Source organism: Copadichromis virginalis, linkage group LG2 (genome assembly GCF_057382275.1).
Source record: "Copadichromis virginalis isolate Kocher_CV1m ecotype Utaka linkage group LG2, C_Virginalis_male_GT1.1, whole genome shotgun sequence".
Classification (NCBI taxonomy): domain Eukaryota; kingdom Metazoa; phylum Chordata; class Actinopteri; order Cichliformes; family Cichlidae; genus Copadichromis; species Copadichromis virginalis.
In genome coordinates, this window is record NC_140619.1 from 19,978,009 (window position 1) to 20,099,904 (window position 121,896).

At 40.7% G+C, this 121,896-nt stretch overlaps 1 pseudogene; it reads left to right on the forward strand.

Annotated features, from left to right (window-relative positions):
• Positions 1 to 30,727: 30,727 nt before the first annotated feature.
• LOC146717188 (uncharacterized) lies at positions 30,728 to 117,946 on the forward strand (annotated as a pseudogene).
• The last annotated feature ends 3,950 nt before the right edge of the window (positions 117,947 to 121,896 follow it).

Below are 121,896 nucleotides of genomic sequence, written 5' to 3' on the forward strand. Positions count from 1 at the left end.
TGTTTTTGTAGACCGTTCCATGTACTGGATGAACAGGGGCAATTTTCATGGATGCATGGGTAAGGACGGTGCCTGCCATGAAACCAATGATCAAGTCGATAATGTTGTAGTAGCTCAGATTCATGTGGGTGGCAGGCTGAGCTGTGATTGACATGTCGCACTACTTAAACAGCAATTCACCCTCAAAACAGCTTTTTTCTGCTTATAAACTGTATTAGTGAGTCTTTACCTATGCAACCTTTCAGTTATTGGGCATTTCTTTTACAATTTCATGTAAACTTGTTAAATTCTACACTTTTTGGTCTAAAAATGTCTTAGTGCTGCCCTCTTAGGGTTGAAAGGTGGCTATTGCATTTGAATTTTGTGATTGGCTGAAAGCAGTTCATGCCTACGTCAGCGGTACATGCCAGTCACCAGCATCGTCTCTAGGACACATTCGCAACCTTGGGGTCCCAACCCCAATTGGGGTCGCGAGATAATTCTTGGGGTCGCCAAATCATTTTGGAAAAATATAAATGAATGTAGCTTCCGAATGAATGACAAGTGGTTGGTCTCAAACAGGTATTTTATTACTCAAAGCCAGTTACTGGGGGGGGGGGGGTTAGCTCTGAATAAACAGATGAACAGAAGCGCTTTTGGACCGTTGTGGAGAAATATGCATCTGGTATGAACAGCGGAGCAGCTGACAGTGTATGATTTTCCTAAGCACACCACTTCGAAGTGTTCCTGTGGCCAATGTAAACCATGTGTAAGAGTTAGACCAAAAAGGGTAGAATTTAACAAGTTTACACAGAAATGTCAAAAACTGCCCAAAACTGGAAGATTGCATTGTAAAAACCCATTATAACAGTTTCTAAGCAAAACAAGTTGTTAGGCTTCAGTTACTCTTTAAGTAGTTACACTCCAAAATAACAGGACACAACCAAAATGAAATGTTCCCTTTGCCCTCCATAGAAAATGTTGCTGCATTTATAACTGGACAGAGGAAATTAGTGGACAAGTATCTCTTACTAACTCACACAATGGATGTAACTAATGCAATAGCAATATTACTTACTACTACAAAAGTGATTTTCAGAGTGCTTTTCAATTACAAAGACTAGAAAAGGGGAAATGGGGCACATCTCCCTACACAACCAGCACTGAGCACACACCTGGGTGAAGCCGAGAGAGCAATTATTGCACACAATAGTGCCAACACATCAGCAAGGTGAATGAGAGGATAATGAGGGAGGGTCTAGATTATTATGACATGTTTAAAAAGGATGTGCAGTGTAAATGAAAAATGATACCTGTTCAGATTAAATGAAAATGTATGCTTCAGCCATGGAATGGATGGAGCAATCTGTGGTTCTGAAAGCATACAGAAAAAAAAGAATAATGTTACTTCTCTATAAAACACATAACATAGAAAAACCAAGAAATACGTAACATGACATACACATCCTTATAAAAAGCTAGTACTATAATTTGATTTAGGTTTACCAAACAGTCTACAGACCAGCCATTAGCGACTAAGTTTGGCATAGGGTCAGTTTTTTGCTGTTAAAATCAAAATTTCTTCAGAAAATGCACATTTTTCAGAGCCGCGCCTGAAAGTCAATTGAAGGAATTAGTCTTATGTCATTGATCTTACATGCTGGCTTGTTATTTCTGTCTCTAAATCATGCACATTAATAATTATCTTTTGCGCTCGGTGTACACACACATAACACACAGATATTTATATGAAGAGAGACAGAGACAAACGTGCGCGCACAAACACAAGCTTGTGTCTAGAAACCGCGAGCTCACCAGAAAAATTCAAACGAAGCGGAGCACGGAGTTATACTATGAATGTTATGAACTATGAACTTAAGCTAGCTAGCTGTATCCACCACCGATGCATCGTGGTAACGCTAGCCAGTTAGTATACTGGTAAAAAACGGCTTTTTGCCTAACTTGCATTCCCGACTGTGATGGTCGGTTGCTGGTAACCAGTTCTAACGTCGCGCCGGATAGCTAGCTAGCTTGTAGCTAGCAGCTACAATCATGCAAAAATTGGGGGTGGCTGTCGACCCAGCTTAAATGGGGTTATTTTCTGCAATTTTGGCAATACAAATTATAAAAGCTTTTGTAACACACTTGGCTTTACTTACGTTTATTTTCAGATGAAATTAATCAAAGATGTGACACGATGTTTCCAGCAGCCATGCAGAATAAAAATTGGTCCCGGTCTATTTCTGGTGGGCGTGTTCAAGTGCAAATCACTTTGACTCAAATTAAAGATATTATCTGTTCAACATGAAAAGGAATATATGTTTTGAGAGAAATCAAAAACTTTGCGTTGTGTCCTTTGTACAGATATTTAGTTTCATCCAAATCAAAAGTGGTATTTTAAAATGCAAAAAGAAAGGGTTTCACAATCAAATCAATGATTTTATTCTGTTTTGAATGGCACTTATTAGATTGAATGAATGACTGCATGTTAGACTTTTTACAGTGTATCAAAGGTGTTTCTGTTTGTTACAAAAAATAAACTAACAGTGCACACCTGCTTAAAAATATACTGTATATGTGATGCAGCATCTAAAAAAATGGAGACCGAGAATCCCAGCTGTGCACAAAAACAGCCAAGCACTGACACAATTCAGAGCAACCCAACTTTCCAGTGTTTTCATTGTTTACTGTCTGTAAATATTTCTGAAAACTATGTCTGACAAATGTAGATTATTCTAAAGTTCTTGATGTTTAAAATACTAATAAACAATACACTATTTTACTTTGAATCCTTGTCCAGCAAGGTTCATACATGGAAGAGGGAAACACGACAGCCACACACCTCTGGGGGTGTAAATTGACCTGTCAGCCAGTGAAATTTGCCCCTTAGTGATACTGGTGACCTTCCTGTCATTAAGGCCCTTTCACATAGGTTGATGCACATGTAGATGTGTGCCATGTCAGATGGTCCATGTTTAATTCACTGTGTGGCTGTAGGCTGTTGAGATAATGCTGTGTGGACTGGATCCATCAACAGTTTAATGTAAAGCTTAGTGTAGTGGAATTTTAATCAGAAGCTTAATCAGTGTAATTGTTGGTCTGGATTACTGTGGTGTCATAATGATGCAAATAATGGATGAAGGTTGGTATCTTCAAGCGAAAAATAATGAAATTAAATTTCTTTGCTGCACTAGATGTTTTTAAATTTTTGAAAAGAAAAGTAAAAAAGCAGCATTTTGAGCTTTAGTGAGGCTTTCACATGCTGGGTCACAGAGTGGATTTACTTTGCAGAAGGAAATGTGCTCTTTTCAGAAAAAACACTTATTTCTAAAATTGTGACCACAGTTGTTACATGCGCAGTTTGAGCTTTCATCTGTTCTATGCACAAATGAAGACATCAGGGCAGAAAGAGGGACAAAACAAGTGGTCGCAATAGCTATGGCTGATGTTTACTCTGCACTGTGCTCCTGAGCATAACTCAAAATTTAGAGCAAAACAATGAAAAATTAGTTTAGAGTTGTAAAAAATGGGAATTTTCCATTTACACTGATTTTTCTGGGCTTGCAAGAGTTTCATTTGAGCTACAAACCTGTAATCACCCATGGGTAATGTTACCACAGAGACCTTTATAGCCAATAAGCACAGGGACTCCCACATCCTTCAGAGACACAGACATCTGAGGCACACCTCCACTATTTTTCCTCCTCGTCTCCCTGGTGGTTATCTCCTCCCCCACATTCATCTTCCCATCCTTCTCAAGGCCTTTCCCTCTAGACTCTTTTTTTCTCTTTATTTCTCTCTCTCTGCTAAACTCTCTCAGGCTGCTCGAGCCGGACACTGAAGACCACCTCTCCTCCCACACACACGCACCTTTACTCGGAGCCCACGCACACACGGCACACGACTCCCTTTCAAGTCTTCTTTTGAGTATACGGAGTGCATTAATATGAATATGTGTCTCATTATGCTGCATTCAAGGTGCACATGCAAAGTTATCTGCCTGCCACTCAAAAGGAAACATGAAAAACTGGTGCTTAACACTGAACAAAGAAAAATGATCCGAAGTATGGATGGAAGCAAAGGCTGCAAGGAAAAAAGAAAGGTAAACAACCAATATCTAAACTTTCTCTTCCTTTCATTAAAAGCTCATTTTATTATTGAATATGATATTTAGCTATTTGGTAGGGTCATATTATTTTTATTCCCATCAATGTGTGAAAAATGTATAAAGTATATCCAGTAGTATGTGTTTGCGTGATATTATACATTATGCACTCATCAGCATGTTCATTTTTGTCTTCATCAAGGTGCTGGAAACATTCCTCAGAACCGTATGGTCTATGTTGACCTGCAGCATAACACGGTTGCTACAGTTTCATCTTGTATGTAAAACTCTCATTCCACCCAAATGTGCTCTATTAGTCATGTTAGCCTGCCAGAAACAGCCATCAGAAGATGGGACTGTGGTCAGACAGGGATGGATGGACATGGTCAGCAACAATACTCACATAGGCTATGACATTTAATCAGAATCAGAATCAGAATCAGAATACTTTATTGATCCCTGGGGGAAATTATTTTTTGTTACAGTGCTCCATTTTAAACCAACATTAAGACAAGACAGCTCTTTGATAAACAACGCTCTTTGATATTAAGGGGCATATTTGATATATATTTAAGTTACTGTTCCCTTCATTTGAGCTCAAAGCAGTTGGGCCATTCTCCTCATGCACTGACGAGGCATTTTTACCAGGAGGGTAGTTTCTCGTTCTCTTTAAAAACCCTAGAGATGGTTGGTTGGAAAAATTCCAGTAGATTGGCATTTTCTTAAATACTCAGACACTCGTTTAGCACCAACATCAGTGCCATGTTGAAGCTCGCTTAAATCATCTTTCTTCCCATACTCTGATGCTTTATTTGAACATCAGCAGGTCGTGTTGACCGTGTCTAATTGCCTAAATACTTGCTGCCATGTGGTTCACTGATTGGATATTTGCGTTAACAACAGGTATATCTAATGATGGGGGGCGACTGCATATTGCCAGTTCGCCTGCTTGTGTTCTTGCTTTCATGTTTAGCATCCACATTACTGCAGATACTGCACCAGCTTATCAATTTCCTACTTCCTTCTCTTACTGGTGAACAAGATGCAAAAGTACTTGAATTCCTCCACTTGGGGCACCAGCTCATTCTCCTTTGGCCAAGCTGAACATCACCATTTCATGAAGCCAACAGAACCACATCACAAGATCTAGAGAACCACCTTCTGCACATTCACTGTGCTGAGAAATCTGTGGAAAAAGGCTGTCCTGCTTCAGTCCAACAACCACAACGAAGAGGTCTGACCAAGCCCCCACTGTAGTTGCATGGGGCTGGGTGGTCTGCAACAATGTGCCAAATACTCCATACTCTGCAAACTAGTATAAGCAATCAGAAAATGTCTTTGCATAACACTGTCGCCATCAAGTAAACTTTAGTCAGCTGTTGATCTTATGTTCCCTGAGCAAGCAAGCTTGATACGTACTGTGTAGCAAAGTTACAGATAGCAGACTAACTTCCTCAGAAAATCATATCTATTTACACACCTTTGCTTTGTACAGACTACAATGCTTTAAAGTACCAGCTGCACCCAGGTGTACACACAAAACAGGATTGTAGCATATTTCTATCCACATGCACTGTAATTTTTATTTATAATTTATTATAGACTGACTATAAAGTCCGTCTATATATCCTTGGTTTAAACATATTGCCTAGAAATCATAGACAGACATTTTTTTTTCAGAGCGTTAAATAAAGACCAATTTAACAGTGACTGTTGGGTCTGTAAGTAGTACTTAAATAAATCGCAGAAATTCAATAATATAACGATATAAATAGGAAGCCTTGTTTTCCAGAAGTAGATCATAATGGAAACAGGTGTAATACACTCAACAAAAATATAAACGCAACACCTTTGTTACTGCTCCCATTCCCCATGGGATGGACGTAGAGACCTAAAATTTATTCCAGATACACAATATAACCATCCCTCCCAAACAGTGGTCACAAATCAGTCCAAATGTGTGGTAGTGGGCACATCTGCTATATTGAGATAATCCATCCCACCTCACAGGTGTGCCACATCAGGATGCTGATCTGACATCATGAGTAGTGCACAGGTGTACCTCAGACTGCCCACAACAAAAGGCCACCCTGGAATGTGCAGTTTTGTCTCACAGCAAAATGCCACAGATGCCACAAGCAATGAGGGAGCGTGCAATTGGCATGCTGACAGCAGGAATGTCAACCAGATCTGTCGCCTGTTCATTGAATGTTCATTTCTCAACCATAAGCCGTCTCCACAGGCGTTTCAGAGAATATGGCAGCACATCCAACCGGCCTCACAACCGCAGACCTCGTGTAACCACACTAGCCCAGGACCTCCACATCCAGCAGGTTCACCTCCAAGATAGTCTGAGACCAGCCACCCAGACAGCTGCTGGAACAATTGGTTTGCACAACCAAACAATTTCTGCACAAACTGTCAGAAACCGTCTCAGGGACGCTCAACTGCATGCCCATCGTCCTCATCGGGGTCTTGACCTGACTCCAGCTCGTCGCCGTAACAGACTTGTGTGGGCAAATGCTCACATCCGATGGCGTCTGGCACGTTGGAGAGGTGTGCGCTTCACGGATGAATCATGGTTCACATTGTTCAGGGCAGATGGCAGCTAAGAATGTCCCAGTTCTTGCATGGCCAGCATACTCACCGGACATGTCACCCATTGAGCATGTTCGGGATGTGCTTGACCGGCGTATACGACAGCGTGTACCAGTTCCCACGAATATCCAACAACCTCGCACAGCCATTGAAGTGGAGTGGACCAACATTCCACAGGCCACAATTGACAATCTGATAGACTCCATGCGACGATGTGTTGCACTGCATGAGGCAAATGGTGGTCACACCAGATACTGACCGGTTCTGGGTCCCCAGACCCCCAATAGCGCAAAAAACTGCACATTCCAGGGTGGCCTTTTGTTGTGGGCAGTCTGAGGTACACCTGTGCACTACTCATGATGTCAGATCAGCATCCTGATGTGGCACACCTGTGAGGTGGGATGGATTATCTCAATATAGCAGATGTGCCCACTACCACACATTTGGACTGATTTGTGACCACTGTTTGGGAGGGATGGTTGTATTGTGTATCTGGAATGAATTTTAGGTCTCTCTGTCCATCCCATGGGGAATGGGAGCAGTAACAAAGGTGTTGCGTTTATATTTTTGTTGAGTGTAATAAATGAACCTGACCAAGAATGGACCCATGTGGCACACCTGAGGTCAATGGAGCAGGCGAGGTTTTTCACAATTTTTACGACAAATTTTTCACAAAACTTGTCTGTGAATACGTTACACAAGTTCACATCCAATTTCCATTTTCACAACAGGCTTGGTGTGTAAAGGCCTTAATGCAGTAAGCCTGGATGCTGGTGCCGTGGGCCTTTGTTTTAACATAATTAGGTTTTAAAGTTGGCTGAGCTGCCTGCTGCTGTGTCATTCCCTGCTCATACACTGTACACGTGACACCACAAAAGTCTGCCACACTCTGCCTCTAGTTCAGTTCCCTTCCTTCCTGCATGTTTTTTCCAGCTGATGCAAAAGTCAACCCTGGCAAATTTCTGCTGACGTCCTCATCTCTCTTATCTGAGGACCACCAGTGCAACCTGCACAAAATGCTCCCAGTTAAATCATGTGATGAGGGTTGTTCTGCAACGAAATGTGCAGGGATAATTGTTCTGGTTGGACACACGCTGCATCATTAATTAAAAGCTGAGGAATTATCAGACCATTGGTTCCAATTTGTCTTCCTGATTTTGAGGTAATGAGCCTCTTTCTTTATATTGCTCAATTTACTAGCCACACACATACTGTACACACAAACATTCCACACACAAACATTCCACACACACACACACACACACACACACACACACACACACACACACACACACACACACACACACACACACACCATTAAGTTAATTAACTAATACATCTTTTCAGAGTCCGGTCATATATATCACAGTGGATATAAAGTTACTCACAGGAGACAAAAGACAGTGCCGGCAACAACAAAGACTTTTCAACAAACGTATCTTGTTTCTAAGGGGAGGAGGGGAGGAGGAGTCAGGGAATGAGAGAAAATGAGACCGTGGAAACAGGCTGAACCTAGCTGCCATGGACTATTATGTCTGCAGTGGAAATTTCAAATCCCAGCTGTTTCAATAGAATGGGACAGATGGACAGAGTGCAGAGGTATCGTTGGTACATGTGTGTTCTAAAATAAAAGAGAATTGTGCTGATTGTAGGGATGGAGCCCTAGCTGGGGCTGTTTTTGATCAGTGACTTCAAAGAAAGTACTGATGGCGAGCCAGTGTTAATCCTCAGCCTCTAGTACACAAAGGGCATAAAATTGAAAATCCTACGTGATTCCCTTGTTGACATCTTTCTTGAGTTACTCTGTTCACAAGATTTTCAGAAAACCTGACAACTTAGCTTGACTCCAAGATTTTTAGAAGATGCACCTATATGGTATCCTCAATTTGAAAATCCTTGTTCGTTGCCTTGTTCTAGAGTTATCACATTCACAAACCTTGGTGTGAAATGTCACCCATCCACCTGGTGGCGTGATGAGAATACCCCATCAGCCATAAAAGGCTGATGACATTAAGATGAGAGGAAATTTTAAAGATGAATGGAAGGAAGAAAGAGGCATATTGGAAACATTCCATCTCAGACAGCACTATCACATGCCTGAAGTTAAAGAATTGAGAACAATGAGGGAGGGTGGGGCATGTAAACGAGAATGAACGAGAATGAACAGCTTGCAGAACTGGGGGAACCTATATAGATGACAACCGGAAGGAGTGTGTTTGGAGGCGTGGTCCTGTCCTGAAATTCCGATACATAATCTCCAAGAACTTGGAAATTTTGCATCCATTCTTACATTACTGCCATCTTGTGGTCATAGTCGGCTATTGCTGGTGAAAGCTCCACATATTTCAGGCTTATAGGGAACTGTAGCTGCCTCCATTTTACAAGCATGTCCATCTCCTCTTAACAATGACTAAGTTGTGTAAACTGAGCACTTTATTTCTGGTGGTTTGGACATTTCTAATTAACCAGAGCAGAAAGGTGAAGACATTCATGTAGAATGTGTATAGGCTCAAAGCATATTTAAAACACAGAGAGCACAAACTGTATGTTTTGATGTCGTCCAATTGTCCCTGTGAAATTGTTAAATACTGCAGGAAGATGTTTCTGTTTGTGTGTGTGTATAGTGGGCGTGGGGGGCTTAATCGCTTCTGCTTGCCTTTCTGTAAAAGTCACTGCACGCCACTGTTGTGTTCACATAGAAGTTAATTTTACAGGTACCACCCCCATAAACATTGCTGCAGACCAATGTTTCTTGTAGCTGATTGGTTAAAAATATCCACAAACTCCCAAACACTCTCGAATGTCCCTGAGAGTATAAATGAACTGGTCCAGTGTACCGCGACCAAGATAAGAACCAAGACTTGTGAGTTCGGATCAGAATTTTCACAGAGGAACAAACTGACATTATTTCTTAAACCAACACTTTTTTCATTTGTCAACTTCAATTTAATTCAGTTCTATTCACAGTTACCTCAAGTTACTTTATATTGTAAGGCAAACCCTGCAATAATACAGCATACATACATCCAAAATAATCAGACAACCCCCTGTGAGGAAGCACTTGGCAAAAGTGTGAAGGAAAATCTATGTTTTAACAGGAAGAACCAGTGAGGGGCAACTACCTGCAGAGACCAGTTGGGGGCGAGGGGGGGAGACAGGACAAAAGCCACAGTGTCCAAGAAAGCCAGAGATGAATAACAATGATTAAAAGCAAAGTGGTGCATGAACACTGGGAGTAAAGGGGAGTTGAAACGCAGACATATACTATAACCTCAAGTCACCAACATGTCCACACAGGAAACCCCCGAAATTTTGTTGAACTTTTGCAATTAAATGCTATATTTATGTTTATTTTTATCAGAAATATATTGTTATTTTTTTTTCTCTTTCTTTTTCTTCTCTTATTCTTTTTTTTTCTTTCTTCTTTCTCGTTGCCCTTTATCGAGGAAATGAACTGGAATAACTTTGTGGGTTCGGTTGCCTCTCCTGGCTCCTTCCTACCCTCTCCTGGGAGCAAAAGAGCAGTAATCATTGATCTCACAGCACTTCTCCCCATTGGGATTTCTTTGTTAAGACTGGTATACTCGGAAATTCACATTTCTACTGTATTTACACATTTCTACTGTATTTACACCAACAGATCTCAAATGATTCATTATTTATTAAAAAAAAAAAAAAGAAATATATTGTTAGTTACCATTATTCCATTACTTTAAGGAAAAAATGTAATCAAATGCACTTCTATAATAAAGACAGCAATTCCTGTTGACAGCTCCTGCAAAAATCGCTCCGTGTTCATTTCCCACTTTTGATTATCAACAACAAGAGAACTTAGACTTAACTTCAAATGCTAAAACACAGTGTCATGAATTTAGCGAAGTGTAATCGTTATATTTTCCTTCATATTTGCAAACTAACAAATGCCAACTCAGTATGATAGAGCATGCTAACATCCACAATTTGCCAGACAAGCCCACCCTGGACACAATAATACTGATGGGCAAATAGTGAAAAAATAATGGCCACTGGCGACGGCTCCCGGGCCTGGCAGATCCCCACGCACTAAATAGGAGTGAAGAAGTTAAAGAATTGAGAACAAGGAGCAAGGGAGGGTGGGGCACATAAACGAGAATGATCAGTTTGCAGAACTGGGGGTGTTTGGAGGCGTGGTCCCACTCCTGAAATTCCGATACCTAATCTCCAACAACTTGGAAATTTCCAAAAAGGGAAAAAAGACAATTTAATATTTATTTTATGTTTACAGTATGTGATTTAATTTATTTACAGTATGTGCTGTTTCACCTGCTCACACTGGATATATTTAAACTCATTTTCATGCCCACTCATATTTTGAAGCCCAATTTAAAAAAAAAAATCAACATCCAGACAAATTAAAAACTACAAACTATGAAAGTAGCTATTACACACACTTTCATTACACCTCAAAGTAACAGTTTAACAGGTCATAATTCATTTTCAGGTTCCACAACTGCCCAAGTTCCAGTATAATGATCACACTGGCATTTGGCCCTTGAACCCAGATATTTTTAATGAAGCACACTCCTCACCATGTGTAAAGGTTACCACCTCAATCAGAGACTGCCTTTCAAACTCTGCCACAGATGACCAGTCGACTTTATGTCGGATTGAGGTCTGATGGGAATCCACAAGCAGATCCAACTGCAGGAAATGTGCTTGTCTTTACAAGTTCATTTGCCAATGAAAAAATGGGCCAGTATCTCTGTTTGTCTACAAAAATGACACCCTTAGTGCTTCCCTCATGGATGCTTGGTCCTCTTACTCCCTATTCTTCAAATCATTCAAATCTAGGATCAATGACGAGAAGGTAACCTGGGAGAAATATGATCTCCCTGTTAGTGCTCTCAGCGCAGCGTTTTAAATAAACTGAGTGCTTTTCAGGGAGGTTTCAATGACAACATGATAACAAAGAAATGCAGTGCAAAGGTAACAAATGCACTGACTCATTTTTCAGCAGGACGTACTTTTAAAAAGCCTTGCTGCATGAAAACGTGAGTTTACTGTTTGTACAGAGCACAGTTACTCCGAGGATGTTTCTTCATTTCTTCCATTTTATAATAATCCCTTGAAAAGTGATGTTGCACAGGGGACCCAGCTGTTCAGGTTTGCACTCCTGAATGATTTCTTCTGATAGCACAGAAACCATCTGAACATAGCAATTACTAAAAGTAAGCAGTGCTCCTTTGAGTGATCATGGACATTGACAGAGATGCTGGTGTTAGAACTGCTGCCCTGCTTGGAAAACCTCGCTGATTCCAGCACTGCATTTCAATCCAGTTCAATTCAGTTTTAGAGAGTTCAACACTGGATGTGAAGGTAAAAACTAAATAAGTTATTTCTGACATCGTACATTATTGTGCACAGCACAAAGGACATCTCTGAAAACATATTTTTAATGTTTCTCTAAAAAAGATTATAAATTTTGTATAGTGTGTTCATCAACAAAAAAAAAGGCAAAAAGAATGAGTGATGGGTTCAAGGACTTTTCCCCCTGCAGCAGCAGAAGAGACCCTGCAAAAGAGCCGCTTTGCTGCTGCAGATGGAGAGCATTTACTGGCTCTAAAAACAACTGTAAAACAAAGCACTTCTGCCTTCTTTTAGAACATTCTGCAATAACAGAAGGCACTAAAATCAAGAACATCAGCTTTCATTTAGTGAAACGTGGGACCACAGCGGTGCTTCCACTGGTGCCAGAGTCAGCTGGATGTTTTCTGTCCTCCTCCCACACAGAGCAGGGAAACAGCAGGTGTTTGTGGGATTTGGAGGCAAAGTTGCTGTTGTATATGCAGAGACAAGTATAATGCAAGTCTGTGAGCATGTTTGCATGCATATTAATTAACATGTGAATTCTATTCTAGTTTTGTGCTCATATTCACAATTAGTTTGAGCTGGCAGCTCAGCAACCACTTTGACCTTTTGCCCATCACCTGGTCAGTTTCTATATCATTTGGGTGTTTGCTTGGACTTTACTGCATTTACCACTCTCAGAGTTTTTATTATTGCATAAATAACCAAATATTATCTACAATCTGTTTCTTTATTTCAAGATAATCTTATTATTTTCATATGGTTCATTAAAGGGTTTGTATTCATTACAAACTGATACCTTGAGTTTTGATTGTTTGGTAACCACATAGGCAGCAGAGGATTACCCAGATTAGCATACAGGAAGTGGTGATAAAACAGATAACCTGGCTGGAAGAAAAAAAAAATCACACATCACTCTCTCAAACCATTTGAGTCTGGTTCTGCTGGTTTTCTTCCAGTTAAAGGGGATGTTTTTCTTCCCTCTGTTGCCAGGTGCTTGTTGTTGGTAGCATGATATATGTTTCAGACATTCAGGGACTTTATTCAGTCTGTCAAACTACAAAGCACATAAATTCAGGCCACAGTGATCCCTGGTGTTTAAGGAATTAGGAGTGAAGCAGCTGTCATAAAGAAGCAGGATGAATGCAAATGCAAATACTAAGGCCTTCATTTAGTAAATTAGTCATAAAGCAAATCTAAAAAAAAATACAGAGATCCTATATCATTGGTGTCAAACTCTGGCCCGCGGGCCAAATTTGGCCCACAGCCTAATTACATTTGGCCCGCAAAGCCATACCAAATTACTATTAGCGCTGGCCTACTGGTATTATACAGCTAATATATATATTGTTTAGTATTAAGCTGTGTGTTTAGTATGTGCTCAAACACGTTTTGCTTGTTCCATATTCAGTTTTTCAGCAAAACGTGTTTGAGCACATAAGAAAAGATTCATTCTTATATCTGGAGGAATAAATATATTTCAAAAAATACTAACGTTAGCCCGCGACTTTGTTCCAGCTTTGAATTTTTGCCCACTGTGTATTTGAGTTTGACACCCCTGTCCTATATAGAGTCAGATATTATGTCTGATAGCTCTTTATCTCTGCTTTTAGAACAGCTTAATTTGCTCTTAAAAGCTCTTAATTAATTGATTTAGTAAAAATCAAGGGTACATAATAATTGATGGGACTTTGTGTCATGTGAGGGAACCTAAAAGGTAAATCTGCCCCATGAAAAATATTTATTTTGAAATAAACAAACAAAGAATAAATTATGCAGTTGAGGGAATCGTAATTCTATGTGACCTCTTCCTTAATTTACAAATTGTTACACATTACATCAGTAGACAAGTCTGAACGCTATCCACAAGAAGGACAGAAGAACTTTAATGTCACCCACTGGTTTCTGGAGTAGGGCACTATGGTGCCTGAAAGTAGCCTATCACATGAGACCAGAGTCAAGTGAAAGAGTGGATGCTGGTTTCTTACTGGGTAGCTATCACAGAGACACAGTAGAATTTCACTCACTGAAACTGGATCGTAAAGTTTTTGCAGGGTTTGTACCTCACAGTGGGCCATATTATTTGTAAGATACATGTTATAAAAATGCTCCAAAAGACACCATGAATACAAAAAGAGTGCAGCAAGCTAATTCTTGAGGAAGAGGAGAAGCAGATAAGATAAAGGCCCTGTTATTACTGATAAAAGTATCTATAGATACTCACATTAGGAGTCAGCCACAGGAGGACGTCAGAGGAACAACATCAGCATGGACTTCATTTTTCAGTCGTTAAAGTTGCAGCTTGGATTTAACACACTGCCCCCAAAAAACATACCCAGATTTTTTTCCTGCTCCAAATCAGCGGGGTTACTGAAAGTACAAACTCTCTTTATTACTCCTATTAACCCTAATGCTAATTTAGCTAATATTGCTGGCTACATACAAGTAGCTGAGGCAAATAACAGATGAGTTAATGGGCTGTAATTACGGAGGTAATTTAAAATACATTACATGTGTGATGAAAGGGCGTTAAAGTGGCAAAACCCTCTCAAGTCCAATTCATTCGGTCTCATTGTCTTGACATAGAAAATGAATTGAAATAGCACACAACTCAAAACAGCTAACAACAGTTTGCATCTTAATTCCATGTGCAGTCAGAAGCATTTTGAATGCATTCAATGTTTTATTTTTTATGTTGCCATTTAAGACTTTTTTCAAGTCTTTTTCCCGGAGACTTCCTGATGGAGGTCTAATAGAGTGCAATGATTCCACTGTCAGATAAACTAAGGCAGGGTCTCCACTTTAAAGATGGTTTTTGTGAAGCCATATCAGTGCAAAAAGTTGCCTGATGGCCTTAACTTGACCCCTGGCTGAGGGTTTAAAAGTTGACTTAATAGACAGGAAGGAACATTGAAAAGGGTTATTACACTCAGAGCATATAAACACACCCACACACACACACACTCCAAAGAATAAGTCTCTTGTAAAGACTTACGATCCCCAGTGATACCCATTCATCGAAGGTCAGCCCACGGTAGATATGATGGGTTTGAGTATCTTATCTTGCCATGAAAATGTATTTCTAGAGCAAACTGTTGCACAATAGCCGTCCTTACACATAGATATGAAATGTGCTTGTGCTTTGTTGTAGCAACCCACAGACCTTGTCCTTTAAATACACATTATATTACAGAACCCTTCCGTACAAGAAGGCATTCAGCACAGAGTGCTCTAGGATATGAAATTAGGATATAATATGATTAGGAGAGGATGTAATACAATACAATTAAATTTGATGGAGTGAGATCAAGCCAAAAAAAAAAAAAAAGAACAGGGGGAGGGAAAGAAAAAGTCTCGATTCATCCCTACATTTTTCTGTGCTGTGATGAGATCAGGTTATTCTATTAGCGCTTTAGTGATGACAGCTTTACAATGCCGTCTGTTGGCGCTCAAACTCAACTGAACACAGGAAATAAGAGTCTGAGCCGCTGCTACTGTTGCATCCCTGCCTGGATCTCACTCCTGCTCTCTCTTCACTCTGGGCTCTGATTGAAAGTGGATTTATAGGCAAGCGAAAAGTAGACTTTTATTTGCTCTCTCTCTCTCTCTGTCATTCTCTTTGTCTCTCTCTGCGTGCATGTCTCCTCTTTCCACATTCTTAAGTTCTTAGATTCTCAACAATCTGAAAAATGCTCCTATTCAGACAGCAACCTGCTGCTATATCTTCTGCTTAGTCCTTTACTTTCACGCTCTCTCGTACTGGTTTCTGATCCTTGACTGGACTGGGAGACAGGAGATAAGAGGTAAGGCTTGACTCGTGCTGCTAGATCCCGGATCACTTGCTTCGCCGGATTTTCCCAGTTTTGCTTTCCTATACAGGAAGCAGATATAAGATGCCCACTGTGTGTCTTTTATCCATATAATCGAAGAAGAAGTACCTTTTATTGTCCCTGTGCTACAACAGAGGAAAATTAGAAGCCTCTAATTATGTTTAATCACTCATGTGCAACATAAAGATTTATACACTAATAACTTCTGTTCATCTTTGGTGAACTACTAATTCCACTCAGTGAACAGTTACAAATGAACACAAGGTCAAACTCAGTTCATCATGGAGACCATAAACATTATAGATTCTGAAATGAATGAGTCCAACTCCCAGCTATGCACTAACTCTGCCCCTGTGTATATTAACCTGAGTGCCTCAAACACTCAGATGACAGCTGTGGGCTGAAATACAGCAAATCCCCACTGTGATGTGAGTCTGGTCTGGACTGGCTTTGCCATCTGAATATATGAACAGTGAGTAACCAGAGGTTTGGAAGTGACCCCTAGCAGTGAAAAATTGACAGATTATAAGGAAAAAGGATCAATCAATCAATCAATCAATTAATTTTTATTTATAAAGCACTTTTCATACAGAAATGTAGCACAAAGTGGAAAAAGGATGCTCCTGCATATCTTATAATAAATAATATACCGTTCTGTCATTGCCCAGTGTTTATGCATTTGTACATTTTGATTCTGGTTTATTTAATATCCTCAGATTTAGTGTATATCCCTGGTTTTGCTTCTGTTTGTTGTTTTTCTGCTTTGTGTTATATTTTGTAATTTCTGGTCTTCTTCTTGTTCTGTTTCCAAGCCTTCCCTAAGTGTCCACATTCCATGTTTTGACAGCCTTGTCTTCATGTTTGTTTGACTCTTGTCTCCGTGTTCGGTATTCCATTCCTGTCTCTCCAGTCAGTCTTATTTCCATGTCTGTTTCTCCCCTGGTCTCAGTGTCAAGCCCGCGTGTCTTAATCTTGGTCTCTGAGCTTATTGTACTTATTTATTTTGTCAGTCTCTCGTCCAGTGTCAGTGTTCTCATTTTTGCTCCCCCCATCCTGTTAGTCTGTAGTTCCTGCTGTGTTCCCTCCTGTTTCCCATCCAGTCATTATAAAAACCCTCCTACATCAGATGGGTGCTCAGGCGAGCCGCCCAAGCGTACTGCGTCTGCTGGGTTCATGCCGCCACCTACTTCCGAGTATGAACCTGAGCCTGCTATGTGCCCTGCACAGCCCCAGCCTGCCTCAGCCAGAGGTCTGTGTTCCCCTGTCCTGTCGTGCTCCTTTTGGTCCTGCTTCACCTGAGGGGCTCCGTCTCCAATGTTGGGCTCCAGTCCTGTCGCTCGGTGGGTCTTCTTCATCCTTGTTGACCTCCAGACCAACTCTGCCTCAGTCGTCAGCTTCCAGATCTACTCCACCTTCGTCGCCAGCCTCCCAGTCAGCCTCCAGATCACCATCACCCACACAGTTGGTCACGAGGACATCCTGCAGAGCTAATCTGTCTCCACCGTTGGCCATGCAGCCGGCCTCCTGAACTGCTTGTTCTTTGTTTTGGACTCTTGTGCTCCTTGTTTTGGTGGTTTTGCTCTTGTATTACTTCCAGCTGTGTTCTCTCCTGCTTCCCATCATCTCCTTATCCTGTGTGTATTTAAGTTCTCTGTCTTCCTCTGCTCATTGTCGCGTTGTCCTCGTTTGCTGTATTTCCCTTTGCTCTGTGGTTCCTAGTTCCTAGTTTCCTCCTGGCCTGAGTTTTCATATTTTTGTATTTAGTACAGTGCAAGTCTCAGTACAGCAGTAAAGGTGCCTCCTTGAGTTTATTCCCCTGCCTCTGAGTCCTGTATTTGAGTCCCACCCTGCTGTACCTGACACTTTCTTTTGCATTTACAGAATTAAACCAGCTCCTACTAGGTGATAATTCTGATAAAATTTACTATTCAACCATAAATATAAAAAACGTAACAACAATACCAAAAACGAAGAAGAACAAGAAGAACAACAACAAAGGATTATAACAAGGACTGGAACAGCTACCAACACTGTTTCAACACTAACATAAATTTCTTTTCTTGAGCCCTCCTGCTGCTCTCCAAGGCATGTGACTCCATACACTGGTCCTTTGTAAGCTGTGTTTACTTGTATGTTAGTCAAGGCTAAAGCACATGGACATGGCGCTGCCCTCAGCAGCGTGAGCTACTGGCCGTTTCTTCTACACATTTTTCCACCAAGGTCAGGGTGTACCGATACAGCATTTCAATTTGCCACGTTGATATGGTTTACGTAACACTTTCAATTCAGCATCTACTCTATCAAACAAACACTTTCTAATGGCCTACAAGATTGAACTGGGTCTAAACAATAAACAAGTGTATGGTGAGAGAAGGAGAGGCTACTCTGTGGAATATAAACTGTTTAAAACCGGCTGTACTGCTTTTAGTTTGCACTCAACATGCTTTCAAGGACATTCGCCCAGAGGAGAACCGGTTGTTTGTAAGGTGTAATAGATGATGTACGCTTTAAACAGGTGCAAAATGTAACTATATCTCACGTAAACATCCTATCTGATAGGAAGTAGTCCAGTGGAGAAGATTTGTTTGCTCAGGCGGTATTTACACCAACAAACCAGTGAGACACAAAACCTGTGTCTTTATAGCTGAACCTCAAAATACACCAAGTGTATTATTTTTCACGTATATATTATTTTTTTAATAACAGATTCTAAGCTCTCATCACCCAGTTTCTCTGTTTCAGTGCTGATCCACTGCCTCTGCTTATTTAATCCTGTACATACAGTGTTGGGGAGTAATGGAGTACATGGAGTACATGGAGTACTCAAAATATGAGTAACTGTATTCTGTTACACTTACAGTTTAAAAATGTGGTATTCAGAATACAGTTACTTTGTTGAAATAAAGGGATTACACGGTGGTCTTTCCCTGTTTCATATGTTAGGCTATGCCCGCTCTATTTTTGGTAATTCAACGCTCGTGGAAACCCAAACAAAACACCATTAAGAGGCTTTAATGCCGGTGTCTCAATCTCGCGTCTCATAATGACATGAAGAAATATTTTTTAAAATGATTTAATATGAAGGCAATAGGCAGAGTGTTACAGGCATCACCCTAAAGCATGTAGCCTGATGGGCAGTGTAGTCCGTGCTGCAGGGAGAATGGACTGTCATACCGGTGATGTGTATGTGAGCGAGGGAGGGAGAGAAAGGAAAAGTACGAGCTGTCACCGAGCAGAAACGGGAGCTGGAAGCATGTAAATATAATAAAAACCACTGCAGGCAAAAAGAGAGCCTGACGAGCCCAACTGTAAGTAAGCTATTAAGACTCGACTGTACACCGTGTTTGTGTTTTGCTCTGAAACAATAAGTTCAGTTGGAGCAGCCTTTCAACGCCTCTCTCTGTCTCTCACTAGCAAAGTTGACCCAGACAACAAAGTAAAGCTAGTTTTTGGCAACGAGCCCGACACGAACCCAACGTATTAGTCAGAGGTCCCTTTACTACGGTTCAGAGCCGCGGACCTGTTTTATATACGCGTGGAATAGTTTTCTATACGAGATCGCTGCAAAAAGTGCAGCCTTACCTAATCTCCACCTACTGTTACTCATTTATATTAAGATTTAAACATCTAGTTGGTGTTGGTATGGAGAGTAACCTTCAGTAATAATAATAAATCACACAGCAATAGTACATTCATGTAGTTGTAAAAAAGCATGATAATATATTAAGTAATCCAAAGTATTCAGAATACGTTACTCTCATTGAGTAATGTAACTGAATACGTTACAAAATACATTTTGGGGCATGTAATCTGTAATCTGTAGTGGAATACATTTTAAAAGTAACCTTCCCAACATTGTGTACATATGATACGTTTTGCACAGGAATAAATAAGATACACAGTTCAGGTTTAGTTGTGACACCTGTAGGTAACTGTAACCAAACCAATCCAGCCTTCCCTCAAAAAATAAACAAAATTAAAGGGCAAAATCGTTTTGTAATATAAGTGCAAACAGCAGTAACTAAAAAGGGAGTTTTCACACCTGACACACAGAATCAGAGCTCCTGAGTTGCTGTACTATAAAATATACTGTCAGGATAGTAACCCAGTAAGGATTTTTTGGATATACATATATTTAGCATGTGTTTAAATGAAGTGCTTGGACGTACAGTTGATGTGTGGACAGAGTTTTGTGCCAAAGAGAACCACACAGTGCAGCCAGTTGTCAGCAGGTGGGTGGTCTGTGGGCAAAGTAACAAACAGCCACACTCAGCAACTACTAATCGGCTTCTGCTTGTATAAACAGACACTCTCGGGACCTGAGAGGAGGGTTCCAGTTCCCCCTGTGGTGCGGCGAAATGCCTACCTCAAGTAGGCCTGAGGACCGCCATTGTTGGTATTTTTGCCACTATGGCTTTTATTCTGAAAATCTCCTTACGTGTTGCTGGGTAGGATAACAGATGTTGTACTGACTCAGTTGATGTTGTGATATGGGAGAAATTGCCGCCATACCCCCCCCTTATACTAAGTAAGTCCTTAATTAAAACATTTCACATTCGTCTTATACACGATGAGTAAAAACACACCTATGTTCAATTTAGTACACGGGGGGGGGGGCACCACAGCTGAATCTCTATATACAGAGATCCTCTTGTAAATATAAACAATTTAGCCCTTTATTAGATTTTCAAAATTTATGTGAATTCTTTAAAAATGAATGACAAGAACGAACAGCACTGTGAAGCAGGATTTCATTTTATCCACGTAACTTCAGGATTAGCCCTGGGTTTCCTACACTATGAAGACAGTGCATTACTTACTGCTTTACATCACCATTGTAACTTTCACCGTACACCTAATCTGCTCCAAACCAGATTGTGTCCTAGATTAGATATCAACAGGTATGAAATCACCACCTACTGACTCATCACTGCTCTGGAAAATATCATTGCACCATTGCTGGAACATTCCTTATACCTCCATGTGCAGACTGTATTAGGATCTAGTTTTTCTGAAGTCTTTATCCCTAATGAGCATCAGTAATAACAGTAGATTCTTAGATGTAACTTTTTGCTTGATTCTTCTGTTTGTTGCTGAATTTTTCACCACTACTGAGGAATATTAACAATATCTTGGATAAACTAACCTGAACCAGTAGGTTTAGTGATGCAGCTCAAATCACAATAATAATAAATCAGCTTTAGCCTAAAATGGAACTCCTTACTGATTTCAAACGATGATGTGCGAGGTAGAAATATGATGTCCTTTTTTTATAAGAGGATTTTCTCTTTGAAACCACACCATTTTTGCCAAAAGACACAATTCCACTCCAAAACAAAGCAAAGCAGTCATCATGGCACTACTTTTTGTTGGAAACCTCCAATTACTTTGTCATGGAAGATTCTGTTTCACACAGTACGTATCCCATCCTGGAATAAAACACTTGACACTGGTTGCAGACAAAGACAGCAGGGACTTGTGCATCAATCACTGCAAATATGCTGCCTTTATGTTTTTGCTTCTGTAGAACTAATGACCACATTATTATTAAAGATTGTGGAATTTGCTAATTTAGTTCCTCAAAGAAAATGTAAACGGGAAGCACAAATGGTGGCTGCACCGACAGACATCCGAGGGATTAGAGCCATATGGCCACTTTCTGATTACTTTCATTTATTGTTTCAGTAAGTATCCAAAACATACAAGTTTCATTTATATAATTTTTCAAGGGATCTTATATCTGTTTTCACTCCTGTATGCTTTTCATACAAGTTTCACACAAGACAGATACAAACTTTATAAGATTTATAAATATCTTTTCCATGTGGGGAGGCACAGCTAACAGCAGCAAAGGACAGCTGTTATATGGAGCATCCTACAGTGTGTGTGTGTGTGTGTGTGTGTGTGTGTGTGTGTGTGTGTGTGTGTGTGTGTGTGTGTGTGTGTGTCACAGAAGCTTACCATGCAGTGCCAAAGTGTACACACCCCAAAAGCTTTAAGGGTTAGTAGAGGAATTAATAAGGAGGAATGAAAGGAAATATTTGGAAGACAGACGATACATTTAAAGACAACATTCATGTGTAATGTTTTAATATGGATGCTGTAGGATATAGTGGCAGCTGTATGTTAGAGAAAACTGTGCAGCGCTGTTGTGTGATGCAGCCTTTTTCACCTAGGTCACCTTGCTTGCAGGTTTTGGCTTTTCTCCGCTCCGTGTTTGGACTTTGTCAGGCAGTAGATCATAGAAAAAAATATTCCCTCTAGTACATGTGACCTTACAGAGCAGGTAAAGGTGCTGGTGAGACAAGAAGGCCATTCAAGTGTTAAGTTATGAAACTATTTTACACAAATACATGCAAAGAAAACTGAATCTCACTGGTAAAGAAACTCTACTATATAAACTAACTCACATCAGAGCAGAGAAAACCCAACACAGCTTATTTACTCAGTAATTCTAAGGATTATTTTACAGTAATATGAGGTCTCCACATGTCGCAGCTGTCAGTTAGTCTGCTTGAACTGTAATGGTAGCTTAGCTTTTGTTTCTACATCTTTGGGCAGTGAGTAAAGGGCCCTGTTTCTCTGTTTACACTCTATAGTCCTGTGAAAAACTAAGTATACCACATTATTGAATCATTTATAGTCTGACTCTTTTCTTTTTCAGCCATTCGCTTGTGGATTTGCCAGTGTGCTTGGCCATACGTATTCAGTCTTTTCAAATAGCACTGTTCTAAACTTTAACATTTAACATGTTAATTGAGTCTTGAAAAGTCAGAGATCTAACGCTTTGTTTTGGTTTTTTTTTAGTATTCAACTAAAGAAATGTGAATAATGTTGTATCTTTGCCACAAGCTGTAACAAAGTTCAGAAAGGTACGTGCACTTTCTAAAAGTCTTTTCTCGTTCATGTAGACATAACTCTGGTTCATCCCTTGAGTTAGATGCTTTTTTAGGCTTCAGTGATTCATAGATCAGTGATAAGTGTTTAACAAACAAACAAAAAACATTCCTGTAAAACTGTCAGGTGCAAGGACTTTACTGAAAGTGACTGAACAAATGACCAACGTCCAAAGCAAATTCTGAAAGACCTTCAGAAAGCTTTTTAGAATAATTACTCAAAACCTCTTCAAAAACTTACAAGAAAAAATGGCTCCCTGGAAGTCAAATACAAGTTTGTTAGAATTGTTGAAACACTGTTTTTGCCCTATATACTCCATTTACACTTATGTGTGTGCATAAATTACTGCAGCCATTTTACCCAGAAAATATGAAACTATTCAAAAAATAAAGGGTGGTTTGAGGTTTTTGGATAGTACTATTGCTTGCTACATAGCTTGAATTGCTTAATAATGCACTTAAACTGAAAACTATTAATTCTTTAAAAATAAATGGTATGAAGTCCAAAACACAATCATAATTACAACAGAAATATGAGTAAAAGCAGAAAGTAGAATAAAATAGAACCGCTAGTGCTGCTACAAGTTTGTTTAGAAAGAAGAAAAAAGAAAAAAAAAAAAAAAAAAGGAAGTCAAATACAAAGACATGCATTATTAATAACTATTTTACAGAGCACTGTACATATACAGGATTTCCCCATAATAAGGTATGCTATTTGCACCATCTTTGTCAGACAGTGGTGAGAGTCAGAGACGCCGAGGCACAGAAGAAATCAAAAGAAAAAGCAGTGAGAGAAACTAAATGAGAGAGGATAAGGAAAGCCGCTCTTCTACCCAGGATTCTCCTGCATCGAAAATCCTGTTTGATGAAGCACCAGTGCCTCACTAATCCAGGACCTCTGGTAATGGAGGTCAGTGGAATCCAACTAGTAAAAAAATAGAAACAAAGGCAGCTGTTTTCCTTTCAATACTCCTATCTGACCTCTGTCTTAGCTGATATCCTGAAAAGAAAGCCCTTCATTAATTTACAGAATACTGCTAACTGAAAGCTAAGTGTACAATTTTGTTCAGGCAGCTTTAGCAGTGGGAAAACGATGTTTTGCTGATAAGGTCTAATACCAACTACTTCAAAGGAAAGTTTGAGGCTTACCTGAGGAGGTAGAAGTTGCTCAAGTGTTGATAGAGGGATATCACATAAAGCCAAGATGCATTCATTCCATTCTAATTTATATGTACACATTTTAACATACAGCAGGGAAGGGATGCGATCAGCACAAACATGTGCCCATGCACCACCTTTGACTTGAAATTCAGTAGATTTTGTTTAGCTGACAAACAAACACACAGTACAGAAAACATGCTTTCACCTTGCATTAGAATAAACATTGAAATTTAATCATACAAGATTTTAAAATGCACATTTTATGGTAATGGCAGTAAACGTTCTGTATGTTGATGGAGTACATGAGATATACCGTTGTAGAATCAGCAGTTTTGTGTTGTTTTTTTGTTGCGTGACTGAACTGCTCAGATTGAGCATTAGCTTGTAAGTCTTTATGTGACAAATTGTGGTCTAAATGTTATATAAAAGCGATTTTCAAATCTCCACGGTTATTCTGTGTTTCTGTAGGTTTCATTGGCATTTTTCATTTGGTAGACACGTTTGACATTTTAGATCAGATCTTTAATGATCTGTTGTCCTACTTCTCTCAGGCACCGTGATATTTTATTAAAAGAAAAATGAGGTTCATCACTGCAGAGCTATCTTGAAAACAACGCACTGACTCTAGTAAATCTTTGAAGAAGAAGAAGACGAGCAGCATGTTGCAAAGTGTTGTATTTACTTATGAAAAACAAATGACTAGATAATATTGTTGGACATGCCAGTGTCCAAGAATTGGGTGCATAAAACATGGAGGCCTGGGTGTGAGTGAGTGATTGGATGCTGTTTTTCCTCTGTGGGGTCATAAAGTTAAACGCAATAACCAGCATCATAAAGACTGATCGCAGGAAATCAGACTTCCCTGAGGCTGACACACAAACACACAGAGTGCAGGGTGATCCATCACAGTGGTGCCACATGCAGCAGGTAATAGCTGACAATTTTACAGTCTGTTATTGTGGAAGAAAATCGAATATTGGGGGAGTAGGTTTGCTAAGAGATACTTCATAACAGCCCTTTGGCAGAATATCAGAAGTGACTTTGGTTTAGGGTCTTTAAAGGGGTAACCATTACCTGATAGTTAGTTAATCTGTAACTTGATCAAATGGCAGGAACCTTAATTCAAAGTATGAATGACACATTGGTGCAGACACAACACTAAAAAAAGTCACAACCCCTCATAAGCTGTATTATGTATTAAAGCACCTTAATTCAACTTGTTAAATTGACAGACAGGTACTCGCAGTGACTCTGCAGCTCTGAGAAACTTCCTGAGTATTATCAACCGAGACTGTGAAATTCTGAAAGCTGCTGTGCAATTTTTTAAAGGAAGTCTCCTTGAACAGCAGAGCTTGGCTCCTAGCACTCTTGCTATATTTAAACAGCTCCCTGGAAGTCCTGTTCTGACCACTGTGTGAAAACGGTGAGCCTGCGGCAGGAGTGAGCAATGACTGTGCTGGTGTGGCCATTCAGGGCAAAGTTAAGATCATTTGTGCTGAACACTCCCCCTCAGGTGCCCGAGGATGTTACCTATGGTAGTGCTCTGGAGTCCAGTTGCCTCCTTCTGTCTTTCAGACAGCAGATCAAAGTTAGTTTTAGCTCCTTAAGATGTGCTTCTTAACATCTCCTTATAAAAAAAGTAATTGGACAGTTGACTCAAAGGCTATTTCATGGACAGGCATTTCCTTCGTTGTTTCTTTATCAGTTACGCAGATAAAAGGCCTGGAGTTGATTTGAGGTGTGGTGCTTACATTTGGAAGATTTTGCTGTGAACAAACAACATGCAGTCAAACGAGCTCTCAGTGCAGGTGAAACAAGCAGAAAGAAACCCATCTGAGAAAGTGCTACAATATTAGGATTGGCAAAATCTGCAGTTTGGTACATCCTGAGGAGCACTCGTGAACTTACCAACGCAAAAAGACCATGAAAGACAACAGTTGTGGATGATCGCAGAAAAATATCACAGCAGAGGAAGTGTGAAGGCTTGGGCGTGCATGGCTGTCCGTGGCACTGGGACACTAGTGTTTAATGATGATGCAACTCTGGACAGAAGCAGCCGAATGAATTTTGAGGTGTTCAGAGACATGCAGTCAAATTGATTGGGTGGCATTTATACATAGATGGACAATGACCCCAAACACACGGCCAAAGCAACCCCGGAGTTTATTAATGAAGTTGAATATTCTTGAATGGCCAAGTCAGTCACCTGATCTTAACCCAAAAGCTGAAAGTCTGTTGTTTACAACCATCATTTATATTACTGAGATCTTGTGGTTGCAGTTGGCTGTTGTCACTGAGCACCGCTTGTTTGTACTGGAAACTGTAGCTGCCTCCATTATACTGGCATGCAAAAGACCCGTGGCCACTCACAGTAAACTAAAGGGATAGCAGGCAAGCTGTTGATGACTGTGCATACACCAGCCACACTAAACAACCAAAAAGTTGAAAAGTAAGTTAACAGGTGTCAATTCGTTCATTCTTGAGAAATCATTCCCCAGATAAGGTTTTTAAACAGGGGTACACACAGGAGTACATACCTTTTGAGTCCTATGCTCTTTAGACCTTACTGTACCGACAAGTCTTCTATCAAGCTCTTAGAATAAAGTCTTAGAGTCTTAGAATAAAGTTTCTAAAAGAAATGCAGAATTAAAAATTCATCCCTTACGCTGATGCTGTCTAATACTAAATAAATAATTAAAAGTTCTTAAGAGTAATTCACTTTGTATTGTTCTCGGCAGCTTAACTTTTCAACCACTTGTTCTGCACTTTTTATTTCCCACCAGCAGCTGCTATCTAAAGACACCTGCAAAATGGCAGTGCAACACAGACCAAGCATATTACAGCCCCTCTGTTGTCGATGTTTTCTGTCACTGTGACCTCATTATAACGGCTGGATGAATCCGACTCTTTGGGTTGGCTCTTTTTCTGTATTCATATAAACCGCTGCAGCTAAACAATCTAACAGGAGCCTCTGTGAGACGCTTTAGATTGGAAGTGTCCAGAGAATGGCAGATGCGTGGGTGGGGAGCTGCCTTGTCTCTGTCCTGCAAGAAGCAATTTTGTCAGTGTTTGAGACTGTTTATTTATTATATATTTATTATATGGTCTTAACTTTGGATATTGTCCCTCACACCAAGCAGAGAATCCAGAGAAAAGTTCCTCTGCGAGAATCTGCAGGTTTGTGTTTTCCAGGGGTGAGAAGAATTTCTCAGAGCGGGATAGAGACTTGACAAACGGAGAAAGAGTGATTGGCGTGAAAGCCTCTTAAAGGATTCTGAAAGAATGAGATGCAGATGACAACTGAGAGTTTGAAACTCTGCAGGCAACAGTGAGGCAAAAAAGAACCACACAAACTGGTATCGAATCTCATCTCTTTCACCTTCACGCTGACTTAAACTTCAGCAGCTAATGAAGATAGAAGCTGCTTCTTTAGCTTTACTAATCAATATGAAGACGTGTGCGTGTGTGTGTCTCTGTGCTCATCTGTGTGTGCACGAGTGTGGGTTTGTGTTCTTAAGCTTGAATATATCTGTGAGAAAATGTTTTCTTTTTCACCTCAAGGGCTTCTCTGCCTCGGTGGCTGCAACAACAACTCATTCTTCACACAGTGAAGACAGATTTCAACAAGTTTTGCTGCAACTTCACTTCGCTCTTATCATATCCTTACATGTCCCCTCAATGTCCATGTTTAACTGCTTAAAAATATATTAAAAAAATGACAACAAATGAAACTCTTAAGGGGCTGGATGCGGGTGATTTGAACTCATTAACTAACTCATAAACATTATTAGAACATCAACAACACATTTTTCCAACCGTATTACTGAGGCAAACAAACACCAAGCAAAAGTCTAAGTTGAAGAATGACTTTCTTCAACTTAAACAAAACAAATACAGATTAATCGCTTAACAGGTTAATTGAAACATTTTCGCCTGGAGCCATAAAACCACATCCTCCCCCTTCTTTCTCATTAATACATTTTTTCTCCCAAGTTTGCCTTTTTTCTGGTGATATAAAAAGGACTTTAAAGGTATTTGTGCTTTAACTATGGACCTGCTATTGTTTGTAAAATCCTTCACTGGTTCTCAATCCAGACTTGTTCAGATTCTGACCCAAAAACCCATATTGCTGTGATTTTTAACAGCATGTTTCTGACTAATTTGCAAAGTAAAGGAAAATGTTTAATATTTGCCTCTCTATCAGGAATCCTGAACAGAGTTTGAATGGCTTTGTGTCTTTTGAAAGGCTCTCTTCCTTTGGGCCAGCTGCACTGATAGAGCAGTATTGGTGCAGAAGGGTATTTTTCCATGATGTGATCTAGCAGAAAAACCTCAGAACAAAGGACCACTTAAGGAGGGGGTGAGACTTTACAAGGAAAAATAAAAAATTTACTGAGACTAAAATGCTGTGTCATTCGGGGGGATTGGAGAATCTTAAGCGCCTGTGAAGTCAGTCGACTGTGTTAGATGGTTAAATGGTCTCTTTTTGCTCCTTTTGGTGATAATGCACTGCAAGTCTCAAGCAGAGCAGACACCACCCACTCATATTACAACTTTATTCAGAGCACTTTTAAAGGACCCTCTTAATCTTTACATTCATCTGAGGGGAACAGATCTGATGGTTACTTTTTGTGCACAGATAGCTGAAATGGGTCATTTAAATTAATTTAGTTTGTCGAGATGAAATATTATTTTAATGTCACTATTCATAATCCTTATTATTATTGTTGCATCATTTATGATTTATCATTGTTATCATTTCATTGACACACTTATTGAAACTGGTGAGGTTATATTAAAGTCTGTATTTCAGGTGTTAGCATAAGCACATAATCTTTCATTGCAGGTGCAAATGTAATCATGTTATACACATATTGCATAATTAAAGGGTTGAAGCTCGGTTAAGTTAATTAATGGTTTGAAGCTACGGGCAGCGCGATGTCTGGACGATCAATGGAGCAAAGTTCAGCTATTGAAAGGTTGCCTACATGTTTATAGTATAATTTACTACATATTGCCTGTGTGCATTTAGCAGGCTGCTATGGATGTTTGCCTGGTCACAGATGATGTAGAGGGGGGGGGGTCGTGCACTTGGATTAACGACACATAGCCTGTCTGGGTAAACTGACTGCAAGTGTTGTTTAAGTCTGGACAAGTAGAATAACAGGATGCATCTGGAGGAACTGAAAGAGGAACTGTTCTGTTTCAGTGACGCGAGGTACTGGTCATCATAAGTATAAATATTACACCCACCTATTGTAAGGGGAAGATGGAGCTTGATGTTTTGCAGAGCCTATCTTCACCACATATATGTGTTTTAATAAAATAATTTGTGTTGACCCACTATGGACTTTCAGTCGTATGTCTCTTCCTCAAAATTCGAATCGCGACAAGTTCTACAAGTTTCAATCAGTTCCATGAAAAACATGAAAAGCTCCATCAGACCCTCCTACCAAACCTTCCTCTGTATTCCCATCCAAAGCACCAAGTAAGCAGGGCCCTGACCACATGCAGCTCCGTTTGCTTACTTATATTTTCCTGTAATATTTTTAACTGCAGTCACTGAAATGATTTGATAGAGATTGCTCTGCTTGAACTGTAATGTTTTAATCCTTGTTTGTTTGAGGATTCTTACCAGGAACAGACTCTTCACAGGCCGGGTCCTATGACTGTGAAAGCCACGGTGGCTGGAAGCAAGTGGCTGTTAAATGGGTCAGTCTAGCTTTTCTGTCATACTCCGCAAGCAGGCAGGACTCAAACACACTGAGAATGCAGTTCGGTGAATTTCTTTACAGTAAAAAACTATTTACAGTGTGTCTTCATGCCTGTTCAATCATCCAGGTGAGGAAATCCCAAAGAGTTGATTCAGTTCATCTGGACGTAACTCGGTGGACCAACACATCAAATTCACCAGGGAAGATGGGAAAAGTGTTGATGTTGATGTTAAGGTTTGACTCTCATCATCCACTGGAGCACAAACTGGGTGTCATCAGGACGCTACAACACAGAGCGAACACCATCCCCACTGACACAGCGGCCAGGGAGGCAGAAGAACAGCACGTCAAGAAGTCCCTGAGTAAATGTGGTTATCCCAGCTGGACTTTTGTCAAAGCGGGAAAGGCTTCTAAAGAAAGCTCCAGCCGATCCAGGAGAGAAGGACAACCGCTGCCCAAGTGAAAACCTGTAGTGATCCCTTATGTGTCAGGAGTAATAATAATAATAATAATGGATTGTTGCAGCAGCTACAGTTGTAGTACAGCTGCCCTGGGGCAGACTGACAGAAGCGAGGCTGCCATATCGCACCATCGGCCCCTCTGGCCAAGAGTATTGCAACGGCTGAGACGCATTTTCTCTAAACTGCGTCTCTGTAGCTTTTAAATCCCAAAACACGCTGCACCAAAACTTGGTCCACCCCAAGGATCGGGTCCCCCGACACAAACAGAGTAACATAGTGTACGCTGTTAAGTGCCAGGAGGATTGGCAGGATTTATACATCGGGGAAACTAAACAACCTTTGGCGAAACGGATGGTGCAACACAGAAAAGCTAACTCATCAGGTCTCAGGACTCTGCAGTCTATTTACACCTACAGGCCAGTGTCCTCAACTGACTGGTTTTTACAGTGTCTTTCAAAAAAGGGAAAACATCCACAGTCTCTATGTACAGCATCCAGGCCAATGTTCCTATAGATTCCACTCCATCTTTAACTGGATAGTAAAACAGACTTCTGTCTCCAACTCACACACTCAAATCCTCTTTAAAGAAAACTGAGCAGACTCGTGGGCAGAAGAGACAACGGTGAGAGGCGCACGCATGGACACAGGTGAGCAGACGGGAATGGAGGTGAGTATCTACCACTACTGGTTTAACACTCAAGCATCAACTGAAGGAATGTCCTCAGTATGTGAACACACACGCACGCACGCAGATCTTTGGCCTGTGTGTAGATTTACTGGAACGCGTCCAAAGTTGATGTGAGCTCACTTAATGAATGTGAATATGAATGACTAGCCAATTTAGCTTCCACTTGGCTGAAGCTAAAGCTTAGCTGAAAGCCTACCAGCCATTTGGCTGCTCTCCGGGTTTTAAAGGTAGAAAGATAGAAGCCTGGCAGTGCTACTGTTAAAAGCTTATTTATTTTGTCATTTATATTTCAGATTTTTACTGTAGAAATAATTTGAATATGGGAGTATTAAACAACGAGTTAACTATAAACACAGAGCTACAAACAGAAAACTTTACTGCTCAAAGTTCTGCAGAGTCACATGAAGAAATGTTCACTATTATTCAAAAACTACAGTTCAGAAATAAACTTGGATCACAGCAAGAAATATATCTCATATCACCTTCAACATCAGATTACTATTTTTCATGTTGTTGTAATGTCAAAGCTGAGCAAATCAGGGAAAATATCAAAGCAGAGCTTGTTCTGTAGTGAAAGCAAATGTAGAAGATGAAAGTGCTCATGAAGATGAGGTTGTGCTGGATCCTTGAGTGCAAGGCAGAATTTGCACTCAAGGACCTGGGGTTTGTGTCCCACGTGAACTCATTTTTTGCTAGACTGAGTAGACTTGTTTTTTATACGGTGGCTCCAAGAAGTCAAATGCACTGCAAAGAAGGAAAGCAAATAGCAAAATGCTGCAAAAGCTCACAAAACGCAACTGAAGAGTTTTTGGGAAGATAATAATGTAAAGAGAGAGCTGTGACATGCTAACAGCAAACAGCTAATAATAAACAGAGCGTTCTCACTCCCGAGGCGTAACATGTCGACGTTTTGTCACGTCCCGCGGCGTTCCTGAGGAACGCGAAAGGAGACCTTCGGCGTTCTTATGGTACGCGGCGGGTTATGGCTGGAATCCAGTGCAATGACGCTCCCGCGGTAGTAGACGTTCCAGCCCTGTATTCCAGCCCTAAACCTAACCTTATCCCTAGCCCTGACCATAACCTTATTCCTGACCTTAACCAGGACTTTAATGATGTTAAATAGCGTGTTTCTAAGCGATTTGAAGAAAAAGAGCGAACATGTGTAGGTTCAGTCCAGACGGTTCTCATATTTCCTCTTTTTCCGAGGTCGTCATTTAGGAACGTGGTGGGTAGCCGAAAACGTAATATGGTGACGATTTGTCACCTAGCGTAAAATGTTACGCTTTGGGAGTGAGAACGGGTTGTAATAAACATGTATCTACAGTTTATGTAAGTCATGCAATTAACTCTTCAATAGTGAGGGTTGATTTTCAGCTGAGCAGGGAGTCTCTGCTGCTGAATCTGCTTAAGCAGATATGGACAGGGTGTAACAACCGAGGTCCTGGTTTTTCTTTACTGGCTGGCAAGTGGAGCGTCCAACAGAGTTGTGTCGGGGATGCATCATTACTCTACAGAGTCACAGAGGATGTGGTAGCCTTTCACCATCAGGTCAGCCACCTACCTCAGACCCCTGAGGACCGAGATGTCATGGCTCATGGGTTTACAGGGCTGGTCCAATCATCCCCATCCCTATCAAGCCTCTTAGCGGCCCTGATATTCTATGCTACAGGAACAGCAAACTGTTCCCCTCTATTACATTGCAAGTGGTTTGTGACCATCAGGGCTGCTTCATCAGCACGTATGTGGGGCTAGCCTGGGTCTATTCATAACTCCAGGGTGCTCCACCACAGCCCACTGTACAGACAGTCCTGTTACCTTCATCTTGGCCATTTTATCCTCACAGATGGAAGGTGCCCATGCCTCCAACATCCATTCCCCCTCATCACTCCTGTCAAGAGACCAGATTAAGGTGGGAGCCCAACGTTTTAACAGCCATCATTCCAGGGCACGCTCCATTATTGAGCAGGCGTTTGGAATAATGATGACCAGGGTCCAGGCCATATTCCTACAAGGTGCTGGAGGCGCACCATGCCTTTTTCCTTTATGTAAACCATTATATAGTGGCGTTGTTTTTAAACAAAAAAAAAATGAAGGCAACTTTAATATATCTGCATAGTGTTATCATTCAAGCATGGTTACATATTATGTTAACATCATTCTGTATGCAGCACTTTCTGTTAGGCCTGGTTAAAACAGTCTGTTCCTACTGGGACACTCAGGTTGGAGTTTTTATAGTTTAAATATTCATGTTTTTCCTGCTGTGTTGTTCTTTGTTAAATTTACACATTTTCATAATTCATGTGTTCAACAGATTCTTTATGTTGTACGTGGTTAAAATAGGTTATGTAAATAAAATAGATTTACGTTACAATTTAGTTTATTTTATGTTTTTTAAATTTATGTACATTTCAGTTTCCACAACAGTCTGTCCATTCTCTCCTCTCCTCCATTTGTCTCTGTGCCCTTATGTCCTCGCTGAGTCCGGTAGTTCATCCTCTCTGTTCCTCTTTTTTTCCTGGTCTGTTGCTCTGGCTGGCCCTCATCCTCCTCCTCTTCCTCATGCTCCTCTGAGTTACCCACTGCTGAACTTGGCCCGCAGTGTCTTCACGGATGGAGCTCTGCTGTTTCTGCCACTGCCACCATTGTAGGAAAAAAAATTAAATGAATAACACATAAAATTGAACAGATTTGACCTGAACAAGTTGCCAGTCTGTTGATGGGCTTTTGCTGTATTTTTAAGCCGTTACATTTGTAGTTTGTAACAGTGCATTCCTCCAGTCTGTCATCCTTAAGTTGTACTTTACTATACGTAACTTTTTACGTATCGTTTTTGTTTTATTCCAGTTAGTTTTGAAATCATTATTAGTTGTTTTTGAGGAGTCAGAAATCAAAAGATCCAAGAGATGCTTGAAAGAAGCAAAGGTTTCATCGGTGATGTGAGAAAGAAGAAGATGCCAGGTAATGTGCTTTTAACTGAACTTTGCTATTTTATTTTGCCTCCATGGAGTTTGCAGGTGACGGTCATTAGGACAGAAATCTCCCCAGACCTGCTGCTGTTTTACCTGGGGGGTACTTATGTTGCTTTGTAAAGGCTGAAGTCAGGGAACACAAGCCTCCTGGGTAAACAACACCCAGTGGAAATCTGTGACATGATTGGGTGCAATTTTGTATCTGTGGCTGTTTTTAGGCATCCTTGGCTGTATAGCTGCAGAGTTACACACCAATATACTTCCTTTTGATATATTTGTACAGCAGCGATGCAGGCACTTGTATTTATTTTCAAAATGTGTTACTTTAAACATGCTAGCTTATGTCTCAATCGCAGCAGTGTTTAATGAGGGGGAAAAGAAGGAAGAGTTGTATACTAATGCTCTGTGACTCTAACACATTCATCATATCTGTTTTGTAATATCTCCAGTTTGGCGCATGTATCCCCATCTCCTACTCGCATCATTTCCTGTCATTTCTCTGCAGACTACAAACTCATAAAGACACAGATTCCTTCAGAGATCATTTTATCTGAAGCTCTTATTTAGTTGAGAACCATGCGAACAATTAACCTGGAACACTGATTCATTTCCTCTGGAAGCTTTTTTTTTAAATTGACATTGGCTACAAACTGCACATCTGAATGTCGTGTTGCCATTCATCATTTCATCTCCACCACATCTTATTAGAAGGGCTTGGCACCTTTGTCAAGACACGGTCTGCACGAATGACACCCCTTTCTCTCTGCGGAGATTGAAAACTCTCCATAAAAGAATTTAATCACACTATCACTTCCTGCCTGGATCTCATGAAAATAAAAAGAGACACTCCTCTGTCCTCTAGGCCTGCTTCTCCCTCAGGGTGTCACGAGTGTTAAGAGGCCTCAGTGTTGGGGATGAAAACATAAAATTAGGTATTAAATGGCTTAAAATTAGATTTTTTTTTTTTTTACTCCCTGTCATTTTCATCAGTCTGAAAAGAAAATCACTGCTCATTGAAGGGACAGTTTTACTAGAGTAAACTGATTTAACCATTTTAAAGGAGAGGTACATGCAGATGTTGTCACAGTCGCAGAAGCAGACTGCGTGTAGTGAGGAGGAGGAGCCAAGTGCAGACACGCAAAATCAAAACTTGATTCGAACAGAAAACGAGCCGTTTATTAAGGCTGAACATGACAAAAACAAAAGCGTGAAATCAATTCAAAGATAAACAATAAGCTAAACAGGAGAGAACTAGAAAGAAAACATTAAATATCCTAAATATCAAAAACCCGGCGAGGAGAAAATCAACATGAAAAACCTTAAAAATGACTACTAGGCATGGATACATATAGACCTGGAAACATGGCATGACATAGTAGACCACAGACAAAAAATGAACCTGACGCCACAAGGGGAGCAAAACTAAACACACTGAACATGGAACAGGAGACTTTCAAAATATAACAGGAAACATGGAGAGCTTCACAGAGGAGTGGAGTAAAGGGAGCAAGGGAACATGAGGGAGAGAGAGACGTGACGGTCTGGGGAAATGTAGCAAAACATAATAGACGGAGAAACATGGAACGACACATGAGGAGGGGAACACAGGCAAAGAAAAGGGAAACTGTCAGGCTCCTGGGTCGGTGACCCAGTGTTTCGATTTTTGTCTTATTATTATTTATCTTGTTTCCCGGTCGGTTGTGTCACTCCTCTCTCTCTCTGCTCCATGTTCCCTTTGTTCAGTGTCAAGTCGGCGTCTCTGTGTTATTCTTCCTGTTTTACGTTGACGGTCCCTTGTCTTATGTCAGTGTGTCTAGTTTTTGCTTCACCCTGGTCTCGTCATGTTGATTGCTCACAGCTGCGCTCACCTCATGTGTCTCATTCCCTCGTTTCCCTCAGTGTATTTTAGCCCTGTGTTTCTCTCAGTCAGTGTCGTGTCGTACCCTCTTCATTCTTCTTTCTCTCCGTGCTCCCTGTGATCCTTTTCTTTAGTCTCTCGTTTCCATGTTTCCTCGTGTCTAGCTTTACTTTCCAGTTTCTAGTTTAGGTTTATTTGTGTTTTGCACTGCAACAGAGCAGCCTTTTTAAGTTTATTCCTCTATCTGAGTGTCTGGCGTTTGGTTCCTACATCCTGCCTGCCACACAGCTGTATCATGACAGAAACGAGACACAAGGACTCACACACATAAACACTGACACACAGAGGGTGGCACAGAGGGCAAAGACACAAGGGGAGCCTAAATGTAGAAAAGCTAACATAGAATACACTCAGGATTGCCAAATGAATCTTAAATAATAAACCATAATACAAAATTACATCAAGAAGAAACTCAAAATGCTGGGTCAAACCACCCAGCACCGTGACAGATGTAAGAACAACGGGCCATTTCACATTTTCCTGTGTCGTCCTGCATAGACTGGGAAAACAATCAGCAGCCAAACAGTGAGCAGATCTTTTATCGATAAGAATAGATATAGCATTAAGCTAGTAATAAAGCCCTAGTACTTTTCATATTTGTTGTAGCACACTGTATAAAATGGGGATGACAGGGGACTTATTACACTTTTAGAATGGTTAAAATGGTGAGTCATTATAGCAAAGTCAAATAATAATAATGAAGTCAGCATATGCATGAAATCCATCCATCAGACTGCTCTAAATGGGCTGCTTCAGACAATTTCTTGTAACTCCTGGGTTTGTGATGTCAGTGAAAAAGGACCTTCTGTCATTTGGAGCACACAGGTCTGTGTAACAGAGACACCCACCAGCAGGTGGATGTGGTCTTGTTTGTGAGGGGCAGCCAATCATTGGGGACCGCTGGTATAGGGGATACTGACTACAGAGATCAGCTGAACAAAGCACGCTGCATGTCTGAAGAATATAGAGAGCAAAATGAGACATGTTACAATCAGCAAGACTTGACACCAGCATTTCAGATAAACTCACCTACCTATAATGGGAGCCAAAGGGGCGTCTGACTCGTGTTTGTAACCAGAAAAGTTGCCCCTCTGCTGGCCATTTGAAAGAATGCAAGTTTAAGGCACTTGGGCCTCGGATTACGCAGAACACCCGATACCATCATGGTGTATTTCAACGACAGCTGTGACATTATTCTACCATTAAAACGCACCATTTGACTGATACACTAGTAATGTGTAATTTAGTTATTTCCAAATAGAGCAATAAAACAACGTGGACCTTGAGGGTTGTGCCAGTTATTTGAGAAAAAATGTTAGGAGCTTAGAAAGAAATGAGTGCAAGATAAAGGGGGATAAAAGCCAGAGAGGAAAGGGACATTTTTTGCCATCAGCCCAAGACTAAAGTGTCTTATCCGTCTCTTCATGTGGGATATTTTTACTTTCCCCCTTAATCCCTTACTCTTTAATGAGGAGGATTGGATTCAAGGTTTTTTTTTTACCTTTTTTGGAGGTGACAGACGAAGGAAAACCACTTGTTCAGAAAGTCCAACCATATTACCACACTTGTTAGTCATACGCAGACACACGCACGTAAGGCCGTGCAGTCATGCACATACACACACAAGGATATAGCATTGATATAAATGCACACTACTGCTGCTGAAATGTATTCTGTGTCCAGCAATGTGAATACATGCATAAGTAATATATCTCCGGCTGTGGATATATGTCAGTCGTCTCTATTAGTATTCAAATGTCCTGGCTTTATTTTTATGTATGCACATCTGTGTGTGTGTGTGTGTGTGTGTGTGTCTTTGATCAAGGCAAGCAGAGTTAGTCCTAAGCTTACTCCTGTCTGTCATTGAGGCTAATCACAGGCTTAATGGAGCAAGAGGGGATATGTTTGATTTTATATATAGAACGAGACACGCACACATTTACCACTCTCTCTCTCTCACACACACGCGCGCGCACGCGCACGCACACACACACACAGGCATTTATTACATTATGGATTACAAGTTCTCTTGTTTTAGATAGAGCGGGGCTCAAAGAAAACAACAGGACTCTCTTTAATCTGTACAGTGCAAATCAGTAATCTGCAGCATGAGATTAAAATGTAATCAGCCAACAGCGCCAGTGGAGTGTACGCTTATATATTTCATGTGAAACGATGAAAAAAAGAATTCACGTCCACAGAGTCTGTTGTAATAAGTCAGAGTGAAAGGGGAGAAAATAAATGTGAGAGAGCACTGGTGGGTAGGTACACATGTAACAGAGTTAAAGCAGTAACACAAAAGTGTTTTTCTGCAAGCGTAGCTTTATGACAGTGAACCTATGACGCGTACTCTGATTAAAGCTTTCTGAGCTGAGGAAACACTCATGAATATTTCCCTGCATGTTAGCTAAACTTTCTGTGGAGTATTTGATTTGATTCCTAAAATGAAGAACAATGTGAAGTGGCGTTCTATGAAGCCATTTCTAATATAAACTCTGGACAGTTTAGGTAGGCTCAGGGATTATTTACACAGTTGTCCTTTCTTCACATGTACAGCTCAGGAAATAGTCTGCTTCAAATGAATTCACACTGTGGGTAATACTTCATGTGGTTTAGCTGATGGACCAGCTTGGATAGGTCATGCAGGATGCTAGCAGTGAATGCACAAGAATATGAGCACACTCCAATATCACACTAGTATTTTTAGTCAGTGTTACTGGCAGCAGTCTAGTGCAAAGTCTAGTGTCCAGTCTAACTGCACTGGACATTCAAACATGCAGCCCTGAGGCCTAAAGGTCTGAAGTTGCAGTGCATGAGGTCCATGGAAGTTGACATTAAGGGAATAAACACTTAGGACCTGCTGTAGTGCCTTGTCTTTATTTCCTATCATTCACACAAAGTTTGTTCACATTCTAGAACATTCTACACAACATCGTTCTCACTTTTTGTCAGACTTCTGGAAAATTTCTTTGCATGTTCACCAAATGAGTCATTGCCACCTCCACGTGAATCTGGGTCCTAATGTGCAGTACGCCTGACCGGTGTCGCATGGCACCAATATGCATGAGCCTTTGGACTCGAATAAGCCCCCTGTGGGCCTATTCAAGTTGTTTGGAAGTTGTAAAACTTACAAAGATTGAAAAGAAGAAGAAGAAAATTTGTCAGAATAATGTGTGCAGGACTGAGACACTGTGTAAAGCACAGTGCAGTAGAAAGATAAAAGAAGTGGTGCAGATGATTTTCAGGTACTGAACAAAACAGAGAGTGTGGGCTGAGGATTAGAGTATAATTTCAGGGACACTGTGTTCTCATAGTAGTAAGTTAGACTGTCTGTGGGTGGTGATAGATTTTATTAGAATTCACAGAGAAAACAGTAATATATGATCATATAAGATGAGATAAGTATTTATTACTACCAGTTGGGGAAATTCACAAGCATAAACATAAGCCTTGATTCTTCCGTGGGTGTGCACAGATTGGCTGCCCCTCGTTTCACAGAAAGATTTTAGATGATACCATGATACTATGACCAATGTGGAATCACACTATTAAAGAGTTTAAAAAATAAATCTACCTGTCTGCCAGAGTGGTCTCAAATTGACCTTGTCACTACATTAACCGTATGGAAGAAAGACTTCTCTCTCATTATTACACAATTGGAATTACAGCAGAATTAGGAGGACTGTGCAGGACGGCTGTTTGTCCAACCTTTGTCCGTTACAAGACCTAAAAAAAGAGTTAAGAAAACTTGCATTCATACTCTTGATGTCTCCAAACACAGTAATCCAATCATCCATCTCTATCACCATTGCACACGCACAAATGTAAACTAGTAAAACTAACCTAAAAGTAGCTAACCCCGTATCAGGTTTCCTCTGAGACCTTCTGGGTGACAGGAGGCTTGTTGGAAGTGGAAACTCAAGTCTTGGATCAAAAATCACTGTTGCCATGCGTCGCCTGGAACATAGGTCACCTTTGCAGTAGTTGCAGATGGTCAGAAGGACAATTAGGTGATATATTGATGGCACGTGTGTCTCTTCATCTTTTCTGCTAGAATCCAACTCCAGGAAAGACCCTTCACAGGCCTGGTCGCCATTGGTTAGTGCAACACCACAGGAAGCCTTTCTTCTGGCTTTTCTCTCGCATATCACAAATCCAATGATTTCACCAACATGGAAGTTTCTCTTATTCTTGTTTTGTGTTTGGAACACCAGACATGAAATGCTTAAATGTTTGTCTTTCTTCCTCTGTCAGCCCATCCTGACTGTTATTATTATTATTATCATCTCAATCATCTCTCCATTCAGAAAAGCATCATTTGTGATAAAACAGCAAATGTAAAACTCACAAAGATTAAAAAGAAGAAGAAGGAACTTGGCCATAATAATGTGTACAGGACTGAGACACTGTGTAAAGCACATTGCAGTAGGAAGATTAAACAGAAGTACAGATGATTTTCAGGTACTGAAAGAAAAAAAGTGTGGGTTGAGGATTAGAGTATAATTTCAGGCACACAGTCTTCACATAGTAGTAAGTTTGACTGTCTGTGGGTGGTGGAGTTTATTAGAATTCACAGGGGAAACAAAATAACTGTCGACTACTTCCTCATCTGTTCTATCATCATCATTTTTATTGTTCTTCCTTCAATTCTCTTATTTCTTCTCTCCACACCTTACACTTAATGCTAATGTTTTAACAAGAACACTCAGTATCTTTGGTAAAGACACTGAAAATGTTTGATTTCCACTTGTAGAAACATAATATCAAAAATGTGCCTCTGTGGAGCTATTGCGTGCATGTTAGGTTAAATATTCCTGTCTAAGTGAATGTAATTTATTAGCTCACAGACATATCTGAGAGCTAATAAACATGGCTATTAGCTCTCAGATATGTCTGTGTGTAGGTGTTTGCATTAACACCCTTTTCTCTAAAATTCTGATTTACAAGAACTTTCAGGAGAAAGAAATTCTGATGGTTAATGTTTTTTCTCTGCTGGCTAAAGATGATCATTATATTTTGTACATCTCAGCAAACATACCCAGTTGAGCATGGGGTACGTTTCCTCTATATACAGGCATACTGTGTGCACACTCTACTCATATTCTGTGTGTAGTGTGTTTGCAGTTTATAGGTCAGTTTCCCTATTTTGACCTCAGTGCTTGTTTGGAAAACCTCTCAGCTATGAGGGAGAACCCCTGCTCAGTGTAGCAACACATGACTGGGGTACAACTTTGCCAGTCAGCCAGTCATGGTAGCTACTTTTTTTTTCATTTTTAGAGTGGGGTGGTGAGGCTGTCTGTGGAGTGTAACTGATCAACATTTTCTTTGTGGAGTCTTAAACAGGAGTTTAACCCTCATCCAAATGAAAAGACTGATTAAAAATGATCTATAAGCAAGACGCAGGCTCACCAAGTCTGTTTCGACTTGTGTTTAAAGTGCGGAGTTCAAACTATATACCAGTTTTTAATCCTAACAGTGCATTTATATGAATCAAACTGTCAAAAAAATCCACATAAGTCCTAAACCATAAAAAATATGCTGAAGTCTAAAAAGTAACCATTCTTATGTTGTCTATGTTGTGGATAGATCTTACTGTAAATAACACAGAAGCTTTTTAGATATTTTATGATGCGATAATGATACTGTTAATGTATGTAAGATAGTTGTAACCCACATTAAATTAGGGTACCACTTTAAGGAGTGATAAATGTGCTCTTCTGACCCTGTCTGTTGACAGGTCAGGTTTTTTTGTATGCTGAATTGTTCCTGAGGTGGATTCCTCCGGTGAAAAAGATGGCGAGCCTTCCCACCTGGACTTAGAAAAACTGAGATTTGCTTCTTTTCCACTTGATGATCTCCTACACCTTGCGGTGTGGTATGACCACTGGTGGTGGTCAGAGGGCCCGGTGGCGCCAGTGTTCGGCAGCCTCGCCTCTGTCAGTGCGCCCCAGGGTGGCTGTGGCTACAATGTAGCTTGCCATCACCAGTGTGTGAATGTGTGTGTGAATGTGTGTGTGTGAATGTGTGGATGACTGGATATGTAAAGCGCTTTGGGGTCCTTAGGGACTAGTAAAGCGCCATATAAATACAGGCCATTTACCATGACTGTATCACTCACACTTTCACACACAGCTGGTTATACATAAGACCACTGACTGACATTCTCTCACCCCTATTTTCTTTCCCACCCTGGGAAGTTTTTGGACTTTACCCCTTGGACATTTTTTACTTGGGACTTTGAATAATAAGCTGTTGTGTAGAACATTCTCCACATGTGAAAGGAGTTGGATTTGTGTAATCTATTTCTATAAAAGTTAAGGAGTCAGGTTAGTAGGGTGCACCCGAGCATTGAAAACCAACATTGAAAACCAAAAGTAACACTTGGCCAAGTCATTATCTTAGTAGTTTATAATTGTAGAAAGGAAACTTACAAAAAATGAAAGAAAAGTGAAACACATAAAGTGCCTTTAACCTGTGCTTGTCAACCTTATGGTTTATTTCACTAAAGTCGGCTGGTTCTTTTTAGATACATTCTTGTCTCTGTGTCTCATTTAAACACACCCCTGTGCTCCTATAGTCGAACCTATTGGCCCATTGATATATTCTTTTCAACAATTCCCCTTACTGTGTTACATAGTACATATAAAAGCAAGACTGTTCTGTATCATATTTAGTGTTACACATATTTTAGGTCATCTAAAAAGCAGCAGTAGGTCAACAGAAGACCCACGCCTTTCTCCCTGGCTACAATCTTCTGCTCCGGTTAGCCGTTCTGCAAAGAGCCTTGGTCAGATTCTAGATTTAGTGGAACAGGAGACATTGAACAGAGAATATCGCTACCTTCCTTTCCTGGCTGGGAAACCGTGCGGGTAAGAAACCTACATAGAGGCTTAAAATAGGATGAGCCCTATTGGCTCATCCTATTGAGCCAATAGGGTGGAGATCAACCCAGAAAGGTGTGCACATACCTAACCCATGGGTCATGAGAGCTCCATGTAGACTGATTTGCTGAGGTTAAGGAGTATGAGATTTCTTCGGACTCCTGATTTGTCTGCTCAGTTTCTCTTGCTTTGGAGATGGAGATCCCTAAAGCCTTTCAAAACACCTCAAACCTGTTATGTAAACCAGCGGCCCCCAACCTTTCTTGCGCCACGGACCAGTTTATGTCCGGCAATATTTTCAAGGACTGTCCTTTAAGGTGTCGTGGATAAATAAAACTAAATAAAACCAGTACCGGTACCAAAAAAGAAGAAGATTTATGCATAACACACGGGAAAAGACCCAGGGAAACCAAGTTAATGATAAAAACGGTTTTAAAAAATAACGCTAAAAGTCGATTAAAAACCCTGAAAACCATACATTTCACACCTGAGTCTCAACTCTCGCGGCCCAGTACCAAACGTCTCACGGACTGGTACCGGTCTGTGGCCTGGGGGTTGGGGACCGCTGATGTAAACTGTGCACTCAATCAGAAACTATGTCAACAGGAATGTCATGACAACAAATAGCACGACGTTTAGGAAGGGGAATAAAATTAGTTGCCTCAGACAATAAGTCTATAAGAGTGAGTATTACCATGTTATTACCTGACATGGGTACACTGTGAGTCTAGGACAGTCTAGGACTATGTGAAACCAGGGTCTGCTGGTGATAGAGACGCTGAAAACTCGTAAACCAGATGCTCTTTTTCAATAGTTTTTTGTCACAAGGCCCAAAGTCCACCAATCTTGGCAAGAATCAAATCTGGTAGCTGTCTGGATTTAGGTTCTGTCCACACAGTAAATAACTTTAATGAAGTGAAGGCAGAAATTGGAGGAATCTGTATAGCTAACTAAATGGCTAGCAAGTTGCTGTCTGCCACATCTTAGTTTTGGTCAGAGTCAGGCCACATAAGATAAATGTGCACCAGAGCAGCTTGCTTAGAGCACTGCTATAAAACCCCAACATCTGAGGCATCCACTTCCACAGTGAATTGAAGGCAGGTGAACAGGTGCAGATGTATATTCCTCCAATGAACACTGAAACATACCTGCAGCTTCTGAAGACCAAACAAAGGGAACAGAGATTGAAGTGACTTTTGTTAAAATGTCTAAAACCTTTCTGTAGTCTGTGATAACCCTAATATAAAAACTGACAAATCAAGCACTAAAACTCTTTGCTGTGGACTGAGCGGGCCAGTTTATTACTTCTTTGACTTTTCCAGTGTTGATCTCACCTCCTCTCCAATACGTAGCCAAAGAATGAAACAGATGAAGCATGAAATTCCCATTTCTCTGCCTTTACACGGAGCTTGTTTTCCAGGAGTCTCTGTAACACCTTTCTTACATGCTGCTTGTGCTTGTCAAGGTCCTTGGAAAAGATAGGCATATCATCTAAATACACACAAACAAACAGATTCAAATAGTCTCTCAAAACATCATTTATCATGGGTTGGAAAGCTGCTGGAGCATTTGTGAGGTGTGTTAATGGTCGTCTCCCACTCATCGCCCTCCTTAATTTAAAGTGGATAATAAAAGCATTTTTACCGATTTTTACACTGATGCCGTCGGGGATAGCTGGAGTAAAAGGTGGGGTCATATTGACCAAGCATGGCACCTTGATTAGCTAGAGCATTCTGGACTTCCACTCAAAGTCCACTCAAAACTATCATCCTGGATAGCATTAAAGGGCTGTGCAATATGTAATGTATTGGATGACAAAATTAAACCATTAATTGTTTCTTATTATACCCTATCGTTTGTTTTCTGTTGTCACAAAATACACTTTTTACAGCTATAGATTTTCATCGTTGGGATGGTCACCACGAGGATGCAGGCACAGAGAATCCCAGCATGGCCAGTGAAGATGAGGCAGAACCAGGTAGCTCCAAACAGAAGGACCAGTCCAAACAAATCGAGGACCAGAATGGGCATGGTTTAGTTATGAAAAGTCTGACACAGACCAGAAAACTGTTCTTTGCAAATGATGCTGCAAACCGGTCCCCACCTCAGACTCAAACGTGACAAACCTCTACCACCGACACAAGAATCACATGAAATAGTGTGGAAAGAATTTATGGATGAAGCAAAAACAGCCGTCAAGTGCTCAAAATAAAACTCAAACATTAGAACAGGCTTTTCCCCGCAGCACGCTGTGTAAAAATACTCACAAAGAAAATGGTTTCATGCATTGGTCAAAACACTCGACTCCAGGTACACGATGCCCAGCTGGAAACATTTCACACAAGTCGAGTTGCAGAGATTCACAGAGTTTACAGAAAAAGCACTATTTTGTGATATATGTCGTTATGGGGATGAGAAATGTCATATCAGGATATGAGAGTCTGGTCATATTGCACAGCCCTATTAAAAACACATTTTTATAAAAAGTAGACTCGGCTTAATTAACATGGGGTGTGCCATTCATCATATAGCTCTTAATGGTAAAATAGAAATAAAACAGATGAACAGTCTACTAATAATGTCAAGGATACGCCCAGTTTGCCTTATTTGGTCCATCCGCTGTGGTCACACTGCCCAGGGGGTGATAAATCAAACCTTAATGGTAGAAGGGGGGTACTGCCATTGTTTTGTAATAGTTTGTGAATAGCTAGGAAATGTAAAAATATCTCCTGCTGATATGTTTGCTGGGTTCGGTGTTGCTCTGCTATTAACACATTGCTCTCTTCTAAACTGAATCTTAAGAGCAGGAAAGGCTGTAAGTAATACTCATTATTTCTTTGAGTCCACTGACCGTATATCCATGCACATACTGTTGACGTTTCAAAGATTCAGTAGAATAATGGGGTGTTTACGTCCGTTCCGACTATTAGAGTTCCAAACTTTGAAAACCATTTGTGTGGCAAGTGTCTGCTCTGATGCATGAATCACCTCCCATAATGCTGACATGCTGTGTACTATGCAGAGAAACATATCAGACAAAGCGTTTTACACAACAGCCCACGTGCTGGCCGCGGTGGGTGCAGATACATTAGAACATTTGGTTGTATGTCACAGTATTGTCCCTAATCTCCAGAGGCTAATTACACACTATTAGCATCCAATTAGCAAGTCACAGAAGTGACTGGTGCTTAACAAGGGAAAATCAGATTGGCAACTGTTCTTCCTATTGAAGGCTTTTGGGAATCAGTGTGCTAAAGAAGGCTGTTATGTGCTTAAAGCTTCACCAAAAGGAACTGCCTTAGTTTAAAATGGCTTGACAAAGGAAAAGTCTATAGATCAAAATTTTAGCCTTAATTACGAAGACAGCGTGTGTTGAGAATATAATGAGTTGATCACTTACTGAAAGGTCGGCGCCTTGATTCAGCATCAAAATATGACCTATGTTGACTATCATAGGTAGACCAAAAGAGCAAAGAATGAAGACATCTCACTCAATAGACTTGGTTAAAAGGCTTGTCTGTTTGAAACAAAGTCAATTTGACTTGACTTTGAAAATTAGGTCCAACATATTTGGAAAATGCCACAATGTTTGAATCTGTACACCACCAAAGAGGAATTTAAATCTAACAATCAAGATTTGACTGATTGAAGTTGTCAGCTTTAATTCAATAACAGACATTTTTATACATAAAACCCAATTTTCAGTCTCAGGAGTAACTGGGACATCATTTTAATTTTCAGTCCAGTTCTATGTAATTTGGCATAATTCAGCCTTTTCTCCATGATCCCCATTCTTAAAAATGGTCACTCCACCACTCAGGCCATTTCTGGTGAGGCTTCAGCAAACAGTAGATAAATTAGCTGAAGGTACAGTTCCTATAAGGTCTTTGCTGTTTTTTTGCCTGTTTCCTAAGCACATAACTTTGGAAACAGGAATTACTTTCAGTATTGTTCGTCTGCTGTCGACAGTGTTTTCAGTTGGGTGCCTTTTCATGTTTGAATGGTTCACAGGTCAATGTTAGGTAGCTTAGCACTTTTAATTCTTATTTATATTTTTATGTCTATTTGAGCGTTATATGACATTGTGTTTGCACTAAGTACCGCAGCAATTTCCTAATGTTGTAAACCTGCTCAACATTTGGCAATAAAACCCTTTCTGATTCTGATTCTGATTAACAACCAAAAATCAGACGATTCTCCTCTGAAAATGGTCATGTAGAACAACTGCACTGAAAATGAGTGAAAAAGCAGCCAATGTCCAAAGAAAAACTTTGAACGATCTTCAGCGAGCTCAGGTGCATTTTAAAAATGAAAAGGAAGTCTGGCTTCTTGGAAGACACATAAAGAAATGGCTCAAGACTTTTGGATGGCACTGTGTGATGCCAAGGCTCATTTTTATTTTAGCAAATAGATTTCTTATCTGCCAGCACAATTTCTTTATGGGAATACACCAAAGCATAAATGTATCTGAAGCCTGACTTTCTCATAAAAAAAACTGATTTTCTACTCGAAGAAAGATGGACGCTCATTGAACACACAGGAAAGACATTTTTTAGTTTCTGAATTGCTTTTTGTTCAGATGAGTTTTCCCAGTTTCTTGTCATTATCACAACTTTGTGACCTCATGCCCCAAAAGCTTGGCGAGAAATACTAGAACTTGTGCCTCCATAGCCGCTGCTGCCTAAATCCACAGCCTTAGGCTGCTTAGCCACATCACCTCTGCTTCCAAGGCATCATTTGCTTTGATCACCGCAACAGGTGAAGCCAGCTCAGCCAGGACAATTTTGGAAGTGGGTGCTTATTTTTCTTAAAAAGGAAAAGCCCTGACGGCTGACAGTTTTCGCCATTAGCAACGGATGGTTGTGATTGATCCACCCATGAGTTAGGGGCCCTGCACGCTTCCACAGCACCACTCTGAACTTGGGTTTAACAAGGAAAGATTATCACATGATCATATCATGATAGTGTTAAATGTGTTTGAATGACTGCCTTTGAAGTGAGCCAAGACTTGGCAAACATCTTTGTGCATTGACATGTAGCCTGAGGCATTTTTACTGGCATATTAAAACGTTTGCAAACTCTTTTCTACTTTCTAGCCAATTTTGCGATAAACTGCCATTTTCTTACTGGCCTCTCTTAAATCCCACATTCTTTTCACCACATAATTAGGGGAGCTGGCCTGCTAATATCGTCTAACAGCACTTCTAATCAGCATTAAAAAGTTGCCAGACTTGGTCATTGAATGTGCCACGAGGCTCACAAGGAGTGTACACATACACACTTTGAAGTCTGCAGGGTCAGCAACATAATCCTTCTTGTCACAATGCAACATATATTTTGCTCTCAAGTGGAAAGAGGATGAGTTTACAGTATGTATGATTTTGGACTGAATAAGAGCCGTCACTCCTCCAGGAAACTCAAAAGTAAATTACAGCCACATGCATGCTCTCCGAAATCTATCTCCCTCGGTTGAGACAGCCAATCTTTGAGGATTTACTATGCTCCTGGAAGATAGAGTTGTTAAGCTTTGCTGTCAGCCATCCAACAAACATGTACTAGCATGACACGGTGGCTACAAAAACAGCAATCTGCTCTCATCTGTCTCTCTGTGTTTTGGAGCAAAAGTGATTTTTCTGCCTCCGCAGGTTCATGCTTGTGCCTCCAAACCCAAGTGTACTGCCCCAAATCGATTGATATGAAATTTCCTTTGATTCCTTTTGGCCCAAGAGTGTCTTAATAAAAGAAATGAACAGACTGCACTTCCAAGTACAAATTTTTCTGTCTGCTAGACTCCCTTTTTATCCACCACGTTAAGGGTTTGAAGTAGTGCTTTTTGTATATTCGCTAATTTTAATTTAAAAATGAATGTCTGACATAGCTTCCTCATCTACAGCTGGGTTTATGTAAAGCCACACCCACCAAACAATAAGTCAGCAATAATGTTGCTGAGCCAATCCATTTACCTCTCCTTAGCTAACACAGGGGTGTAGGTGGGCTGGAGCCTATCCCAGTTGCATCCTGGACAGGTCACCAGTCTGTTGGATGGCCAACACAGAAGGACAGACAACCATTCACACCTATGGACAACTTAGAACCACTAATTAACCTAACCACACTGACTGCATGTTTTTAGACAGTGGGAGGAAACCAGAGTACCTGCAGAGAACCCACACAGAGGAAAACAAGCGGACTGCACAGAGATGGTGGATTCAAACCTTGGACCTTCTCACTGTGAGGCAAAAGTACAAAAGCTGCACCACCACGCTGCCAGAGTTACAGCTGACTATCACTTAATCAAGCAAATGGATACATTGCATTTCTGTGCTGGTAGTTGACAAAGTGCTTTTAAGATTGTACTGGTGAATGAGACGTGTAGTATAAAGTGCGGCTTGATTAGAAAAGCACTACACAAGAACAGCCTCTGCTCCGTAGGTCTGTGTTATGAGCTTTAATAAGTTCTCTGTCTTCCTCCTGTGTTGATATTATCTACCTTCAAACCCAGCTTTGCTTTTTATGCTAATCTGTGCGGGTTAGCTTCTTAGCTTCTAGAACATACATACAGCAAAGTGGACCTAAATGTATTTAGAGCCTAAATTGGTTTTTTGGATGAATTTTAAAAAGGCCAGATTTGGTCCACATGCAAATCAGTGTTTTGTTTAAATGAAAATAGTTTTTCATATAGTGTCATTTATATTTTTACAAAAGGGTAGTTTAGAAAATATAATTAGTGATAGCATATTTGTGGGTATTAGAGTTTGAGACAGAGATGGACTAGTTGCATAATTATGTGCAGAAAGTCACAAAAGTTGCATAAAAGAGCAAAATAAAAATAAAAAACTAGAAAGCTTATCGTCCTGGCTTTTATTTTCTCTCTGCGAACCTCTGCCACAAACATTTTAAAAAATGCACCAAATCCAGCTGCAAAGAGCAAATGTTTTGCTTCATTTCACTATGCTGACATCACTGTCACATCACCCAAGTCTAAAAAAGGAGGTCAATCGCTTTCTTTCACCCCCTTTCCTCCACCCTTTGCCTCAATCCCTAAATACACAAGTTATTAATTTTCTGTCTCCGTTCCTCTCTCCCTGTCTCCCTCTGTTCATTCCCAGAATACACACACTATTAATTAGACAGAGACCCAGGTGGTGACAGAGGAAACAGCACAGGGCCCCAGCATGCCCCTCGCTCCCAGAGCTCAATCCTCACCATGCAGCTCTCTTTGTGGCCCACAGCAAAGATCACGTGTGAAATCTCATCTTCTTGGATTGTTTTATTTTAATTTGCTCTTAATTGAATTGAAGTTCATGTCTCTTGGAGCTCCTCTGTGTCACCGTGGCAGCGGGTGGATGCATGAGCGGGTGTCTACACCAGGGACTTTAACAGAGAGATTGAAAGCTTCAATCGGAATCTAACCTTTTCTGCGTCATCTCTTTTTGTGTTTGATTTTGACAGAAACTTATTTCTCCTCCCTGCAACAGAAAAAGAAATGAGATTTAGGCACGCACTGTGCATCAGAAACTGTCATTTGTTTCCTGAATCTGAGACTCTAAACATTTCACCACCTACATCTTAGGTGGGGATGGAAGCTAAGCTTCCTAGCAGCTCTTAAAACTATCAAAATACAGACTCAGGTGCACTGTTTACAGCAGTAAACAGACTTTGCACTCCTTAAAAACACATGTAAAATTCATATTCAAGTGTCACTGACAGCCCCTAAATCCAAAACCCGCGTGTGTGTGTGTTTCAGTGTAGTTGGGATGAGTAAGTCTCCACACAAAGTCTCATCGAATGCATGTGAAGCTTTGAAAATCAAAGGCATGCTTGTCAAATCACTTTATGCCTCATCAATATCTCTTTTTTTTGGCAATTCCCCTCAATTTCATGAATCTGAAGTTTAACTAATGGGCAGAGTCTTTCTGCAGCATCCACACAGTGTTTTTTTTATCCTGGTCATGGAACATTGGACTTCTTCTTCCTCCTATTTTGGATAATCAAGGGTCTATGAGCCTCTGAGGCTACATTTAATTTGCTGAAGACATCTGTACAGTGTCCTGTGGGGTGTGCTCGTGAAGTTTGGGTTGTCTGGCCTGTAATTATGGGCAGTTCTAGCCCTCTACAGCTGTACTGAAAACTTGTTTTGTATTGTCAGAAAGAAGTTAAGGGAGTGGGTGTTTAACTCCAGCAGGGCTGCCCCTGTATGAGATTAAGATTCTGTTCCTAATTTTGATTCACAGTATTTCCAGGCAAAGCAAAAACGTTGAGGGTCTTATGGTCTCTGGATTTCACCTCCAGATATGGCACAAGAAATTGGCACGTCTAGCTCTAAGACCTCTAAAACCTCCTGTGTTGTACCAGTGCCAAAGACTTCACGCCCCAAGGACCTCAACAGCTACAGGCCGGTGGCTCTGACATCCCACCTGATGAAGACCCTGGAGCGGTTGGTCCTGGCTCAGCTTCGGCGCCTAACAAGCTCATCACTGGACCCACTTCAGTTTGCCTACCAGCCTGGCATTGGAGCGGATGATGCCGTCATTCACCTCCTACATCGTTCCCTCGCTCACCTGGAGACCGCTGGAAGCACTGTGAGAATCATGTTCTTTGATTTCTCCAGTGCCTTCAACACTATTCTTCCCTCGGTTCTGAAGGACAAGCTGGAGAACTCTGGAGTGGACCATCACCTCACTACCTGGATTTTGGACTACCTCACCGACCGACCACAGTATGTGAGGACTCAGGGCTGTGTGTCGGACAGGGTCGTCTGCAGTACGGGGGCCCCACAGGGAACGGTTCTGGCTCCGTTCCTCTTCACCATCTACACTGCAGACTTCTCCCACAATTCCACCCAATGCTTCCTGCAGAAGTTCTCTGATGACTCTGCAATAGTCGGCCTCATCACTGATGGGGACGACAAGGAGTACAGAGGACTGACTCAAGACTTTGTGGACTGGTGCCAGCTGAACTACCTCCAGATCAACGCCAGTAAAACCAAGGAGCTGGTGGTAGACTTCCGCAGGCACAAGCATTCTCCACTGCAACCACTGAACATCCAAGGTATGGACATTGAGGCTGTGGACAGCTACAGGTACCTTGGTGTTCATCTGAACAACAGACTGGACTGGACTCATAACTCAGACGCCCTCTACAGGAAAGGGCAGAGCAGGTTGTACCTGCTGCGGAGACTCAGGTCGTTTGGGGTGGAGGGCCCACTCCTGAAGACCTTCTATGACTCTGTGGTGGCTTCTGCTATCTTTTATGGTGTGGTCTGCTGGGGCGGCAGCATCTCTGCTGGGGACAGGAAGAGACTGAACAGGGTGATCCGAAGGGCCAGCTCTGTTCTAGGATGCCCTCTGGACCCAGTGGAGGTGGTGAGTGACAGGAGAATGGCGGCTAAGCTGTCATCCCTGTTGGACAACGTCTCCCACCCCATGCAGCAGACTGTGACAGCACTGAGCAGCTCCTTCAGTGGGAGACTGCGGCACCCACGGTGTGGGACGGAGAGATTTCGCAGGTCTTTCCTCCCCACTGCTGTCAGACTCCACAACAAAGACTTTAACTGAACAAACACACACATCCACACATGTGCAATAACACTAAGTGCAATAATCCTTTCTGGCATCGTTGTATTTTTACTCAGTTGTATATAGCATTCGTATTCTATTTTTATCTTATTGTATATTTTTATTCTATTTTATTCTACTGTATATAGTATATTATTTTATTCTATTCTGTACAGCTGTGTACTGTATTTATTCTTATTGTATTCTAATTTTTGCGTCATAACTTTTGCACTGTCCACTTCCTGCTGTGACAAAACAAATTTCCCACGTGTGGGACTAATAAAGGTTATCTTATCTTATCTTATCTTAAGACTACAGGTCTCAGCAGGAAAGAGGTGGAATTCCCTCTTTGGGGTGGGAATGAGTCATGTACACCATCATTTGGATGCTGTACCATTCACAGAAGCTGGAGAAATAAGACTCTCGTGAAGAGTGTCTGGGCTCTCTCTTAGAGGCACGATGAAGAGCTTTTTGTGGCTCAGAGTACAGCTTCTCTGATTAGGATGTCTGCTGGGTGAAGTGATTTGGGCATGGCCAACCAGAAGGAGATCCATACTCAGGACACACTTTTAAGATTATGCTTAATGGATGGATGGACAGATAATGTGACTTAGAGTCAATAACAGTGATAATTTTGACAGCAAATTTATTTACATTTAGTCACCAGGGCAGACGTGCACCATGGGCTGGACTCAAACCCAGGTCGCTGCTCTCCGGTAGCGTAACACCCGGTTACCTGTTCACCCACTGAACTAAACTGAAAACTTAAAGTTTAAAAGTTTGTGTTTTTACTAGTGAGAGTTGCTCCGCACATCGAGGCAGCTTGTTTTCCTTGACATGAGATGAGAATCATGTTCATATGTCTGATCTTGTCTTGGACCATTTCCTGGGTGAGGATCAAATATTACTGCACAGCCTGGAAGCGATCCAGTCAGAAACAATCTTGTCTTGTCTTACTAGACAACTTGATTAGTTCTGATTTGTGCATTCGGTCTTATTTAGCTTTATCATCTTGTTTCTATCAGAAAACAAAAAGACGTTGATGGAAATTATAATCAAAATCACTGGTCAATGAAAATAAATAAAGTCGTCTTACATGAGACTGTGGCAAACTGTCTACACTTGTTTTGTGGCAAAACATTATTTTCCTCACACTTCTGAGAGTCGTCCTAAAAGACTGTGACATTGAATAAGGGGATTCTGGGGTCTGTCATTCTCACCAGTGTGAGAATGACCAGTGTGTCAAGTTGTAATGTAATCGAATACAAAAAGGAAAAAAAAAAAAAACAATATTAATGTCTTGTTTTCTTCTTCAGCTATGTCACATCTTCTGCTCACTGAACCAAATGCTTTAAAAAGAATGATTTAAAAGTTTAAAAAATATTTCTGCTGCTGGAACTTTGTGCTTGAAATGTTTGCTTCATTAGTAGAAGAGAAACCTCAGGGATGCACATTTCAGAGAGACAGATGAAGGCTCTTTCTTCTACTGTTTCATGTCGATTTTGATGAGTAAACTATAAAAGCAGAAACGCCCCTACTGAAAACAGCCACCAACAAATAATACGAGTGGAATTTCTCTATAAGAAAGTCTTTCATTTCCTCCGTCATGGTGTCACTTTAAATGGGTCATTGAGTGGAAAATATACCAAAGGGGAGTGTAAAGAAGATTCATAAAAGTGCATCAAATTGTTCCCCAACAGCTGCAGTAAAAAGCCCATTTTGTGCTTTTACCTCCTTCCTTTGTGTTTACTACCACTTTGTGCATGATGTGTACGAGTGAGTGAAGAGACCTTTTGTTGTTTTTCAGTCATGCAACATTGTGCAAACCTCTTATAAATCTTTAAGTCGGGTTCCAGCCGAAGGAAAAGATTAAAGTTACATTAAGTTATTCTGTTAGCCAATGCACTGTAAATACACAGATAACATATCATTTTACAAAGATATCAGTCAAGTTATTTTGGGGGCCTGTCTTGACTATCTCTGTTTTGTTTACCACCCATTAATCCATTTATTTTCTGGAATGGTGGTTCATGGTGGCGGAGGGGCTCCCTATCACCAACACAGAGGAGCACTTAATCATTCATGCTCACATTCACACTTACAGCCAGTATAGAATCCCCAGTTAACCTAACTGTCAAAGCTGGCTGCACAGAGGACACAAAGTGCAGGACTGAGGACACGAGAAGTAAAACTCAAAAACAGCTTTATTTCTTCTTTTAACTACCTACAACAAACAGCAGGTCAGCTGCATATAAGACAAAACGACACCATGTCTGAGGAAAATCACAAAAGGACACAACCATGAGGGATAACACAACAAAGGACAAAAAGAGACGGGATAATATTTACACACCATCAGGAAGAAGGGAAACACCCGGGAGCACAGCTGAACAGAATCTGACTAAAAAGACAACAGGAAACTGAACACACATGGGAAATGAGACTGTCAAAATAAAACAGGAAGTGACTGACACTGAGCTCAAGAATAATATAATAAGACACAAGATAACAAACACAGAGACAAGACTGGAGGGACAGAATGGGTATCCAACTAAAGCAATCAGGGAGCCCAGAAAATACAACCATCATAAGCCCCAGGTGTGTAAACATAACATCATAACCAGAAGACTAAAGAATACAGAATATAGAACCAAATTATAAGATTATCAAAAAAATACAAAACAAGAAAACCCCTAAGCATCCCCAAAAACCTGACAGCATGACCCTAACAGTCATGATGACTGTGGTAGGAAACCGGAGAAACCCCCATACACACACATGCACAGCGAAATCTGCACACAGAAGTAACCGGAGGGTTTGAATCCAGGACTTGCTGTCGACAGTGACAGTGCACCACTGTGCCACGAATCCACCACATGTTAAATTTATATAGTGGCTGCTAAAGGCGCTGCTGATTTAGTGACCTTGTTTAGAAGTTTGTTGAAAAGAGCCGCATGCTTTAGCTGGAACTGAGGTTGATGAGAGCCATAACAGGAAGCCTAAACGGTAAAGCTGTTAGCCATAAAACCAAAGCAAATGAGCTAAAGAAGCTCGGATGTTCAGAGTCAGCCACCTTTCACACAAAAGAAAGCAAATGTGCAGTACACCTGTGCTTTTCTATTACGTCCTATCCCTATTATTTTAATGAAAAGCCTGAACTAACAGATATTTGCCAACAGCCTGAGCTTCAATTTGTCGAGACGTGACTCATTGTCCGCTAGAAGCTTTGGACTTCCATTGTTCTCAAAACCAATTAAAAAGCAGCTTGCAGACACAAGGCTGCCTTGACTGATATAATCCATCATGGTATACAACTCCTATAATGTACTTTCTACTAACACCACTTTATAACACCACAGTGAAACAAGGTGGATCCATTGTACCAGCGCCGGGAAGAAATGATTATGTCTCCAGCAGACATCACCGGCACCGCACACCGGCCCTCTGCCCCCAGTCCTTATTTCACTTCCCTGCTGCTACCACTGTGGGAAAATGCATAGAATGATCCCAGTATACACAATGATTAGCTCCAATTGATTTCTGTGCTGATGCGCTGATATTGAAAGTGATGGATTGCATTAATTAGTGTCTCTGCGAGATTTAATGGATTTTAAAAACAGCTGTTACTTCAAACCTGCAGCAGAACAGCCAGTTAAAGTAGAATTTCTGAGAGAGTCTGCAAGCCCCCAGACAAATTCACACTGCCTCCATATGGATGAGGGATTCACAGGAAAACAATGCATGCGTGTAATCCTGTGTAGTTTATCTCATGCACCTCACTGTTCGCTCACTTTACACTGTCTGAGAGCTGGATTAAGGTGCTGCAAATAGAAAGAAGACCAGTCAGCACCTCGTGTTACAAAATTGTACAATTCCTGAAATCCTGATTGGTATATTTAGTTTTCTAAAAATTACGCACTAGTTGCTTTACTGTTCTATTTGTATGCATTTGTAATTCCAAAGATCACAAAATCACACCAATCTGTGCAAAATGATCCTCTGATTGTGCTCTATCATCATGTTATCATCGTCATCATTTTGGATTGCAGCAGGACCCATATGGAAAAGAAAAAAATTATAAAAGACTTGTATCAGATGTGGCCTACTTCATATAGTGAATCATATAAGGCTCATAGGATTCACTCATGAAAGTGGCCACTTTCATATATTGTTTTAGTATCCAAAACAAACAAGTTTCATTTATATATTTTTCTAGGGATCTTATATCTGTTTTCACTCTTGTATGCTTTTCATACAAGTTTCACACAAGACAGATACAAACTTTATAAGATTTATATATATATCTTTTCCATATGGGAAGATTCTCGTCAGGGTCTGAGTATTTGTCCTTAAAAACCCCAGAAGTGGCAAAAATGCTCCTGCTTATCCCCAAATTGCAGCCTAGCAAAGCAACGACATTCAGGAATCTCTTTATACACAATCAGGATGAATGAAGCCCAAGACCCAATGAGCTGTGACAATATTTCTGTTGCATTGTGCTTTGTTGATGAAAGCTCGATCATAAAAGAGAGATTTTTGACGATAACCACAGCTGCCGTGGGAGATGCAAACTTTCATATAGACACTTTTTCAGAACTGGCTGGCCTGAACAGAGACAAAGCACTCTGCCACGTTTATGACAAGGCCTTCTCTCATGTAGGGAAACTTGGTGGTTCAAAGACTCCTTCAGGACGAGCTGACAAAAACCTTTTTTTTCACTGCTCTAAGAACCAACCACACGATATCCTGTGAGAGGGTTTTTAAGGATTTATTCAGTATATGTAGTTCCCTCTCTAGTTTACATGAATATTGTGGAAGTTCACTGAATGGTTTGCTTGAACAGCACTAGACAGTGGACCCTGCCACAATACTGATTATTCTGAATTCCTTTTAAGCTTCTGTGTAATATCAGAAACTTCATTATTTCCAGGAGACAAAGGGGGTGGCTGCCAGGGTGCTGCAATATCCAAGCTCAGCTTTAAATTCTGTGCCTTATGATGACTAAGATATTGTCCACTTTTAGCAGGAACTTTTTATAGCAGCACTGATGCAGTTACTTTGCAAAATCATGCACTGCTAAAAAAAAAATAAAATAAAATAAAATAAAAAATCAGTAATAGAATCCACTGCCACACTTGACCCGATGAGCCTTTCTGGACCCAGAAAAACTGGAACCCTGCTTCAGCTAATTGTCAAACAGTTCCACACCTCCAGACGACAGGAGCCGGACACTGAAAGTACTGCTGGGTAATTTCCACAGGGCCCTTGAGGGGCTGTGGAGTGGCCTCAATGCATTTAAGGTTGCCCTAACCTTCTGAGCTTCCACAACTTTATATGAGAAGTCTTTTCTTACTTTGAAAATGTGCTCACTGAGCACAGAAGCAGTATGTCACACCTACGAAGATTCAGCTAATTCATCTTGCTCTTGAGAAGGACTTAGCTTAGAAGTGCAAGACACCATGGAAAGGAAAACTTCATTATTCTTGTCTCAGAGACATTTGAGAGCGACATTTCACTCAAAGATTCCCAAAAGGAAATCTGTGAGACAATTCTGCAGAGAGAGAGTGCTACAAGAATAACTTGCATCGGGAAAAAAACTTTTTATTTTGGGGGCAAAGGCACTAAACTTGTATAGGTTTGTGTTTGTTAGTCTATTCATAATTCTGTTCATTATTTTTTTATGTCGCAATCACATGAAATTAAACTTAACATAGATGATGCTTCAAAATAACTGCATACATCAATGTGCAGAGGTGTTTCAACGTGACTGGCAATTAAAAAGACTTTAGTTTTTCGGCCATCTGTATACTTTTAGTTTTTGCACAAACTAGAAGTATGTCAAACTTGTCGGTAGCACCTTCTGTCATTGCTCTAATTCTGAGCACCTCAGCTGCTATGAAGCTTCTCAATGCACAGTAGTAATCATATTTGAACCACATTTGCAAATTTACTCATTAGTTTTTTGCTGTTTCATTAGTTTATATATTATTAACTTTATTAGGAATTAACATTGTTTAATACTAATAATGTCACGTCCGGTGTGGCAGACGTGTGGAGTTGTGGAAAGGACCCAAAAGGCGGCAGCTCTGGTACAGGTGAGTATTTATTTACAGGAGTGGGTACAAACAGCAATGGTGGGTGAACATGAAACCAGAAACCTAAATTGGGTAAAACTAACAAAACAAACCAGAAACAAAGATGCAGGGAGGTCCGGGGAAATACATAAAGAGAGACGCAGGGAGACCGAGGGGAAACAACACAGACGAACCAGCAACGACTGGTCACAGCTGGGAGTGATTAACGTGACGAGACTAGGGAGGCAAACTGAAAACACTCACATAAGACGTAGACCTTCAAAATAAAACAGGAAACACATACACGCAATGACACAACGCAAAAACTTCACACAGACTGGGGAACACATAGGAACATGAAAACAAAACCCAGAATAATAATAACTACTAAAACATAAACACGGAGTCACAAACTCCGGATCATGACAAATAATGGTATTAATATCGTTTTGCTACTGTCTGGGATCTATGCTGAAGCTGCCATGGCAATGCAAAGCATTAATAAAGCCTCAGTCTCAGGTACAGTTCTTGAACATTCCTCCTTTGTTCTGTTTTCAGTGTACCTGCGGACACTTAGAGCAAAATAGCTAGCACTCTGAGCCTGTTTGTCGTTATTGTTTGATTCAGTCATGGCCAAAGTGCTGTCATGATCATCATAAACATCTTTTCATTGACTTTGGATTTGAATTACGAGTAAGAACAGAAGAAAGAATGAATGCATTTAAAAAAGATTTATTGAAGGAAAACTGGGGTGAAGTATATCAGGAACAGGACGTTAATAGTGCTTATAATAAATTCCTTAGAATATTTACATTACTGTACAATACCAACTGTCCAATAAAGCAATATAGTAGGAAACAGAAATATATGGACTGTCCATGGATAACAAAAGGTCTGCAAAATGCATGTATAAAGAAAAATGCTCTATACAGAGAGTTCTTAAGAACGAGAACTAAAGATGCTGAAATCAGATACAAAAGATATAAAAATAGGTTAACTAATATACTTAGATTTAGTAAAAAGGAATACTATAAGAAGCAATTAGATATAAATAGAAATAATAATAAAAGATTATGGGAAATCCTGAACAGTGTTATAAAATGTGGGACTGGACAAAAGAACTATCCCAAGTATTTCATTTGTAATGACCATGAAGAATACAATATGGATGTTGTGGCAAATAGTCTCAATGAATTCTTTGTAACTGCTGGACCAAATTTAGCAAGAACAATCACTCATCCTGGGAAAGCACAGGAAAAACCCGATACACTGATTGACAGAAATCCATATTCTATGTTTCTCACAGCCGTTGATGAAAATGAAGTTCTTGAAATTGTCAAAAAATGTAAAAATCACAAATCTTTGGATTGTAATGATATTGATATGATAGTGGTTAAAAGAGTCATTGAGGCTATTATAAAACCATTTACATACATCTGTAATTTATCATTTCAAACTGGTCGATTTCCAGACAGAATGAAAATAGCAAAAGTTATACCTCTATACAAATCTGGAAACAAACACCATTTCACAAACTACAGGCCTGTCTCTTTACTACCTCAATTCTCAAAAGTTCTTGAAAAACTGTTTAAAAACAGACTGGAAAAATTTATAGATAAACATAAACTACTCACTGAGAGTCAGTACGGATTCAGATCAAGCAGATCAACATCATCGGCACTATTAGATTCAATAGAATACATCACAAATTCCATAGACAAAAAGCAATATGTGGCTGGGTTATTCATAGACTTGACAAAGGCATTTGACACTATAGATCATGATATATTAATAAGAAAACTGGAACGTTATGGTGTCAGAGGGGTAGTTTTAGATTGGGTCCGGAGTTATTTAAGTGACAGAAAGCAGTTTGTGAAAATAAATGGTAGTTGCTCCTTATGTATGGACATTGCTTGTGGTGTACCCCAAGGGTCAGTTTTGGGTCCAAAATTCTTCAACTTGTACATTAACGACATCTGTAAAGTGTCCAAAGTATTAAAAATGGTTCTCTTTGCTGACGATACAAACATTTTTTGCTCTGGTGATGATCTGCAGAATTTATTGGAGGATATGACTAATGAAATAAGTAAAGTGAAGTTCTGGCTTGATAAAAACAAATTATCATTAAATTTGAATAAATCTAAACTTATGTTATTTGGAAATAGTAGTTTAAATACAAATGCAAAGATTCAAATAAATGGTGTTGATATTGAAAGAGTCAGTGAAAATAAATTTCTGGGGGTAATAATAGATGAAAAACTTAACTGGAGAGCTCACGTAAGATATATTCATTCCAAAGTATCACGAAGCATTGCAGTACTAAACAAGGCAAAACAGGTATTCGACAGAACATCACTTCATATTCTCTACTGTTCACTGGTTTCACCATACTTAAGCTATTGTGCAGAGGTCTGGGGCAATAACTATAAAACCACATTACATTCACTTTTTACTCTTCAAAAGAAAGCAATTCGAATCATCCACAATGCAGGTTATAGGGAACATACAAACTCACTATTTTTGCAGTCTGAAATATTGAAAATTGACGATATAGTGAAATTCCAAACAGCACAAATTCTATTCAAAGCAAAAAATAAAGAACTGCCAGGTAATATTCAGAGTATGTTTTTTTTGAAAGAAGGAAGTTATAATTTAAGGGGTTTTTGTAACTTCAAAACAATGAAGGTACGTACTACAAGAAAAGGCTTTTGTGTTTCTGTTCAAGGAGTGAAACTATGGAACAAACTGAATATGGAATTAAAGCAATGTCCAAACATAAAACTGTTCAAAAAGAGTTATAAAAATATGATCTTCTCGATCTATAAAGAAAAGGAAAATATTTAAATTAAGTGAATGTCTCTATTTAAAAACAAACAAACAAAAAATTCATGATGTGATATTATAGTATATAGTATATCAGAAATCTGTTCACTATTTTTATTACAAATTATATCAGTAAGGAAGCTGACTAAATATTCACTGATAATTTATGGGACAGGGGTGGGATTAAATAAGTGTATACTTCTTCCCACTCCCTTTCAACATGTAAATTAATCAGAATGTTTTTTTGTATGTAATTTGTATAGTATATTTTTTTTCTCTCATTTCTTTTCTAAATGTATTTGTATATTGTTCACATGTTGAAATAAATTACCAATCAATCAATCAATCAATTAAACTGATTGTCATGATTTAAAATTACACAAAAAAATGATTGTGATAACAAACTAGATATAGCAGAGAAGTGAAAGCCTCATTTCCAAGGCTGATTGCAGGTCTTGCTGCCAAACATGCGCAACCAGTTATTAGGTTTAGGAGACGATTTCTTTTTAACAAACAACATCTTTTTTTTCCCCCTCAGTAAATAAAAATCATCGTTTTAAAAACTGCATTTTGTATTTACACTGATTTATTGTCGTCTAATATTAAAATTTGTTTGAAAAACAGGAAAAGTACTTGCCGAAAACATATTACAATACAACTTTATTTGCTGTGAGCCATTTATGTATGAATTTCAGTGTTTAATTTTAGGGTAATATATCTTACAAAATTACTTTGTCATTATTGGCTCACAACTTGATGAACAGATTTTTGGTTTCATAATTAAAAAATGCCGAAAAATCCATGGAAGTCTTTCAGCATGTACTGTAAATCTTTTGTTGCATTAAAAAATGACTCGTATGCAGTCATTTAACTTGTTCTGGTCTGACGACTGAAACTAGTTAATTATTGGGATTTTTAAAGGATCAAGTTTTTATGCTCTCTTCTGATTGTTTTACTGCAGTCCCTCTCTTCTGCTCCCCTGCAGTGCTACTAGCACATGCTACTTTAGCAAATGTTAGCTTTGAGAGTTTTGGAGTCTAATAACTACTTGCAGTCAATAAATGATGCTACCACAAACAGCACATAAGGAAAAAAACATTGCTACTGTAGCAGCAGGTCTAGCAAGGAAGAAAGCCAAAGTTAGCTAACTAGCTGCTACATGGTATCAACAGTGCTGGAGTACTCAAAAAAGTAATCTATTACACAATACTCATTACTTTTACTGCTGTACGTTATTTATTTACTCCCTGTAAGTAATTGTAAGCAAATGCTAATCATGATGTCATTTTTGTAGCACATAATGTTGTCACATAATAACCAGCTAACAATGTAATGGTCAGGCTACATGCTAACACACTGAGGCAAATTCCTATTCTAATGAGGACACACACAACTGACAATTTCACAGTAAAATGTTGTAGTCACAGCGATTCTACTTCAAGTTATTCAGGTACAGGTCAAAGTAGAGGCTACTATGTTACCAGCCCAAATGTTCATCACTGGTTGTTTCGCATGTGGTGGCACGGACTAAACATCACTCTAGGTCTGGGGTTCTTTGGCATTTGCTTTGTGTTAGCAGCAGTGTGTGTTGTTTCTATGTGCACTTTCATCATCTCATCATTTGGTGATTTTCTTTTCTGTATGAATATTGAAAGAATGTATATAACACAGGGACATATCATTAGCATGTGTCAACACTACAAAAGCTCTTTTCACAAAAGCAAAAAATGTTGCTTCCAGTTGTACTAGCTGAGAAAGATAAACTTACTGGAGAAATAAGTGCTAGCAGACAATTTGCCAGGCCACCAACTAAACAGCTGCTGCGTGTTTTCAAAGTGGTGTGTCCTCATGGTAATAACCACATGACGGTTAGTGTTCCACCTGAATATGCTGAAGCCCACCATCTGGTGTGTGTTTGTGTTTAAGGTGTAAAACGAAAAGTGCCAACATATCCAGATTATATAGAAAAATGACACGTGAAGTGTAATGTGTCGCACCTGTATATAGTCGTATACAGTGAGGCTGTTAACACCAGTGTGTCTTCGGTGAAATACACAGATATGGTGTTATCCACTGACCTTGCAGAGTGGCACCAGGAGGCGATGCAACATTGGTATTTAGGCATTCAACAATGCCACAGGGGCACTCATTTAGTGTGGTGTGTATCTGTGTGTGTTCGCACATCTGTTGGGTCCACCCCAGGGACAACTACAGCAGACAGTTCTGATTCTCACATATATACAAACGCGCACACACGTAGAGATTGAGAAGGAGGGAGATGGTGGGTATACGGAAACAAATTGACAGATTGTGTTTATGAAGAAACTGTCTTAATTAAACATCATTAAAGGAACTCGATGATGAATACAGCAGAAGCACCCCTCAAGCTACTACAGAGTGCTTTGCCCCAGAGTGTTTCTGCAGGGCAGGAGTAATTATGTTTAATCTTTACTAGAATTATTCATCCATCAGTTCATCATAAACAGGGTCTGAGAACACATACAGTATTCAAGCCTTGTTCTACTAAAGCATGGTATCTGCAAACAGTAGACTGCACAGATGTAGTGTCCATGGTTGCAATGTATATGTTACGCAATACTGTTGCTTATGTCCCTTGAGGTGCAGCAGCTGTGTGTGTGTATTTTCTTAAAAATCAATTTCCCAAAACTTACTTTCATGACCCAAAACATGTCCAGTTTTATTCATAGTGTGTGTTTTTAACATTAATAACTGCGCAGCTGCTGGCTAGCCGGGAACCGAAGCAGCTGCAAGAGGTTCAATCGAAACACTCGAGAGCAGCGAAAAGAGCAGAGTTGCACCAAAATGACCAAGAGAGGAGCTGTGTCTGCTATGATTTGCAGTTTTGCTTCATTTCTGATTGCACTGCTTCTGAGCAACAAGGAACCATGTGAAGCAAAGACAAAGTGTTACCTAAGGCTAAAGAATAAGTCCAAGTGAAGTTTGTTGTGAATCTGCAAGTCACAGCTCTGCAGCAGAAATGTTAACAAGCCCCGTATTGACTTTGGCAGCAAAAACATAAGTCAACTGCAAATAATTCATCCTCAAAAAACGTGTTCATCCAAATCTCACGAGAACGCAGCAGCAGGGAGAATTTCACGGTTTGATCCGGGAGTCTTCGTACACATTTCAGGATGTCAGTGGGGCGGTTGGGACCACATATGAGGAGGCTAAGAAACCATTTCAGAGACCCATTTGACCTGGAGCATCATCTAGCTGTGTGTCTGAGGTAAAAAACGATTATTTCACAATTGCCATGTCATTGTTTATTCAGCACAGCTGCGCGCTTTGAGATATGAGCACACTTGTTGCCACGTTCATTGGTCTGATAGGTGAAATATGTTTAACGCGCAAAACATTCACACAAATTAAGGTCTTAAAGTGTAGGTGATTCCTTGTTTTGGTTATATGGATATACCATGAAGTGCCAGAGTCTTATATGAAATATTATAATACAAATTTTCAGTCATACCGTTCGGTGCTAGCAGGAAAGTGCAGAATTTATCAAAAATGTTGTCAGAGCAGAAGATCAGATCTATGAAGTGTTTCTGATCAAATTTAAAACACTTAATTTGTATGTAGAAATATTTTTTATGTCACTGTTGTGAACTCATGGTATTCCGGAATTCTTAGGATCCCCAGTATTACAAATCCTGACCACAGCCTGGAAAGGTACAGGTGCAGCTAAAGCACATTAAAAAGGTCTCTTTAAAGGAGGGTATTAAATGGTCCTGGAACAGAACTCCCTTAAGTGAAACACAGCTGTTGTGCAATGACACGTGGAAATGTCTGTCAAATGGTGTCCTATGATGTCAGTAGCGAAACACACTTGAAAGAACAGAGAACCTCTGTGAGCACTGAGTCATCCCTGGGATATTATAATATTCCACTGGATTTTTCATCATAAAGACCCGATGACTTTACTGTATTAGAAGAACACAAAGGATAGGGATAAGGGATAAGGTATTCATATTCACTGAGCGCTTCACAGCAGAAGGACTCTTTAGGCTTTGTTATGCTATTCCTTGGCTTTACATGTTGAATGGATTTAGTGAAGAAAACTAAAGCTGGGGCCTTTTCTTGCTTGTAGTCGTTGACAGCATTTCAGGTTTTGCAATTAACTCGAGCTACATTCAGAAATGTGTATTTCCTTCAGAAAAAAGCTGAAGAGAAATTTAAAAGAAGATAAATTCTTTGCTATAACTTGATTTCTTTTGAAAACTGAACAAGTTATTTTTACTGTGTGACAAATCACAGGTGGCCACAAACACAATAAAATGAAGACTTTGGTTTCTGGATCAATGTAAGAATAAACTACAGTCCGGACTCACGTTAAACTATATAGTAAAATGGGCTGTCAAGTCTTTAAGGACTAAGGAACTATCAATTCAATTCAGTTTTATTTATACAGCACCAAATCACAACAACAGTCGCCTCAAGGCGCTTTATATTGTACAGTAGATCGTACAATAATACATACAGAGAAAAACCTAACAATCATATGACCCCCTATGAGCAAGCACTTTGGCAACAGTGGGAAGGAAAAACTCCCTTTTAACAGGAAGAAACCTCCAACAGAACCAGGCTCAGGGAGGGGCGGGGTCATCTGCTGTGATTGGTTGGGGTGAGAGAAGGAAGACAGGATAAAGACATGCTGTGGAAGAGAGACAGAGATTAATAAAAGTATGATTCAATGCAGAGAGGTCTATTAACACATAGTGAGTGAAGAAGAAACACCCAATGCATCATGGGAATCCCCCGGCAGCCTAAGTCTATTGCAGCATAACTAAGGGAGGACCTGATCCAGCCCTAACTATATGCTTTAACAAAAACGAAAGTTTGAATCTTAAAAGTAGAGATAGTGTCTGTCTCCTGAATCCAAACTGGAAGCTGGTTCCACAGAAGAGGGGCCTGAAAACTGAAGGCTCTGCCTCCCATTCTGCTGTTAAATCCACTCCTGCTACACTACACTTCACACGCTCATGAACTTGATTAACATCCTGTCCTTAATCCAAAGGGTTTACATTTATGACGTCGGGCAGCGTGTCACTGCAAAAAAGGTTTTCATCTCTGTGATGTTGTTTTAACTTAGTTCCTCCCATGATTCTCATAAGGATTAACATTTTGACTTCTTTGTAAAAACCTTAATTATTTACAAGTCACTCATAAAGTGGTTGTTTCTTCACATTCTCTTGATAGCTTTAGTTATTTTGGAAGGTTTTAAACACTCTTTATAAACATAAGAATATACATTTAAAACTAACACTGGTTTGCAATGACAGCGTGAAAATGACTAATAGTGATTTTTAGAGGAACAGTTTAGCGACAGGGCTGAGCATGTCCTGGTTTGAAACTTGACCAAGCTTTAAGACTCAAACAGAGTGCATTGCATAAAATGTATTCACATAAGCTACAGCTGATTTGCCCTACAAATGTTTTTTGCTATTCTGAGGCTTGACAATCAGAAAAGAGAGGCTGAATAAATACAGAGGACCACATGCTGATCAAAGAATACAAGTACACTGTAGAAAAACAGAAGACTGTATGGATTCTTCTTTAAGCTGCAGACTGTGAAAAGGCTGACGAAACTAAGGAAAAGTAAGGAGACAAGGACAACGGAGCTTTTAGTGCAAAGTTCAGACTTGAAAGGAAATACTCCTAAAGCCTCTAAATACCGAATACTGTCTGCTGGCAGCAGATGTACAGAAACTAAGTGACTGACTGGCTCTGAGCATTGTATACAAACATATACACCAAACAGTACAAAGGAGTACACGCAGCAACACATAGCAGACGTTTGAAAGCCACACAATGCAGAAGTCCAGTGTGAAAAACATTCAGTGAGTGAAGCGCTCCAGGTTTAGGAGATGCATAAAAACAAGTGTAGCGATAAATAAGCAAGCACGTGTTCATACTTTTCACTGAGGTGGACTTTTTGGGAGGGTGATGATTCGAGGTGGGCAGTTTGAACCAAACAATGGTATTGGTGTCCAATCGATAGTAGCACCACAGGATCAATGCTTTGTTTCTTTGCACAAAGATCAGTAGGTAGCCCACTGATTATATTAAATATATATAATTTGGGGAAATGCACTATGTGAAACTTTTTGCACTGACTGTCATGATTATTTTATTTATAGCACATTTAAACAGCAGAAGCTGCTTCAGAGATAGACTCATGTCAAATGAAAGTTGCGTTTTTTGTGTTAACTCATTATTATGAAAAGTAAAACTCACAGCACTTTAGTGCTCATTAACATTTGTTCAGAATTCTCAAACTGAATCCTCATCTCATGACACTCCTACATAAGCTGCCTTCATAGGTTAAAAGTATTGGTACTGGTATCGGCAGTACTGGCCCTGTATTAACTTGGTATCAGATAGATCGATAGCAGTTGCACAGCATTGCTGACAGTTAGACACAAACACAAACGCTTTGTCTTAAAGACACATGTAAACACAAACAAAGCCAAAAAGAGATTATCAAATACTGCGGTTCTGTCACTGCTGGTAAATCGGTGAGATACTCGTAAAGAGTTAACTGCTGTTCGTGTTTATAATAGACATAAAACACACATGTATTAAATCTTCAATGAACTCACCATTGATGAGGAAGTCTGATTTTCTTACCAGCTTGGTGTTTTTAAACCAGATGTGATTAAGACGTCAGTGGACATTTATGATTGCTATGTCATTAACCAATGAGCACAACCTGGTTCATCCTCTATTCTGGCCCTGATGGGCCCACCATTTAGAAGATGAGCTTGAGGTCACAGAACAAATTCTTTCCCAAACCCCAGAATATTTGCTCCCTGGTGGCCATTGCAAACAATGCAGGTTTAAGGCGCTTCTACTGTGTATTGACTTTCCATTTCAGACCAGAAGCTGCATCCATTATTTATGTCTGTGAAAGTTCTCAGTCATCCAGGTCATCGTAGTCTAAGGAGCTTGGAAAGCATCTGGACTTCTTTAACATTTATGGATATTTTCACTGTATTTATAAACAATATTTATTATTTTCCCACCAACATTTCTTTCTCTAGTCCTACCTCTTACTTAATGTGCACTACCACCAATTACATTGCTCCTTATATTGCACCTGCTCCTTTATATGGCATATATAACTTGTACATATCTGTATAGATACTTATGTTATTACATACAGTCCCTGTGTAGGTACTGCTTTAACTTTAAGTCTATTTTTTGGTTTCCCTTTTTCCTTCTCTCATTCGAAAGGAATTTTAATGTAAAAATCTACAAGCTGCTAAGGGAGAGATGCCAAACTGTCTTTCATTGTTCTTGTAACAGTGACAATATAGATCTATTCAATTCTATTTAAGCTTCCTTGAAGACGTTTCACCTCTCATCCAAGAAGCTTCTTCAGTTCTAAGAGCAATTGGGGTCCTGACCCTGGGGACCCCTATTAGGGGTTCATGACCCTCTTACGGACACTCCCATGGGGCTTAAAACCTGGGACTCTCCCCCAGTTGCTCTTAAAACTGAAGAAGCTTCTCAGATGAAGCGGCTTCAAGGAAACTTAAAGAAGTAGGTTGCGCACAATTTGTTTGTGATTTGGTGGAATGAGGGAGAAATGCTGATCATGTCAACACTCTGTATGAAACTGTAAATCAAGCTGTAGTGTCATATGTAACTATGCAGGAGAAATATAACTTCATAAAACAGCTTTTTAAACCGTACTATGGGGCAAAGTTACCAGTGTTTTTACATCAGGATTGATTTGTGACTCGATACCTGCAGTTTAATTAAAATTAAAGTTATAGTTCCTTACGCGTTAATAAAGATAAGGACTTTAAAATTACATCCTAAATCACTGACCAGACAGTTTCTTCTAAATGGACTTTGTTTAAGTGCTGATTTAACTTGCTGTTTGGTTCATTTTAGACAACAAAACTATTTGATAAGCTTGAAAAACATGGTTATGGTTAAACATGGTCTTTCACAGCAGTAGTCCTGGACTTGGAAAATCTAACTAATTCATTAGAGACAAAGCGAAATGTGAGATAATGATTTAAATGGATTTCACACGAGGCGTGGTGGAAGGAGCAGATTTGATTCACAGCCACAAAGCCACAGTTTCCAAAATGATATAGATAAAGAGACAAGGCCCAGACAGAGAATCAGCTAACTGTGCATGTACACGTGAAGAATCGCCAAAATCTTCTTTGGCTGAAGTGTCTCTGAACTGCATGAACTATTGTTGCTGCTGCTGTTGTTAAAATTCTGATGATGCCAAGCTCAGTTTCACACATATTTTCTAAATTCTTTTTTTTTTATTAGTTTTTGTTAGAAACTGAGCTTATGATGAACTCACCACCTCTTCTCTCTTTGTGTGTGTGACTGAACAAAATGGACCTGTTTTATTGTTTGCTGAGGAATGAAGGTTAATATGATCATTTTGTTTTTAATTGCTTCTCACAAATAAGTGCACTGCACAGTCTTGAGTCAGGATCTATTGTCAGCGTGCTGACACTGTTGGCCTGAACCATGTACACTCTTTCCTTTTCATTGCTTTATCATCTGCTCTTTTTTCTTGCCTGTGTGAAGCACTTCAGGGCTTAAGTTTAGAAAGGTTTAACATAAACAAACATAATTAAAAATATTATTGTTCAGAGGTGTCAGAGATTGTAATGCTTTGCTAATGTGAATGCTATAGAAACTATTTAAATCTGACTTCAGTGAGTATTTAGCTTGCTGGAGTTAGCAAATGCTAGCCCAGCCCTTTACAGTTTACTAGATAAACACATGAAGGGTAGAATCGTGACGGTAAAAAGGTTCATATATATCTGACGTTGCCCCTGTTAGCTTAATTTACATGTATATTTATTGTTCTCAGAGATCACAGACACATGCTATGTTGGCTGTGTCGTCAGTCTGAATTAAAGAGCTGTAAATTGAATGATGAGGGCAATGTGATGAACCACATCACTGACACGTAATTGAAAATTTTGACATTTCTGCCAATTTCATGTAAACAGATGTAAAAACAGATGAAGATTTGCAAAGTCAGTCTAATCTGAAACGACACACCTCCTCAAGCTTCTGCCAGCCAGTGAAAATCTGTGAAACCACAAGTATTATTTTAAATATATCTTAATTTAGACTGATCATTTACAGAGGAGCTACTTTGCCAGCTCTCTGCGTAGTGTTTTTGATTATGGTGCAGTGTTTCATTGCTTTCCACAGAAGCAGAGATAACACTCTACTACTACACACCCACATATGCCTCAGCACTGTTGCAGATGGCCATACGGCCCATCAATACTGAGAGAGGGGAGAGCGAGGCTTTGGGCATTGCCAGGGTTGGAGCCATCAACTCAAATTGATAGGTCTCGCTATCGCCATGAGTTTCTGGCCACAGCATCAGGAGATTCTGGAGGAAAAACCTCCTACAACTCAGAGCAGACTCTCACTAAGCAACTCCAAGTCACAAATTCTCATCCTGCCCTCTCACCCCTCTTAGATAGTTTTCCTGTCTAAACTGTTGTATTATGGGCTGGTTTTAACCTAAGTGTTGCAAGGTTTAGCCTCAGTCGCACACAGTATTGGGGAGTAATGGAATACATGTGCCGCCATTACGTATGTAAAATACAAAATATGAGTAATCGGGTTACAGTAACGCGTTACTGCCCATCTCTGGTCATGAAGCTCCAGTTCCCAACCAGATGGCTCGTGGCTGATGGCTATCACCGGGTGAAATCAGTAACTAACAGGGTACATTACCAAAAACCTCCTTTTGAATGTAGTTGGCAAGTGTTTGCAGACAAGTCAGCGTCTTCCATGCAAACTGCTGGTAATCACAATAACCTAGCGAGCAACTAAAGCAATCATAAGGAGATTTGATGCAGCACCATATACCTCTATGCAACTACCACAACAACTTTCCGAACTGGTCACAGAATATTTTCCCTGCCAAAACAATGTATTCCTTTTAAGCAGGGCGCTGACTGGTCTCTATAATTAATTTGTCGGCAACTTTCAGTTTTTTCACTGCAGTAAGCAAATCTAAGTAATTACTGCAGAGAATGGAAAAATAAAAAATAAAAATACTAAGAGCAGTAATACGAGTGTGACCAGATATTTTATCCCCAGTGGAGCTCTGAGAAGAAAAACAACCCAAACTCCAGTTCCAGTCTACTGTCAAGCAAACTATTGTAACTCCCACTGTCTCAGTGGAGCTATCAGGTGTGGATGTGAGTAGAAAGCATGTCAAGGCTTCAAAAAAAGTATTTTTATAGCTAATTTCCTGGAGGAGTTGTACAATAGTCAGAGTCTTCAAGGTGTGCATCAGAACTCTTCTGATGTGTCCTCGAGCAAAACAATGAGCCTCTTAGAACAAGAGAAAACAGTGCTGCTGTCCAAAATATTCCACCAAATAACTTCATTAATCTCAAACTTTCCTTAAGCTCATTCCAGAAAATTGTTGCTTTAATAGGCAAAAGTCCCAGATCATACCATGCAGTCCCCCACGTGACTGCTATTGGAATGATTCCCAGTGGAGATGGTCGTAAATCCTGGTTTTCACACATGGACTAATGGAGTGCTGCATGATTTCACTTGGTCATTACGATTACAGGAGATCTAAAAGAAATTGTTGCATGGCCTGTAACTGCTTCTGATCAGTGCTCAGGTTATAGCTGATTTCTCACAGAGTTCATGTGTTCTGATAAAAATGTGTGAGTCTGTGTTCAGCACCACTGTCTCTTCATGCTCGCATCGCCACCAGTATCCCCTCACCTCCATCACCTCACACAGCAGTGGAAATGAAACCTGCCGCCCGGGCTTCCTCATCGATTTACAGTCTGGACAAAGCGCCAAAGATTCAGACTGTATGGCAGGTCGGGAAGAAATACACCCATCAGCAATTCCACTGCCAGGAGAATGAATTAGAAATGAGCCACTGCCCTGTGCTGGCACAACCTGAAGATTGTCAGACATTCATGCAATGCACTTTCATTTCACATAATTAGAAAATAAGAGGTCTATCAGGGCAAGACGATAAAATAATAATAATATTTAATGACAAATTAAATTGCCCAACATTAAAGAAATTTGCAAAGTTTCTATTAAGCTGACTAAAGGTTTGACAGATTTCTTTGAAAGTAGTATATTGACTGAGCTTTGCATAATGAAGTTTGCTAATTAACACGTTGAAGCGCCCATACACAAAGAGAAATGTAAGAACTTACTGTATTTGTTGGAAGCTTCGTGGACTGTGTGCACGTTTTTGTTGATAAGAGCTCCGTCTGTCTCGCACCTCTGTGACACAAAGGATCCCAGCAACAGTTGGTGAGCACAGATTTCAGTATCTGCAGTTACAAACCTGAAGAACCAAGACTGTGATTCTGCATCAGGAATAGTTACACAGTGTACTTTACCCTCAAACCGTACACTGTGATTAATGGCAATGAAACATGTGTTTATACTCCACTTTGCATTTAATCATTAGTTATTATTAATCTGGCCGCCCCCTTTGAGCTTGTTTGTGTTTAAGGTGTCTTCCTGTTAAAAGGGAGTTTTTCCTTCCCAGTGTTGCCAAGTGCTTGAATTGAACAACATGCACATCTTATTGAATTTCTAATCAGGCAGACTCCCCAGTAACCTGCCCTAACTTTGTAACATATGCACATGCACAGGTTTATGGGTAAGATTAAGTTAAGCTTGGTGTACTCAAATAGACATTTTTATAACAGGAGAACTGTGCTGCTTAATTTGAAGAGTAACATCTTATAGGGCTTGATTAGCATGTTGCTGAAATGCAGACCTAAATGGTTCTGCAGAGACTGGGTAGGAGTTCAGTGGATTTTCATTCTTAAGAATTAATTCAATCTTTAAGCCAGAAATCAGAAAAATTGAACCATAAGTTTGTTTGTTTTTAAGTATGCAACTTTACTTTCAGCCTTTCTGTACTTGTCATCAAAATAACTGATACCATCTTAACCCACCACTCCAAAAGGACACATTACAAGCACACTTGGTGGCCTGTAGTCATAAGCTGGTTCTCTGAACCCTCTCAGGTTAACTTGAGCCCCAAACCCTAAAACCCATGTTTAAGGAGAAAAAGCAAATTGCATGTGTGTGTTCTTCTTTGTCCTTTGATTTCTAAGACTTAAAAACAATTTTTAAAAAGAACAAAACTGAGACAGCACAGGGTTAGTGTCACCATCAGGGATGGCTTAGACCTTAGATGGTCAGTTTGCACTCAGCTTTTAAAGTTGGATCCAAGAGAATTAACATTTGACTTTTTGTTTGATATGAGACTTTTTATTTGCACTAATTAGTGAGCTTTCACAGCCCTGGCTGATGTCTTTTTTAACTGCAGCTGAACAGTTTCCCCAGATTATAATCTTATGCTAGCACATCTGGACTTAAAGGTAACTCGTGCCTTGTGAGCTCATCTAGGCCTAGGACCCGTTACTCCTTACTTATTATAGCTCCACATGGAGTTTTCGTGGTCTTATGTAAGCGTGGGTGAGCAGAGTGATGCAGATTTGTTGTAGCGACTGTCACACTATTTGGATGAGCAAGCTCCGGGGTTCTTGTATCACTGCCATCAGTTAGTGGGACATCTTTCTGGAACAGAGCCAGCGTTAATCCAACTACTTGCACCGACGCCTTCTGTTGTGACAAGTCAACATGTCTGCTGCGGGGAAAGGGCCTGAGTGAAATATGACTCAACTCAATCAATACTGTTTAAAAAAAAAATAACAGTAACAAAGTAGTTATGGTACACATTTACAAAATGAGCTATTCCAGAAAAATTTGCTTCAGGGTGCTTGGGCAGTAGGTGAAGGATCAGGGAGCATGTACTCATTTTTTGTCTGGCATTTGAGCCTAATTACTTTTCAAAAAACTAATTAGTAGCCATTTACTGAGTGAGCGTACATGCTCTATATTTAGACCAAGTTTGTGTCTCATTTATTGTTGTGGACATTGTGCTCGTAGCGCCTCGTGCTCATGGATTTGGCACCATTGCTCTCCTGTGGCGGCTGTGTGCAACTGCATCGTAAGGCATCAGGGCGTGCATCTCTGCAAGCTTGTGCACAGCTGCACAGAACAAAGCCTATGGATAATTCTTCTTTCAACAGCTTGGATGAGTGAGCTGAAGCAGCTGAATGGCTCAGTCAATCCTATAAAGCTTTCTCTCTTGAAACACATGGAAGACTTGACACTTTCTCTTTTCTCTCTTCTTTCTTGCAGTCTCTCTCATATCCCTTCAACACCAGTTTCTTACTTCCACACAGAGCAATGAAGATCCTGGAAATGCCAGTACTGCTCAGCCGAACGCCGGCTGTATACACCTACACACACCACAGGGTACCATCTCATTGGACTGGACCGGCGTTGTTTAATCAACTACCCACTGGGAAAGGGTGGGAGAATATTGGAGCAAAGGAGTTTTAGAAGCATCTGTATGATTTTAAAATCTTTTTAAAGATTAAAAATCCCTTTTTTAACAAATGCAACATAATAGATGGAGAGAAGGAGCGGTGTACAGGAATAGAGAAAAAAGACATCATGCAAGAGAGAAGGGAAAGGAGATGGAAGAGAGCAGACATGGGTGACTGAAGGGAGCGAAAGGAAGGTTTTTCTTTGCAAGAGAACGAGGTGAAAAGGGAAAGATTTAATATAGAGTAGATGCTAAAGGCATTGAAGCACTCCATATGGTTTAAAATGGCCTCTATTACCTCGTTCCTACTGATGTGGCACATTTTCCACTAAAAGAAAGAACAAAATAAATGACTGGCACCACACAGCACCACAAAACTATAAAGCCAAAGTTGGAGTCACTGAATATGAATATAGTAGGCTTCAATAAATTTACCTATGACTGGTGGCAGCCCACAGCCTCTGTCCATAATAAATTATAAGATTTTCTGTTTTGCTCGCAGAAACCAAGGCAGGACTATTCAGATTTGAAGTTTTTGGAAAATTTTGGGTTGGTCCTCAAAAGGCACCAAAGCTCAGAATTAGTGGGAAAAGGTTATTTGTTCTTGGTACAAAGTAGGTTGAACCTTACTTTCTTCAAAGGGAAAGGCTTTTATCGGGGCTGTATACTTTAGGGTACATGGACCTTGACACCAACAGTTCAAAACCTTACCTGACATGCTGAGCTCCTTGACACTTGTCATTACATCACACAGACTGATCTTGAGCTGAATATGCTGGAGCTGCACAAATTTCAGAGGCTTAGGCTGCATTTCAGCCAGTGGTATTGGAGATCTTTTCTAAATTGAAGGAATTATGAACACAGAAGAGTTCCAAAGTGTACAGACGTGTCTGATTGGGTTGCAGGAAAAGCATTACTTGATAGAAAATGCAAAACTGTCAGTTATGGATTGGCCTCCCCAGAGCCCAGACCTCATCAAAAGCCAGCAAACACCAATAACAAAGAGCTTTTGGAATGTCCTTAAGAAGCCTGGGCAGCTATTCCTGACACTACTTAAAGAAATGACAAGAAAGCAGCCAGAGTTCAGACTGTGCTGAACAATAAAGGTATTAAACTCAAATATTGACTTTGAAGCTTGCTAGAATTGTACAGACTCTATTTTTGCCTTATATACTGTAGTTCTAGTTATATTTGCACATGCTTCAGTATATTCTTGCACCTATTCCTAATTTTCCAGTGCACAGGCACAGGATTTTTTCATAGCACTGTAAAATAAAATACTACTGTTCTCCATTCTCCATGTTGTTTGTTTTGCTGTTTCCCTGCCCAAGTCACATACTGAATTACTAAATGTAATGATTTTCTTAGTACCTATGCTTTATTTTTTAATTAAAATAAGCTTCAGCTTTAATAGTGTAAGTGGTCTGTTAGCGCTGTCTGTGAGGCAGCCAGATTCTGTTCAGTCGAACTAAACAGCTCTGCAGACATCAAAAATAAACGATCCTTCTTTCTGTCAAATGCTGAACCCAGGGGTTACTTCAGCTGACATGCTGATGTTTCCCTATAAATAGCTCCTCATTAAGCTCTCCTAAAAACAGCAGCTGGGCCTGTCTCACATGCATGTGCTGTCTGTGCAGCAATTAGTTGGAGAAAGAAATATCCCGAAGCCAGTAAACACAGGTGTTTAACACATATGCCGCCACTGAACTTTAAAGCTGCAGTAACGCATATTTTTTTATTCAAAATGGATTAAATGACTGCTGTAAGTGTTGTGAAAAATACGACACCTGTTGAGTCATCCCCATTAGCATGCGACTCCTGCTGTTCTCCCTTGGAGCATTTAAACTTCTTTTAGATGATTGCCTCTCTGACCCTCGCCAGACACAACATGCCAATTTATCTTGTTCCACCCTGAATCAAGCAAAAAAAAAGAAAAAAAAGGACAAGGTGTAGGCTAACTTGTCTGAAAGCTAGTTGCTAGTTAGTACAACTGCTAACTAGCAACTTGCACACAGGCACAAAATCTGCCTTGTGTGTGTGTGTGTGGGGGGGGGGGGGGGGGGAATCTACACTAGTAGGGCTTACTGTATGTCAGTGAAGTTGGCTGTAATTAGGCCTATTAACTTTCACACAGTGTTGGGGAGTAACGGAATACAGGTACCGGTGTTACGAATTTAAAATACAAAATGTGCGTAACTGTATTCCGTTACAGTTACCGTTTAAAATGTGGTATTCAGAATACAGTTACTTTGTTGAAATAAATGGATTACACGGCGGCCTTTTCCTGTTTCATATGTTCGGCTATGATCTCTCTATTTCTGGTAATTCCACGCTGGTGGAAACCCAAACAAAACACGCATTAAGAGGCTCTAATGCCTGTGTCACAATCTCACGGCCCATGTTACCTCTGCTGCGGCCCGCAGAAAGACGTGAAGAAATGTTTTTTCAAAGTATTATTCAACAAATTATGAAGGCAATAGGCAGAGAGTTACAGGCATCGCCCTAAAGAATGTAGCCTGATGGGCAGTGTAGCACAGCTGCAAGTAAGCTATTAAGACTCAACTGTACACAGTGTTCGTGTTTTGCTCTGAAACAATAAGTTCAGTTGGAGCAGCCTTTCAACGCCTCTCTCTGTCTCTCGCTAGCAAAGTTGACCGAGACAACAAAGTAAAGCTAGTTTTCAGCTACGAGCCCGACACGAACCCGACGTATTAGCCAGAGGTCCCTTTACTACGGTTCAGAGCCGCTGACCTGTTTTATATACGCGCCGAATAGTTTTCTATACAAGATTGCTGCAAAAAGTGCAGCCTTACCTAATGTCCACCTACTGTTACTCATTTTATATTAAGATTTAAACATCTAGTTGGTGTTGGTATGGAGAGTAACCTTCAGTAATAATAATAAATCACACAGCAATAGGACATTCATGTAGTTGTAAAAAGCTTGATAATACATTAAGTAATCCAAAGTATTCAGAATACGTTACAAAATACATTTTGGTGCATGTAATCTGTAATCTGTAGTGGAATACATTTTAAAAGTAACCTTCCCAACACTGACTTTAACAACACAGCAGCAAGTATAGCTAGCATCCCTGGCTAAATGGGAGGCTAGCTATACTTCCTAGCATGTTTAACAATCTTCTCTGTATAGCTAGCACTATATTAATTAAACAAAAAACATAAGGAACTGTGGAACAATATTTTATAAAGTATATTTTTAAATTTAAATTTTTTTTAATAAGTTACTACAATTTTATTTGTCCAAAAAGTCTTCAGTGGATTTAGGAGTAATGGTGAAGCAACAAATTTTCAAAGTGAGTTCATATTCCATAATATTTCTAAACATAAACAAGTCGGTAGAGGGTAGAATTCAGCAGATTTTATTGTCCAATTAACTGCATGAACTTTTCCCAGAAACACAAACCACATGTGCCTGCACATGTGTCCGGTTGCACCTGCAGTGCTGACAGCTCTTTGTCATGACTGGGCAGTCTAAAACCAGCTTTATAGCTATGTCAGTTGCACTACCTAGTCTTACGCCTTCTACCTGCTAAGACTGGGCATAAATCTAAGTTTAGTTAGGAACAGTCATGAAGTCAAAGTCCAGGCAGTTTCTATAGAAACGATTTTAACTTCACAGCATAATAGTAAGAGACAAAGGCATGGCTCATATATTGACTTTACAACAACCATGCTTTTAGAGAGGAGAGAGTTATAAGAAACAGTTATATGCACTGTTGAAGAGCTGATTGAGAGGTTTTGATTCAGTCACAGAGATCTATCTGAACTCACACTATCATCACGTTTTCATCTTCTATCAGACCTCAGTGCAGCATTGTCACCTATGTTGCAACTGCTAATGGCAGGTTTTATGGTTGTTTGTTTGTTTGCGTGTTTATTTGTTTGTTTTTTACACTGATCAATGTCTCTACTATCTGATGGGCAATCTATGCATGCATTTCACAACTAAAATTGTCTGCGAAGAATATAGGATCACGCCAAATAAAACTCAAAAAGATCATCACCCCATCAAGAGAAAAATAAGGTTAACAAACATGGTGAAAGAATTCCTCATTTTGTCACATTATCTAGAAAAGCTCTGCTGAGTGCGGTGATCTCTTTCAGCACCATGGATAGTGTCTCTGTGACGCTATCCATGGTGCTGAAACTGACAGCGCACTGCTTAAAGCAGTGCTGAAAAAGACATTTACATCTTTTTTCTATTATTTCTGTTTGGCATTATAATGATAAGAAAGAGATAAAGAACATTTGCCTTCTTCAAAAGAATAAACAGCTTAATTAAGTAAACCAGCAAACTAAATAACAAACTCATAGTGAGAAATTTAAATCCTATCCCAAAGTCCTATCCCAGGGCATAATCATTCATTATATTCCCTATGTGTCATTGGCTTTACTGGGAAACCTGAGAGGGTTTGCACCTAGCTGTGTGGGCAGTACTTTGCAACACTTCTGACTTCAAGTGTTGCAGAACACAGGCAATGTCCCCCTTCCCCATAAAAGAGGAATATGTATGTGCACTCTGTGATTCCTGCAGTGCACAGGGACACTGCTGGTCAAGTGTTCCACACACTCATTGTGAATTTTTATTTTATAAATGTAGGTAGTTTACCGTTTCAAATCATCTTTATTGATCTCTTCTTGTCTAATTATTGTGCAATTTTTCTGTTTGATCAAGAACAAAAACTATTTTTTTAATATCAAAATTGAAGGACTATAGTATACCATAAGTAAACTATAATAACTATATTTTTATAATCATTAAAGTTTTCATATTTTGCAGGTATAAATGTACAGGTACTTATCCTGCTTTTCTACTTTTGCAAGAAGCCTCATTCATACAGCACTTGTATTATAAGCACCTTGTCTAATATTCATACAGACAATCACAGAGTATGAACACATTGCAGGTGACATTGAGTTCACGCTTTTCCAAGGATACTTTGACAAGATTCTGACATTCTCTCAGCACAAAACCTTTGTAAGGAAATGCAGTTTAAAATGAAAAAACGATTTAAAACATACTGTGTATTATATTCTCCTTTAACATTTGACATCATATTCATTCTTACATGTATGTGTTTAATTGAAAATCCATGGTTTGCTATTCTAAATCATATTTAATCTTTTTTCCCCATTTTTACAGGTTTTGAGTTTATGAGTGCATGATAAAAGTCATACTTTTTATTTTAAAAATTCCTATCTTGATACTATGCATCAAGGACAAAAGCTAAATATTTCATTTGACATATTTACATTGTGTTTGAATCAAGAGTTGTGTTACATGCTTACAACAATTTTACCAACTTTTTATTTCCATTAAATGTAGCCTGTTGCTCACTTGGCGTTGGCTCTAACGGCACTATTGTATCACTTCCTGTTCCTATTACAATGCACAGTAGCGTTGTGTGCAGCTCATACATAACTGATTTACTTCTAAACTTTCAGATAAAAAAATATTTTAAAGGACAATCTTCATATCCAAACCACCTTCTGTTGAGTCACCACAATCACCATGAGTATAATAGTCATCATATTCATTCATTGTGTCTTCACTAGCTTAGCATAGCTGTTAGCTCTTAGCCGAGTCACTAGCACCGTGGCTTCTTCACCGGTTCCTTCTGTGCTTTCCTGCTCAGTGTGTCAGATGTTTAGCTACTCCTCAGCCCCTTTTAGTAATAACAATACTTGTAAGAATTGTAGCTTGGTTGTAGCTTTGGAGACCCAGCTCCACACCTGTGAAAATGCCATAGCTAGCCATGCCCCTGTGGTTGGCGTGGGTAAAAGTAGCTTAGCCACCATTAGCTCTCCCCCAGCAGTTTGTGTCAAGCACAATCTGCCACAGGCTGGCTGGGTGATGGTGTATAGGAGGCAGAGCTCTAAAGAGAAGCACCGGTACACCACCAGCCTGTTCATATTTGAATCATTTATCATACTACCTTATAATGATTTATCATTTGTCATCATTTATCACTCTACCTTATAATATAAAGTGCTTTGAGGCAACTGTTGTTGTGATTTGGCACAATAAAAAAAAATCAATGAAATTGAATCATCAAATATCTTCATAGACATTCTTTATTAAAACAGTATATAAAAAATGGATCATCAGAAAATGTAATTTTTAATAAATGGCCTGTATTTGTATAGTGCTTTACTTAGTCCCTAAGGACCCCAAAGCGCTTTACACATTCAGTAATTCACACACTGGTGATGGCAGCTACATTGTAGCCACAGCCGCCCTGGGGCGCACTGACAGAGGCGGGGCTGCTGGACACTGGCGCTACCGGGCCCTCTGATCACCACCAGTAGGCAACGGGTGAAGTGTCTTGCCCAAGAACACAACGACCGAGACTATCAGAGCCGGGACTCGAACCAGCAACCTTCCGATTACAAGATGAACTGCCAACTCTTCAGCCACGATCGCCCCGTAAATGGAAAAACATCACGTTATTTAATGGAAAGAAATCCAAGAATCTGCCATAAAGTCTTTCAGGATCTTTCTGTGAGCTTTGTCATTCACAGCCTTATTAGCACGAGTTCCCTCTGATATTTAACACGATGAAGGTAAGGACAAGAAGAAGGCTTTTTCATATTGATCATCAACAAGCTTTGTGTTAGATAAAAAGACTTCACACAACTGAACTTCAACTGAGAAACTACGCTAGCACTTCTTTATACATAGTGTTTCCCTGCTTGTAAATCTAGTCATCTAGAAATCTAGAAAAGTTTTATCTATCATTCCAGTGTATGCTTTGTTTTATGACCATCATTCATATGTATGTGTATTTCCCTCTTTTTACTTGCTCTCTCAATGCTGCCAAATTTTTGCAGGCTGTAATACCACAGCAGGATCTGCTCCTCATGGATCTATCTGTCTGGCCAGTAAACTGTGTGTGTGTGTGTGTGTGTGTGTGTGTGTGTGTGTGTGTGTGTGTGTGTGTGTGTGTGTGTGTGTGTGTGTGCGTGCGTGTGTGTGTGTCTTTTAAAAAGCTCATCCCCTACACTTCAAAGTCTCTATGCCTTCATCTTCCTTTCTTCCTCGCTGTTGTCACTTTCATTCTGCCATCTATCTGTCTCTACAATGAGACAGGTATAAAATGTATAAAATGGCACTGAAGCAAGTATTAACTAGTTCCCAGTAGAAGGGCTCGACTCTAATCCACAGGCTGTTATGATGGAGATGGGCTGTGTTAGAGTTTTTAGCAGAGGTACGATCTCTGCTGGAGGCAACAAACAGAAACACACTTGCCAAGAAACTCATCCTGTTTGTTGTCGCCTTCAGCATTTCATATCACAGCGCTGAGGTTTTGCTTTGTTCTGTTGTTTTATATAAGCCGGCTCATTGCTGTAGCTTCATTCAGGTGACAGTGTATTAATTAATGCATCGCACAAGTTATTTAGCACTAACACATGCTTCTTAAATGAACTCTGCTCTGTTTTGTATCACTCAGAGTTGAACTGAGTTGAATTTGGTTGGCTGGGTTTTGTTGCAGTTTCTCTGAGCACTGGAGAGTCTGACCTTGTGATGGATTTGCTGGGACATCCAGTCCTGAGAAGACTGTGGCGTTAATCACCAGCAAGTTACCAAAACCTTTACTTTTATGTGGTGCTCCAACTTTCTGATGATCAGTTAATCAAGTGCATTTAATGAGCAGCTGCTGTTATGTTCTTAATTCCTATGGAAGCCGTCAGAGGCTATTTGTTAAATTTTTCACAGGACTCTATGCAGTCCTGTGAAATGACTGCACATACATTCAAATAATAGTGCATAAAACTATATGCAAAATCTGATCTTAATGGGACCATGAAAAATGTATTACAGATTTGGCCATTTAAGAAACACATCCTGACATTTAAAGGGCACCGAGTAAGGGTGTATGAAGGGTTATGAAAGAAGCATCATAGAAGCATTGTTTAAAAACTAAGTCATATTACAGGCTTTGCATTTGTGGTTACAGCAGAAAAAAATAATTGTACCAAACCATTTTCTTTCGGTTGGAACTCATTTAAGATGAACTGAAACAAAGAAGGAAATCAACATTTACCCTTTTCTTTGGGAATCATGAATGCCTCATGAGGACCAGTGGCCAAAATGAGTCTCAGTTCCAGCAGATTGCCTCAAACTGATCGTTAGTGGCAGATAGTTGATAAGACAATGGGAAAATATTTCATTTTCGAAGGATTCGGAGCCTTCACTTCCTAAATGCTTACAGAGAGCTTTAAAAAGAAGAGATGATATATCACGGTGGAAAACAAGCCTCTGTCCCAGCTTTTTCAAATGGGTTTTGATGTCTCTGCAATCAAATTCAAAATAAGTGCTTAAAACATAAACACACTAAGTTTCTCAGTATCAAGCTTTGATGCTTCGTCTTTGTTATAATTCCAATAAAATATAACTTTTAAAACATTTGCTACACAGCAAAATCTCCAGTGTTAAATTAACACTAGAGAGTGTCTATATGGGTCCACTCCTCTGAGTGTTAAATACAACACTGTTGAGTGTTAAATTAACACTTTTGACAGTGTTATATGTTTAAAAGTTTGAAGATTAACAATGGCTAACACTGAGCAGTGCTGATTTTCTAACACTGGAAAATAACTCAAAATGTTAGAAATATTCCAGTGTTAGAAAATCAGCACTGCTCAGTGTTAGCCATTGTTAATCTTCAAACTTTTAAACATATAACACTGTCAAAAGTGTTAATTTAACACTCAACAGTGTTGTATTTAACACTCAGAGGAGTGGACCCATAGAGACACTCTCTAGTGTTAATTTAACACTGGAGATTTTGCTGTGATACTTTTTAAACTTCAGCTCAGTGTAAAAATATAACAAATCCAGTACTCCAGCCCTATTTTCAGAGAGAATCATTTCCTGATTCAGACTGAATGAATCAGCTCTCTATGTGAAAACGATTACATCGTCCCCTGCCCTGTGTTCTCAGACCACAACTGGGGAGTCAGCACTAGCTTACGTACATGCAAAAGATTAGTACACTGACCTATAATTTGCTCTGAGACAAGAAAAGCAGGATTTACGGAGAAGCCTCAGCCTCAGTTTTCAAGCTTGGTGCTTTGCATGTATCGCTGTTTTTGACTACAGAACTCTTCAATTAAGTCATCATCACCTGTGGGAAACAGAGAGTTTGCCTGGTTATCAGATACTTATTAGCTTATTAGCTGTCTGGGTGTCTTGGACTCCAGTCAAAACATTAGAAGTCTGTTTAGTGCTGATTAGCAACAACTGTGTTAATTCTTTATAGCTGTACAGCTAATAGTTTGTCCTAATAAGACAAAAAGGATAGGAAAACATTAAATGTCACCTAATGTTTATGTCATGGCAGAGAAGGAAAAAATGTCTCAGCATTTTTGTTCAGCTAACAGAGTGAATAGGAAAGAGGTACACACTGATAGCGTTGCCTTTTGTGATCCAATTAAACTGCAATGATATTCACCACAAATGCAATAGAAGCACATAAAGGAAAATGAAAAATAATGAAACATAAGGCATGTGACTATTTTGGCACTACAGTGTATTATGCAAATCCAAGGTAAAGGAAAAGGTGTGAAAGCACTGCATTTACAGAGGGTGTAAAGTACTGGATAAGAGAACTTTAGCCTTTTTTATGCAAATATGTATCATTTTTTTTCCAAAATATGTGTTTTTCGCTCTGTAGGAAACAGCAATGAAAGCGTACTTGTATATTCTCATACGTGTGGGGTCTATGTGTTTTATCCATTTTCAAAGGTTACCAAAAATGGCATATTCACTCTAGAGGCTGACGAGGACTACTGACTGAAACAGAAGTAGCACTGCTGTGTATTTCTGTGCACTGGGCAGAAGTAAAACTTTGCTGGAGTTTTTAAAATCCACATCTTGTTAATAGAGCTAGGCAGAGCTCTGCTGTGTATCTCTTATGCACGAAGCCTATTTTGGTTTTTATATTAGAAAGCAAAGGGTGCATATGATTAATAGTACAAACTGGAACATACTGGGGGAAAATACATAAAATGAACACAATGTTGGATATAAAGCTTTAGATCAATTCATGTTTCTCCAACTTAAAATAATATTTTTAAATAAAATATCTCGTTAGCCACAGAAAGTAAAAAATGTGATTTAACAAAGTCACAATAACCAGAATTACACATCAAGGTGTGTTTACAATTTTATTTTATTTTATTTCTACAGCACCAAATCGCAACAACTGTTGGTTCAAAGAACTTTATATTGCAGGGCAAAGATAACATTGTAAATTCCATACTAGGATATTTTTCTCTCACTCTCTTTTTATGAAGTTCAGTATGCAGTATGGTTCACGTTGATGCTGACAAAGGCAACAGGCTGAAACATGTTGGTTGAGTAAGAAAGCTATTCTTTATAGTACAAGTGTTTCATCAGGGCAAGCAAGGCAAAACAGTGCTGAAATACAGCAATACTGAATGATAGCAATTTCTGTCCTTAGTGTAGCCTATAAAGTTTATCATATTGCCTCATTCCGTCTATCTTGTAAATTAGTGCCGTCTTGTAGCCCCTCTGGACTCTAGCTTGGGTATAAGCCCCTTGACTCTATAGTTTCCAGCATGTACATGTCCCATCATCAGATGCTGAACATTTGCACATTGTAATGCAAGGCAAGTTTATTGATATAGCACAATTCAACAGCAAGGTGATTCAAAGTGCTTTACAAATAAAAAGCATAATTTGTAGATAAATCTGTACTTTTTTGTAAAAAGACAAATGTCAAAGGTCAGACATGATCTGCATGTATTATACACATGCTACACATACACATGGTTGTTAGCAAGTAAATGAGCAATTTTACTTATTTTATGTTAACATGTAGGTTTTCTGTCAATAATCAACTTGGCCAACATGTAAGTTTAGGAGTTTAGTGTGAAAAAAGTTTAACTTAATTAATATAACTTGAATGTTTTACTTTCTGTAAAAGTCACTGCACTGATTTACAGCATACTTCTAATGCGGTGAGACTTTTTTAAAAGACTGTGAAAAATAATTATATGTACATGTGTTGTTTCATTGAGATCTTAGCATTGAAGGTGGAAAATTTATATCAAAGTGACATTGATGTATGAAATTAGCCAGCAAATGTCCTCAACCTAACACCACCTTTACCTTCAGTGTTTCAGTTTTACAAAAGCCACCTTTTATTTGGATTTATTGTCACTAATTTTGTCAATTTTGTGCCCCAAAGTGTGTTGCATTGTATTATAATGTGTCGCACCAACCTAGAACTAAGAAAAGAGAATTAATTAGTACAAACAAATATACATGCTCTGGAACACTTAGTTCAAATCCAACACACATAATTACTTTAAGCCTTCAACAAGTAAAAGCGGAAATAGTATAAGCACAAAAAACTGACATGTTCACATATAATAGCAGTAATGTCGATGCTGTATTATCTTGTGTGAAAAACAGTCTGCTCATAGTGACGATCTGTTGGCAAATGTGAAGGATGAACATGCGCTGGTGGATGAGAAAACCCACAGTGTTTGGAAGTTCTATTCAAAGGAGAAAATGCAGCTTGTATGAAGGTCTTTCAGGCCAGACTGAAGTTGTGAAATATTGAGCTTTCATGGTTCGATACCTCTGCGGGTGAAGATCATGAATATTTAGGAATTGTATGCTGTGGCTGACATGTAATCTCAAGAAAGTGCAGTACACAAACGATGCAGTAATGATTGCTCAGCACCAGGGATGGACACGAGCCAGAAAGCCTCCCTGTATCAGTTTGTATGTGTTGTTTCTGAACTGAGGGACACATGACTGCACTTTCAAGGAACCTGAACAATCTGGATGATGTCTCTCCTCTCTGTATTGACAATTACTGTCAAATAAGGAAGGTGTTGTTTTCCACGCACTCAGGTTTCAGCGCTTTCATTCCCGTGTACTTTCTGTTTCAAATTGCTACAATTACAGTGCTGGAAGTGTCCTTTGATTTCACTATATCACCATCATTATGTCCTGGTGTTCACTTGAGTTGTTTATATATATTGAACTCAGAGCACCTCAAACATTTGAACATCAACACCTCATAAAGTATACCTGAAGTTTGTTTTATGTTTGCTTTGCTTTTGGTTTTAATTTAACATTTTACATTTTAGCCAAAACATGAAAATAACACACTTGTTTTCTTCATAAAGCTAAAACCTAGCTATTTAACGTAGCTTTCTGTTTCAAGCTGAACATCCATTTCTTCAAATATCCAGTCATGTATTTAGTTGTACGTTACCACATCAAAAAGGAATACTCAATGAGACATGACTATTGCAAGCTTGGAGTTCATTAATGGGCTTTAGCAAAGTTGCCGTGTATATTCTTCTGGATTATGTATGAGTTGTGAAACATCAACACTGGTGGTGGTTAGAAAATCTTTTACTGACTATGGTTTAAAATCACATGGCTGTACTGTGGGGTCGCTAAAGAAACGTTTAACGTCGATAAACACCTCCGTGATGATTTTACAGAGTGTCTCATTTCAAATCATAATGATTGCAACATAAAATCCATTTTGTAAATTATTTTCTCCATTATAGTCAAAAAGGAGGATTAAGAACAGTATGCTCACTTGTTAATGACTTGTGCTTGGTAAGCTGTTATCCAATGAGCAGTGGTCCTTGTCAGATCCAACACGATGTTTAGTTTTAACACAGAAAGCAACAGAAATGCACAACTTGAAGCTTCAAAACAGGACTTATCCAACAAGACATCATTTTTTGGTTAATTATGTCCATCATTTATATACAGTTTATGGACAATTACTGTAATGCTAAAGGGAAAAAGCATACTGGAGCTACAGGTTTTGTGTATATGACTGTTTCTTTATAACCAAAAAAGGGACTTTAGAAATAAAAAAGAAGTCTTTTCTCTAATAAAAAATAATTAAAGTGGATGAAATGCAACAGTGACATTTAGCTTTTCAGCTTTAAACTGACTCAGACTGCCATCTTGTTCTTGTTCCACAAGTAAACAGTCTATTATTTACCGATGCTTTCTATTTTCTAATTCATTTCCGCTTCAAAGTGCCAATGTTGCATGATCCATTCAAAGAAAACGAAGAAGCAAAATTATAGGCGGGAGGATTCTGTCTGTAGCCTCTCCTTTTTTTCTTTTGTTTTTAGCCTCCATGTCTCCACTTTCTCTATTCTCGGAGGACAAACTGCGGGGGAGACGAGCTAAGGTTGAGAAAATTCTGGTTAAGGGTTTCTGCCAGCAGTGCTTCCCATCCCTTTGTCTCTGCCATCGCTTTCTTCTCCTGCAGAGTAAGGAGTCAGCCCCGACTAATTGGATTTTCGTGAGAAAGCAGAGAGAGGCTCGGGGAGGGGTGAAGAAAAGGGAGATGGATGGAGTGACAAGCAGGCAAAGTAGAGGACAGAGGTGGAAGGAAGGGGTGCATTCATGGATGGATGGATGGGTACTAGAAACAGAACAAAAGAGAAATGTGTCAATGTGAAATCAACTGTAGCCAGAACAGTAGTTTTTGGTCATGTGACCTGATCTTAATCTAATCACCATTAAAAAGAACTCATTTTCATGTAATCCATGAATCCCAGTGTTCTCCCTAAGATTAGTGTAAGCAGTTTTAATATGTCTATGCATACTGTCGAGCTTTACCATAAGGGATAGAAAAGAAAACTAATTAATTGTGTTTTTCTTTTTTGATATAAGCCTGTCTTTTCATTGTTTGCCCTCCTAAGCTAACATTCATGATCGTTCTACTGTAAACTGAATGCTTGAGCATTTTTGCTGTTGAATGCTTCACAGTGAAAGCATTCAACAGTCACATGAAATACATGCCGCCATAGTTAGCCACAATAAATAACCTTGAAGTACTCAAGAACTGCCACTCTCCAGGCTTCAGGTTTTACAGGATGTGCTCATGAAATAATTCATAATGAGTGGGGCTCTTTGCAGCTACACTTCAAATTTAGCTACACTTCAAAAACATTCCAAGTAAATGAATGTGTCCTATCGTGAGACCTGGACCAAATCAACATGTGTTAATCAAAATCTTTTATTGTCATTATGCCAGAAGCACAACAGTACAAAGAAAGCAATCGATCTGTTCACAAAAACACAAGAGATATAACAAAAAAGTTTCTCATAAATAAATACAGTATAAACAGTATAAAAATATAAACAAATAGATGTGTATTTGTTGCTTGAGTCATTATTAATTGCACAGGTTGGATTTCAATAAGCGCTCTGCAAAATAAATACTACATATTATGCTCATCTTTTTTTTCCCCTGCATATACTTTCACAGTGATGCATGTCCATATTTAACATGTCCATGTCCATGTTAACATGTTTGGCTCTTTATGATAACAATGAGAGGGGTCATCATCACCTACACAAAGTTTGAGGCCCCTGTTAACAGAATTTAACAGAGACCATGAATCAGAAGAGAGTTAACTTAAAAAACTTGTTTTAGACAGATGTGGCGAGCCAAACGCCTCGGAGAAAAATAAGGATTGTTTGAATCTATACATCATGCAAAGCTACTTCAGCAGGGTCAAGGAACAAAAACTTGGGGTTATTAAATTCAGTTTTATTTTATTTATATACCACCTAATGTACAGTCACCTCAAGCTGCTTTTTATTGTAAGGTAAAGACCCTACAATAACACAGAGAAATCCCAACAATCAGACAACTTCCTATGAGCAAGCACTGTGGGAAGGAAAAACTCTCTTTAAACTGGAAGAACAAGGCTCAGGGAGGGGCAGCCATGGGTTGGGGGTGAAGGAAAATAAATAATTGGCCCCCTTTAATCCTCTTTTTTCCAACACTGTTTCATTTGGGCCTTGTGAACCTCACTACAGCATTGTCAAAGTGCATTCTGTGTGTCCCATTAAAGGGCTTTTAAATCCTCACAGCGACTACCACAGATGTATTTAGATGCTGATTTGTTGGAGGAGAAATGAACTGAAAGTGCCACATTAAGAAGTTCCTCCATAGCCGTCGTCTCTCACTAACTGTAATTAGAGCCACAACAAATGTGCATTCTGTTATATGAGAGTGTGTATGTGCACTCCTCTGCATGTGACTACACTGGTTATTATAATTGGACATTACTTTTTTTAAATAAAAGCACAGCAACGCAGATGTTTTCCACAATATAATGACCCCGCTGCTACCCACTTACAACAATCACAGAAGAACTCACTCACACGCACACACGCACTCACACACACACACACACACGCACACACATGCTCGCACTCATAGTCATGTAACTTTGTAAATGAAATGCCCCATTATCTGGCTCCTTGTGTTTCATTTTGTCTGATTGCAGCACGTCAGATAAGTAAACACATGCCTGCAGAAATTAATGCCTGCAGACTCCCAGACATTATGTTCGCTCACGAGTGTGCACACACAACTTTACACCATTTACACAACTTAGACAGCCTCTGCTTTGGTGCTGTGAGTAATGAAGTCACTGCGTAAAGTGCTCGATGATGTTAAGGAAATCAGCTGAGACTATCCCTGCGAGGTGACCAAAATAGAATCGCTCACACGCAGCTGTAAATCAGGTATTTTGTCTGTGCACTCTCTGTTAAAAACCGAAATTGTACAAGTTGGGGTTTTTGTTGAATCTATTTATATTTTTGTGTCAAAAGAGGCAAACTGGACTGTTAGCCAAGCTGAAAAGTCCCAATTAATCCCACATGCGGTTTCCTATATGGCCGTGCAGCTGCAGACAAAGAGCTTTCTTTGATTCATAAAGTCGTGTTTTCAGCTGTTAATGCTGCTATCTTGTAGACACAAATTAGCAGGCATAAACAGAAAGCTCCCCACTGATTCCAAACCTGAACTCTAATCATATTTTCCCCCGTGTTCATTGCTTTGTGTAGCACAACAGATGAAGAAGAAAATAATATAATTAAACAAGAAATCTCTGGAATCTATGAGCTTGTTGACTTCCCAACAGATTTGATAGTTTTATCATGGTTATGCCGTCTGTATCGGCTAAGATTCACCAGATCCGAGTCCAGATTAATGGAGCGATAGCAGGTTTCCCTCGTCTGCCTGCCAGTATTTCACTCGCTGCATCCTTTTTTTTACACCTTGCACTTTGAAGAAATCCGTAAATGATTTACAGCTCTACTTGCCCCAGTGATTACAAGGTAACTCTTGCAGAAAGGTGAGGAAACGTTTTTCTTTTTTTTTACTTGTGCCATTTGCACAGCGCATTCATTCAGGCTGAATAAATTTGGTTCTGCTCGGGCTGTTTTGCCTTGTGGAGACCCGGGCTCAGAGCTTAGCCCTCCTTTAAGACCGACAAATGATATTCAGGTTTGGCTTTGTGGAGCTGTGTAGAGACAGCTCACTCTCCCACCTCTGCAAGGAGTTGAAAGGACATGTTGCTTGCAGTGTGAATGCATTTTTATGGGCCCTTCAGAAGATTTTGTGTTGTATTTCTTCAAGAACAAAATAAAATACTAACTCATTTATGAAAAATAGCTGCATTCTACAGAGAGAAATGTGCATCCTGTATCTGTCTCGTACAGAATCCCCATGAATAAAGGGGACCTATTATGCTTTTCCTCTTTATCTCCCCAGGCAGGTCGTTCCAAAACCCATGCTGGCAACATGAAATTCACCTTTACATTTAAGTCTCAGCTTTGGAACAACCAGTGGAGCTAGCTCACATGGGTCAGCCTTTCTGCTATGCAGTTTGGAGCCCTCAAATCTGAAGTCAACCAGCCATCAGTAAGGAGCCGAGACTGAGGCGACGTGATGCAGTCTCCTAACACAACTAAGAAGCTCATCTACTGAATTCTGAACCAGCTGCAGGTGCAAGACTGGCTTTTTATTCATGACAGACTGGGGGGAGTTGCAACAATCATGGTGTGAATAATATATTTTATTGTTTGTGACTACAGGGCCAATTATGAAGATAATGCAGGGGAAATAAAAAATTTTAGTAACACATTTTACACAATCTGATTACAGTTAGTAAAACTGAAAATCAGTTTAAGGGGATCATTGTTGTGATGCCCCTGGCAGCAACGATGAGTTTGATATCAAGAAATCAAGGATATGCTGTCAGTTTTCACTGTAACTGGCTCTTTGTTGTTGGGCTCACTGAAACGGGAAAATCCACCTGTTAGCTATAATGTTCAGGTTTGTAAAGCACTTTATGAATGAGGAATATATGAATAATATGATGGCTACTTATGAATGACAGTATCTTGCTAATCTTGCTCTTGACGAAGGCGGTCGCACTTTTCTCCTCTCCTCCTCCTCCTCTCCCTTAGCTTCCCTGCTTAGCCTCTTGTGTCCTTGTCTAGTCTTGTGTTTTTTGTATTACTTTTCCCTGGAACACTCTCTCACAGTCTGTTCTCTAAAACCTAAAAGAGAATTATGGATTTGATCAACTGGTCTCTGAATGCAATTGACACCCCTTCTCAACGAGAAGTCTGGGCTCGGGTGAGCCTGACTGCTGAAGATATCTACCTATTCGGAACCATGATAACAGGGTTCTTGCTGATCAGAGCTGGCTTGGCCCTGGCTTATTGAAGAATTAAGGAAGCGGAACCGGCTGTTCAAAACCCCACAAGGCTGCCCGCTGGGATTGAAATGATGGGACGAGGCGTGAGTTTCTCAAAATGGGCTCATTGAGTGCAGCACGGAGAAGATCTTGGAGAACGCACGGCTGCTGTGAATACTCAGAACAAGACCTCTGAGTGAAAAACTGGATTACATCTGGAGGGGCTAGCTCGAATAACACCTTTGAGAGCAAATTCGATCACATCTTGGGGAAGTGCACTGCGGTCGTGAGTTCTCAGAACCTGCTCTTTGAGCAAAAAGAATGACAACATCGCGGAACGTAAGTTTGGATAACATCATAGAAAGCTCGCGGCTCTCCAACGGGAGATTGAGAGACCAGTGTTGGACTGTTAGAACAGCTTTGAAATTCATATGAGTTGTTCACACTAAAGTAAAAAGCACCATCACTTCATGCGGATACGCTCTCGGCGCCAGCTGCGGTCTCAAGGCTGGAGCCGAACAAAAAACACCCTGATAACGACTGTGTTTAGACTGTTCTTCCCATTCCATGCAAGGCCACCTGAGTTGGCTGGAAGACTGTTTACTTAGCCTGGCAGGGCGAAGGACACTGTCTCAGCTGAACTCTGGACACACACACACACACACACACATACATATATACACTGATATGCACACACTCATCCCCCCTCTCTTTCCAAACGCCTTCGATGCTTATTCCCTTCCGATGTTGACGGTGGATCATGGAGACCAGTTTACGCAGGCCCGGATGTACTGTCTAATTCGGCTGTCTCTCACCCTTTACCCACCCCTGTTGCTTGTCATGTGTTTCTTTGGTGTATTAAGAGTTTTTTTCATGTGCTATGTGCAGAGGTGTTTTTTCTGTTCTCAAACTGATCTCCCTGTTGGAGCTCAGTCTGGGGGGAGTTATTTTTTTCTCCTTATCTTTCCTCATGTGGTGCATTTTCCATTGTTATACCTCTCTGACATGTCTTCCCCATGTGATGTTTTGTGTAATGTATGTATGGTTGGAGGGTAAGATGGTGCCGCCATTGCGTGCAATAGGTCGGCAGCCTTATGAAATTTCCCCTTGTGGGACTAATAAAGGTATATCAAATCAAATCAAATCAAATTTCTTAACATAAAACTCAACATTGCAGCACAAACGGGACCTCCTTAAATGATTTTTAGTTTTAGTGCTATTTAAAAGTCATTGTTTCTGTTACAAGTTAGCTAATATAAAATAATGTAAGTCTATTGGCTGCAACCAACTAACCATCCCAGTGAAGTTTGTGTACTGACAGAAGATTGAGCTAAACATGTTATATAAAGTTTAGCTTTAAGCATTTATTTCTTAAATCCAACTTCACAGACAGATCTATGTCAGTTTGTGGGAGCAGGGCTCCGTGATGTAAATGAGCTTTTATACATCTACTGTTTCATGTCAACAATGTGCTGCAGAGGGTTTTTTAGTGCAAACAGCAAGTATTATGCTATTTTTAGTGATACCTGAATAGCTCCACCTGGTAAGAACCAAAACAAATCTTGTTTTTCCTCAACTTTTTCTGGGACGCACTGGTTCCAGGAACTCTAGGGTGATGTCACTGTCTAGTTCTGAACTTGGAATTCCTAGATGTCTGGAACACAGCATGTGTCTTTATTGAGGCCCAACCGACAGTTTGAAACAACTGTCTCCCCTATCTCCTACCTTATATGTCACTCGATCCCTCATGGTGCTTAATAATCACACATCAATAGTTAAATGTAGTGACGTGTGTCTGAATAACAAAATGTTGTCACTTTGACAGATGGATGGATATGCTGTATCCAGCTGCTCTACTCTCAGACACTGTGTTGCCTCAAAGTGAGCTGCGTTTCCTTTGTGTTTTGTTTAGAAAAAGTCTGCAAACGAGATGATTCAGGAAGTGTTTGAGGATTTCCGTTCACTTATTTCTAAACATTTGGAAAATGACGATGAATAAATGTTCAAATACTTTGTCTACACAGGATGCATTCAGGCGGATTATTGGGTGTAGCCTTTTTAGCTCAGTACACAACCGCTGTTACTGAGGCAGATATTTCATGGCAGCCATAAATAGTAGACGTTAAATAGCCAAACTTGGAAAGCAGTCACTTTTTAACCAACAGAACTCAAGAAGCTGAAGTCAATAACACTGTCCCAGCTGAAAGCGAGAAGTGCCGGTGCTCATCAAGACTGTGTCAGTTCACTACCCCGTTTCACACTTTGTAAAAAATCAATTCTCAGCAGAATTATATTTTTAAATACTCGGATGATACTGCCATTTTAAGTTTGCTTCACAAGAAAGAGAATATAACTGTTTACTGTTCTGAAATACAGGAGTTTGTGGCATGGTGTGAGCCCAACCTCTTCCTTTTAAATGTAAAGGGAATAAGAGCGCAGTATGGAAATCTCTCAGTCACAGTGAAATTAAAGTGCAGACAGCCATGAAAATCACAGGCCAGGAAGCACATCATAGTCCTCAATCCCTTTATGGATAGATATAGCAGTGTGTGTTATTCTGTGCAATCCCATTTATATCCTCCACTTGCAATATGATGAGTTACCCTACCTTCTGGCAGATGATATAGAGGTCTGTACTTAGGAACTCATTTAAGTGTTTGGCTCAATCAAAGCTCTAAATAGCAGTCAGTGTAACAGCTGCAGTTACAGTTAATGCTGATTTTTAGGTGTGCTAATTTACTCGTGAATTGCGATTTATCATGCAAAATATACATAGTGTAAGAAATAATAATTTGATCATCTGCATTAATTTGTATAGGCACGTGTACAGGCCCGTCTTTCGTTTGCCCGTGAACATCTAAATGATTGCTGTGGTCAGATGAAACCAAAATCAAGTTCTTTGGCATCAACTTGGCCTGCTGTGTTTGCAGGAAGAGAAATACGAACACCATTTCCACAGTCAAGCACGGAGGTGGAAACATTATGCTTTGTGTCTGCTCAGCAAGAACACTAAAGAAGGGTTGAAGATGAGGCAACAAAGGAGTGGCTAAGGTCATGGATTGGCCAAGCTAGTCTCCATCCATCCATCTTCTTCCACTTATCCGGGGCCGGGTCGCGGGGGCAGCAGCCCAAGCAGAGAGGCCCAGACCTCCCTCTCCCCAGCCACCTCCTCCAGCTTGACCAGTGGAACACCAAGGCGTTCCCAGGCCAGCCGAGAGATATAATCTCTCCAGCATGTCCTGGGTCTGCCCCGGGGCCTCCTCCCACTGGGACATGCCTGGAACACCTCACCCGGGAGGAGCCCAGGAGGCATCCTTGTCAGATGCCCGAACCACCTCAACTGGCTCCTTTCAATGTGGAGGAGCAGCGGCTCTACTCTGAGCCCCTCCTGGAGGGCCGAACCTCTCTCTAAGGGAGAGGCCAGCCACCCTCCAGACATCAGTGCTGTGGAAAATCTGTGGAAGGAGCTGAAGCTCTAAGTTCAACCTAGAAACTGAAGGATTTCGTTTTTCTGCAAGCGGCCAAAATCTCTCCTGAGATGTGTGCAAACCTGGTGACAAACTACGAGGCATGTCTTACCAATGTGATGGCCAACAAGCGTTTCTCCACCACATACTAAGTCATGTTTTAATTGGGGATTGAGTCAATGACATGCAAAACTACTTAGGATTTTATTGTAATGTGTTTTTCCTGGATTTTTGATTAATATTCTGTCTCTCGCCATTAACAATCTAAGAAATTCAGCAGGGATCCAATACATTTTCCCCACATTGCAGTGCAGTGATGGCTGTAATGTGGTTGTGCTGTTAGCAACCTGGACCTAGAGGTCCAGAAAAACATCCTCTGTTTGGCATTTGATGTAGAAACACATCATCTTCATGCAACAGTTAATTTATCTCATAGCAGTGACCTCCTTAGTCGGTTTATTGAGCTCAGACCTAGAATCTGTTTTGTGTCGAAGGGTTTTTTGTAATTTTTTCTGGAAGACTTAGAAGATCAGCTTTCATCACCATCATCATCAAAAAATATTGTGAGAGTCGTATATATGTACAGTTAAAAGTGTGTAAAACCTGTTTCGGTTCTGTTTTAGACCAGCTGTCTTACTTCTCTCTCACACTCCTTTTTCTGGTCGCATTCTCTCGTACTCTCCACTTTCCTCTAAGATTGCTGTAACCTTTGCTGGTCCTTTATAATGAGGAAAGAGTTTCCATGGCAACAAGTTGCCCCAAGGTACAATTGATCCTCAAGGGTCTGCAGACATCAGCGTCACTCTGTTTATTTGCAAAGTCCATCTTTCAAGGCAAGTCCAGGCAAGAGTATTTACAGAGTGCCTTTAACAAACAGGTGTGCCACCAATCTGCTCACAAAGGAACAAAAGAGGCAGCAAGTGTGATTAATAAAAGATATAAAATAAATCCAAGTTCAGCACACTTGTCAGCAGACATCCACTTTGTTTTGGTGTCCTTCAGCAAAACACTGAATCCCTGAATACCAGCGCACACTCCCGACCTCCCTGACAGGAAGTCACACTCTTTAAAGCCAGAGGCAGTAAAGACTGTGACTGGAGAATATAGTCCTGGTTGGCCTTAGAACAAAATAGTAAAATAAACAAAATGCTTACTGCATGATGATCCTCTACTGCTTTTAATGCCACCTCCCTATCCGCAGCCGGTACTACTATTACAGTTACAGTTTATTCTCATTTGTGACTTTTAAAGATCTACACGTATGTTTCATTCAGCAAATTCAAAGCACAAGAAATCCACAATCATCCAGTGAATGCATTTGAGTTATATGACGATAAGGCTGCACCCCAACCAATGTGACAGATTCAAAGTTAGTGTTAACCCAATGACTCTCAAAGGGATTAGATCTGATTGGTGGGGAACAAGTTACCTGGCAGAAAAGTCACGTGGAACTAATGTTTAACATCGGGATCACTTTTACGGTGGTACAAAAAGAAATTCACAATAGTCAGGTTAATAATATGCACATCCGCTACAGCCTGCACACATCAACAACAACAGGACCTACTTCATTCTGTTTTAAGTCGGCGAGGCATGATTGCGGATGTCGCTTACGCACCTCCGCCTCCCCCGCAGCCAGGCCATAGACCACACCCCATCACAGCTCTGCAGTCAAAAACAGGTTCACTGCAGCCACTAAGAGTGAATAATATTAAACTCTCACTAAATTATATATTTTTCATCTCTGTTCACAAGTTTCTGGATTTCTTTTGTTTTTATAAGACTAAGAATGAATTTTATTTTTCCACGTTTGGCAAAGTTCACATTCTGTTTAACTTGTTGCTTTTTTGAAGAAGTGCTGCAGACTGATGACGCAGTCTAGTGACAAAAGTTACAAATAGTTGTTTGGGATGAAATTTGTTTGTTTAAAACAAAAATTACTGAAGGATTCATTGTGAATGAGTTTATTATTTAAATAAAGTTGCAGCTCAGCTTTTCTGTCATTGTTTGGGGAATGATGCAAACAGTTTGAGAACCACTGGTTAACCCTGTGTATGAAAGACAGATAAAAGGAAGGTGTGGGAGGACCATTTACAAAGCAAAAACAACATTACATTCCTATTATAATTATTGTAAGTAGGTATGGCAGCAGTGAGCAAGGTGTGCATTTATACTGAAAACATTTGTGTTGTAAATATAGAAAAGCTCATTGTTTTTTAAGAAATGCTTCAGAAACTGTTCATATGTTACATCATTTCATTGAACATCCTATGTAGGAATGATTCAAGTATCAAAACTGAATGCAGCACACCACCATTAGGAGCTCAAGAAACACAGCCAAGTAATGCAAACTTCTTTACCCATGTTGTGAAGGAAAAAAACAGCCCAAACTTCACACATCAGGCATTCAGCTGAATTATTTTTCCAGAGAGAGAGAAGACTCAGGAACACAGGACACCAGGAGGAGGAATAAACACGTTTAATCCAAGAAACATGATGTTCATACATAGCAGATCAGTCCCTATGTTAAACTACCCAAATGAGGAGCAGGAGGTCATTAAAGGTCATGTATGATATCAAAATGCTGGTAAAGAGAGTAAAAGATGATATGGCAGGTGAGGATATATATATGTATAAAGCGCCTTGAGGCAACTGTTGTTGTGATTTGGCGCTATATGAATAAAATTGAATTGAATTGAGGAATGTAAAGTAGGAGGTATACAGTATGCAGTAAGAAGACTAATTATTAATAAGAAGCAGACATGGCTCAAAACAGCCAGGAAATAGTATATGCATGTTTTCAACTGAAGAAGAGGCTCGAGGTGAGGAAGAAGATGACATTTTATTACGATGCTGGTGGCGTCGACTCTTTTCTATGCATTTGTGCTTCTTTGGTGAAAGTGACCCCTCCTCCCTTGATAAAACAAAGGACCTACTTCATGCTGCTTTATATCTTTAGCCTGAAGCCACAGACACAAATTGAAAAGGAAGGCAAACGTGACTTCACTGCTCCTTCACCTTTGGTGCAGCACAGATGTGCCTGGTCTTTTGCCACGTACGGCCATAAGCAGTTACTTTGAAGGGAGCTGTCCTTCCTGGCTTCTGTATTCAGATTTTTCTATTAAATTTTCTAACTATAGATAAATATAGACAATACAACAACATGAAGTGTTTGACAGCAGACATTTGGACTCATCATAACATTAAAACCATGAGTGAAACAAATCTTTTAATTTATTTCCACTGTAGGGAAGCAAGTAGGCAGACTGCAGGACTAAGGAATGAGTTTGTATAAATGGAATGTGGCCATCTTAATACAACCAGCTGCTCTTCTTGTCAGCTGTGAAAAAATATTAATTAAGAAGGGGTCAGTTTGTACCCACCCACGCACCCTAAGAAGACCTCTAATTAGACGGTATGAATGAAAACACCAGTGTTGTTTGCATGTGGGGGTTAAAATGAGACAATCTGCAAATATAGAAAACTAGCAAGAATTCAAGTTGCTTCAGATTCACTTCCTCGGTTTCTCCAGCGATATGCCTCACCAGAAAAAAGTCTGCTTTTATGTAATTGCCATACAGCTTCTAGATGTTGGGATGTTTTCTACCTCCACAATAAGTTTCTCCTAGTTATACTGTGGCAGCTACAAGCCAATAGAAAAAGACAAGCTAACACCTGACAAGAGCAGAAGCATGGTACAGTAGCTGGAAGGTGCCAATCCTGGGAGCAAGCCTGAAATAAAATGCTGGCTCCCCGGAGTGTGGACCACCGTCAGAGCTGGAAAATAGGACAGGATCAGCGTGTGGATGTGGGTACCCTGAAAAGAACAGAGAAGGTTGTTTTGACGTGTAGAAAAAAATGACACACTCTATGTGAGGAAAAGTGTGTCTTGGAACAGAGTGTGATTTGTTGAGCTTTACCGGTGATGAGTCTTAGGTTTGCTTGTTGGAAACAAGTTAGAGAGCTGGATTCTCTCTGTGAGGTGCCAAATTAAACTCCAGTCAACCTGGCTGCAGACTGAATTTGTTTAAGGCACGTGTCCTCCCAGGCTGGTTGATGGACTAGTGCCTCAGTTACACACCATCTGTGCTCCAATTACCAAATGGCTTGCTTAAGCATCCATGTGGAGTCTGTAACAGACAGGCAATGTTTATTTTTATTTTATTTTATTTGCCTTTTGTTCTGCTGACTGATATGTCATTTGGTTTTAGTTTGACATACTAATTGATTTTGGGGGGATCTTCCTGTTTTCTAATCTCATACCAAGCCTCATACTCTGTGAAAGGGACTGTTTGAAAAGAATGATGGTAAAGGTTATGCTAGTGTAGGTTTTCATACTGTGAGGCGTGCATAAAGTGAAAACGTTTAAAACAGATTCATGCTGGTGTTCTCAAAGCAACAGGGTGGTTTGTTGGTGTTGCTCATTTGGCCCATTGCAGCAGCAGCACGAACTCAGAGGGGCAAAATGGCACATAAACCCCCCCTCAGCACTCAGCTGTGCCAGTCAGTCCTAAAAGTCCTTCCAGGAGTCACAACTCCAAACCTGAGCATACACATTTTAAAGAGTTTAACAGTTCTAACTAACAGATGTTAGAATTAATGATAATTCCTCTATAATTGTATTTTATTTTAACAAGTTTTTGACAGAATTGGTTCAGGTAGTGTTCTTTTTTTATTTTAAATAATTTTCATATCTAGTTTTTATTTTAGTTTTACCACTAAAATGACTGGATATGAGACCACCCGTAAAAAGATTCGGTTTTTCTGAATCAAAGATCATTTTTCTGCTTGTTGCCAAAGATTTTAGAGATTTTATCATCTACTGTACATGATATTAATATATGTGGAGAATCCAGAGAAATCTGTGCACTATGATCTTCTTTTTTTTTTTTTTTTTTTTTTTTTTTTTTTCTAAATGACATCAGAAACAGCAGTATGCGACATTACGTGATGGCAGAGCTTCAGTTCATCCTTTGTCATTTTTTTTTTTTTTTTTTTTTTTTTTTTAATAAATAGGACAGGGGGAATGAATGAGAGAGAGAGGGGGAGAGAAAGAAAGAAAACCAAAGGGGAGAAGAGACGGTGAGAAGGGGGGGGAAGAGAGACAAAAAAAAAAAAAAAAAAACTCCTGGGTCACCTGTATGGAGAAAAAAAACAAACAAACAAACAAACAAAAACAAACAGAGGAGACAGCAAACAACAAAGAGCAACATAATAATAGAGAAAACAAAGCACCATCACAATAAACTAGCTAGTCATAGATATCAGTATTTACTAAGTAATAAACGATATTGTGCAGCACGCAAGATAGACAGCGCACAGTGTGCTTTGAGGCAGCAGCCAAGAAAGCTTTCTGTGAATACCCATGTGTGCATACCTGTGTGGATCAGCATGCTTGCATTCCAAAGGTTTCTCCATGTAATGATCTGCTAGGGAGTGTGGGGGGGCCACAGCCCCGTCCTCCAGGGTGTGAAGCGGGTATGGAGGAGATCAAAACTCCAGACATCCAGAGGCCCCCAGAACACAAGAGACCATGGAAGACCAACAGAGGGGCAGCCGCGCCACTGTCCCAGTAAGAGCTGAGGAGAGTCCCAGATGAGGGCTCGCCCAGCAGCCGCGGAGCAGAAGTCAGGGGGAGTTGCAGTGACGCGCCCGTGAGCTCCGCCGGCCCCCAGCTGCGCCTGAGTGACCGAGCCCTAGGCCGAGAGGCCGGGGGCACCCCACCTCCAAAGGGGCCCGAGCGAGCCCCAGGCCCCAGGCCCCGACAAGCGGCCGCCAAGGAGTGAGCCGGTGTGTACCCGGACGCCCACCCCCAGACACAAAGAACCACCAACACACCGACACCTGAGGGAGTCCGCCACCGACAGGGGAAGTGGTGGTGGGTGGAGATAGGCCTCCAAACCTTGGAGGGCCTGAGGTGTCCCCAGAGAGGTGGCGTCTGATACCCAACCTGACATATAGACACAGACATACAGGCACACACAGACACAAACATCCATTCCCACCCTCATGCTCTCATATGCACTCACTCCACACTCAACCAACGTGGAGACAGACATAAAGAGACGCTGTACACACAATCACACTCCCCAAGCGTACTCTACAAACCGGGTCTAGGTACCCTTGCCCCTGGAGGGGGGAATTGCACCCAGACCCAGGTGGTGTTACCCTTTTCCCTGCGGTGGGGAGAGGCAGACCACCCCGACTCCGCAGCAGCAGGGAGGCCCCACACCCCAGACCGCAGTCGGATGGCCAACTCCTCCTACTAGCCCTCCCGCTCCAGCAGGCCGCAGAGAATGGGGGTGGGAGAAGACTCCAAACCTCCCTCCACCCGCTCATTGTAGTGTTGATGCATATGTGTTCTAAGGTGCAATTAAAACCCAGGAGGGCATGGAGCTACCTGCCAAGGAGCAGCAGGTAAGCGCATAGTCCCTCCTGCTAACCCTCAATGACTAAGTGTATTTAAAATTGAGAGGTGGGCAACGACGTCAGGGGTGAGGTATACACCCTGATGGTGATTTGGACTCCGTGATTGTGCCCACCCCCAAGATCCTATATGTATGTGTAATGAGAGTGTGAATAATGTGAATGTCTAAGTTGTGGGATAAAATTGAGGCAGAGGCAGCCAGAAGGGGACAGGGGGGGGGGGGGGGGTAGCCTCCTCTGCACCCTGGTGACATACCCCCACTCCAAGGCCCTGCATGTGTGGGTGGTTGTGGAGGAGCGGGAAGAGGGAGGCAGCTGGAGATGGGGAGGGAAGGAAGGGAGGGGCAGGTAACCCCTCCCTGGGGCCAGCTCCCCCGCTGACCCCAGTAGGCACTCCCACCCTCCGCGACCCGCCAGGGAAGGGGGGCCCAGGCCCATCAGACCGGGGCCCAGTGCAGTAGCGCCCCCCGGCTCCACAGAGCCCTGGACAGTCCACCCAACCCCACCACAGAGAAAACTGCACCCACCCCACCAACCACACATCTTCCAGACTACATAAGACGGTAAACGCCCAGGCTGAGATCTTCCTCCACCTCTCCTGTATCTCCCCCTCCTGCAGAGAGTTCCTGAAGAGAAGAAAGCTCCTGCAAGATGTGACCATCCCCCCCACCAGTTGAAGAGCCCCCCAGGCGGCTCGACGCACCGGCGGCACCCTGCTCCAGGGCCGGGCCCCCATGCACCCACCCGCCCACAACCCCGGCAGCACTATGATCTTCAGGCTTTCAGGCGACTGTGCGTGGGCTCAGGAAGACTTCTGCACAGCATTGTCAGTAAACACAGTTCATCGTTTAATCCACAAGAGCAATTTTAAACTCTTCGATTTAAATAAAAATAAAAAAACAAAAAGATTTCTGTGCCCAGGCTTTTTGAATCTGTCCTGTTACCTGTCTGCTATCTTCAGTAATCACAGATGTAGGTTCCTCCAGGCTGAACAGGAGTGGGGCCAAACAGCATGTTATCAACACTGTGTTCAAAACCCAGCATCTGTGATGGTATGAGGAGAATTAGTGTACATAGCACTGGTAGGGTATACACTGGAACCACTAATGCTGAATTATACTGAAGCCTATATTCAAGGGAACATTTAAGCATTTTACAAGTCAGCTTGAGCATTGTCTCAGCATCTTAGTGATTTATTTATTTATTTGGATGTTTATCCAGTAACTTCTGTCCCCTCCGTGCCTTCATCCCGCTCACTCGCTCCGTCTTCTTTTACCCTGCTAATCTGTTTTTGTGTCTCTTTGTGTTGTTCTTGCTCTCCGGTGTTGAAAATGTTTTTTCTTTTCCGTGCTGAGGAGAAAGAAAACGAGTGTGATGACGGATTTTCTGTTTGGTGGCATCTTATTGGAAACCAAGCATCTATAATTAAAATGCTGACAATGCCTTCAAATGCTAAACTATCTCAAACATCTGTTTCTCCCTCTCTCTTACACACACACACACAGAGAGAGAGAGGGGGGGGGGGGGGGGGGGGGACTGGCTATGCTTCCAGTTAAAGAGTGAAGACAGAATGCACACAGCACACAGTTCTTTACTGTCCATTGGAGCATTAAATATAATTAACTACTGAAAGTTTCCACATACTTATGTATAGCATACATGTATGCTATACATAAGTATGTGGAAACTTTTATTGTATTGTCCCATATCAAAGATATGGAGGCATATCTGTGCATGGAGCAATAAGGAACCCTTTATTTTATCAGGCTTCTGAATTTTGTTCGCGGATTTGGATACAGTTACAAGTTACAGTTACTGTTCCTGCAGTCAGGCAATAATACATTTTCTCACCTAACTTGAGGATTAATATTTATTTAATTTGGAGAGTTGGGCTGTTACCATTGCAATTCTTGCTTTATTTGTATTAGTTTATACGTCATTGTCCAATCTTTGTCATGTATTATTTACTGTCTAGAATTTAAGTCAAATTGACACATTGTGAAACAACTTAACTTGTGTTGTTGTTGTTTTTAATTGTGAAAAAAGCAGGACAGCACGACACATATCAAGGACAAGGATATAGAAGACTTACAAGAATAACACAAACAGGAGAACACTCGTATGAATATGGGGATGTTAGTGATAGAAGAATGAGTGCATATGTGCACAGCACTGCTATGTGAGTAAGTTTAACCAAAACCAGTCAGTAATCAAATAAATGCTAATAGTAACACAAAAGTCAGCAATAACAACAGTCCCCATCCTGCTGTTTGTGGAGCAGCTTTGCTAGGCTGACCAACATGCTGTACCCGTCTGCTGTCACCAAAAATTTGTACGGTAATGACTTGATACTGTTTGTATCCATTCCTTTAGCTTAGCTGCAAAGAAGCCAGAAGTCATAACTACATACTTAAGCATACAGTCGTCTGCTGTGGCTAAATTAACACATAAATTAGTATTTTTTAACTCTTTGCCTCATAAATACAACATCTGACCTTTTCTTAACGTCGCAGTGCTTCATGTGTGTAGGACTAAAGAATGTCCTGACCAATCGGGTGTCTGGTTGTATAAATGTGTTGGATTAATTAGAGAATTCTGTTAAAGAAGATTGTTGATTTTTTCTATTGCAAATTGATCTTTTCTCCAGCAGCTCCTGAGAGACAAAAAACATTTTCCATGGAATGTGAGTGCAAAAGAAATCTCTTCTCCCCATTTTTACCCACACTTTCCTGACACTGTTTTTTTGGAGAAAGAAGGGCTGAAATTGACCTGTAATACACCTGAGTGAGAATTGCCTCTGGTTCTTCTCCAAAGATCTGTGGAGAGTCTATTACAAAGATTTCACTTGCTCTCAGTCGAGATAAAGCTGCTGCTGGCAATGACGTCAGAGAACAGAATGAGGAAGCAGTGCGCCCGTTCAATCCAGCTGGTTCGGGTAAAATGGGATTTGAGTGCCACTACACTCAGACAATCCAATCATTTACTACTGTGAACAACAAAGCTAAGTTCGGGATGACTCAGCTGGATGCATCTAAAAGCTCCAGGCACTGAGGAGACACTGCACGGTCAGTGCCCATTGTGTATGTTTTGGCATGCTATTACAGGCAAACAGTGTCCGTGTGCCATAGGGACGTGAACCCGACAAACCCAATCAGACACCTGATGAGATTTCACTCAGAGAGGCCTCTTCTGGTCACACAGGCTTAGTGCATTAGCCACATTCACCTGTATGACGAATGGATTCCCTATTATCATTGCACTGTCTGCATGTAGGTGATGTTACAAAGGTGATATCAGGCCTTGGTTAGTCACGCTCTCCATGTCATGTTAGGCCTTCTACACTTTCAGCAACAACCCATACTGATATACTATGTAACCTTTAGAATATCTCACATGTTGCACAATTAAGACTTTATTATGTATGACTTGAAGAGGCACTGTTAAAAAATGTGTTTTCTTCAGGATTATCCATGTGGCAAATTGTACAGTAGGAGGCACCTTAAACATTACATCAGTGGGGAAAGTTTCCCACAGTGAAGGAACGCCAACAAACATGCAGCTGTGAAACCCATGAACTCGCCTTCAGCCTGCCGTGAGCAGCACCAACACCAACAGACGGTGTGAGTTACAGAGACTTTGAGTTTAAAATTTTAAAATGCTGCCTTTGAATATTTTTATCATTAATAAATATTACAACTACAACAACAATCACTTTAACTTGGAATCCAAGCCGTTCTGAAATGAACTATACACTGAACCTTTTACCTTTCCTCTGCCACCTTAGCTTTTTCAGAGCTGTTATTGTGCTGCAACCTGTCTCTTCTGCTGAAACACCATTAAAGTCCCAGCTGGCAGATATTCATATAACAGTGTACACCTCTCTCTGGCTTGGTTCAACCCTCTAAAGCCACAAAAGCAAGGGTGATTATAGTTCTTTATTGAAGTGGAACTTTTCTATTGCTACTGACTGCCTGTGAAAGCCAACTCCTCAATAGAACACTGAGAAGTATGGGCACTTCATCCACACACTCAGAAGCAATGCACCTACAGACTGGTTGTGAGTACTCTGTGGTATTTGGGATAGCTCTACCATTACTTAACTACAAGGGGAAAAATCTCTGGTCTGCGTCACCATAGTATAAAACAGGAAGCTTGCTTGTTTTGAGGCCCTTAAGATTGCTGTCAATGAAATAGCTCTTATCCAGGAAAAGAACAACAGAAGAAGAAGGGTGACTAGGATGAGCAACAGCAGAAGGCTGTGCTAGCAGTAAGCCACCAGGCTGAAGTGAACACATTAGAAAGATCCAAATAAAATAATACCTACACGTACCAACTTTTCTTAGCCAGCACGGAGTAGCGTTGCTTTCATTTGGGTTTTTTCTACCTGTCAGCTATAAAAATGAGCTCTTTCCTCTCAGTGCTTTTCACCGCCTGCTGAGAGGCAACCTCTGCTATACAATATTACATTAATAAGAGAGAGCTTATTGCTCCCACAGGATTTAGCATTTACCTTAATGAAAAATGTGTTATGCTAACTGGATTATTATACACACACACTAGCATTAGCAGCTATGCCAACTCTTTCTCCTCTCCACAAGCTAAAAATATGGAACACACAAACGTGCACAGGCTCCTACACACACAAACACATGTAGGAGATGCTAAATAAAGATGAATGAGGTTTGATATTGTCGCACCGGTACAAAGGACATTTCCTCTGACCTGCATCTCTGCTGTGTCAGCACTGTTCTTATGACTGTGTGTATGCTAACTGACTTTAAAATAAGGCCTCAGCAGAGAGGTGTATTACTGCATATTGGTGAGGAGAAACACTATACTTCGCTAATGACAACAACTGGGACCATAATGGAGGGTCAGTGAAAAAGTGCCTACGCAAAGAAAGTTTTTTAATCGACCAGAAAACTATTTACAACTTCAGGTTATTGTTTACTGAACAATGGTCTTGGATGTATCTCCGTGATCCATTTTGAAAAGTTTTCCCTTATGGATGTAGCTCAGTGTAAGAAACGTTAGTTTATTTAACATCTAAAAATTGTTAGCTAACTCAAATTTAGCATTTAGCACCAAAGGAGAGTGCATGGGATGTAGACCCGTGGATTTAGTATTTAGGCAATGAAGGGGGAAGACAACTGGCAGCTGTTTTTTTAGGTTCATTAAAATGTTTCAACTCTCATTTGAGAGGCTTCTTTTCTTCTAAAAACTGGGTACCAGGTATTTAACCCCAGTGGGTTTTGTCACAATGGGGCTGCCGACCCAACCTAACCATAGACGTTTGATAGTAATTTGTCCAAGTGTGTGCCAACTAATTTTAGCCTTTTTTGTTTCAATATCTGCGCAACAATTATATTGATTTGTAAGTGGAAAGTTCCCGGTTAGGCCCTACCCTTCCCATCCCTGTTTACCATCCTTTTGCTCGTTAGTCAAGTTGCTGTTATAGTGGACGGTACTGCAAGCTGGAACATCACTCTTACCAGAACAGACAGTAAGTGAAGAACTGGTTCATTTATCACAATGCCAAATTCACTAAGGCTGTAGATCAGACCAAGGAGCACAATTAGTAGCTGCAGCCCAAAACATTGGAACACAAAAGACTCACTGGAGAAGGAGCTGCTTGTACAAGAGGTGATGAAAAAGCTATGAGAGCAGAACCATAAAAAAGGCCTTATCTGATTTAAATCAATCTATTGTCACATTTGGTGTCACCTTGTGCATATCTGTGTTGTCTGTTATTTTTAGATCACTTTGTATGAATTTTCCATTGTCCCATTCTACCTGTGCCTCTACGATGGGTGCTGGATCTCGTAACTAAATCTTTACAAAGATTTTATAAAAACAGTGATCCTGCAACTTGATTTTTCATTTTTGCAAAAAGGAAATAGAATATAGTTAAATCTTACAAATGATATTCATTGTTTATGTTTTGGTTCATTTAATCTTCTTTAGCTCTTGGGTTTCCTAGTTCTTTGTTCATGTAGACTCTTTGTGCCAGCTCCCCCTGTGGTAAGTCTCCCTTGTTGGTTAGCGTGTCTAATTTGTCATGTCTCATGTCTGCGTGATTTATGTTGTCAAGCCTGTGTTGTCATGTCTGCCGTATCGTGTTTCCTGTTATATTTTGAAAGAGGTTGGTGTTCTTTGTTCATTGTATTTAGTTCCCCCCGTCCCGTCATTAGGTTCATGTGTGTCAGCTGTGTCGTCATGTGTCTCCACTTCCCCTGATCACCTCGTGTGTATTTAAGCCCTCTGTCTCCCCTGTTCATTGTTGCGTCATCTGTGCTACTTACCTCACGTCATGTCACAGTTATCTTAGTTATTTCCTTAGTGAAGTCACAGTTAAAGTCATAGCTCCAAGTTATTGTCAGAGTCAATGTTGTCATTTTTCAGTGTCCCATAGTCACCTTAGTTTAGTCTTCACTGTATATGTTTGGTTTTTTCCCTCTTTCTGCCTAGTCTCATGTTTTGTGAGTATCAGCCCCGAAGTACAGGCTCGCCTTGCGTTCAAGTTAAGTTTTGTCTCTTGGCCTGTGTCCACTCCTGGGTCCTCCACGCACACTCCAAAAAGCAGACACTAGATGACACTAGCGCTGACTCAGTTTCCGAAAGTGTCCTCTGAAACCTCAGACCAGCTACACATAGCTACATACAGGGTTTGATTGTCAATCAGAGTTCTATATCCTAAAGTGTCTAACTCCTCACTGGACACGCTGCCAAATGAAAACTGCCAGAGATGGAACTATTTGATCTCACCTTTTCATGCTATGGTTACGGGATTGATGCTATCACAACAAATAGAATCCAAATTGTGGGAAACATCGTAAACTTACAGGGAAAATATCTGTGGCTTTTTTTTTCTACCAACATGATGAAAATATTGCAATGTTTGAAGAAAAAGTACAACATACCAATCACGCTTTTAAGCCAGATAAGCAAACTCCTGATTGCAGAGTCTCCTGGCTGTAAAGCACTACAGGTAATCTTGCTTTGATAGTTGTACCAGCAAAAAGAAAACGTGTATAGAGAATGGAAACATTCAAAGTGGGAAGCTGCTTCATGGTGTGATAAATTGGATGTTGCTGTGTCCTCTGTTTTGTTTTGCTTCATACATATTGTTATTGTTTCACCCTGTCCTGTCTCGTAGTAGCAAGGCGCAGCAGAAATCTCTGATTGTTCTGTGGTTTTAATCCCCCAGACTTATGTAGCCTACCACAGTTCTGTGCCGTGCTTCAGTGCTTCTCCACAAATGGATGAACTGCTGATTATACTTCAACTTTCAAATGAATCAAACCAGATCAAAGCACAGACCAAGAAGGGCAAGTTTTTTCCTCTAAGAAGTTAAGACGCTACCAACAACTCGTACTGTTTTCCTTGCAGAAACTCTGCTACCGTGAGTTTCTGTTACTTCCTTAACATTTGGTTTATTTTACTTGAGTTTGCATCGATGCATTTCCAGTCCTTTATTTCCCAGATTAATTTCATCAGTCTTGTTTCCAAATTAGCTCTCTGCATTTAAACCAGTAACTCTTTTTATTAACTGTCAGCTTGTATTCTTACTTTCTGTAGTCTGCACTTTCTCTGCAAACCTTTGGTTCCTGTGTGTTCTAGTGGATTTATTTTGCCATCAGTCTGCCTGGACGATGGTTAGATTATCATATGTATCAACAATGGTCTCAGTGGAAGGGAAGCTGTCAAGAAGCTATTCCTAAGAAAGGCTGAAGTAAACAAAATTACACAAGGCCTGGACTGAAAATCAGAGACAACAGGTCTTATGGATTGCTGAGTCTGGACCTCAATGTTATTGAAGAGGTGTGGCATCATCTTGACAGAGAAAAGAACAAAAGGTAAGCCACATTCAAAGAAGAGCTTTGGACGTCCTTCAAGAAGCCTGGAGAACTATTCTTGAGGACTACCTAAAGACATTAAAAGAAAGCTGTAGTTTAAAGAATAAAAGTGGCCGTACCAAATATTGACTTTCAAGCTGTTAGAATAGTAAAAACTCAGTTTTTGCCTCTGTTTCAATAAATCACTTGTTTTCAGTCTTAGATCATTTGGCCCTGGGGTTTACTTCAGATGTGCGATTATCTTAATACACATTTATGATTCTAGTTTGCAAGGTATTACTGACAGGCACCTGACACATGAGGAAAAGGAGAAACTCTCCACATTATCTTTTTTCAGGATTAGTTTACAGTACCTCCTTCTGTAACAGCAAACATATAAATGGCACTTGTGCACACAGCGATCCACAAAGTTAAGAAAAGGATTTGCCAGTGGAAGGAAAAACTAAAAAAAAAAGCAAAACATCATAATCTTTCATATATGCAGGTAAAACAGATGGATTACAAAAGGGTGGAAATGGAGGGTTTGTTATGCTGCTAGTCCACTGAACAGCTGACACCGGTGGTTTCAGATGGATCCCAGGGATAATTTATCAGCCATATGTTTGGATTTCCTTCTGTCTTTGGCATTTGACGCAGTCAAGATTAACCGTGGACGTGGCTACATGATGGGATGGAGTTCAGTCTGCTCTGCTGTCTGGTGGGGATCAAAATCTATTCTAACAGCTGTGATGAAACAAGATACAAACTTTTCAGAGTCACAGTTGTCGGCAGAGTATTCCTTCATGTTTTTAGTTTTCTGTCAGCCACAGCCTGGGTATAGAAACTATGAGCAGAACCTTATCTTGTATGCAAGTTCTGTGGCAAAGGCATTAGGGATTGTACATTATTAAAGAGAGCATCAACCACTACTGACTTTCAATTGTGTTTTAAAAACTTCACACAATGCACAAAAACTACTCCATGTTTTGGTGATTCACAATCACAATAAGGACAGCATCACAAAACGGGGTTTCAGTTCAAAATCAAGAGCTATTAGCACAACGTTTCTGATAATCGGTCTGACATGTGAAACCTAAAACACAAACCTTTAGGTTTCACAGTGCATTTAGTGGTACGTGACTCTATGTACAATTGTGACAGGTACAAAGTCAGTGAGAGGGAACACTTTGGCTCACAGCATCTCTGGCTGGAAATTTCAAGAGCAAAGCTTTAGCTCAATCTAATCAGTGCTATTAAGTCCTGTATCACACACCAGCGGGTCCTGACACAACCAGCTTCCTCTTCTAAGTGCTCGACACATGCTAAATTCAACCTTGGCTAGTTCGTAGAACTACTGTGTTTTTCCCCAGACAGCATTGTTCACACAGCAGTCTCAGTGGACTTCAAATGAGTGTTTCCTGTGGGGAGAGCACAGGGAAGCAATAATTACCTGAAGCTCTTCAAATGCTGCTGCTGTGAACACACAAACACACACACACCAGTGCACATGAGTTACAGATACAAGAATGGGCAACAGGACACCTCACTCTTTTCCTCTCAACTGACGAGAAAAAACACAGAGGATGACATTACCTTTCCTGTACTCTGTTCATTTAAACTAGAAAAAGCAAGTTCCTTCCTTATTATTCAGCTTTCAGATATGACAGTATATTAGATTTACATGTTTCACATAAAAAAAGGAAACATTTTTGGTTCAACTTCAATGTGTGTCCACTGTGAGTTGGACAGTGTAAGAGGTATAGTGGCACCCTCACCACCCTCGTCCAGCATCCTTTTAAAGACCCTTTATTCATATTTTGTCCGTTTTTTGTCTTTCCTCACTTGCTGCTAAACTGAGCTTGTCCTTTCTTGTTGAACCCAACAGGGTTAAAGATTATGTGCTCAAATAGCTGTGGGAATTAACTGACTGTACTATTGCACTATCACCTGGCAGCATGGCACTTCAAATTTAAAAGATCCATTAGTGCCAGATCACATCACTCCCTTTTTTATGAAACCTCAAATGAAATCGCACTCAGAGAATATTCACAGGCTTACTTCTCAATATCCTAAAAAACCTCCGCATGTACAGTGGGGCAAAAAAGTATTTAGCCAGCCACCGATTGTGCAAGTTCCCCCACTTAAAATGATGACAGAGGTCAGTAATTTGCACCAGAGGTACACTTCAACTGTGAGAGACAGAATGTGAAAAAAAAATCCATGAATTCACATGGTAGGATTTGTAAAGAATTTATTCGTAAATTAGGGTGGAAAATAAGTATTTGGTCACCTCAAACAAGGAAAATCTCTGGCTCTCACAGACCTGTAACGTCTTCTGTAAGAAGCTTTTCTGTCCCCCACTCGTTACCTGTATGAATGGCACCTGTTTGAACTCATCATCTGTATAAAAGACACCTGTCCACAGCCTCAAACAGTCAGACTCCAAACTCCGCCATGGCCAAGACCAAAGAGCTTTCGAAGGACACCAGGAAAAGTATTGTAGAGCTGCACCAGACTGGGAAGAGTGAATCTACAATAAGCAAGCAGCTTGGTGTGAAAAAATCAACTGTGGGAGCAATCATCAGAAAATGGAAGACATACAAGACCACTGATAATCTCCCTCGATCTGGGGCTCCACGCAAGATCTCATCCCGTGGGGTCAAAATGATCATGAGAACGGTGAGCAAAGATCCCAGAACCACACGGGGGGACCTGGTGAATGACCTGCAGAGAGCTGGGACCAAAGTAACAAAGGTCACCATCAGTAACACACTACAACGGCAGGGAATCAAATCCCGCAGTGCCAGACGTGTTCCGCTGCTGAAGCCAGTGCATGTCCAGGCCCGTCTGAAGTTTGCCAGAGAGCACATGGATGATACAGCAGAGGATTGGGAGAATGTCATGTGGTCAGATGAAACCAAAGTAGAACTTTTTGGTATAAACTCAACTCGTCGTGTTTGGAGGAAGAAGAATACTGAGTTGCATCCCAAGAACACCATACCTACTGTGAAGTATGGGGGTGGAAACATCATGCTATGGGGCTGTTTTTCTGCCAAGGGGACAGGACGACTGATCCGTGTTAAGGACAGAATGAATGGGGCCATGTATCGTGAGATTTTGAGCCAAAACCTCCTTCCATCAGTGAGAACTTTGAAGATGAAACGAGGCTGGGTCTTCCAACATGACAATGATCCAAAACACACCGCCCGGGCAACAAAGGAGTGGCTCCGTAAGAAGCATTTGAAAGTCCTGGAGTGGCCTAGCCAGTCTCCAGACCTCAACCCCATAGAAAATCTGTGGCGGGAGTTGAAAGTCCGTGTTGCTCGGCAACAGCCCCAAAACATCACTGCTCTCGAGAAGATCTGCATGGAGGAATGGGCCAAAATACCAGCTACTGTGTGTGCAAACCTGGTAAAGACCTATAGTAAACGTTTGACCTCTGTTATTGCCAACAAAGGTTATGTTACAAAGTATTGAGTTGTATTTTTGTTATTGACCAAATACTTATTTTCCACCCTGATTTACGAATAAATTCTTTACAAATCCTACCATGTGGATTCATGGATTTTTTTTTCACATTCTGTCTCTCACAGTTGAAGTGTACCTCTGGTGCAAATTACTGACCTCTGTCATCATTTTAAGTGGGGGAACTTGCACAATCGGTGGCTGACTAAATACTTTTTTGCCCCACTGTATGTATGGATCTTCATGATGGAGTGTCGGTAACCTTCATTTTACTTCTTTTTAAAGGATTCAAACTAATCACAAATGGACTTGAAGTGTCCACACAAACTTGAAATATAGAAATTAGCTTTATGACGTCATTATTAGTATTAACATTTGGTGGTTCGTACTAACAGACTCTTAACCTATTGGAATCATTTATATGAAAATTTAAACTGTATATATAAATTGTAGAGATTTGAAAGGTGCCTGTTTAGCATGTGGCTGAAAACCTCTACCCAAACTGGTTGAGGTAGACGGCCACCTCTCCCTGAGTCTGGTTCTGCCAGAAGTTTCTCCCTGTTAAACTGGAGTTTTTCCTTCCCACTATAGCCAACTGCTTGCTCATATTGGGTAACCAGATTATTGGGGATTTCTCTGTATTATTGTAAGGTCTTTACCTTACAACATAAAGTGCCTTGAGGCCACTGAGACCACTAAAAAGTGGCATCCATGCAGGGCAAAGCTAGCAGCAATATAGCAATGGAAGGATGAAACGGCAACAAAAATCAATGACTTGTATTGACAACAGGTTAAAGAACTTAAACTGGTTAATAACGTAAAGTGGTTTACTCAACTTTTAGGCAAATGACTGAAGTCATTCCTAATGGGAGTGAAGGATACTGCTGACTGGGATGTATGGGGGTAGTAAATACATTAGAGGGTGACCTGTACAACCAGAGCCTGGAAATGTCCTCTAGGGACCCATACAGGAACACTCGATGATTGAACTACTTATACGCACAGGGCTGCATGGTTCACTGAGGCCTTATATACAAATGTTTTTCATATTGATCTTTTGGGTTTCTGGGCTTCACCAATGTCTTTATATTTCACAACTGGATCAAACTTTGTGCAGATCACACTTAATCTTTTTGACTTGCCAACCAATACAGGACGTTTCTTTAAACTTCAGCCCTGTTTACTATCCCAAGCTCTGCAAGCAGCTCTGTGCTTGGAGAGTTTTTTTACTTTTTAGACATGAGATACAAGGGCGGCACCAGCTCTGCCAGTAACACGTAAGGGTTTCATCCTCAGCCCATGACTTTGATGAGTCAAATTAGAAGTTAATGCACGCTTATTTATTCACTTTTGTACATGAGTTTCTGTTTCATTAACCAAATTCTCACAACAGATGTCAACCATCAAAGCAGTGAAGCCACTGGATGACAAATCAGCTTGTGTGTCTGCAGTATGTGTGAGAGCAGCTTTTTCATCCTAAATCTACAACCCCCACTTGGTCTACTGGGACAATACTTTGGGAGGTTTACATTCTCCTCTACACGCACATGGACACACACATACACACAAGTGTGTGCACAAACCAGCTGGGGTTTCAGGACAAAAGACTAAGAATTCATGATGCTCCTCTGAGGTGATTTGCAATAGAAGCAGTGTTCCACCGATGATAAATCAGCCCTTTAAATGTAATGGAGAAATTATTGCTCACAGCACAAACTGTACTTCCAGTTTCACCTTGTTTGGCACTCAGCAAAACAGAACTTTGGTTTATGACGATGCTGAATAGTGCCATTAATTTCTCTGTAATGGAGTGCTTTGTTAATAGCTCCACTTAAATTATGCACTCTCTTGTATTATACTGTAAACTAGATCCTAAAATGGAACACTGTAAATCTCACCACAGTCATCTTGGAAAATAACCTAGAATAGAGATTGTTTAACAAGCTGTCATCTGGACTTAAATCAAGTCAATCTAGATTCAGTTCAGTTTATGTAGCACCAAATCACAACAACACTTGCCTCAGGGTGCTTTATATTATAAAGCAAAGATCCTACAGGAATTCAATTCAATTTTATTTATACAGCGCCAAATCACAACAGCAGTCGCCTTAATACTGTACAGTAGATCGTACAATAATAGATACAGAGAAAAACCCAACAATCATATGACCCCCAATGAGCAAGCACTTTGGCGACAGTGGGAAGGAAAAACTCCCTTTAACAGGAAGAAACCTCCAGCAGAACCAGGCTCAGGGAGGGGCGGGGCCATCTGCTGCGACCGGTTGGGGTGAGAGAAGGAAGACAGGATAAAGACATGCTGTGGAAGAGAGACAGAGGTTAATAACAGATATGATTCAATGCAGAGAGGTCTATTAACACATAGTGAGTGAGAAAGGTGACTGGAAAGGAAAAACTCAATGCATCATGGGAATCCCCGGCAGCCTACGACTATTGCAGCATAACTAAGGGAGGATTCAGGGTCACCTGGTCCAGCCCTAACTACAGTGGGGCAAAAAAGTATTTAGTCAGCCACCGATTGTGCAAGTTCCCCCACCTAAAATGATGACAGAGGTCAGTAATTTGCACCAGAGGTACACTTCAACTGTGAGAGAAGAATGTGAAAAAAAAATCCATGAATCCACATGGTAGGATTTGTAAAGAATTTATTCGTAAATCAGGGTGGAAAATAAGTATTTGGTCAATAACAAAAATACAACTCAATACTTTGTAACATAACCTTTGTTGGCAATAACAGAGGTCAAACGTTTACTATAGGTCTTTACCAGGTTTGCACACACAGTAGCTGGTATTTTGGCCCATTCCTCCATGCAGATCTTCTCGAGAGCAGTGATGTTTTGGGGCTGTCGCCGAGCAACACAGACTTTCAACTCCCGCCACAGATTTTCTATGGGGTTGAGGTCTGGAGACTGGCTAGGCCACTCCAGGACTTTCAAATGCTTCTTACGGAGCCACTCCTTTGTTGCCCGGGCATTGTCATGTTGGAAGACCCAGCCTCGTTTCATCTTCAAAGTTCTCACTGATGGAAGGAGGTTTTGGCTCAAAATCTCACGATACATGGCCCCATTCATTCTGTCCTTAACACGGATCAGTCGTCCTGTCCCCTTGGCAGAAAAACAGCCCCATAGCATGATGTTTCCACCCTCATGCTTCACAGTAGGTATGGTGTTCTTGGGATGCAACTCAGTATTCTTCTTCCTCCAAACACGACGAGTTGAGTTTATACCAAAAAGTTCTACTTTGGTTTCATCTGACCACATGACATTCTCCCAATCCTCTGCTGTATCATCCATGTGCTCTCTGGCAAACTTCAGACGGGCCTGGACATGCACTGGCTTCAGCAGCGGAACACGTCTGGCACTGCGGGATTCGATTCTCTGCCGTTGTTGTCATGGCCTGGGTCTAGGGACCCAGGGCTCATGTATTTTCAGTATATGTTTATGTTTATGTTTTCCGTGTGTTGTTTTGGTTTGCTCTCCATTTCTCCATGTGTCTCCGTGTGAGCTTCCGGAGGTGTGGGTTCGCTGAGGAGACTGCGAACCCAGAAGTGTTTCTGCTCCAGAGACAGCCACACCTGCCGCTCGTCGTCCTCTGCCAGCTGCAGCAGATTACGCTTGTCAAGGGAACGGCATTTAAGACTGCAGCTGAGCTGAGGCCGACGCTGGATCCTTGAGTCAGAACTCGTCAGTACTGCCGTGAGCTTTTGCGTAACCTCCGAGGAAATAGATCCCCTGCTAACCTTCTGTGTTTTGTGTTACCAGGAATCTGGAGCGGAGTGTGCCCGAGCAGGAGCTCAGCGAGCGGGAGCCCGGCGTGCGGGAGGAGCGCCCCGCTCAGCCACAGCCGGAGGTCGGCGTGCCGGAGGGACCCGCTCAGCCACAGCTGGAGGTCGGCGTGCCGGAGGGACCCGCTCAGCCACAGCCGGAGATCGGCGTGCCGGAGGGACCCGCTCAGCCTGAGCAGGGGGTCAGTGTGCAGGATCCGCGCCCTCCATGCCGTCCACGTGCAGCACGTCGGGGATTATGGGCCGTTCTACTCCACCACCCGCCGGAGCTGTTGCAACGCCGTCGCCACCGGGCCCGCGATCGGCCGCCGGAGCTGTCACATTGCTGCCACCGGACCCGTGGCCGCCCGCCGGAGCTGTTGCGACGCTGCCGCCACCGGACCCGTGGCAGGGCGCCTGAAGTATTCAGTTGCTATCACGGGACCCGAGGTAGGCCACCTGAACTCTTGTGTTATGGTTACTGGCCGCCTGAACTGGTTTTCTCACGCCACGGTTTTGGGGGGTTATTGAACTGTTTTGTGCCTCCGCTGGAGTCGCGGTTGAGCCTCTGGGACTTTTGAGATGAACTATTTGGTCATTTGGGGGTTGGTTCCGGCCCTCCGTCCTATTATCCCCCCCGCCGCCCGCCCTGGGGTGGTTGGGTTGTGGTTTTTGTTTTGGGTCGTCGGGAGCCGACCCTTAGAGGGGGGGTACTGTCATGGCCTGGGTCTAGGGACCCAGGGCTCATGTATTTTCAGTATATGTTTATGTTTATGTTTTCCGTGTGTTGTTTTGGTTTGCTCTCCGTTTCTCCATGTGTCTCCGTGTGAGCTTCCGGAGGTGTGGGTTCGCTGAGGAGACTGCGAACCCAGAAGTGTTTCTGCTCCAGAGACAGCCACACCTGCCGCTCGTCGTCCTCTGCCAGCTGCAGCAGATTACGCTTGTCAAGGGAACGGCATTTAAGACTGCAGCTGAGCTGAGGCCGACGCTGGATCCTTGAGTCAGAACTCGTCAGTACTGCCGTGAGCTTTTGCATAACCTCCGAGGAAATAGATCCCCTGCTAACCTTCTGTGTTTTGTGTTACCAGGAATCTGGAGCGGAGTGTGCTTCTAAGTCACGGTGTGGGAATTGGAGTTTTTGGAGTCGCCACCTTTCTCTTTTACGGACATCTGCACTGTGTGGGATTCAGGGAGAATCACCACGGGACCACAGTGCTGGGATTTTGTATATAGTTGTGTGTTGTTCACCTCCTGTAAATAAATCCACTGTCCTTCGCTAAGAGTCTCGCGTTTTGGGCCCTACTTTCACTGCCACTCCTCGGTCTGCCATCGCAGCCCGTGACAGTTGTAGTGTGTTACTGATGGTGACCTTTGTTACTTTGGTCCCAGCTCTCTGCAGGTCATTCACCAGGTCCCCCCGTGTGGTTCTGGGATCTTTGCTCACCGTTCTCATGATCATTTTGACCCCACGGGATGAGATCTTGCATGGAGCCCCAGATCGAGGGAGATTATCAGTGGTCTTGTATGTCTTCCATTTTCTGATGATTGCTCCCACAGTTGATTTTTTCACACCAAGCTGCTTGCCTATTGTAGATTCACTCTTCCCAGTCTGGTGCAGGTCTACAATACTTTTCCTGGTGTCCTTCGAAAGCTCTTTGGTCTTGGCCATGGCGGAGTCTGACTGTTTGAGGCTGTGGACAGGTGTCTTTTATACAGATGATGAGTTCAAACAGGTGCCATTCATACAGGTAACGAGTGGGGGACAGAAAAGCTTCTTACAGAAGACATTACAGGTCTGTGAGAGCCAGAGATTTTCCTTGTTTGAGGTGACCAAATACTTATTTTCCACCCTAATTTACGAATAAATTCTTTACAAATCCTACCATGTGAATTCATGGATTTTTTTTTCACATTCTGTCTCTCACAGTTGAAGTGTACCTCTGGTGCAAATTACTGACCTCTGTCATCATTTTAAGGGGGGGAACTTGCACAATCGGTGGCTGACTAAATACTTTTTTGCCCCACTGTATATGCTTTAGCAAAAAGGAAAGTTTGAAGCCTAATCTTGAAAGAAGAGATAGTGTCTGTCTCCCGAATCCAAACTGGGAGCTGGTTCCACAGAAGAGGGGCCTGAAAACTGAAGGCTCTGCCTCCCATTCTACTTTTAAATACTCTAGGAACAACAAGTAGGCCTGCAGTGTGAGAGCGAAGTGCTCTAATAGGGTGATATGGTACTACAAGGTCATTAAGATAAGATGGGGCCTGATTATTTAAGACCTTGTATGTGAGGAGCAGGATTTTGAATTCAATTCTGGATTTAACAGGAAGCCAATGAAGGGAAGCCAAAACAGGAGAAATCTGCTCTCTCTTTCTAGTCCCTGTCAGTACTCTTGCTGCAGCATTTTGGATTAACTGAAGGCTTTTCAGCGAGTTTTTGGACATCCTGATAATAATGAATTACAGTAGTCCAGCCTGGAAGTAATAAATACATGAACTAGTTTTTCAGCGTCACTAAGAGACAGGATATTTCTAACTTTAGAAATGTTGCACAAATGGAGGAAAGCAGTCTTACATATTTGTTTAATATGTGCATTGAAGGACATGTCCTGGTCAAAAATGACTCCAAGGTTCCTCACAGCATTACTGGAGGCCAAGGTAATGCCATCCAGAGTAAAAATCTGCTTAGATACCATATTTCTAAGATTTTCAGGGCAGAGTACAATAACCTCAGTTTGATCTGAAATAAGCAGCAGAAAGTTAGCGGCCATCCAGGTCTTTATGTCTTTAAGACATTCCTGCAGTTTAACTAATTGGAGATTATGTATCGGAATTTCAGGAGCAGGACCACGCCTCCAAACACACTCCTTCCGGCTGTCATCTATAGTTCTGCAGTAGTTCAGTTCAGTTCTGCAAGCTGATCATTCTCGTTTATGTGCCCCTCCCTCCTTCTTCTCCATTCTTAAACTTCTTCTCTTCTATTTAGAACATGGGGATCTGCCAGGCCCGGGAGCCATTGCCAGTCCCCTTCGAGGCCTTCCCCAAATCGCAGCTCAATTCATGTCAAAGCATTCACTTTTTCTTACTAAAATGCTGTCAAACATAAATGAGGACGTGGGCCCAGCTAGTGAATTTGTGTGTGTTATCTGGTTTCAAGGACAGATAGAGCTGGGTGTCATCATGCTGCAATCCAAGGACATTCAGGAAGAAATGAGAAACAAAGTAACTGAGCTCTCAGTCTGGAAAAGGTTATAAAGTCATTTCTAAAGCTGTGGGACTCCAGCAAATTTTTAAACTACATGTCCCATGTATTTAAAAAAATTCCCCTGAAGTTTCAAAACTCATACATTTCACTCTTCACTCACTGATGGCCCACTCAGGTCTGTGTACCTCATGCCTTTGCAACTGCACAACTTTCCACAGTCTCCCTGCTGCTGAATCTCCTTTGCCAAATTACTAAACAACTCTGTGGCAGACTTGTCAAATAATACTGTGTGTCAGGGATCCTTTTGTGAGTTAAACTGTCTTTCAAGAGACATATCACCATCTCGATAAGGAGACAAACACACACACAGAAACACACAGGTGGCCTTCTTCTCTGTGCTTTGTGTCAGACGAATGATTTCCTCCTTCTCTGCTTTTCTCTGTCAATATTTGACACACTTGAAATCCTTGTTTGTTGTTTCAACAAAAGATTTTTCTTCTGTCAACAATGAGAAAAAGAATTAGTTGACTTACAAATGTGGAGCCAAAATGCTTTTTGGAGCTGCAGTTACTTGTGCCACTGAGGGAGCAGCTGGTGGTACATGAGTGTGCCAAGTGTGTGTGTGTCTGCCTTACCTTGTAGTCTGGACGGAGGATATCACATACACATGCACAATGCAGTCTTTGTATTGCAATCATTTGGAAGATGCATAGTTCTGATGCAGCAAACTCTTATTATGTTTAACTTCTGTGTGAACAAAGTTTCAGGTTTTGTCAGCAACAATAGGAGGAGTGTTCAGTGTTACTCTGAAATCAGGGAAAACGGAGTGTGGTGAGGCCTGAAAAGGTGTGTTTTTCTTAATGGAATGGAGGAAGGCCAGTACATACGACGAGCCTTGACCAAGTTGAGTGATGGTGGGTTTCGCTACGGAATGAGGCAGCCAATCATTCAGAGAGAGGACCACAAGGTTTGCCCAGCAAGACAGAGTGCGGAGTGTGGCACAATCATCACTTTTTGGCAAAATCTGCCCTTTTTTTTAAAAGAATAACATAGCAGCCGCATGATTCATGGACCTGAGCCCCTGATTAGAGACAAACTCACACACCCTGGCACCGTCACGTTAACGGGAGCCAGGCGAGGTGGTTTGATGTGATCAGGATCCAAGGCACCTTGGAGTGGAGGTTTTCTGGGCAGGTTCAAGTGGTAGAAGATCCCAGGGAACGTGAACATGATGGAAAGATTATCGAGCTCATTTGGCCTTGGAATATTATTTCCCAGATGGAGCTGAAAAAAATTGCTTGGGAATGATATTTATGGAGTGCCTTACTTAGGAAGCAGGAAGCAGAGTTGCAGTCTTACACGCTTCTCTGCAGCTTCTCTCCTCCTGCTACCCCCCCAAAAACCCATCTCCATAGAGACTGTGTCAGCTTCCAAAAAGACAAAAAACAAACTAAAAACCAGCAACAAACAACTTAAACATAAACAATCACAAAGAAAGAACAATACAGTATCCACATCTGAACCAAAGAGTAAAACAGTGAAATGTGGATTATTAAATATTAGGTCTCTCTCCTCCAAGTCTCTGTTAGTACATGACTTAATAATTGATCAACAAATTGATTTACTCTGCCTTACAGAAACCTGGTTGCAGCAGGATGATTATGTTAGTTTAAATGAATCAACACCCCCGAGCCATTCTAACTACCAGAAATCTCGAAGCACAGGCCGAGGGGGCGGTGTGGCAGCAA